Source organism: Pristiophorus japonicus, chromosome 20 (assembly GCF_044704955.1).
Source record: "Pristiophorus japonicus isolate sPriJap1 chromosome 20, sPriJap1.hap1, whole genome shotgun sequence".
NCBI classification, from domain to species: domain Eukaryota; kingdom Metazoa; phylum Chordata; class Chondrichthyes; family Pristiophoridae; genus Pristiophorus; species Pristiophorus japonicus.
The window spans coordinates 13,382,032-13,526,210 of record NC_091996.1 but is presented as its reverse complement, the minus strand read 5'-3'; the positions used below and the strand labels follow the sequence as shown (position 1 = coordinate 13,526,210).

At 49.2% G+C, this 144,179-nt stretch overlaps 2 protein-coding genes and 1 pseudogene across 2 annotated transcripts in view; all 3 read right to left on the bottom strand.

Moving 5' to 3' along the window:
• Positions 1-4,699, bottom strand: part of urm1 (ubiquitin related modifier 1) — a 72,753-nt gene extending 68,054 nt beyond the window's left edge. The window contains exons 1-2 of the mRNA XM_070863365.1: positions 4,615-4,699; positions 1,110-1,180 (exon numbers count right to left, since the gene is read on the bottom strand). Of these exons, the coding sequence (XP_070719466.1) occupies positions 1,110-1,180; positions 4,615-4,649 (106 nt within the window). The 5' untranslated portion in view covers positions 4,650-4,699. The remainder of the gene's footprint in view (positions 1-1,109; positions 1,181-4,614) is intronic.
• Positions 4,700-63,420: 58,721 nt separating this feature from the next.
• On the bottom strand, positions 63,421-143,354 carry LOC139233165 (long-chain fatty acid transport protein 4-like). The gene is made up of 12 exons (XM_070863761.1): positions 142,672-143,354; positions 128,127-128,521; positions 97,492-97,653; positions 93,958-94,027; positions 85,558-85,649; positions 83,693-83,802; positions 79,190-79,399; positions 75,885-76,011; positions 74,843-74,980; positions 67,005-67,169; positions 64,954-65,100; positions 63,421-64,010 (listed from the first exon to the last, which is right to left on the bottom strand). The coding sequence occupies exons 1-12, from the start codon at positions 142,830-142,832 to the stop codon at positions 63,853-63,855; spliced, it is 1,935 nt and encodes a 644-aa protein (XP_070719862.1). The 5' UTR covers positions 142,833-143,354; the 3' UTR covers positions 63,421-63,852.
• LOC139233208 (U2 spliceosomal RNA) lies at positions 119,015-119,253 on the bottom strand (annotated as a pseudogene).
• Positions 143,355-144,179: the final 825 nt, after the last annotated feature.

Sequence of the window (144,179 nt, the reverse complement as noted above, 5' to 3'; positions counted from 1 at the left end):
CCATTTCGAAGAAGAGCTGGGGAGTTATCGCTGGTGTCCTGGTCAATATTTATCCATCAATCAACATCACCAAAACAGATTATCTGGTCATCATCACATTGCTGTCTGTGGGAGCTTGCTGTGGGCAAATCGGCTGCCGCGTTTCCCACATTACAACAGTGACTACTCTTCCAAAAAAAAGTATTTAATTGGCTGTAAAGCGCTTTGGGACGTGAAATTCGCTATATAAATTCAAATTTTTCTTTTTAACAGATCACAAACACTTGGTCCACGTGATCTCCTGGACTGTTTCGGTCACCTGAGGTCAATGTTCCAGAGTCTGTTTCTCCATATTGGTTCTGGGTTTTGTGCCCCACCCAGGAAATCATATGGCTGCAATGCGGGTGTGGTTGTGGGGGGGGGGGGGGTAAGTAGAGAATGTCCCGTCACGGTGCTCCGGTCATCCTGAGTGTGAAGTAGGCATGATGGACCAGCTGGTCTTTTCCTGCCTGTCATTTTCATATGTTCATACATCTTCTTCCCGACAGCCCCTCTTTTCTTCCCCCCCCACCCCCAATAAAGGATCAGAGACAGGTGCAATTTCACATTCCCACTGGTTTACTATGTGCTGCCAGTAAGTGCGCCACACTCTTTGAACACAAGAATTAGGAGTAGGCCCCACGGCCCCTCGAGCCTGCTCCGCCATTCAATAAGGTCATGGCTGATCATCGACCTCAACTCCACTTTCCCGCCCGATCCCCATATCCCTCGATTCCCCACAACTCCAAAAATCTATCGATTGCAGCCTTGAATATACTCAGAGACTCAGCATCCACAGTCCTCTGGGGCAGAGAATTCCAAAGATTCACAACCCTCTGAGTGAAGAAATTCCCCTTCATCTCTATCTTAAATAGCCGACCCCTTATCTTGAGACTGTGCCCCCTGATTCTAGACACTCCAGCCCAGGGAAACAACCTTTCAGCATCTACCCTGTCAATCCCCTTCAGAATCTTGTATGTTTCAACGAGATCACCTCTCATTCTTCTAAACTCCAGAGAGCATAGGCCCATTCGACACAATCTCTCATCTTATACAACAAGCAATGAAAGCAAAGAAAATCCAATACTCACATGGTGTTGACTGGCTGGGCAACGTGATGTGTTGATCCTTCACCCCATTGAAGAGCAGCTCAGCACCACCCCTACAATGGATTAATTACAGCGAACAAATGTGAGTTTTTAAGTATATGCAAAATGAATGAAAAGAGCAGAGTTCTTTCCTTGTGCTCCTGAAGATGAGGAATTGTCAGCGCTGGGGAACAGAAGAGCTTTCTACTCTGAGCACCCAGTGTCAGCATCAAGCAATCCCAAATTGGGATGAGGATGGATTCAATCTAACCCAACAATACACCTTGACCATAACATCTGCAGAGCACGCCTGACTGCACCAGTTTTGCCTGTTTTCATACTGGCACCAAAAGCAGGACTCTAACATATGAACAGGGGGAAGCCATTCAACCCCTCAAGCTTGTTATGCCATTCAATTAGCTCATGGCTGATCTGTTTCCTAACTCCATCTACCCACCTTGGTCCCATATTCCTTGATAGCCTTACCTAACAAAAATCTAGCAATCTGTTTTGAAATTTCCAATGGACGTAGCCTCAATAGCTTCTTGGGGGGAAATCATAGAAATTTACAGCACGGAAGGAGGCCATTTCAGCCCATCGTGTCCGCGCTAGCCAACAAAGAGTTATCCAGCCTAATCTCACATTCCAGCTCTAGGTCCGTAACCCTGTAGGTTACGGCACTTCCAAGTACTTTTTAAATGTGGTTTTAAATGCCTCTACCACCCTTTCAGGCAGTGAGTTCCAGATCCCCACCACCCTCTGGGTGAAGAAATTTCCCCTCAAATCCCCTCTAAACCTCCCCCCAATTACTTTAAATCTATGGCCCTAGGTTGTTGACCCTTCTGCTAAGGGAAATAAGTCCTTTTTATTCACTCTATCCAGGCCCCTCATAATTTTATACACCTCAATCAGGTCTCCCCTCAGCCTCCTCTGTTCCAAAGAAAACAAACCCAGCATCTCCAATCTTTCCCCATAACCAAAGTTCTCCAGTGCAAGCAACATCCTCATAAATCTCCTCAGTACCCTCTCTCATGTAATCACATCTTTCCTGTAATGTGATGACCAGAACTGCACGCAGTACTCTAACTGTGGCCTAACTGGTATTTTATACAGTTCAAGCATAACCTTCCTGCTCGTGTTTTCCAATTGTTTCCAATTTTGCACTACGCATAATTTTGTTCAGCAAAAGCAGGATACCTAATTTTATCCGGCAGGAAGGGCAGAGTCCTCCCCAGACAAATTTCACTTAAGATCCTTAAGGCTCACTGAGAGATTGCCTGATTTTTTAATGTTTTACATTGAAAAAAAAACAATTGAGATTCTTTAACCCAGCTAGTGCACACCCCTCCACAATATCGCCATGCTGAGCTTGTAAAATCCATTGTTGAGTTATTTGGACATGGAGGTGGCCTGAAGTCATGCTGTGTACACACAAGATAATGGCTTCCTTCCTGGGCTGGTATGGGGACTGTCAGCATGCAGCGGTGGGCTTCAGGCTTGCAAGGCTGAGGCTGGACTGGCTGCTCCGATGCCATTTGTAGGGAGCTTTGTGCTTTCTAGAAAATGAACATGCGAGGGTCGTGGGAGACACAGTTCATGCGTCCAGCTTTGGAGACACCCAGTATACAGGCCACCAGCAAGAGCTGTAACTGAGTTTGCTCGCACCTCTTCTCTCTATTGGGTATTTCCAGCCTTGCATTCCGTATTTCCCTTATTTACTCACTCTGTGGAACCACAGGCACAAGAGGAGAGAGCAGGGAGATACGTGAGCAACTGGAGATCCATAAGGGGCAGTGAACAGGTCAGCATGGGGCAGGCAGAGGCAGCAATGGAGGGCAGGGCTAAATGGTTAGCCTGGACGTACATTCATCAATATTGATCTTTAGGACATTGGACCCGAGTTTGGCTAAGCCCGGGAGTACAGGAAGATGTGGTGGTGTCTGCAAATGGGTGAAGAGTAAAACAGGGATGAGACTGTTAATTTTGTCCAGAGAAGAGGGGAAGATGTCAAGAGTAATCGATAGGTGGGGTGAGAAAATGTGTGATCTATTTTTGTAAATTATTAAAATGTGTGTGTTTATTAGTACATGATAACATTTACTTTTAAAGGTACAGGATCTATATTGGAGTGAGCAAAGAACTATCATGGCAGCTGAGTCTTTTTGGGGGTAGATGATTAATGTAAACAAATGAGATACAAGACTCGCTAAATGAAATTTAGCTAAGCAGTGGATCTTGCATCTGAGCCAATTCAGATACCCGGCAGTATACCCCTACTGTAGGAACTAGTTCCACATTGCCACTGGCTCTATTCTCCACTTCACTGTACATCCAAACAACAAATTGGTTATGTAAGCGATGACAAATATGCAGATGGGCTATGGAGGCAAAATTCAATTCGGCTCAGGATCCCGGGGGGGGGGGGGGGGGAAGAGAAGAGAAGAGGAGAGGGGGACAGCCAGGATTGGCATATCTAATTGCTATTCAATAATATTCAATTGCTGCCATTAGAAAGTGTAGAATCTGGGTGAAAATAGGATGCAGCTCAGGTGTAATACCTCACTGTTAAATAGTTTGAAAGCACACTTGTCTAATCTCATATGAAGAATGGACAGTTGGACACTATCCTGGAGGTTTGCTCACAACCATCCATAGAACTGTACCTTGCTATGAATCACCATCTTCAAGAGAGAAAACTAGAAAATAAAGAGAGTTTTGGGACTGAGTGATAGAGGTGCTAGAATCAGACTATTGGACAAGAGGCACTGACACTGCAATGGTGTGGTGTGGTGGGGGACTTAATGTCAGCTGTGGCTCAGTGGGTCGCACTCTCACCTCTGAATCAGAAGGTTGAGGGGTTCAAGTCTCACTCCAGGGACTCGAGGACAAAAATCAAGCCCGACACTCCAGTGCACTGACACTGAGAGAGCGCCATCTTTCAGACAAGATGTAAAACCAAACCTGCTCTCTCAGGTGGACGTAAAAGATCCCACGGCCACTATTCTGAAGAGCAGGGGAGTTATCCCCGGTGTCCGAGCCAATATTTATCCCACAATCAACATCACTAAAAAAAAAACAAGATGCTCTGCTCATTTATCACATTGCTGTGTGTGGGAGCTTGCTGTGCCCACATTACAACAGTGACTACACTCCAAAAAATACTCCATTGGCTGTAATGCGCTTTGGGGCGGGGCTGAGGTTGTGAAAGGCGCTATATGAATGCAAGTCTTTGTTATCACGATTGAAGGAGGCAACCCAATTGTTTTGAGCCAACCCGACCCGACCCAACCGCGACAAGTGAGAGTTAGGCTCCTGAATGCTGCAAGAGGCGGGGACAGTGGGGCCTTGTGGAGGCGGCGATAAATTCAGTAACCCGCCCGACTGTGTCGCCGAACACAAACCCGCGGGGGAGGCCAAAAACCCCGGGCCACAAACTGCGCGATTCCAGTCACGGAAAAGAAAAACCCCGAAACCTGGGGAAGCTTGATACACACACACACACACACACCTGAATTCCAGCCGGAGACCGATGGACGGCGCCATCTTGCTCGGCTCGACCCGGAAACAGTTTCGCTGCAGCCCGGAAGTTGTCACCCTGCCTCAGGCCAGTTGGATAGAAAGGGCCATCTCTCCCAAAGGGACCTTGAGCTGTGGGCATGTGCAGGGCACGAGGTCAGTGGCATGCAGGCAGCAAATTAACACCGCGTGCCTCTACACATTGGAAATCTCTGTTTCATTTTAGTCTGTGAGCTGTTTTAGTTTGTGCGCTTCAAGCGCCGTAACCTGCAGGGCTACGGATCAAGAGCTGGAAAAGGTGGATTACTAGGGGGGGGGGGGGATCAAGGGGTATGGCGAGAAAGCAGGAAGGGGGTACTGAAGTTGCATGTTCAGCCATGAACTCATTGAATGGCGGTGCAGGCTAGAAGGGCCGAATGGCCTACTCCTGCACCTATTTTCTATGTTTCTATTTGGTCGGGAGGGGAGTAGCTCTTTGGAAAGAGGCGAGGGGCCCAGGGGCAGCACGGGCCAACCCACACTGCGATATGTGTGCGCACTAGGTCTGTGCAGCAGAGCCTGGTCTTCAGTTGTCTTGGTTAATCCTTGCCACGGGACCAAGACCTAGCTCTGTCAAGCCCGTGTGGTGGCTGGTGTGCAACGGCCACCACATGTTAAAATAATCAATGTAACTATTTGTACTGCAATTTTTTTCACCGACAAGTGACAAGCCACACCCCCCCCCCCCTCCCCCAACTTTTCAGCCCAAATCATTCCATTCACGTGGTGACAAGAAGCAGGATCTGAGGCTCCAACTCTCTTCACCCCTCCCCCCGGTGGGCCTGGGCCCGAGAGTGGCCGGCGGGGGGCCGATAGCGAGAGAGAAGCTGGAGGCCAGGGAGAGAGGCTGGGGGGAGAGAGAGACACGGGTGGGGGTGGGGCGATCTTCCAACCCCCTACAAGGGATATTGTTGGAGTGGATGATATCCAGAAGTCACGACACCACTATTCACTTCATACCCAATAAACCTGTTAACAATCTGTACACAATGCCCCATCTATGGTGGGGTGGTGGGGGAGGGGAAGGATGCACTTGCACTGGATTAAGGCACTTTGGCTGGGGGAGGCAATGTACTTGGACTGGGTAAGACACTTTGGCTGGCCCTTACTGTCTTCTGGGGAGCTCTGTCCTCTGTCGCTTCAGGAAGTCAAAGTGGATCGAGTTGCATTTTGCAAAGTCAGTGAGGCCTTGCGATGGGCGGTTTCAGTGACACATTCCTGTGAAACTTCAGGGTGTGGCTTACCCTCCAAGGGGATCAATCAGAAACAAAGGGTGGAGCATGTTGGCCATTTTTGCAGTACAAATAAGCACGTCCTAAAAAAAATCCATGCACAGGCATCTTCCACCCTTCGACATGCAGTTCGGGACCTGGAATATTAGGTCCTTCATTGAAACACCTGTGAACTCATCCCTTTTTGGCATGGAAGCAAGTCATCCTCGACACGAGGGACCGCCTATGATGATAATGATGGTTGGCACGGACACGATGGGCCGAAATGGCCTCCTGCCGTGCTGTAAATTTCTATGATTCTATGAAAAACAAAGGCACTGCTCGAAAGTGCAGAGGTGCCAAGTTCCAGAATTGAGTTTGATTCTAGTTAGGGTTGTTACTGCTGCTCACACCGATGGTTTATGAACCTGGTTTTAATTTATTAAGAGCGTTTGCACCTTAACCGTGTGCGTAGTGGCATTAAATCTATTGTCATTTTTATTCAACACTTACAAAGAATTTTGAAGAACATTGTTGCAGATGGTACAAATATTGGCCATGTGGTTGATAGTGAGGAACATAGCAATGGACTGGTCAGGTGGTCAGAAAAGTGACAAATGGAATTCAATCCAAAGAAGTATAAGCTAATTCATTTGGGGAGGGCTAACAAGGCAAGCAAATACACAATAAATGGTAGGATACTAAGAAGTGTAGAGCAACAGAGGGACCTTGGAGTGCATGTGCACATAACCCTGAAGGTAGCAGTACAGGTAGATAAGGTGGTTGAGAAGGCATATGGGATACTTTCCTTTATTAGCCGGTGCATAGAATATAAGAGCCAGGGAGGTTATGCTTGAACCGTATAAAACACAAGTTAGGCCACAGCTGGAGTACTGCATACAGTTCTGGTCACCACATTACAGGAAAGCTGTGATTGCATAACAGAGAGAGTACAGAGGATGTTACCAGGACTGGAAAATTGTAGCTATGAAGAAAGATTGGGTAAACTGGGGATGTTTTCTTTGGAACAGAGGAGGGGAGATTTGATTGAGGTGAATAAAATTATGATAGACCCAGATAGCGTGGATAGGAAGGAGCTATTATTTTTGTAAACATATAGGTTTAATATACCAGCCTGTACAAAAGTAGGGTTTAAATATGAAAAATACATTGATGACACAGGAAGGAATCTCGTCATTATTCTTTATCAGAACTTTTCAGTTGGTTCCATACAGTAATTTGCACACAGAAGTAACTGTCATGCATCCTACAAGTTTACTGCTTGTACTATTACAAGGTGTGCCATCAGAGGGCACTGCAGTGGGAGACTTGTAGGTTACCTGTACAGGTGTGTCAGGCCTAGTATAAAAGGCAGGCCACCATGTGTGATCCTCACTCTGAAATTACAAATAAAGGACTAAGGTCACTACAGTTCAAGTGCAACACATTGCCTTGTGGCGTCATTATCAGAGCATCCAAAGATATAACAATTGGCGACGAGATTATGAATCTTCACACGAAAATGGCTAACTTTGGCGGTTGCAGCAGTTTGCCGATGGTGATGATTGGGACGCCTTTGTTGAAAGGCTCGACCATTTCTTCACAGCAAATGACGTGGCAGGCGACAATCCGGCCACACTGGCTGATAAGCGCAGAGCTATCCTGCTAACCAGCTGTGGGCCCACTGCGTATGGTCTCGTCGGGGACTTGCTGGCACCAGCGAAGACAACGACCAAGACGTACGAGCAGCTTGTAACGCTGATCCAAGAACAACTCAAGCCCAAAGAGAGCATCCTCACAGCCAGACCCACCGACGGCCCGAAGGCCAGGAAATCCCGAAATATGCTGCAGACCTCAGGAGGCTGGCGACACCGTGTGATTTCAGCGATCACATCACCTAAGCGTTGCGGGATATCTTTGTCATTGGAATCGGCCATGAGGGCCTTCGTCACAGGCTACTATCTGTGGATACCACAGTCACACTGGGGAAGGCCATCTCCGTGAGCCAGGCATTCATGACCTCGACCTGCGGCTCCAGGCAGATGAGTCATCCTCAGGACTCAAACCCGGCAAGTACTGTACACAGAATGGCACCTTTTAGAGGCTGGACTGTAGAACGTGAATCTTCTCAGGGGAGAGAAAACAGGCCCTTGAGTCGGCCGAGAAGGGCTAACCGAGTAGCTCCATGCTGGCGTCGCGGAGAGAATCACAGGGCTCACCAGTGTCATTTTAAAGACTCTGTTTGTAAAGGCCACCTCCAGCAAAGGGCCACCTCCAGCAAATGTGTAAAAGAAATATGACTCACTGTGTTGATGAAGAGTCTGCAGATGGCCATGAATCCAGCGCGGATTATGAAACGATAGTCAGAGAGGCAGCTCAGCCCCACGATGAGGTATATGGCATGTTTCCCTGCACCACAGAATGTTCTCCATTGAGGATGGAAGTTGAGATAAATGGCGTTCCCGTCTTCATGGAAGTGGACACGGGGGAGAGCCAGTCAGTAATGAATCAAGAAGTCTTTGAGAGGCTATGGGACAATCAAGCTGGACGACCCAATTTGGTCCTGGTTCAGGCAAAGCTGCGTGCCTACACCAATGAACTTATCCCAGTCGTTGGTAGTGCGGATGTAAAGGTACTCCATGACAGTACGGTGCACAAGTTACCCCTGTGGATTGTTGCAGGTGATGGACCAACGCTACTCGGAAGAAGGTGGATGGAGAAGATCCATTGGAGTTGGGAAGGTTTCATCCCTCCAGCGATCGACGTCTCCTGCACACAGAGACAAAGCAAGCCCTCACCTGAGGGTGGACCCGGCACTGGAGAACAGACCAGCACAGCACCCAAGGCACAGACCGCTCAGCACGACTGCGTGGAGATGATCCAGCTGAAACGACCCGAATGCATCTTCCAGGCTCCAGTGGCAGGACTCCAGAGGAAGAAAATCGGATCCAAAGGCGACTTCCCAGCCTTGGTGGCATAACCCAGGGAGAAGAGGATCACCGCAGTCGACATCGTGGATGGAAAAAAGATGGCGCCCAAACCACGAGGTGAGGCGCTGAAGAAAAAGATGGCGGCGGCCAGACCACAAGGTGCAGCGCTGATGGAGCAACATGTGGTACCCAACAAAGAGGAGGATTGGGGTAAAGATAGCAAGGCTCCCTTAAAGGAGGCCAGCAACCCACCACATGTAAAGGGACAGTTCTACGTTCTCAATCAATGTAATAGCAACTGTGAGTTAGATGTAAAATGCGTAATTGATGATCAGAGTTGTGTACATGCAATAAGCAAAGAAATGTTGTGCGATTGCGATCGGAGCTACAGGTTATTTACAATGAGTAATGAAATGTTGTGCGATGTAGGATTTCAACTGCATTCAGTCAATGCAGCGAGCAAACACCCATCGGGGGCACACAGGTCCAGCGAGCTACCCAATGCTGTAGCCTGCGTCCCTGGGACCAGAGTGATGCACCACGGAATGTGTTTACAAGCAGCTAATACATACAATCTGCAGAGCAAGCGATCTAAGGAGGGCAGCGGCACCGGTATCGATACCCTATCCCTGATTGGCTCCACCTCTCAGGCACCCGATGGCACCAACCGCCATGAGCCTGAAAGAGCAAACCGCGCCAAGGCGCAGCCCCCAGACCCTATCGCCACCAAGGCTACACCCGGGAACGAAGGGTCACCCGCAACGGTTCTCCCAAATGGGACCGGAACTAGCCAGGATCCCAAACCAAATAACGCCCAGACAAGCGAGTCAGCAGTTCCCTGTGCACTGCTAGATGACTGCTCCTCAGGGAGCAACAGCAACCCGGAGCGCAAGGAGAGGACAGGGAGGTCACAGGCGTCTGTGAACCTGCCCGACGCTAGGAGCAACGGCAAAAGCCCCGAGAGCAGGCAACTTGAGCCAACCGGGTTCCCACTGCCAGCACTGGGCACCACGCCACCACCAGACCACCTGGATACCATCCAGCAGTTCTGGCACTAGCTTGTCCTCACGCACCGGCGCTGACCCCAGCACTGACTCCAAGTCAATATCAAGCATGTACCTCACCAGTCAAATGTACTTGCCTCACGACGGTACCACAAATGTAATGCTGTAAATGCACATTTTTTTTCTGGACTTGAATATATATGAATGTAATGAGCCACCGGCATAATTTATATGTGGGGAGGAAGAGAATGGGGTGGTCATGGATGCACAAACAGAAACCACCAGCACCTCTACTGCCAACGAAACACCAACTACTCACCCAAGATGGAAACAACCCTCCAAGGATCAACCAGATAGAGCTAAGCCCAGAGCACAGTCAATGCATGAAGGCGATTTGCACTAAGGACTTGGGGGAGAGTGATGTCATGTGTCCTACATGTTTGCTGCTTGTACTATTACAAGGTGTGCCACCAGAGGGCACTGCAGTGGGAGACTTGTAGGTTACCTGTACAGGCGTGCCAGGTCTAGTATAAAAGGCAGGCCACCATGTGTGATCCTCACTCTGGAGTTACAAATAAAGAACTAAGATCACTACAGTTCAAGTGTAACACCTTGCCTCGTGGAGTCATTATCAGAGCATCCAAAGCCATAACAGTAACTATGCAGCTTTCAGTCATGTCATAGAAACATAGAAACATAGAAAATAGGTGCAGGAGTAGGCCATTCAGCCCTTCGAGCCTGCACCGCCATTCAATAAGATCATGGCTGATCATTCCCTTAGTACCCCTTTCCTGCTTTCTCTCCATACCCCTTAATCTCCTTAGCAGTAAGGGCCATATCTAACTCCCTCTTGAATATATCCAATGAACTGGCATCAACAACTCTCTGCGGCAGGGAATTCCACAGGTTAACAACTCTCTGAGTGAAGAAGTTTTTCCTCATCTCAGTCCTAAATGGCCTACCCCTTATCCTAAGACTATGTCCCCTGGTTCTGGACTTTCCCAACATCAGGAACATTCTTCCCGCATCTAACCTGTCCAGTCCCGTCAGAATCTTATACGTTTCTATGAGATCCCCTCTCATCCTTCTAAACTCCAATGTATAAAGGCCCAGTTGATCCAGTCTCTCCTCATGTGACAGTCCAGCCGTCCCTGGAATTAGTCTGGTGAACCCTCGCTGCAATTCCCCAATAGCAAGAACATTCCTCCTCAGATTAGGAGACCAAAAATGAACACACCACTCCAGGTGAGGCCCCACCAAGGCCCCGCACAACTGCAGCAAGGCCTCCCCGCTCCTACACTCAAATCCCCCAGCCATGAAGGCCAACATACCACCCGCCCTTTCAACAGCCTCATTTTATTAGGGATCTTACAAGGTCTTTTGAGGCGTATTTTACAAAGTCGTGCATCATATAGAGATTGTAAAAAGATATGCGTCTATCTTGTGCGTTTATAAAATGAGTAAACAGTTTACAAGTCACGTTACAATTTTATACATCACATATACAGTACAAAGTAGTGCAAAATAAAATGTAATCTCCACCGGCACAGCCACTCACAACCATGCTTCAGTTCCATGAATGAAAGTTTTATTTATTAAGCACGTCCTACAAAGCCTTCCCTTCTCCCAGCAATAAGACGGAAAAAAAGAACAGAAAAGGGCTTATTGAATGATCAAGTTAAATCATTGCCGCTATCGATTTCTGGAGCGGAGCAGAAAATTTCCCCTAGCAGAGTGGTCAATAACCAGGGGGCATAGATTTAAAGCATTTGGTAGAAGGATTAGAAGAGATTGAGAACTTTTTCACCAAGAGTGCAATGGGGATCTGCAAAGAGCAAAATTCACCAGAACCCCCCCTGTGTTTGGGCTCATTCGAAAGGAAATTTAATTTGGGACTATCTACTGAAAAGTTTGGAACTCTAAAGTGCTTATGGAAGAAACTGCGAACTTTAATAGAATTATGAACTTTTACAAGACAGATTCAAGCCTGTGGGCGAACCTAGAGAACAAAAGAAGCCCACTTGATTATTGGAACTGTCTGGGTGTGAGGACTGAGTTAATCTGTCTGGAAGAATGAATATTTGAAAATCTTTCTCCACAAGAAACATTACCATCACAAAATCACCCAGAGGTAGCTCCCCATCAATATGGGTCTGGACAAACCATTTCAGCATATACATCACAAAGAGGCCCAATCCAGCCTGTATGCGAAAGACTAAGCACAAAAGGACATTGCAATTACCAAACTAATGTTTCCATCAGGAAACAGTTTTCGAACATCAACCCACCCAAGACGTATCAACTTTAACGAGCCGAACAAAATAGTACAAAGACAAACCAAGCCCGTCAAAATTATACAAAGGATTTTGAAGAGATTTGGTGGCAAGTTTAGAACACTGAAATCGTATAACTGCCCCTGTTTTCAACAGAGGTTAGTGAGAGTGGAGAGAGGTGGTTGCCATTACCTCATCAAGACAAGGAGAGAAACCAACGCGATAGTTGTAAACTAACTTCTCCAGCCTCGAAGTCTTGAAGTCCTGAAGGAAGGAAGAACATCACCATCTACCATTAACTATCAAAAGGATTGGTAAGCATAAGTCCCTGCCTGCCCTGGAGTCTAACCTAGCTAGAATTAGGTATTGGGAGGTGGGAGGTATAATTTTATTGCAACCCCCTTTGAATGTGTAGTGTATGGTACTTTATTAGAGTGATTATAAGTTTGACCTTGTACCTTTCCTTGTATTGTTCTTTGTTAGAGTGATTGTAAGTTTGGCCGTGTATTTTCTTACTAGAGCAATAAGCCTGTATTACCTTGACTGTAATAAAAACAAAGTTCTTTGCATCAAACTAGTCTCCTCTGCACTTTTGTCACCGCCCCCCCCCCACCCAAAATAAATCCAGAGTACAGAACCTAAGGGAGTGGGAGCAATTCGAAACCATTCAAGTTGGTCAGAAGGGAACCTGACCCCCCTCATAGAGACCAACCACCCACCCCCCCTTACAAAATGGCGACTGCGGCAGGACTCTGGTACATGGGGTGTGATGTAGAGAGTGCTGGTTTGGGGCAAAGAACCAAAATGGAAGAGGGGACTTCCTCCTATGTGTATAAGGAAGTGAAAGTAACTAAGGAATGGGTGCTTAGTCTATTGCACGCTGAGCGTCCGGCTGATGCTGCAGCCCAGTGGACAGCAAGTAAAGATCACAAGGAAGCAATAGAGAAAGCAATTTGGTTGGTCTGTCTACAGCGACAGGTCCAACTGCTAGACAGAATGAATGAAACATTGCAGGCAGAGTTATGGGAATGTGCAGAGAACTATCAGGAAAGGGTTATGTCAGAAGAAAGATTATCAGGAGAACTCGATAAGCCAAAACTGGAAAGGACCCAAATAATGGAAAGGTTTAAAAACAGTCAGGACTATTTTCAATGTCAGGTTACCGAGGCCAAAAGTAATGAAAAGTCACTGAGGGAGGAAAGCACTCGCCTCACCCTACAAGTAAAAGAGCTCCAGGAAAGATTAAAAGACGTGTAAGCAGCGTATAAAGTAGTCAGCACTAATGGGTTTGAATCGGGAGACCACGGTCCCTGCCAGCAACAAATTAAAAATCTAAACCTTGCTCTGTCCAAGGCAAAAGGCATGGTATGCCTAATAAGTCCGGGTATGTCCCAGGCAAACCTGGAAGAGAAGGAAGAAACTACCCAGCCACTACCTGTGGCACCGGTGACTACACTGGTTCAGCAGCAGGAGGGGCAAATCAGTTATAGAGCGGACAGGGATAGTGAACCACCACCACCTGTAGCAGCGAGTTTCAGCTCGGCTTGGCCGCAGGGAGGAGAGGGAGGCGAGCCAGAACAGGGAGAGCCAGAACCAGGGCCAATGTGCCCGGTCCGGCAACAGAAGTTTGGCCCGCCCACCCTTAACGGGGGTCCAGGGCCCCTGGAAAGTCACTTTGTGGTCCCCCACACTCCCCACCAGCTTAGGGCTATGATAAGCCATCTGGGAAAGCTAACTCCAAAGGGAGACCCCTCGGTTCACTTTGTGGAGGTGGAACAGGAAGCGGATATTAATGCGTGCGATGATGCAGAAATGGCAAAGATGCTTCTCCTATCTCTCGACAGCAAACTGTACCAGTCCCTCTCTACTGAGAGCAAAAGAAGACAGAAAACACTTGCTGCCGTCCAGAAAGACATTTTAGAAGGGCTGCAATGACGGGAGTCCCTTCTCTAGAGTAGAGAAAACAGTGCAGCTCACAGGTGAAATCCCACAGGCTTTCGCAGACCGACTGTGGCCGGTGTACAAAAGCGCCTGTAGTGGGGATATAGACAGAGATCACTTAAACCCGGACGAATTAGCACACTGACTCCGAAGCCTAGTAGCTAACAGCTTACCCAGAATAAGAACCAAGGCTGAGGCCTGGTTCGACCCCAGAGATCCCCAAGCCACAGAACAGGGAGTGCTTAGGCAACTGACCCTAGCTTACAGAAACGGCAGAGGGACAGAGGAGCATCCACAAAAGGGAAGGGTTCACGAAATCCGACCTAACCAAGACAAGAGGGAATGGCGCCACGAGGGGAGCAACCCCTCCGATACAAAACGTACCTGCTTCGGGTGTGGAAAAAGTGGGCACTGGTGAAAGGATTGTAAAAGCCCTTGGAAGAATAGCGCAGGAAAGAATTCTCCAGCTCCTGCCCAAAAGACCGAGACAGATAAGCCAGTCCCTCCCCACTCGTTTGATACCTTTCTAACCGCACTCCGGGCACTGTTAGATGGCCCTGGGGAGGTAGCCACTGCCACCGGTACCGAAATCCCATCTGCCCCCTCCCAACCAAAACCGTGACTAGGACAGGCACAGCCTGTCCACCTGTGTGCCCTCGAGTATGATGCGTGGGGGAGACCGACCGTACAGATGGAAGTGGAAAAGGTGAATGGGACTTACCTGCTGGACACCGGTGCCTCAAGCACCCTTGTCTATGCAGCTAACCCCGCCGCCTCACCTCTGTCTACAGCTTAGTGGGTTTCACAGGCACTGAACAGACTGGCTCATTCTCCATTCCACTCTCCATTCATTTAGGTACACTCCACACTAAGTGGACTTGAGTCCTGATGAAGTGGGAGCAGGAAGGGAGAGGGATCCTGGGGGCTGACTTCATCCTAGGCTACGAGATCCTAGTGGATTTAAGAAACCACTGTCTTTGGGGGTCAGTCTTACAGGACAGGAGAGTGAGGTGATGGTTATCCCGGGAAAACAGGGAAAAGGGACGGTGTGCACCATGAAACCAAAGGGGGGTTAAGACCTTGAATCACTGGTCAGTAACACCCTTGTAGAATATCAAGAGTATGTGAGGAAAAACCTTGCAGCTTTTGCCACTCACAAACACTGTCATGTATGTAACCTTCATGTAACTGCAACCTTTATGTAACAACACTGTACACTGTATACACCTAAGTAATGCACACCTTGACCACAGGGGGTGAACTTGTGGGAGACACTCTTCACCTGGTCATCTAGGTATATAGAGGGAGATCCCACGCAGGGTCATCACTTCTTGGTCCTGTGAATAAAGGTACAGGTCACAGAGTGACCTTGTCTCCAGTATGTGCCTCGTGTTGATTTACAGTAGAGTGTAAGGACACAACATTTGGCGACGAGAAATGGGAATCAACGACTCACGAGAATGGCCACCGGTAGCACAGAGGAACAGTACTGTGTTGGTGAGGACTGGGACGATTTCGTTGAGAGGCTCCAGCAGAGCTTTGTCATGAAGGACTGGCTGGGAGCGGCAGCGGCTGATAAGCGAAGGGCGCATCTACTGACCAGCTGTGGACCTAAGACATACGTGCTGATGAAAGACCTGCTAGCACCCGAGAAGCCGGTGGCCAAGACCTTTGAGGAGCTCAGCAAACTGATCGGTGAGCACCTCAAACCGGCGAGAAGTATAACATGGCCCGACACTAATTCTATATGCACCGACGTCGGGAAGGGCAAAGCATACCGGACTTTGTTGCAGATCTTTGGCACTTGGCCAGCCTCTGTAAGTTCACATGATACCTGCAGGGGGGAGATGTTACGGGATTTCTTTATTGAGGGCATTGGTCATGCCGGGATTTTTAGGAAGCTAATTGAGACCAAGGACTTGACCTTGGAAGCAACGGCGTTGATGGCTCAAACCTTCATGGCGGGGGAGGAGGAAACCAAGATCATATACGCGCATAACCCTGTTCCCAACGTGGCGATGGAGCAGGGAGTTAACATGGTAACCGCGACTCAGAACCCCGCAGGCAGGCAAGGGCAATTCGACACCAATCAGGCAGTAACAGACTCTAGGGTGGGTCCTCAGCAGAGACAATCGCAGGTTGAACGGACATTTACACCATCACAAGGGACAATACATCCCGGGATGGGGCCATTGACACCCACTAACAGAGTGCTCAAGAGTAATCAAAGAGACAATCAGAGAGGAATGCCTGGTAACAGCTCTTTTGTTCACAACAATCTCAGCTCCTGCTGGAGGTGCGGGGGCAGACATGCTGCGAAAACCTGCAGGCTTCAACAATTTATCTGCAGAAATTGTAACTTCAGTGGACATTTAGCCAGAATGTGCAGGAAGCCCGCAGTGAGGCTGGTTTACCAAGCGGATGAACCACAAGAGGGGTCTGCAAGGCAGGGTTATGCTTCGGACACAGCAATGGACGCTGAAGTCCATTGGGTTCAGGTGGAAAACATCCACAGCTCATACACAAAGACGCCACCTATGATGATGAAACGGCATCTCGGTGCGCATGGAGCTGGACACAGGAGCCAGCCAGTCACTTATGAGTGTCCAACAATTCGAGAAACTATGGCCACTCAGAGCTAGCAGACCCAAACTAGAATGCAAGACACGCAATTACGGACATACACCAAAGAGATCTCCCAGTGCTAGGCAGTGCAATGTTGGTGGCCACACATAATGGATCAAAGAACCGGCTGCCACTCTGGATTGTCCTGGGAAATGGTCCCGCGCTTTTGGGGAGGAGCTGGCTAGCCGAGATGAACTGGAAATGGGGGGATGTGCATGCCATTTCATCTGTGGAGCGAAGTTCATGCTCACAGGTCCTACAAAAGTTTGAGTCACTATTTCAACCTGGTGTCAGGACTTTCAAAGGTAGCAAAGTAGTGATACGCATCATCCCAGACGCCACACCAGTGCACTACAAAGCCAGAGCTGTGCCGAATGTGATGCAGGAGAAGATCGAGAGTGAGTTGGACAGATTGCTAAGAGAGGGCATAATCTCGCCCGTTGAATTCAGTGACTGGGCAAGCCCCATCATCCCTGTTCTAAAAGCGGATGGCTCGATCAGGATCTGTGGCGACTACAAGGCCACCATCAACCGAGTGTCACTACAGGACCAATACCCGCTTCCGAGAGCGGAGGATCATCTTGCCACGCTGGCAGGCGGCAAGCTGTTCACCAAGTTGGACCTCACTTCAGTCTACATGACCCAAGAACTGGCCGAAGAATCCAAGCTACTGACCACCATCACCACGCACAAGGGACTGTTTGTTTACAACTGGTGCCCATTTGGCATTCGTTCAGCAGCTGCTATCTTTCAAAGGAACATGGAAAGCTTGCTCAAATCCATCCCCGGAACAATCGTATTTCAGGACGACATCCTTATCACGGGTCGAGACACCGAGGAACACCTCCACAACCTGGAGGAGGTGCTACGCCGACTGGACCGGGTAGGCCTGCGACTAAAGAAGTCCAAGTGTGTGTTTTTGGCCCCAGAGGTCGAGTTGCCGCAGATGGGATCCGGCCCACCGAATCCAAAACGGAGGCGATTCGTCGCGCGCCCAGGCCCGGCAACACATCGGAGTTGCATTCATTTCTGGGACTATTGAACTATTTCGGAAACTTTCTGCCGAACTTAAGCACATTGTTGGAGCCGCTTCACGTGCTCCTGCGTAAGGGTTGCGATTGGTTTTGTGGGGACTGTCAGGAACGGGCTTTCAATCGGGCGCGGAACCTGCTTTGTTCTAATAAGCTGTTGACCCTGTACAACCCCTGTAAGAAGTTGGTTTTGACATGCGATGCATCATCCTATGGGGTTGGGTGCGTGTTGCAGCAGAATAATGATGAGGGCCAACTCCAACCTGTGGCTTATGCTTCAAGGTCGCTCTCCCAAGCAGAAAGGGGATATGGGATGGTTAAAAAGGAAGCACTCGCATGTGTCTACGGGGTGAAAAAGAAGCACCAGTACCTTTTTGGCAGAAGGTTCGAGTTAGCAAAGCTGTCGATGCCAATGCGTCAGCTCGCATACAGTGATGGGCTCTCACGCTGGCTGTGTATGACTACACCATTCGGCACCGGCCAGGCACCGAAAATTGCGCTGACGCGCTCAGCAGGCTTCCACTAGCCACCACTGAGGGGGCAGCGGAGCAAAGCGCTGAGATGGTCATGGCTGTCGATGCTTTCGACAGCGCAGGCTCCCCCATCACAGCCCACCAGATCAAAACATGGACAAACAGAGATCCCCTCCTATCCTTGATTAAGAAATGTGTCCTGACTGGGGATTGGGCGCCCGCACACGGGACATGCCCTGAAGAAGTCAGACCATTTCACAGACAGATAGATGAACTCTCCATCCAAGCCGACTGCCTACTATGGGGCAGCCGGGTAGTCATGCCCCAGAAGGGAAGGGAAGCATTCATCAGGGAACTCCACAGCGAGCACCCAGGCATTGTGCTAATGAAGGCCATTGCCCGGTCACATGTATGGTGGCCGGGAATTGATGCAGACCTGGAACACTGTGTTCGCAGGTGCACGACGTGTGCCCAGCTGGGCAATGTCCCCAGGGAGGCCCCACTCAGCCCGTGGCCCTGGCCCACCAAGCCATGGCCACGTATTCACGTAGACTACGTGGGCCCGTTCATGGGGAAAATGTTCCTCATTGTTGTTGATGCGTACTCGAAATGGATCGAGTGCATCATATTGAATTCGTGCACGACATCCACCACCGTGGAGAGTCTGCGTGTGGTCTTTGCGACCCACGGCTTGCCGGACATCCTGGTTAGCGACAACGGCCCGTGCTTCACTAGCTATGAATTCCGGGAGTTCATGTCGGGTAATGGCATCAAACATGTCAGGACAGCACCGTTCAAGCCGGCTTCCAATGGCCAGGCGGAACGTGCGGTCCAAATCATAAAACAAGGCATGCTCCGGATTCAAGGACCCTCCCTTCAATGCCGCCTATCGCGCCTCCTGCTGGCCTGCAGGTCCCGACCGCATTCGCTCACGGGGGTCCCGCCAGCGGAACTACTCATGAAACGCACACTTAAAACTCGGCTGTCCCTCATTCACCCAGTCCTGTCAGACATTGTTGAGGGTAAGCGCCAGTCCCAAAATGAGTGCCATGACCATAACTCAAAGGGGAGATGTATAGAAATCGATGACCCTGTATTTGTTCTTAATCACGCTTTGGGGCCCAAGTGGCTTGAGGGTACTGTTATTAGTAAAGAGGGGAATAGGGTCATAGTGGTCGGACTTAACAATGGACAGATATGCCGCAAGCATCTGGACCAAGTAAAAAAAAAGGTTCAGCATGGACACTGAGGAATCTGAGGAAAATCATGAGATGCTGCCCACATCACCGCCAGTGAACGAGTAACAAGAACCTTCAGCAGCATGCACAGTCCCTGAGGCCAGCCCGGACGAGCCGGAATCACCACAGGTGACAGAGACGCATGCCAAGGCTCAACAACCAGAGCCTCAACTGCAGCGCTCCACGAGAGAGCGTCGACCACCTGAAAGACTCAATCTTTGACCCAAAGACGTTGGGGGGGAGGTGATGTCATGTATGTAACCTTCATGTAACGGTAACCTTCATGTAACAACACTGTACACTGTATACACCTAAGAAATGCACACCTTGACCACAGGGGGTGAACTTGTGGGAGACACTCCTCACCTGGTCATCTAGGTATATAAAGGGAGGTCCCACGCAGGGTCATCACTTCTTGGTCCTGTGAATAAAGGTACAGGTCACAGAGTGACCGTGTCTCCAGTATGTGCCTCATGTTGATTTACAGTAGAGTGTAAGGACACAACAAACACGACTGTGGGAGAATAAACGGGGTCGAGGTTAGCATAGATGGGGACCCCATGACCCGACCACAGAAACGGTATAACTTCCCCAGGGAGGCGGAGGCAGACATGGAAACAGCCTTGGGTCCTCCAGGTTAAATAGGGGGTATTGAGACCAATAGCTACCCATGTGAACTCTCCATTGTGGCCGGTTAACAAACCGGACAACTCCTGGAGAGCCACGGTGGACTATCGAGTACTCAACTATAACATCCCCGCCTGTGCACCCACCATTGCTGCTGTCGCCGACCTCATTGGAAGTATCCCGGCCTCCGCGACCACCTACACGGTGCTGAATATTTCCGACGGGTTCTGGTCCATACCTTTAAGAAGGGAAGATCAGTACAAGTTTGCTTTTATCTTTAAAGGACAGCAATACACTTGGAACTGTCTCCCTCAGGGCTTCCACAACAGTCCCAGTATTTTCCATCAGTGTATGGCCAATTGTTTAAAGAGTTTCAGCAGACCCCAGCAGCTGGTACAGTATGTGGACGACCTGCTCCTGTTCACCGATGAGGGGGAGGAGCATGGCCCACTGCTGGCTGAACTGCTGGAGCTGCTGAAAGAAGAAGGATTCAAAGTAAATCCCAAGAAGGCACAGATCGGCCTGAAGGAAGTAAAATTCCTGGGACTGGCTGTGCGTGCAGGGAAAAGAGCCATTGACAAAGCTAGAAGGGAAGCAGTGCAGAAGTTACCCGCCCCCAACACAGTGACAGGAGTAAGATCTTTTCTAGGGCTAACCGGGTACTGCAGAGATTTCATTGAGGTTTATGCAGCCACAGCAGCCCCTCTGCTCCGACTCCTACACAAGGGAGTGGAGTGGGAATGGGACAAAGGTTGCGAGGCAGCATTTATCCAACTCAAGAAAGACCTGCAGACCGCGCCAGCTCTAGGGGCCATAGATGGGGGTAAAGAGTTTTTCCTGGAGGTAGCAGCCAGTGGGGACAGCCTGAGCGCAGTACTGCTCCAAGAGCGGCATGGCCGGCTGAGACCGGTGGTCTACTCCTCCAGGATACTCACGGACATGGAGAAGGGATACTCCAACTGTGAGCGGCACCTCCTAGCCATTCACTGGGCTGTGAAAAGATCACTAATCTTCACAGGGGGGGGTCCCCGATCACACTCCTTACCCACCATACGCCCACCCAAATGCTCCTGGACGGGAGAATTAAGGACGGGACAGTGAGCAGTGCCCGCATTGCTCGCTGGACCCTGCTCCTCTCTCAAATGGACCTAATGGTAAAGGGTCTCTGCGGGCCAAGACTCGCAGCCAACATGATTTATCCAGGGACAGCTCACCGGTGTTCCTGTAGAAGGGGGTATGGGAAACTAACATCGGCTTTCGGGCTGGGTTACACCCCACAGGCCGAGAGGTCTACGTGGACGGTTCAAGCACGGTATCTGCGGGTGAACAACTCACAGGCTGCGGAGTTTATGACCCAGAGGCAGGCATTGCCCTGGCGATTAAACTCCCCAGTACTATGAGCGCCCAGCATGCTGAACTGTCTGCGGTGGTGTACGTAGTCACACACCCCGAAGAATTCCCTACCCCATACACGATTTGCTCGGACAGTATGTTCACATGCAATTCGTGTACAGAGTACCTGGCTATCTGGTCCCGCCGCCGATACACATCCACAGATGGGAGACCCCTGGAAATTAAGCCCCTACTGGAAAAGATCATGAAAGCCGTAGGGGAGGAAGGGAATATCTGCATACATAAGGTGAAGGCACATTCCACCACTGAACCCTGTAGTGAGGGAAACCAGCAGGCTGACATGTTAGCCGAGCAGGGGTACCCGCACGGGCAAGCTCTGGGATCCGAACAACTCAGGACCCATAGCAGCAGTCAGGGGCAGGATGGGGATGGCAGGGAAAGCAGGGATAGTTCAGACCCAAGACCTCGGCATGGAGGCAGAGACCTACGCAGTTAAGCGCAGGGCAGTTCTACTCACCGTTTGTAGTCCGAAAATTCACAGCCTCATGAAGAATCTTCTCTCGCCTGTACTCCCGGCGGAAAAAGGGGTACGAGGAATTGTGTACGTTGGTGGGTAACCATCTGAAGCCAGAAGAGGGGATCATCATATCACGCTACCGTTTCTACACGCATGTTCGTGCTGAGGGCCAGCTCGTGTTGGGATTTGTCGCCGACCTGCGAGGTCTTGCTGAGCCGTGTAAGTTCGGGAACAAGCTGGAAGGCATGCTGCGTGATGCCTTCGTGATAGGCATCAGCCATAATGCGATCCTCAGGAAGCTGTTGGCTGCAGAGACGCTGGATTTGAAAAAGGCCATCGCGACTGCCCAGGCTTGCATGATGACGGATGATAATTTGAGGCAGATATCATCGACGAGTCAGAGTTCCACGGCAAGTACTGTAAACAAGATGGTGTTGTCTTCGGGCTGAGCTGCTTACGTGAAACCTGCCACTGCTCAGAGCCCGCCAACTGGTTCGATCCAGCTTTCACCCTGTTGGCGTTGTGGGGGAAATCATCGGCCTCATCAGTGTCGGTTTAGATAATACTCATGCAATGGATGTTCGAAAGTGGGGCATCTTCACAGGATGTGTCCACAACGGAGCAAGCGTGGTGCGGCTCACCACGTGGTTGATGAGGACAAGTTCAGTGATGGCCCGGATACACAACCCGAGGAGGAAGTGAATGGACTGTATTCGTTCCTGAGCAAGAGCCAGCCGATAGTGGTTAATGTGAAGTTGAATGGCGTGCCTGTATCAATGGAGCTGGACACGGGTGCGAGCCAGTCGCTAATGAGCCAAAGGACATTCAACAAGCTGTGGGACACTAAGGCTGCGAAACCGAAGTTGAGTCCAGTCAATGCCAGGTTATGTACTTACACTAAGGAACTCATAGTGGTGCTCGGCAGTGCAGCAAACGAGGTGTCACATGATGGTATGGTTCACGAGCTACCATTATAGATCGCCCCAGGTAATGATCCAATGCTGTTCATCAGGAATTGGCTCGAGAAAATCAAGCTGAACTGGAATGATGTCAAGATGTTGTACTCGGTGGACGATACTTTGTGTGCTCAAATATTGAAAAAGTTTCCTTCTTTGTTTGAACCGGACATTGGTAATTTTACGGGAGCCAAGGTGCAGATTCACCTGGACTCCAATGCAGGGCCTGTCTATCACAAAGCTCGGTCTGTTTCGTACATGATGAGGGAGAAGGTTGAAACTGAGCTTGACTGACTCCAGCGTAAAGGAATCATATCACCGGTCGAGTTTAACGAGTGGGCTAGTCCCATTGTTCCTGTGTGAAGAGTAATGACACTGTCAGGATATGTGGAGACTACAAGGTTATGATTAACCAATTTTCGAAACAGGATCAGTAACCGTTACCGAGGGCTGATGACCTGTTCGCCATGCTAGCTGGTGGAAAGTCGTTCACGAAACTGGATCTGACATCGGCCTATATGATCCAGGAGCTTGTCGACACTTCGAAGAAACTCACCTGCATCAACATCCACAAAGGACTGTTCGTCTACAATAGATGTCCCTTTGGGATTTGTTCGGTTGCAGCCATATTTCAGAGGAATATGGAGAGGAATATTCAGAGGAAAACTGAAGTCCATTCCTGCAATCTGTCGTGTTTCAAGATGACATTCTGGTCACAGGTCGCGACACTGCTGAACATCTGGACAATCTTGAAGAAGTCCTACAGCGTCTGGACAAAGTGGGACTCAGGCTGAAATGCTCGAAGTGTGTCTTCATGGCATCTGAAGTCGAATTCCTCGGGAGGAAGATTACTGCTGATGGCATCAGGCCAACTGATTCGAAAACCGAGACCATCAAAAATGCACCCAGGCCTCAGAATGTGACAGAGCTGCATTCGTTCCTTGGGCTACTCAACTACTTTGGTAATTTCTTACCCAGATTGAGCACATTACTAGAGCCACTGCATGTTTTACTAAGAAAAGGTGACAACTGGGTCTGGGGTGCATCTCAAGATAGAGCCTTTGAGAAAGCCAAGAACCTGCTATGTTCAAACAAGTTGCTTATTCATTATGATCCACGTAAGCGTCTTGTATTGGCCTGTGATGCTTCATCATATGAAGTTGGCTGTGTACTCCAACAAGCAAATGAATTTGGAAAGCTACAACCTGTTGCGTATGCTTCGAGAAGTCTGTCTAAAATGGAAAGAACTTACAGTATGGTAGAGAAAGAAGCTTTGGCCTGTGTGTATGGGATAAAAAAAAATGCACCAGTACCTGTTTGGTCTTTGTTTTGAATTAGAAATGGATCATAAGCCACTCATTTCATTGTTTGCGGAAAACAAAGGTATTAATACCAATGCATCGTCCCGCATTCAAAGGTGAGCGCTGACATTGTCTGTCTATGATTACATCATCCGTCATAGACCTGGTACTGAGAATTGTGCCGATGCATTGAGTCGTCTGCCCTTACCCACAACTGAGATGGAGACGCCTCAACCTGCAGATCTACTGTTAGTAATGGATGCTTTTGAAAGTGAAGGAACCCCTGTCACTGTTCAACAAGTTAGGATCTGGATCAGCCATGGCCCTATTTTATTGGTTGTGAAACAGCGTGTACTCAGTGGTGATTGGTCCGTCATACCTATGGAGATGCGTGAGGAGACCAAACCTTACAACCATCGCAAGGCTGAGCTGTCCATTCAATCAGACTGTTTACTGTGGGGTAATCGTGTAATCATGCCTAAGAAAGACAGAGAAAAATTTGTACGTGAACTTCATAGCACTCATCCTGGTATTGTCATGATGAAGTCCATTGCTAGGTTTCATGTATGGTGGCCTGGAATTGACTCTGATCTGGAATCATGCGTGCATCAGTGCAATACTTGCATGCAGCCAAGTAAAGTACCAGCGGAACCTCCGCTGAGTCTTTGGTCGTGGCCATCCAAACCATGGTCGAGGATCCATATTGATTTTGCGGGCCCATTTCTAGGAAAGATGTTTTTTGTCGTAGTAGATGCATATTCTAAGTGGATAGAGTGTGTTATTATGTCATCCAGCATGTCAACAGCTCCGATTGAGAGCCTTTGTATCATGTTTGCTACTCATGGTTTGCCTGACATTGTTGTGCGCGACAATGGATCTTGCTTCACAAGTCTTGAATTTCAGGAGTTCATGAAACTCAATGGTATCAGACATTCGAGCCTGCTTCTAATGGTCAAGCAGATTGTGCCGTTCAAACGATCAAGCAAAGTATAAAACGTATAACACAGGGCTCACTGCAGAGACAGTTGCCATGTATATTGCTCCGTTACAGGTTAAGACCTCATACACTTACTAGGGTTCCTCCTGCTGAACTACTGATGAAGAGAAATCTCAATACCTGGCTTTCTCTTGTTCATCCTGATTTGAATGATCGTGTTGAAAACAGACGTCAAAGTCAGCAATGGTGTCATGATCGTGTTGCCATGTCATGTGACATCTCGGTCAACGATCCGGTTTATGTACTGAACTATGGTCAAGTTCCAAAGTGGATCGCCGGCACTGTTACAGCCAAGGAGGGTAACAGAGTGTTTATTGTCGCGCTCAAGAATGGGCAAACATTCAGGAAACACCTTGACCAGGTTAAACTGCGGCACACGGATGAACTGGAACCGAGTGAGGAAGATGCAGTCAGTGACCAACCGACCATTGTTCACTCATCAGAGCACTCTGCTGACATTACTGACTCTGAACCTTCAGTCTCTGATGTGGTCATGACCACTCCCATCAGATCGGCTACTCAGCCCTCAGTCTCAACGCACTCAGAACGCTCGCCCAGAGCCAAAGTTGAACTGAGACGATCAGCTCATGAGAGGAAAGTCCCAGACCATCTTAATTTGTAAAAAGACTGTTGTAACGATTTTAAAAGGGGGATGTTGTTATGTATTAATGCTTGGGGGTCACCAGACACCAGAGGGCGCCGCGGTCGGAGGGCATCGGGCTGTACGCATGTGGCATGTGTGTTTGGTCACCTCTATATAAGCTGGGTGTCTTTGTCACGCAGGCACTCTCGGGCTGGAATAAAGATGGATCAGGTTGCACCTGAGTGAGTTTACAGTAACCAGACTCTTGAGTCATTACAGCTTTTTTTTTTTCACGATTTATGTTTCGGTGGCGTGGATGTATTGGGAATGTTTTTTTTTCAAGTTTTATTTTTCTCCCCGGGCTTCTGTCAGAGCACTCCCAGGCCGGGTGTTTCACTCGGGATTTTCGCTTGTTCGGCCGGCCTAGCGCCCTAAGAGAGGTGTGCAACACCTCCCTTAGCGCTCTGCCTCACACTCATGGCCCAGCTGCCCAACTTTGCTGACTTGAGGCGCAAACATTTTCCAGGCGGGTATCAGGACTGCCCCGCTGCCATTAATGCCCCAAAATCCTAAAAGCCAAAAATCCAGCCCAATGAGTTTATGAACTGGTTATTTGAAAATGCGTTTTTTTTTCCCCCCTGTGCAATATATCTCCCCATCTCTCCCAAAGGCTTTGATTCCTTGCTGTGCAGGCACTGCATTACTTGGCTCAAGTGGCCATTCTTTATGGGCAACCCTTAGCAGTGAGTGTTGGCAGGCTATTCCACCATGGGAGCATCACACCAAATCCCCGTCCTGCCCTCTCTTTCTCTCACACTCTCTCTCTAGCAGAGGCCACTGACTAGCCGGCTGATTTTTCTGCCCCCGAGTTCTGTTGTGATACTCATACTGGCACCCCAGCACAGCTCAGCACATGACCACAGCTGGAGGGAACGGTAGCACAGTGGTTATGTTACTGGACTAGTAATCCAGAGACCTGGACTAATCATCCTGGAGATCAGAGTTCAAATCCCACCATGGCAGCTGGAGGTCTTTAAATTCAGTTAATTGAATAAAATCTGGAATTAAAAAGCTAGTGACAGCAATGGTGACCATGCATTGTCCTAAAAACCCATCTGGTTCACTCATGTTCTTTAGGGGAAGGAAATCTGCTGCCCTTACCCGGTCTGGCCTATACGGGCCTCCAGCCCCACAGCAGCGTGGCTGACTCTTCACAGCCCCCTGAAATGGCCGAGTGAGCTACTCAGTTGTACCAAACCGCTGCAACAAAGTCAGCCCTGTGTGGGAGCATCTTCACCACACGGACTGCAGCGGTTCAAGAAGGCGGCTCACCACCACTTTCTCCAGGGGCAATTAGGGATGGGCAATAAATGCTGGCCTTGCCAGTGACACCCACAGACCAGGAACGAATACATTTTAAAAAAAGAACCTGGCATCTCTTTGGCTCAGGTACAGACTGAGTGAAACCCACTGAAAAATCTGGGAAGGGAAATTTACGATATTAAACCAGGAAGGACCCAGAGCGTATCAGGGCTAAAGTGGTTAAATTATGAGAACAGCTTGCACAGACAAGACTTATACTCCCTTGAGTATAGAAGATTAATGGGCGACCTAGTTGAGGTGTTAAAGGATTTGATAGGGTAGATGGAGTTACAATGGTGGGGCAGCGGGAAGTCCAGAACATAAAAATAAGACTTGGATTTATATAGCGCCTTTCACGACCACCGGACGTCTCAAAGCGCTTTACAGCCAATGAAGTAATATAAGGCGGGGCAATAACCTTAAAATTAGGGCTGGGCCGTTCAGGGGTGATGTCAGGAAGCGCTTCTTCACACAAAGGGCAGTAAAAATCTAGAACTCTCACCCCCAAAAAAGCTGTGGATGTTGGGGCTCAATTGAAAAGGTCAAAACTATGATTGGCGAAAGTATTAAGTGTTATGGAACCAAGACGGGTAAATGGAGTTAAGATACAGATCAGCCGTGATCTCATTGAATGGCGGAACAGGCTCGAGGGGCTGAATGGCCTCCTCCTGCTCCTCTGTTCCCACATCCCTGGCCAAATCTCAGCTGAGATAGTAGAGGGGACACTGCAATTGGTCTCAGGACTTGGTTGGGAAGAAAATAAGCCCAGACTCCCTCACTGGATCTTGGGTGTCGACAGGAGCAAGATTAGCTGTGATGTCACCCACAGTTCAATAGCCTGACATGAAGGTAGCTCCTTGGATGTTGATACTGGAGGACAGTTGGCACCAGTGGAACAGTATAAATAAGCAACATCTGGTGAGCAGGTGAGAATTGTTTTTTTTGGTCAAAAAAAGAATGTATTGTCGGGACGCAATCATCAATTGTCAAAGCACAACCAATTTGCTTTTTAAAAAAAATGTTTACACTCGACGCTTGGGATTAACGAAACGAAAGTGGCAAATAATTTCCATCAGGTTCTGTGGGAAAAACAGATCCGTGTGTGTGTTTTTTTCTCCTTCTGTTGACCCTGACTATAAGCCATGACAAACAGGGCCACTGCCTCTTTAAAATGTCCCAGGAAACATTTGAATTGCGGATTCCCTGCATCATTGGCTTCTGTCAGAGATGCGGGGGCCATTTGCAGTCTCCCCGTTCATGTGCTAATTGATAGTGAAGCATGCAATGGGCCTCGCTGACCTCGACGCTTTGCGCAGGTTAAACTGAATAAAAATAAAGGATTAGAGCGAGCCTTAGAACTGCGAGTGACACCAGCGAGCCCTTCGAGATGCAGGAAGCGGCTCGGTGGGAGCTCCTTGTGCTCACAATGAATTGTATTTTCTAATTAAAGCAAACCGGCCAAACAAAAGGGCTTAAAAAATAAACCACTTAACCCGGGCAACTTTAAAAAGAAAATGGTGTTCTCATCGGTCGAGAAGAATGATGTTTTAGGGATCTTTATAAAAGTGTATAAAACAACGAATGGTCAGTTGTGTCGGTCAGAAATAGTTGCGCCCAAAAAAACAAGTTTCGCTGAGTAACCATCTGAAGTATAAAGGCCCTGTAAATGTCAGCTAATCTCCAGGTAGAAAATCCTGACCGACTAGCTCTCCCTCGTTTCAAAGGTACTTCCTCACCTCTGAGCACTCACTTGCAATTTTGCCAGACATACCATAATCTCCACCTGCAGCTTACTGGTATATTTTATAAATGAAGGGTTTGTGACGATGCAAAGGTTTTGGAGCCTAAAGCAGTGTCAGCTGTTGCTCAGTGGCCAGCACACTCGCCTCTGCCTCTGAGTCAGAGGGTTGTGGGTTCAACTCCCACTCCAGGGGCTCGAGCACATAAATCCAGGCTGACAGTCCAGCGCAGTGCTGAGGGAGTGCCGCACTGTCGGAGGTGCCGTCTTTCAGATGAGACGTTAAACTGAGGCCCCGTCTGCCCTCTCAGGTGGACGTAAAAGATCTCCCGGCCACTATTTCGAAGAAGAACAGGGGAGATATCCCCCGTGTCCTGGCCAATATTTATCCCTCAATCAAAAAAAGATTATCTGGTCATTATAACATCGCTGTTTGTGGGAGCTTGCTGTGCGCAAATTGGCTCCTGCGATTCCTACATTACGACAGTGACTACACTCCAAAAAGTTGGCTGTAAAGGGCTTTGAGATGTCCGGTGGTCGTGAAAGGCGCTATATAAATGCAAGTCTTATTTTTAAACCGGCCCCTGACTCCCCAACAAAATAGGCTGCACCGTTAAGTCTTTTGCCTCATGAGATCTGTTGATTGGAAGTTCTAGTGGACACCATTAAACACTGGTGGGTGTTGGATACATATTTTAGAATTATAGAATCATACAGCACAGAAGGAGGCCATTCGGCCCATCTTGCCTATGCCAGCTCTTTGAAAGAGTTATCCAATTAATCCCACTCCCCTGCTCATTCCCAATAGCCCTGCAAATGTTTCCTTTTCAGGAATATTTCCAATTCCCTTGTGATAGTTACACTTGAATCTGTTTCCACCGCCCTGTCAGGCAGTGCATTCCGGATCCTAACAACACGATCCGCAAAAGAATTTCTCCACATCTCCCCACTGGTTATTTTGCCAATTACCTTAAATCTGTGTCCTCTGAAGGTGTCAGCTTTGGCTCAATGGCAGCGCTCTTGTCTCTGAGTCAGAAGTTCAGGGGTTCAAGCTCCATCCCAGAGATCTAAGCATATAATCCAGCCTGACATTTCAGCGAAGCAATGTTGGAGGTGTTATTAAACTGAGGCCCTGTCTGCACTCTCGGGTGGATGTAAAAGATTCCATTGTATGATTTCAAGATGAGCAGGGGCAATCTCCTAGTATCCTGGACAGCATTTATCCCTCAATCAACATGACTAACAACAGATTATCGGGGCCATTTATCTCATTGCTGTTTGTGGAACCTTGCTGTTTGCATATTGGCTGCTGCCTTTCCCTACATTACACCAATGACTACATCTCAAAAAGTACTTAAATGCTTGTGAAGTGTTTGGAACGTCTCAAGGTTGCGAAAGGCGCTCTATAAATGCAAATCCTACGTACCTCTGAGTCAGAGGCAGGGCAGAGTAGAGGAGTTATCCCCGGTGTCCTGGCCAATATTTATCCCTCAATCAACATCACTAAAAAACAGATTATCTGCTCATGATCACATTGCTATTTGTGGGAGCTTGCTGTGCGCAAAGTGGCTGCCACATTTCCTACATTACAACAGTGACTACACTTCAAAAAAGTACTTCATTGGCTGAGAGCGCTTTGGGGCATCTGGTGGTCGTGAAAGGCGTAATATAAAGCAAGTCGTTCGTTCTTATGTTCCCATGTATATAGCTTGTACGGCTCAGTGCCAATCCAAGCCATGCATTTGCCCACTTAGCCATCCGGAGAGAAAATTGATACAATCTTGGGGGGGGGGGGGAAGCCCTGCAATATTGACTTACTCCCAGGCAGTCCCAGCAAATACTGACACACTCCCCCAGGATCCCCCTGGAAATAGTGAGATACTTCCCGGAGATCCCCGATAGACATGACGCACACTCAGTAACCCCTGTCCTAACTTCCCAAAGACACTGCCAGCTGTACTAAGGAAAGCAGATGACAGACAGACATGAATCAGATGACCTCTGGGACCTCCTGAAATCCCCTTGTTGCACCCCGCTTACGGTCCAGGGACCCTGATTCGCAAACCTACTCGCTAAGGCATCACTCGACTCTCTGTGTTAGAACTGCGGTGGTGGTGTTCAATGAATTGGCTATTTTTTTTGGGGGGGGAGGGGGGTTTTGCACAAATAAGTCACAGCAGAGAGGAGAGGAGCTTTCAGTGCATGAAATTGGAGACGAACAGTGCTGTGCAATCAAGCAGCCCCAATAGCTTCATTCAGTCTGCGCTTGACGACATTACCCATCGTGTAAACAGGCAAGGATTCATTTCGCAGTAAGTCCAACCGAGAACATTTCTGCCATTTATTTGCCGGATAGAATGCCCCCCCTGGGAACATTAGGAAGAGGAGTCGGCCATTCAGCCCCTCGAGCCTGCTCCGCCATTCAATTAGATCACGGCCGATTACAATTACAGGTCCAACAGGTCTCTCTGCCAGTGTATATGCTCTGCAGGAGCCTCCTCTCACCCCATCAACATATCCTTCTATTCCTTTCTCTTCCTCATGTACTTACCCAGCTCCCCTTCAATGCATCTATGCTGTTCGCTTCAACCACTCCCTGTTTTTAAGCTGTTGATTGAGGGATAAATATTGGTCAGGACACTGGGGAGAATTTGCTTGCTTTTCTTCAAAATAGTGCCCTGGGATATTTTTACACCCACCTGAGCGAGCAGACGGGGCCTCGGTTTAACGTCTCATCCGAAACCCACACCTCCCGACAGTGCAGCGCTCCCTCTGGACACCAATGATCTCGAGGCGTGGGTCTGGGGGAATGTGGGGTTGCGGCTCCTCCAATGCCTGGGGATGGGGAGGGGGTTACTGGGTGTCTGAGGAACAATTCAGAAGGTTCTGTGGAACGAGAGAGAGAGAGAGAGAAGGAAGGTAAAAGGCAAAATGCTGTTGCAGTTGCTAACATTTCACGGGTTACCAGTTATTACCGTTTTCTATATGGGCAACAGTTCTTGAAGCATTATCTGGGAGGAATTGAAGGCCCTGCGATTACATGGGGCTTGATAGTCATCATAATTTGATTCCAATTCTTTTCAGTTTGGTGATATCTGCCTGATCTCAGCAGGTTCACTTTCGGGATGGATAGGTAGTTCACTGAAGGGAGGAACAAAAGACTTGCATTTCTATAGCATCTTTCACGACCACCAGATGTCCTAAAGCGCTTTACAGCCAATGAGGTATAGACACTTTGAAGTATAGACACTGTTGTAATGTAGGAAATGCGGCAGCCAATTTGCACACAGCAAGCTCCCAGAAACGGCAATGTGATAATGACCAGATAATCTGTTTTAGTGATGTTGATTGAGGGATAAATATTGGCCGGGACATCGGGGACAATTTAAAAATAGTGCCCTGGGATCTTTTACATCCACCCGAGAGAGCAGACGGGGCCTCAGTTTAACGTCTCATCTGAAAGACGGCACCTCCGACAGTGCAGCACTCACTCAGTCCTGCACTGGGAGTGTCAGCCTAGATTTTTGTGCTCAACTCTCTGAATGGATAGGTTAGTATATCTGGGTCTCAGACTGACTATTGGAAGGCCATTTTAGTGCTGGCTTGTGCCACCTTAATAACTGTATTCTGGATTCACTGTGATTGGGGAGGGTGGGGGGAGGTGGGCCGGGGGGCGGGGGTGGGATTGGTCTGCCTGGGCTGAGGGGTTGGGAAGTGAGGACGGGAATCAACCCGGGGTTCCCAGTGCTGTACGTTCTCCTGTGCCTTATGCTGGAGAGCGAGTACGCCTGTGTGTGTGTGTGTGTGTGAATGGTGGGAACAACAGGACCTTGCTTAGCCCACAATGGGATGCCCGAATGAGACTCCGTGGCAAGGCTCGCGCATGCACATAGGCCAATGACTTGGGTCAGGCACCAGCGGATGGCCAATGCTCAGAGCTCTGAAAGAAAAAAAGTAAGGCTTGCATTTCTATAGCGCCTTTCACGACTACCGGACATCCCAAAGCGCTTTACAGCCAATGAAATACTTTTTGAAGTGTACGTCACTGTTGTAATGTAGGGATTGTAATAATAAACTTCTGCACCTTCAGAAGAGAGGAAAAAATATAGGAACAGGAGTAGGCCATTCAGCCCCTTCCACCATTCAATTAGATTAAGGCTAATCTGTATCTTTTGATTGGTGTGCAAAATCAAAGCACATGGTATTGGGGTTAATATACTGACGTGGATAGAGAACTGGTTGGCAGACAGGAAGCAGAGAGTTGGGATAAACGGGTCCTTTTCAGAATGGCAGGCAGTGACTAGTGGAGTGCCGCAGGGCTCAGTGCTGGGACCCCAGCTCTTTACAATATACATTAACGATTTAGATGAAGGAATTGAGTATAATATCTCCAAGTGTGCGGATGACACTAAACTGGATGGTGGTGTGAGCTGTGAGGAGGATGCTAAGAGGCCGCAGGGTGACTTGGACAGGTTAGGTGAGTGGGCAAATGCATGGCAGATGCAGTATAATGTGGATAAATGTGAGGTTATCCATTTTGGGGGCAAAAACACGAAGGCAGAATATTATCTGAATGGCGGCAGATTAGGAAAAGGGGAGGTGCAACGAGATCTGGGTGTCATGATTCATCAGTCATTGAAAGTGGGCACGCAGGTACAGCAGGCGGTGAAGAAGGCAAATAGTATGTTGGCCTTCATAGGTAGGGGATTTGAGTACAGGAGCAGGGGGGTCTTACTGCAGTTGTACAGGGCCTTAGTGAGGCCTCACCTGGAATATTGTGTACAGTTTTGGTCTGCTAATCTGAGAAAGGATGTTCTTGCTATTGAGGGAGTGCAGCGAAGATTCACCAAACTGATTCCAGGGATGGCTGGACTGTCATATGCGGAGAGACTGGATCAACTGGGCCTTTATTCATTGGAGTTTCGAAGGATGAGAGGGGATCTCATAGAAACGTATAAGATTCTGATGGGACTGGACAGGTTAAATGCAGGAAGAATGTTCCCGATGTTGGGGAAGTCCAGAACTTGGGGACACAGTCTTAGGATAAGGGGTAGGCCATTTAGGACTGAGATGAGGAGAAACTTCTTCACTCAGAGAGTTGTTAACCCGTGGAATTCCCTGCCGCAGAGAGTTGTTGATGCCAGTTCATTGGATATATTCAAGAGGGAGTTAGATATGGCCCTTACGGCTAAAGGGATCAAGGGGTATGGAGAGAAAGCAGGAAAGGGGTACTGAGGGAATGATCAGCCATGATCTTATTGAATGGTGGTGCAGGCTCGAAGGGCCGAATGGCCAACTCCTGCACCTATTTTCTATGTTTCTATGTTAACTCCATTTACCCACCTCGCTTCCATAACCCTGAACACCCTTTGCTAACAAAAATGTTACAATGTCAGTTTTGAAATTTTCAATTGACCCCCAGCCTCAGGAGCTTTTTGGGGGGAGAGAATTCCAGATTTCCACTACCCGTTGTGTGAACAAATGTTTGCTGACCTCACGCCTGAACAGCCTGTTAAAGTTATGCCTCCTTGTTCTAGACTCCTCCACCAGAGCAAATCGTTTCTCCATCTACCCTATCAACTCCGAAAACATAGAAACATAGACAATAGGTGCAGGAGTAGGCCTTTCGGCCCTTCGAGCCTGCACCACCATTCAATATGATCATGGCTGATCATGCAACTTCAGTACCCCATTCCTGCTTTCTCTCCATACCCCTTGATTCCTTTAGCCGTAAGGGCCATATCTAACTCCCTCTTGAATATATCCAATGAACTGGCATCAACAACTTTCTGTGGTAGAGAATTCCACAGGTTCACAATTCTCTGATTGAAGAAGTTTCTCCTCATCTTGGTCCTAAATGGCTTACCCCTTATCCTTAGACTATGTCCCCTGGTTCTGGACTTCCCCAACATCGGGAACATTCTTCCTGCATCTAACCTGTCCAGTCCTGTCAGAATTTTATATGTTTCTATGAGATCCCCTCTCATTCTTCTAAATTCCAGTGAGTATAAGCCTAGTCGATCCAGTCTTTCTTCATATGTCAGTCCTGCCATCCCTGGGAAGAGGGGGAAATTCTAATTGCAAAATGCTGTATTTGTCCAGATATTTTTTGAAGAGAACATGTTATCTGTCTGCGAAAAGATGATTGTGTCTGTTACTGGTATATTGCAGCTACAAAAATGGTTCGCCGTATACTTTTATTAAAGAATACCGCCCTCTGGTGGCGATGGGAAGACAGTGCCCGACAGGCACTGATGCACTTTTAACATTATTCTATAGGGTTGGCAGTTGGGATAACAACAATAACTTGTGTTTATATAGCGCCTTTCACGAAGTGAAACGTCCCAAGGCGCTTCACAGGAGATAAAAAATTTGACACTAAGCTGCATAAATAGAACTGCTTGCAGTCAGGGCCATAGGCTAGAGTCAAGATTTGGGAGGATCCCAGGGTGAACCTAAAGGTCTCGGTGGCGGGGGCGGGGAGTAGGGGATATGTGGGGGAAAAATGGGGGGGATGTGGTAGGGGGGCAGTTGCTGGTGCAGCCAGCCACCTGACACTCCCAGTGCAGTGCTGAGGGAGCTCTGCACTGTCAGTGGGGCTGTCTTTCGGATGAGACGTTAAACCGAGGCCCCGTCTGCTCTCTCAGGTGGACGTAAAAGATCACATGGCACTATTTCGAAGAAGAGCAGGGGAGTTACCCCCAGTGTCCTGGCCAATAGTTGTCCCTCAATATGTGTCAGCCGTGGCTCAGTGGGTAGCACTCTCGCCTCTGAGTTAGAAGGTTGTGGGTTCAAGTCCCACTCCAGGGACTTGAGCACAAAAATCTGGGCTGACACTCCCAGTGCAGTGCTGAGGGAGTGCTGCACTGTCAGAGGTGCTGCCTTTCAGGTGAGACGTTAAACCGAGGCCCTGTCTGCTCTCTCAGGTGGATGTAAAAGAGCCCACGGCACTATTTGAAGAAGAGCAGGGGAGTTGTGTCCTGGCCCAATATTTGTCCCTCAATCAACATAACAAAAACAGATTATCTGATCATTGACACATTGCTGCTTGTGGTAACTTGCTGTGCACAAATTGACTGCTGTGTTTCCTACATTACAACGGTGATTATATTTTAAAAGTACTTCATTGGCTGTAAAGCGCTTTGGGACGTCCTGAAATTGTGAAACGGTGCTACATAAATGCAAGTCTCTTTCTTTAAGTGTCTCCTTTTTTTAAACGGGGGGGGGGGGCATCTGATTGGGTCCTGCTTACCATGTGACATGAAAAGTCTTGTCATTACCACAGGGCTTGAGTGTTGGTTTCAACAGCCAAAGATGGGTTTAACTGCTTTTAATTACGACAGGGAGCAGTGCTTTAGTCTCCTAACCCACTGTGCTGTGGAGTGTGGGGAGCTCCGATTCCTCACATGGCAAGTCCCTTCCTCAGCTATCAGATGAAGGTCGACAATGTAGGGGTAATGTATTGACTTCATGGGTTCTTTGCTTAAGAATTCATAGCAACACATTGCTATTTAGAACTAGTTGGTTTATTAGCAAAGGTTTAACAATCACACTACACATTACCAGTTCATCCATCAGGCTCACAACCACCTGCCTCATCGTGGATCACCCGAACCCAACTGGCTGGGGTTTTATTGAGTCTTGGGAACATCACGTGACTGGCTAAAAGGGGGCAAACAAAAGGCAGGTAACTATAGGCCAGTTAGTTTACCATCTGTAGTGGGGAAAATGCTTGAAACTATCATTAAGGAAGAAATAGCGGGACATCTAGATAGGAATAGTGCAATCAAGCAGACGCAGCATGGATTCATGAAGGGGAAATCATGTTTAACTAATTTACTGGAATTCTTTGAGGATATAACGAGCATGGTGGATAGAGGTGTACCGATGGATGTGGTGTATTTAGATTTTCAAAAGGCATTCGATAAGGTGCCACACAAAAGGTTATTGCAGAAGATAGAGGTACGCGGAGTCAGAGGAAATGTATTAGCATGGATAAAGAATTGGCTTGTGAACAGAAAGCAGAGAGTCGGGATAAATGGGTCCTTTTCGGGTTGGAAATCGGTGGTTAGTGGTGTGCCACAGGGATCGGTGCTGGGACCACAACTGTTTACAATATACATAGATGACCTGGAAGAGGGGACAGAGTATAGTGTAACAAAATTTGCAGATGACACAAAGATTAGTGGGAAAGCGGGTTGTGTAGAGGACACAGAAAGGCTGCAAAGAGGTTTAGATAGGTTAAGCGAATGGGCTAAGGTTTGGCAGATGGAATACAATGTCGGAAAGTGTGAGGTCATCCACCTTGGGGAAAAAAAACAGTAAAAGGGAATATTATCTGAATGGGGAGAAATTACAACATGCTGCAGTGCAAAGGGACCTGGGGGTCCTTGTGCATGAATCCCAAAAAGTTAGTTTGCAGGTGCAGCAGGTAATCAGGAAGGCGAATGGAATGTTGGCCTTCATTGCGAGAGGGATGGAGTACAAAAGCAGGGAGGTCCTTCTGCAACTGTATAGGGTATTGGTGAAGCTGCACCTGGAGTACTGCGTGCAGTTTTGGTCACCTTACTTAAGGAAGGATATACTAGCTTTGGCGGGGGTACAGAGACGATTCACGAGGCTGATTCTGGAGATGAGGGGGTTGCCTTATGATGATAGATTGAGTAGACTGGGTCTTTACTCGTTGGAGTTCAGAAGGATGAGGGGTGATCTTATAGAAACATTTAAAATAATGAAAGGGATAGACAAGATAGAGGCAGAGAGGTTGTTTCCACTGGTCGGGGAGACTAGAACTAGGGGGCACAGCCTCAAAATACGGGGGAGCCAATTTAAAAGAGAGTTGAGAAGGAATTTCTTCTCCCAGAGGGTTGTGAATCTGTGGAATTCTCTGCCCAAGGAAGCAGTTGAGGCTAGCTCATTGAATGTATTCAAGTCACAGATTGATAGATTTTTAACCAATAAGGGAATTAAGGGTTACGGGGAGCGGGCGGGTAAGTGGAGCTGAGTCCACAGCCAGATCAGCCATGATCTTGTTGAATGGCGGAGCAGGCTCGCGGGGCTAGATGGCCTACTCCTGTTCCTAATTCTTATATTCTTATGTTCTTATGTTCTAAGCCACCCACAATGCAACAGCTCTACCAACCTGTGAGCATTACTGTAGGGGTGGTACCTAACAGAAAATGCTGGAAATACTCAGCAGGTCAGGCAGCATTTGTGGAGAGAGAAACAGAGTTCGTGTTTCAAGTCGATGACCCTTCGTTAGAATTCTGATGATGGATCATCGACCTGAGACATTACCTCTGTTTCTCTCTCCACCGACGCTGCCTGACCTGCTGAGTATTTCCAGCATTTTCAGTTTTTATTTCAGATTCCAGCATCCACAGTATTTTGCTTTTATGGAGGGGTGGTATCTTCCTGGTGGAGTTGTGGAATACTAAACAGATGGCGACCCACCCTGGGCAGCACAGACTGATCTCCCAGAAGGCCTACCTGTCTTGGTTGTCTAGGGAATTGTCTAACAGCAGCGGAAGAGGGAAATAATGAATATTTTAAGGGGAGGAGGTGCTGATTGAAATAGAAACATCTACTGATTCATGTGGTATCACCAACCTCTTATAGCTCGCCCAATCTCTGTAGCCGACCCTAGACAGTGGGTTTTAGGATATTCAAGCTCGGAGGGCATCGTGAGCAGACCATTCCTGTCCTCACCATGTGTGCAGGCACTTTTCAGCTATCCGGAATGAGAATCATAGAATGATGCAACACAAAAGGAGCCCATTTGGCCCATAGAAGCTCTTTGGTAAAGAAAGACTTACATTTATATAGCGCCTTTCACAACCTCCGGATGTCCCAAAATGCTTTACAGCCGACGTAGTAGTATTTGGAGTGTCGTCACTGATGTAATGTCGGAGGCACAGCAAGCTCCCATAAACAGCCAATGAGATAATGATCAGATAATCTGTTTTTGTGATATTGATCAAGAAATAATTATTGGCCAGGACACCAGGGATAACTCCCCTGCTTTTCATTGAAATAGTGCCATGGGATCTTTTACACCCACCTGAGAGAGCAGACGGGGCCTCAGTTTAACATCTCATCCGAAAAACAGCACCTCCGACAGTGCAGCACTCCCTCAGCGCTGCAGTGAAGTGTCAGCCTGGATTTTTGTGCTCAAGTCTCTGGAGTGGGTCTTGAACCCACAACCTTCTGACCCAGAGGCAAGGGTGCTGCCCACTGAGCCATGGCTGACATTACAGTAGAGCTATTCAATTAGTCCCACCTCCCTGCCCTTCCCCATAACCTTGTCAATGTTTTCCCCATCGCTGACTGTTTTGCCCTCTCTCTCCTGAAGGGCACAGAGTCTAATTGTCACCATACTCCTGTCCACCACCAGCTGAGATCATAGAGCGGAGACGGGTGCTTGAGCTTTCCTGGTCTGTGAGGCTCGATATCTCACTGGTCAAGCACACTTAGCCATGAGGAGAGAGAATATCTGGATTTTAAGATACGATACTGAATATCGCCAGGTTTCACAGCCAGAGATTTTCAAACAATTTAATCGCTGCCATATAAAATTGGTGCATTTGTTTAAATTGAGTTGGTGAGTAAATGGTTATTAAGGGAACGGTAACATAGTGGATATGAGTTCAAGATCCCATCATAGCAGCTGGGGAATTTAAATTCAATTAAATAAATCTGTAATTTTTTTTAAACAGCAAGTATCAGTAATGTTGACCATGAAACTACTGGATTGTCGTAAAAATCCATCTGCCATCCTTACCCGGTCTGGCCTATGTGACCCCAGACACACAGCAATGTGGTTGACTCTTAACTGCCCTCTGAAATGGCCCAGCAAGCCACTCGAGGAATGGACAATAAATGCCGGCGACGCCCACATCCTGTCAACGAATAAAACAAAAACGTCCGCAAGACAAAGATTTTGCCAAGTGGTTCTTTCTACAATCGAATCATAAGGAGTTATTTGATCCCGTGTGCCCCTTGTTTTTTGCGTTGGCAACCTGTGTTGGTAAAGCACTCCATGTTGGCAATGGCAGTGACGTACAAGAAATAAGATGTTATTACCGGGGCTGGTTGCTCTGACTGCCGCATACTGGAATAAGCCTGACTGTGACACAGAAAAATAGGATTGGGAAGTGCAGTGTGGGTTAGCACATGGTCTTTCTCACCTTTGGGACATGTGTTTGACCCCAGCACGAGAATCGTTGTGGTGAAAGAACATAAGAAATAGGAGCAGAAGTGGGCCCCCTGAGCCTGCTCCGCCATTCAATAAGATCATGGCTGATCTTCCATCTCAACCCCACCTTCCCGCACTATTCCCATATCCCTTAATTCCCTTAGAGTGCAAAAAGGTACCAAGTATATGCTCTACAGATCAAGATCAGGAGAATAACTTTATCTGTAGATTTCATTTTTCCTTGTAAAGGATTTTAAGATCCATTCAATATGGTTTTAAGTACTTTATAAGATTTAGCTGCTCCATCTTTATGAGAACGGAAGAAATAGAAGTTGACCATTTGGCCTTTCGAGCCTGCTCCAGCATTCAATAAGATCATGGCTGATCGACCTCAACTCCACCTTCCTGCACTATCCCCATATCCCTTAAATCCCCAAAATGTTATCAACCTCCGGGCTGGAGTTTCGGTTCTGCTCAATTCGGGGCGGTAATGTTGGCGGGGCAGTAAAGTTTGCGCCCGGGAACAGTTTGTGCCTCAGTCGGCAAAATTCACCAGCCCTGAGTGTGGAGCGGAGCGCTAAGTGCGGTGTCCCACACCTCCCTTGGGGGCGCTAGGCCGGCTGAGAAACTGGAAACCCATTGGCTAATGAGCCGGCCTAGCGCCCTGAGAGAGGTCTCTGTGGCAAAATAAAAACACAACAAACATTCCCAATACCTTAAACACCCCACAATAAGCTACACCGCAAAAATAAAACGAAACAGTCAAACTTAACTCATTCACCAATTCCATCTCTCACCGCCTCCCGGGACAGATCTGGTCCCACCACCGTGCGCTATAGGTTCAGCGCACAACACATTTCAGCGCGCAGTCGAAACCGGCGGCATTGTTCTGCGCCCCCGCAAAACGGGCAACCTATTTCCCGGTGGGGCGCCGGGAACTGGCCAGCCGCCCAGAAACCATCCCCGCCGTCATTACCACCCCCCCTCCGGGGCGCGAACAAAGGCGGCAACAGAGCAAAAATCCAGCCCAGAATCTGTCTTGAATGTACTCATCGACTGAGCATCCACAGCCCTCTGGGGCAGAGAATTCCAGAGATTCACCGCCCTCTGAGTGAAGAAATTTCTCTTCATCTCCGTCCTAAATGGCCGACCCCCTTATTCTGAGACTGTGACCCCTGGTTCTAGACTCCCCAGCTAGGGGAAACATTTTCTCAGCATTAGCCCTGTCAAGCCTCTTTAAGAATGTTATGTTTCAGCTTCTCTCTGTCAGTTGAGTGTGTGGCAGGCCAGTCCTGGCGACCACAGCAGCAAACTGCTCCCAATCCAGCAAAGATTGGTCATCTCGCTCAATGAGGTGGTGGAAATACCGCACTGGTGCACCAGGGGGTGCTCTTCTGAACGGCCCTTGCCCTTTAACCCTTTCTATATACCTGACCTAGACGTACTGACTCCACTCCCATCAAATGTAGATATACTGACTACAAGCAGCTGCTGAATTGCAACCCAATGTTTGGTCGGCACTTGTCAAAATGCTCCTGGGGCAGGTGGGAAGAACAGAGAAGGGCGAAGGTTGGCAGAGGGGGCAGAATGATGGCTCGGTCAACAAGAATGGTTTTGAGGTTTTTGAAGGCAGGGAGAGGGTGTATGCCGGAGGAAGGGGAGGATGAAAGAGTGGAGTGGAGCTGAGGAAGTGGGGAGCAACATAATCAACGTTACGGCCTCAATGCCCCTGGGCAAAAATAAATCACCCGAGTTCCTGCTCCTGAAAGTCCATGTGACTAATGCAGGAAAATGCCTACATGTGAGAGTGTGCGTATCAGTGAGTCCGCGTGTGAGTGTGTGTATTAGTGAGTCTGTCTATGAGTGTTGTCAGTGGGTGTGTGTGTGTGTGCGCGTGTGAGTCAATGTGTGTGTGTGAGTGAGTCAGTGTGTGTGTGAGTGAGTCAGTGTGTGTGTGAGTCAGTGTGTGTGTGTCAGGGTGTGTGTGAGTGAGTCAGTGTGTGTGTGTCAGGGTGTGAGTGAGTGAGTGTGTGTGTGAGTGTATCAGTGTGCGTATGTGTGTGTGTGTGTGTGTGTGTGTCAATGTGTGTGTGTAAGTCAGTGAGTGTGTGTGTGAGTCAGTGTGTGTGTGAGTCAGTGTGTGTATGAGTGAGTCAGTGTATCAGTGTGTGCGTGTGCGTGTGTGTGAGTGAGTCAGTGTGTGTATGAGTGAGTCAGTGTATCAGTGTGTGTGTGTATGTGTGTGTGAGTCAGTGAGTCAGTACGTGTGCATGTGTGAGTCAGTGTGTGTATGAGTCAGTCTATCAGTGTGCGTGTGTGTGTGAGTGAGTGAGTCAGTCAGTATGTGTGCGTGTGTGAGTCAGTGTATCTGTGTGTGTGTGTGTGTGTGTGTGAGTGAGTCAGTATGTGTGCATGTGTGAGTCAGTGTATGTGTGTGTGAGTCAGTGTATCAGTGTGTGTGTGTGTGAGTCAGTGTGTGTATGAGTGAGTCAGTGTATCAGTGTGTGTATGTGTGAGTGAGTGAGTGAGTCAGTATGTGTGCGTGTGTGAGTCAGTGTATGTGTGAGTGTATCAGTGTGTGTGTGTATGAGTGAGTCAGTGTATCAGTGTGTGTGTGTGTGTGTGAGTGAGTGAGTGAGTGTGTGTGTGTGTGTGTGTGTGAGTGAGTGAGTCAGTATGTGTGAGTCAGTGTATGTGTGTGTGAGTGTATCAGGTTAGGCCAGGATCAGACTCGATAATGTCCAGCTGCAGGTTGACTTGTGAAGAATGGACAGGTGTGTGAGGTTCTAGCACCATATCCCAGCGAGGGTGGGTGCCTCGAGAAGCAGAGGAAACTGGGGAAGGGAGGGGCAGCACAACATGAGCAAGGAAGTGCTCCAGGAATCAGTGGGGAACCAACTCAACACATCGAGTTAATGAGGCAATACTGTCCCTGCCCCACCATTCCAGCCACACGTGCATGAACTTTCTGAAGAATGTGATGATTGAATGGTGCAGTCTCCATGACCGTCCATACCTGGTAAATAAAATGGACAGTCTGCCTGAGTCAAATATACAGCATCGTCAGTCTTAGTACCAGCCGAGAATATTGAACACAACGAGGGAGGAGGAGTCAGTGAGGGTGGCCTGATACAGACACAGACATGGGGGCAGAGACAAGGGCAATGCAGAGCTCACCCAGGAAGAGACGGTGAAAGTCAATCAACTGGTGCTTACAGTCTCGCCCGCTCAGCCATTTCCAGCTGAATAATTCACGTTAATGAGGAGGAGGAGAGATTCAGTCAGTGTTTTTTTTGTCATTTGATGCCAGTGAACGAATACGGTTTGAAATCAGCAGCACAGATCAGTCCGCGGATTGAGTGTGACCAGAGGCCGTGCATCTCCAGAGTTACTTTACATGACCTGGCCTGTCAGCTTCACCAGCAATTACTGGTCGACTTTGTAACATGGAGCTCCCCCAAGTGGACTACTGTGGCAGTGCAACTGCTGATGTAAATACAATAAAAGGATCATGTGACAAGGTCACATGACAAGTTCCTGCAGAGCCAAATCTTGTGTGTAGTGTGCTTAGTGACATCGTAAAGAAGGTACCACAGATGTCTTGTAGACCAGCTGAGCGCTCAATTCTACAGGAGGCCCCTTTATGTTTCTTGCGCTCTTCCACCTTCCTGCCCGCCCAGGCCCCTGACTCATGCACTCGGGGCACAGACCCACCTCCGCCCACTGGTACCTTGCCTAAGTCGCCATTCTTCACGTGTGAGACCCTGTGCTCATCAGCTTGTCCCCCGCACCGCCTGCTGTTTCAATGTTGGATCCAGCAAGGATTTATTTTGTAAAGTCACTCAGTTTATTCATTAATAAAGGGGTGGGTGGGATAGTAACGGGTGGCCGGTGTGCAATAGCAGTGGGGCACAGGTTGAAGGCCCACTCTGCATCTCAGTCAGTGTGAAGGAACTCCCTATCTGACCCAATCCCTTCCTGGACACCAAACCTTACCATCTTCCCAGTACGGCATTGTATTGTCCACCCGAACAGGCAGGTGTCCTCAGTTTGAGGACTCGTCTAGAGGATGGTAGCTCCAACAACGCAGCATTCCCTCAGTAATGCACTGCAAGGTTTGCCAAGTTTTAAGCTCAAACCCGAGCATCGGGCTTGAACCTTTCATCCAGGTGTTGAAATCTCTCCCTGGCCTCGCCCCTGCCTAACTCTGTAACCTACTCCAGCCCTGCAATCCTCCGAGATCTCTGCGTTCCTCCAACTCCGGCCTCTCGTGCATCCCTCATTTCCTTCGCTCCACCATTGACGGCCGTGCCTTCATCCGTCTAGGCCCAATGCTCCGGTATTCCCTCCCTAAACCTCTCCACCTCTCTCCACTCTTTTAAGGCGCTCCTTAAAACCTACTTCTTTGACCAAGCGTCCTGTCCTACTATCTCTTTCTTTGGCTCGGTGTCAGTTCTTGTCTGCTGACACTCCTGGGAAGCGCCTTGGGACGTTTTACTACGTTAAAGGCGCTGTATAAATGCAAGCAGTTGTTGTTGAACCCACAAGCTCCCGGCCTAGAGGTAAGCAGGCGACCAGCTAACAGCCTCGGCAGTGTTCAGCAAGAAGTTGAGAAGCAGAGGTTTTGGCAACTCCCAGTGGTGAGGAGAGAAAGTCAGAGGAGGGAGCCAGACCTGGGCAAGGCCCTGGGGGATGCTACAAGGGCCCAGTGGCAGCAGCCTCGGGCAGACTGGATGCTCTCCGTCTTCAAAACAAAATACAGTAATGGGAGTGCAGCGACTGTGACAAATGTACTGGCAGGAAGGTCAGACATGGAAGTGGAACGGATAATGACAAGTAAAATATGTCCAAAAATTTTTTTTTAATTTAGAATGAGAAAGTTAAGGCTTGAGCATAAACAGGCCTCAGTATTAATTACTGATAGCTTAACTTGTATTTATTTTATAGGTAATTTTTTGGGAGGTGGTTGGAGCGAAGAAAGGAAAGACTTGCGTTTATATAGCGCCTTTCACGGCCACCGAGTGTCTCAAAGCGCTTTACAGCCAATGAAGTACTTTTGGAGTGTAGTCACTGTTGTAATGTGGGAAACACGGCAGCCAATTTGTGCACAGCAAGCTCCCACAAACAGCAATGTGATAATGACCAGATAAACTGTTTTTTTATCATAGAAACATAGAAAATACATACATGAGCAGGCCATTTGGCCCTTCGAGCCTGCACCACCATTCAATAAGATCATGGCTGATCATTCCCTCAGTACCCCTTTCCTGCTTTCTCTCCATACCCCTTGATCCCATTAGCCGTAAGGGCCACATCTAACTCCCTTTTGAATATATCCAATGAACTGGGCTCAACAATTTTCTGTGGTAGAGAATTCCACATGCTAACAACTCTCTGAGTGAAGAAGTTTCTCCTCATCTCCGTCCTAAATGGCTTACCCCTTATCCTTAGATTGTGACCCCTGGTTCTGGACTTCCCCAACATCGGGAACATTCTTCCTGTATCTAACCTGTCCAATCCCGTCAGAATTTTACATGTTTCTATGAGATTCCCTCTCATTCTTCTAAATCCCAATGAATATAAGCCTAGTCGATCCAGTCTTTCTTCATATGTCAGTCCTGCCATCCCGGAAATCAGTCTGGTGAACCTTTGCTGCACTCATTCAATAGCAAGAATGTCCTTCCTCAGATTAGGAGACCAAAACTGCACACAATACTCAAAGTGTGGTCTCACCAAGACCCTGTACAACTGCAGCAAGATCTCCCTGCACCTATACTCAAATCCTCTCGCTATGAAGGCCAACATGCCATTTGCTTTCTTAACTGCCTGCTGTACCTGCATGCCTACATTCAATGACTGATGTACCATGACACCCAGGTCTCGTTGCATCTCCTCTTTTACTAATCTGTCACCATTCAGATAATAATCTGCCTTCCTGTTTTTGCTGTCAAAGTGGATAACCTCACACTTATCCACATTATATTGCATCTGCCATGCATTTGCCCACTCACCTAACCTGTCCCAAGTCCCCCTGCAGCCTCTTAGCATCCTCCTCACAGCTCACACTGCCACCCAGCTTAGTGTCATCTGCAAACTTGGAGATATTACATTCAATTCCTTCGTCTAAATCATTAATATATATTGTAAATAGCTGGAGTCCCAGCACTGGACCTTGAGGCACCCCACTAGTCACTGCCTGCCGTTCTGAAAAGGACCCGTTGATTCCCACTCTTTGCTTCCTGTCTGCCAACCAGTTCTCTATCCACGTCAACACTGCCTTTCAAGAGAATTATAATAATTATAATAGTTATGATAATTGAGAGATAAATATTGACCAGAGACCAGAGAGAACTCCCCTGCACTTCTTCGAAATAGTGCCATGGGATCTTTTACGTCCACCTGAGAGAGCAGACGGGGCCTCGGTTTAACGTCCCATCCAAATGACGGGGGCGGCGGGGGGGGGGGGGGGGGGGGAGGGGTGGTGCGGGGGATCTATGTTGGGGAATGGAACACTTTCCAACATTTTATCGGCAGTGTCGGGATCAAACCCCATGTGGGGTATGAGTTAGATCAGGTGCAGGGGTATAAAGTAGATGAAGAAGACACAGACAGGCTGATAGAATGGGCAGATGAAATTCAACGCAGAGAAGTGTGAGGTGATACATTTTGGTAGGAAGATTGAGGAGAGACCATACACACTAAATGTTACAATTTTAAAGGAGGTGCAAGAACAGGGAGACCTGGGGGTGCTTGTTCACAAATCTCTGAAGGTAGCAGGGCAGGGTAACAAAGCAGTTAGTAAAGTACAGATTGAACCTTCGTTATCTGGCACCACCTCCTGTCCGGCATGATTCTGATGGCCAAGGTCACATGCCCAGAACCCAGCCGACCTCTACCCCGACTTTGGGGCTGTGCCGACACTCAGCCCGCCGACACTTGGCCTGCTGGGACATGCCAACAATTTGGACCCGCCCGGGGCACCGACCTCCTCCACCCACCCACCCCCCCCCTCCTCCCACCTCGGCGTGACCTCCCTTTATCCGGCAAAATCCTTTATTCGGCACATGCCAGGTCCCAAGGATGCCGGATAAGGTAGGTTCATATGGGATCCATAAGAATTAGCAGCAGTAGGCCATTCGGCCCCTCGAGCCTGCTCCACCATTTAGTGAGATCATGGCTGAACTTCTACCTCAACTCCACTTTCCAGCACTATCCCCATATCCCTTAATATCCAAAAATCTATTGATCTCTGTCTAGAATATTCTCAATGACTGAGCCTCCGGGGTAGAGCATACCAAAGATTCACAACACTCTTGAGTGAAGACATTTCTCAACATCTCAGTCCTAAATGGCCGACCCCTTATTCTGAGACTGTGACCCTGGTTCTAGACTCCCCAGCCCGGGGAAACATCCTCCCTGCATCTACCACCTCAAGCCCTGTAAGAATTTTGTATGTTTCAATGAAATCACCTCTCATTCTTCTAAACTCTAGAGAATATAGACCTAGTCGATTCAATCTCTCCTCATCGGACAATCCTCCCATCCCAGGAATCAGTCTGGTGAACCTTTGTTGCACTCCCTCTATGGCAAGTATATCCTTCCTTAGGTAAGGAGACCAAAACTGTACACAATACTCCAGGTGTGGTCTCACCAGGGCCCTGTATAATTGCAGTAAGACGTCTTTACTCATGTTCAAATTCTCTTGTAATAAAGGCCATTTGCTTTATTAATTGCTTGTTGTACCTGTATCCTGGGTTTTATAAGTAGAGGCATAGAGTACAAAAGCCAAACCAAAACACTACTTTGGCCACAATTCTGGGCATCGCACTTTAGGAAGGACATGAAGGCTTTGGAGAGGAGATTTACTAAAATGGTTCCAGCGATCAGTGGATAAACTGGGGACGCTGGGATTCTCCTTGGACCAGAGAAGGCTAAGAGGAGATTTGACAGAGGTGTTTAAAATCAAGGATTTCGATCGAGTAAATAAAGAGAAACTGTTCCCAATGGCTGAAGGGTCGATAATGAGAGGGCACAGATTTAAGGTGATTGGCAAAAGAAGCAGAGGCGACATGAGGGAAAACTGTTTTACACGAGTGGTTAGGATTTGGAAGGCACTGCCTGATAGGCTGATGGATACAGATTCAATAGTGGCCTTCAAAAGTGAATTGGATAAATACTTGAAGGAGAAAAAGTTGCAGGGATGTGGGGAAAGGGCGGGGACAGTGGGACTAACTGGATTGCTCTTCGAAAGAGCCGGCGCAGACTCAATAAGCCGAGGGGCCTCCTTCTGTGCTGTACTAGGATTCCAGGTGCAGGGTCTAAGGCAGATCAGGTGCAGAGCTCAGCTTCTTGCACTCTGCCCTAACCACGTTCCTCAGCCTCAAACTCAGGATTGCGCCCTCTCCTGCAACCATAGTGGCAGTGTCACTTTCCCCACCTCCTGCCCTTTTGGCCTTTCCGGCATCATCAATCTGCCACCACTCGGGGCAGTTTTGCGCTGTGGACATGTGTTCAGAAGAGTCCAGGCTCTTGTCGCTATTGGGGCCTTCTGTGCAGCATTGACCATTCCCAGGGCAGGTACGGAAGGCATCAGATGCACCATAAGGCTCCCTTTCCCTGGTCCCACAATGTACGCCCATCTGAGTATGTTCACAGGTCTGTAGAGCTGTTGAATTGTGAGTGGCTTAGCCAGTCACGTGATGTTCACAAGACTCAATAAAACCCCAGACAGTTGGGTTCGGGGGATCCACGATGAGGCAGGTGGTTGTGAGCCTGGTGGATGAACTGGTAATGTGTAGTGTGATTGTTAAACATTTGCTAATAAACCAACTAGTTCTTAATAGCAATGTGTTGCTATGAATTCTTAAGCAAAGAATCCTTGAAGCAAATACATTACAATTCCAAATTCAGAACATCACCTCCTGCTGCACTGACATTACAGTTACATCTCCATTTCAAGCTGTCTGATACAGTCCATGTAATAAGAACATAAGAAATAGGAACAGGAGTAGCCCATACGGCCCCTCGAGCATGCTCCACCATTCAGTATCATGGCTGATCTGATCATGGACTCAGCTCCACCTCCCCGCCCGCACCCCATAACCCCTTATCGTTTAAGAAACTGTCTATTTCTGTCTTAAATTTATTCAATGTCCCAGCTTCCACAGCTCTCTGAGGCAGCGAATTCCACAGATTTACAACCCTCTGAGAGAAGAAATTTCTCCTCATTTCAGTTTGAAATGGGTGGCCCCTTATTCTAAGGTCATGCCCTCTAATTCTAGTCTTCCCCATCAGTGGAAACATCCTCTCTGCATCCACCTTGTCAAGCCCCCTCATAATCTTATACATTTCAATAAGATCATCTCTCATTCTTCTGAATTCCAACCTACTCAATCTTTCCTCATAAGTCAACCCCTCATCTCCGGAATCAACCTAGTGAATCTTCTCTGAACTGCCTCCAAAGCAAGTATATCCTTTCATAAATATGGAAACCAAAACTATACGCAGTATTCGAGGTGTGGCCTCACCAATACCCTGATTAGTGTGCAAAATTAAAGCACATGGTATTGGGGTAATGTATTGACGTGGATAGAGAACTGGTTGGCAGACAGGAAGCAAAGAGTAGGAATAAATGGGTCCTTTTCAGAATGGCAGGCAGTGACTAGTTCAGTGCTAGGATCCCAGCTATTTACAATATACATTAATGATTTAGACAAAGGAATTGAATGTAATATCTCCAAGTTTACAGATGACACGAAGGTGGGTGGCAGTGTGAGCTGTGAGGAGGACGCTAAAAGGCTGCAGGGTGACTTGGACAGGTTAAGTGAGTGGGCCAATACATGGCAGATGCGGTATAATGTAGATAAATGTGAGGTTATCCACTTTGGTGGTAAAAACAGGAATGGTGACAGATTAGTAAAAAAGGGAGGTGCAACGAGACCTGGGTGTCATGGTACATCAGTCATTGAAAGTTGGCATGCAGGTACAGCAGGCAGTGAAGAAGGCAAATGGCATGTTGGCCTTCATAGCGAGAGGATTTGAGTATAGGAACATGGAGGTCTTACTACAGTTGTGCAGAGCCTTGTTGAGGCCACACCTTGAATATTGTGTACAGTTTTGGTCTCCTAATCTGAGGAAGGACATTCTTGCTATTGAGGGAGTGCAGCGAAGGTTCACCAGACTGATTCCCAGGATGACAGGACTGAATATGAAGAAAGACTGGATCGACTAGGCTTATATTCAATAGAATTTAGAAGAATGAGAGGGGATCTCATAGAAACATATAAAATTCTGACGGGATTGGACAGGTTAGATGCAGAAAGAATGTTCTCGATGCTGGGGAAGTCCAGAACCAGGGGTCACAGTCTAAGGATAAGGGGTAAGCCATTTAGGACGGAGATGAGGAGAAACTTCTTCACTCAGAGAGTTGTGAGCACGTGGAATTCTCTACCACTGAAAGTTGTTGAGGCCAGTTCGTTAGATATATTCAAAAGGGAGTTAGATGTGGCCCTTACGGCTAAAGGGATCAAGGGGTATGGAGAGAAAACAGGACTGGGGTACTGAAATGCATGATCAGCCATGATCATATTGAATGGAGGTGCAGGCTTGAAGGGCCGAATGGCCTACTCCTGCACCTATTTTCTATGTTTCTATAGTGGGCACAACCACACAGCAAGCTGGATAGAGAATGTCCAAACTCATTAACGTGAGGAACCTTACAGTCTTTGAGAGGAGACATTCATCCCATTATTCCAGGCAGTTACTTATCACCTATGATTTACCGTCACTGAATGAGTGATCATTCCAATCACATTGTACCGACCTGACTAGGAAAAGCTCCCACTGGGCTAGTACGCATGATACATAAGACTACATTATTGCTTATTCCTGCAGGGATTTACTCTACGACATGTACTCCTGCATAATCATTGGCTGCAAGGTCAAGGGGGCAGCAACAGCAGAGGACTAATTCCAAAGGATCGGAAGATACGGGCTAGTGCGTGCACAGTGAATTCGATTAGTCATTGGTCGATTGTGACTCACCTCGCAGCCAATGAAAGGGAAGCGTTCTCTTCGGTTGCTGTGTGAGGCAATGTTACATCTGCCCATTGCTTTTTAATCATATTCAGGACAGAGTATCCTCCAGCCCGCACTGAGGGACTCCTTGTAACAACACACACAAATCAACCAACACAAATGAAGTCTTTGCTAGGCTGATCTGGCGTACAAGGATTCTCTGAGCTGATCATGTACCTTGCCATTTATTTTCTAAGCCTTGTGCTTTCCTTAAGGGATTTCTTCAATTTTTCTCCCCTTTGCTTCCTCCCTGCGAGCCCCAGTAGAGGCTGGGTTTAATGCATATTGTTGAGGCAATACAGGAGTTCTACTTGGTCTCTGAAGTACTTTAATTGGGAGCAGTTAAAATTGACTGTGGGTATTAAAAGACTTGGATTTATATGGCATCTTTCATGACCACCGGATGTCCCAAAGCGCTTTACAGCCAATGAAGTACTTTTGGAGTATAGCCACTGTTGTGTGTAAGAAACACGGCAGCCAATTTGCACACAGCAAGCTCCCACAAATAGCAATGTGATAAAGACCAGATAATCTGTTTTTTTTAGTTATGTTGATTGAGGGATAAATATTGGCCCCAGCACACCCAGCTCTTCTTTGAAATAGTGCCATGGGACCCTTTTACATCCACTGGAGAGAGCAGAAGGGGCCTCAATTTAACGGCACTTCCGACAGTGCAGCACTCCCTCAGTACTGCAGTGGAGAGTCAGCCTGGATTTTTGTGCTGAGGTCCCTGGAGTGGGACTCGAACCCGCAACCTTCTGACCTCAGAGGCGAGTGTGCTGCCCCCTGAGCCACGGCTGACATTTTTTAAAGGTGAAAACTCCTGCCTCTTCCAAACATTATACTAGCAAAATAAAACCAACCAGAAACTCTCAGCTCACCTCAGATTCCTGCGTAAAGAAAATGTTAACTTTCATTAAAATAAAATGCTGGCAGTTGAGGTGACTCAGACCACAGTATGAGCGAGCAAATGTGCCAATGCTGTGTACAACACTCGCATAACAGTCCATCCTCACTGTCACTCACACACACACACACTCCAATCTCACACAAAGTTCCCTCTCATTTTCTTTTGGGTGTGCAGTCCCTTTAATGGGCTGCGTGGCCGGTTCAAATTTCCGCGCAGCGTGATTTTTCCCACTGTAAGTCCAGCAAGCGGCCGGCATGGGAACAGGAGAGCGCTGCACCGCCGCGCAGCTTAACGGGAACGTTGATCGCACAGTCACTAACACCAACTGCACCATTCCCACTGCGTTCAGGGTGCGAGATAAATGCAAGTTGTTGTTGTTATAATGAGGCAGTGTTGCCAATGATACAAGAAGAACATAGTTTGATTGATAAAGAAAGAAATTTGTTGTTGATTGATGTCAACAACTTGTATTTATATAGCGCCTTTAACGTAGTGAAACGTCCCAAGGTGCTTCACAGGAGTATTATGAGATAAAACAATTTGGCATCGAGCTACATAAGTAGAAATTAGGGCAGGTGACCAAAAGCTTGGTCAAAGAGGTAGGTTTTAAGGAGTGTCTTGAAGGAGGAAAGAGAGGTAGAGAGGTTTAGGCAGGGAGTTCCAGAGCTTGAGGCCCAGGCAACAGAAGGCATGGCCACCAATGGTTGAGCGATTTATAATCAGGGATACTCGAGAATTAGAGGAGCGCAGACATCTCGGGGGTGGGGGGGGGGGGGGGGGGGTTGTGGGGCTGGAGGAGATTACAGAGATAGGGAGGGATTTGAAAATAAGGATGAGAATTTTGAAATCAGAAAAGGCAAATTAATTGGATTGGACATGTGCTGCCAGAGGATGGGATGTTCAGAGAGGACGGACAAAAAGAAAAAGACCAGGAAGGAGGAAAAGGAGGAATGCTTCTGATCACCCTGAAGCAGGGGAGGCTGTGCGGAGAATTGCGGAGGGAAGCATGAGGCAAAGTGACTTGGAGAAGGGAGAATTGAGCCGGAGCTCTCGCGGACAGACATAGACAAACCACTCGAGATGATGATCACGGGAGACCTGATTGAGATGTGTAAAATTATGAGGGGCCTCGATAGGGTGGATAGGAAGGATCTATGTCCCTTAGCAGAGGGGTCAACAACCAGGGGGCATAGATTTAAAGTAATTGTTGGAATGAATAGAGGGGATTTGAGGGGAAATTTCTTCACCCAGAGGGTGGTGGGGGTCTGGAACTCACTGCCTGAAAGGGTGGTAGAGGCAGAAACCCTCTACATTTAAAAAGTACTTGGATATGCACTTGAAGTGCCGTAACCTACAGGGCTACAGACCTAGAGCTGGAAAGTGGGATTAGGCTGGATAGCTCTTTGTCGGCCGGCGCGGACACGATGAGCCGAAATGGCCTCCTTCCTTGCCGTAAATTTCTATGACGACAGACGACAAAAGCAAAGAGGGAGATTGGAGAGGTGGAGGGGTTTAGGAAGAGGAAGGCTTTGGAGGACCGGGAGCCAGTGCAGGTCAGTGAGGACAGGGGGTGATGAGCGAGCGAGGTTCGGCGCGGAACAGGGTACTGACAGCAGAGTTGTGGTTGAGCTGAAGTTCGCGGAGGGCGGAGGGTGGGAGGCCGGCCAAGAGAGCAGCAGAATTATGGAGACTGGAGGTAACAAAGGCGTGCGACAGCAGGTGGCCCGAGGCTAGGGCGGAGGCAGGTGATGATTCGGAGCTTGAAGTAGTCGGTCTTTGTGATGGAACATAAGAAATAGGAGCAGGAGTCAGCCATCTGGCCCCTGTCTGATCTGATCATGGACTCAGCTCCACTTCCCTGCCCGCTCCCCATAACCCTTGACTCCCCTATAGTTCAAAAATCTGTCTATCTCCACCTTAAATATATTCAGTGACCCAGCCTCCACAGCTCTCTTGGAGTAGAGAATTCCAAAGACTCACGACCCTCTGAGAAGAAATTCCTCCTCATCTCCATTTTAAAATGGCGACCCCTTATTCTGAAACTATGCCCCCTAGTTCGAGATTCCCCCACGAGGGGAAACATCCTCTCTGCATCTACCCTGTCAAGCCCCCTCACAATCTTATATGTTTCAATAAGATCACCTCCCATTCTTCTAAGCTCCAATGTGTATAGGCCCAACCTGCTCAACCTTTGTTCATATGACAACCCCTTCATCTCAGGAATCAACCTCGTGAACCTTCTCTGAACTGCTTCCAATGCAAGTATATCCCTCCTTAAATACGGAGACCAAAACTGTACGCAGTACTCCAGGTGTGGTCTCACCAATACCCTGTACAGTTGTAGCAGGACTTCTCTGCTTTTATACTCTATTCCCCTTGCAATAAAGGCCAACATTACATTTGCCGTCCTGGAGACGAGTTTGGTGGAGGCGATAAAGGGTTGGAAGCTCAGCTCAGAGTCAATTTACCCAGAGAGTGGCGAGAATGTTGAACCTGCTACCCACATGGAGTGTTGAGGCAAATGTATGCATTTAAAGGGAAGCTAAATAATTACATGAACGAGAGGGGAATAGAAGGATATGTTGATAGGGGTGAGACGCAGTAGGGCGGGAGGAGGCTCGTGTGGACATTGATCTGTTGGGCCGAGTGGCCTGTTTCTGTGCTGTAAATTCAATGTCAAAAGAAGTAACGTTCTGCCATGGAAAACCATGGTCATGTTGCAGTTGGAATATTGTGCCCAGTATTGGGGACCCATTTTAGGAGGGATGGCAAGACCCTGGAGAGGCTGCAGAATAGATTCAATGACACCACAGATAAGGAGACATTAGTTATGAGGACAGACTGGAGAAACTGGGGCTCCTTTCACTAAAGCAGAGCAGGTTAAGAAGAAATATGGTGGTGGAGCTGTTCAAAATGCCATGGGTTTTGATGACGCATACAGGGCAAAGCTGGTTCTCCTGGTAATGGGAGATCTAAGATGAATCACCTGAAAAACAAAGGGAGAACTGAGGGAAGAACAATTCTAACATGGTTGTTCAGTCATGGAAGGAGACATACTAGCTTTTAAAAGGGAAGTAGATAAATATTGGAAAAATAAAAATTTGAAAAGGGAATGAGTAAAGTCCAAGGGCTATGGATCTAATTGGATAATCCTTTCAAAGAGCTGGCACAGGCACGAAGGGCCAAATGGCCTTCTTCTGAGTTGTAAAATTCTCAGATTCTATCTAACTTAGATATGAACGTTTCTGTCAGTCAGAGCAGGTATGACCAAAAGTGCACCCATTCTGAAGGGGGACTGGGGGGGGTGGTCATTTTAACTATTCTCACCGGGCAAAAAATGGACAACAGCAAATCAACCGCCCGTTTTACATCTTGCTCAGTTTGCTGTTCCACCCGTTTTTTGCCTGGTGTTAAATTAGCCCCACTAGGGGGGGGGGGGCGATCGCTCGGGGAAACTGGGTTCAAACTGAAGCGAGGACTTTCTCTGGTGGCTTTCAAGGTCCCAGAGGCCAGTTGGTTTGGGCCAGTCTTAACCCACTTCTTCCTGCTCGTAAAGTCATGGTACAAACTAACCCTGAAATGGGCCATGGCTGTCAGGTGAGGACACGAGAATTGTTGCCGTGGGTAACGGAAGGTTGACCTTCTGCTGCGGTGAGGGACCCACTCTTTAGAGGTTGTGACCAAGGTAAATTATTGGAGCAGAGGAGAGGGAACGTTGTACGTATTGCATGCTCCACCCTGACCCGAGTGTGCTTGACGGGGGGGTGGGGGGGGAGCAGATGTGGGACAGGGTTTAATTTTTCCCTGTATTTGCCATCTTGGTGAGCACATTTACCTAATCATAAAACAAGACATCCCAACACAATATGTACAGGTATAAGCACAGCATTTGATCTCTAGTTCTGTCATCTTTATCAGGGTTATATTCCCTTACCTTTTGTACTACATAAGAACGTAAGAATTAGGAACAGGAGTAGGCCATCTAGCCCCTCGAGCCTGCTCCGCCATTCAACAAGATCATGGCTGACCTGGCCGTGGACTCAGCTCCACTTACCCGCCCGCTCCCCGTAACCCTTAATTCCCTTATTGGTTAAAAATCTATCTATCTGTGACTTGAATACATTTAATGAGCTAGCCTCAACTGCTTCCTTGGGCAGAGAATTCCACAGATTCACAACCCTCTGGGAGAAGAAATTCCTTCTCAACTCGGTTTTAAATTGGCTCCCCCGTATTTTGAGGCTGTGCCCCCTAGTTCTAGTCTCCTCGACCAGTGGAAACAACCTCTCTGCCTCTATCTTGTCTATCCCTTTCATTATTTTAAATGTTTCTATAAGATCACCCCCTCATCCTTCTGAACTCCAACGAGTAAAGACCCAGTCTACTCAATACTGTCGCATTCATTCATTAGGTTAACTTAGCTGCTCATTCAACAACAACAACAACTTGCATTTATATAGCAACGTTAATGTAGTAAAACGTCCCAAGGCGCTTCACAGGAGCAATTGGACAAAAATTGACATCGAGCTGCAGAAGGAGATATTAGGACGGGTGGCCAAAAGCTTGGACAAAGAGGTAGGTTTTAAGGAGCGTCTTAAAAGGAGCAGAGAGGTGTAGAGAGGCGGAGAGTTTTTGGGAAGGAATTTCAGAACTTAGGCCCAGGCAGCTGAAGGCACGGCCGCCAATGGTGGAACGAAGAAAATCGGAGATGCGCAAGAGTCCAGAATTGGAGGAGCGCAGGAATCTCGGGGGGCGGGGTTGTGGGGCTGGAGGAGATTACAGAGATAGCGAGGCCATTGAGGGATTTGAAAACAAGGATGAGAATTTTGAAACCGAAAGCGTTGCCGGACCGGGAGTTCAATTAGATCTGCGAGCAACAGGCAAGTTATAGAAGAGGTTGAGCGGCAGTGCACTAAACTTCACTGGTCCCCAATTTAGATATAGTCGCACTAAAGACCTCCTCGGCATGATTTGGACCACTGGCCTTTTCCCTTAAATGGACAAGAGATCTCGGACTGGGGAAGACATTCTCTTGTCGGTCCCCATACCAGAACAGTGGCGCCCAGTGGCAGGATTTGAGTAATGCAAGTGCATAGCACAAGGCAGTAGTGCAGATATTTTCCCGCTTTAGTTCCCCTTCTTCCCCGTTCCATGCTGGGGCAGCAGTCCCACAGATAGTGACAACCTTCCAGCCCCGTGGGAGCAGATTTGTGTAGCTGGCCCTTGCCCACTAGGGGGCTGAATTAAGATGGCTGTAATTTATAGGTGACATTATAGGTGGCTCAGTAGCACACTCACCTCTGAGCCCGAAGGTTGTGGGTTCAAGTCCCACTCCAGGGACTTGAGCACATAAATCCAGGCTGACACACCCAGTGCAGTGCTGAGGGAGTGCTGCGTTGTCGGAGTTGCCGTCTTTCGGATGAGACGTTAAACCGAGGCCCCGTCTACTCTCTCAGGTGAATGTAAAAGATCCCATGGCACTATTTCGAAGAAGAGCAGGGGAGTTATCCCCGGTGTCCTGGGGCCAATATTTATCCCTCAATCAACATAACAAAAAACAGATTATCTGGTCATTATCTCATTACTGTTTGTGGGAGCTTGCTGTGCGCAAGTTGGCTGCCGCGTTTCCCACATTACAACAGTGACTACACTCCAAAAGTACTCATTGGCTGGGAAGCGCTTTGAGACGTCCGGTGGTCGTGAAAGGCGCTATATAAATGTAAGTCTTCCTTTTCTTTCTGACCTCGACAGCTAGCAGAAATTGAGGGAATCTTCATCCAATCAGACTGGCTGAATACAATACCCCAGAAGGGACAAGCCAGCGTTTAACTGATAACACCACCCAGCCCCTCGATATTTTTTTCCTCCTCATCTTTTCACCTGGAATCACTCTGCAGCTATCATTTGGATATTAAGGGAATCAAGGGATATGGGGATAGTGCAGGCAAGTGGAGCCAAGGTAGAAGATCAGCCATGAGATAGAGGATTGAGGGACCGAATAGCCTACTCCTGCTCTTATTCCTTCTTAAAATGGGCCAGCTTTTAGGGTTAGAATCACACAGCAGAGAAGGAGGAGAGTGACCAACCCATCGGTCGGTGCCAGTTGTCCAACTGCGGTTCCGGAGGAGATACCCGAGTGGCCGAGACCAAAGAGGGGGGAGTGGCTTAGGAGGAGGCATCTGCGTGGCTAATTCAACAACAACTTACAATGGTGTTCCTGATCAGGAACCTGCCTGGGTAATCTAGCGCGTCAGTTCACGGTCCTGCGTTGCGTCAACACATCACAGCACCCCTCTGTGCAGTGAGAGCGACTCACTTCAGTCACAGAGAGTGGAAGTTGTGATACTGTCCACTGTCGGCACTGCATTTAAGGACTGAAATTGTGAGGCGAGTTTCCCGTTACCGATATAAGCGATCGCACGCGACAGCCCCGATTATTCCGACACTTTCTGGGGTTTCCTGGCTAATAAGAACATAAGAAATAGGAGCAGGCGTAGGTCATATGGTCCCTCGAGCCTGTTCCACCATTCAATAAGATCATGGCTGATCATTGACTTCAACACTTTCCTGCCTGATCTCCATAATCCCTTGACCCTAGAGTCCAAAAATCTATTTACCTCAGCCTCAAATATATTCAAAGACTCAGCGCCAACAGCCCTCTGGGACAGAGAATTCCACAGATTCACAACCCTCAGTGAAGAAATTTCTCCTCATCTCTGTCCTAAATGGCCGACCCCTTATCCTGAGACTGTACCACCTGGTTCTAGACTCTCCAGCCAGGAGAAACAACCTCTCAGCATCTGCCCTGTCAGTCCCTCTTAGAATGTTGTATGTTTCAATGAGATCACCTCTCATTGTTCTAAACTCCAGAGAGTATAGGCCCAATCTACACAATCTCTCATCATAAGACAGCCCTCTCGACCCAGGAATCGATCTCGTGACCCTCCGTTGTACCACTTCGAAGGCAAGTATATCCTTCCTTAGATAAGGGGACCAAACTATGCACAGTACTCCAGGTGTGGTCTCACCAAGGCCCTGTAAAGGTATCTCCTTTACACAGGGCCCGAATTTGGTCAAAGCCAAGTTCCGCCCATTTTTCAGCGGTCATCGAGATTTCTTACCGCCCGGTACCACTGGGGCCGAGTGGGCGGGAGAATCATCCCGCTTTTATCGGCGGTATCGGGAGTGGAGTGTGCGGGTGGGGGTGGGGCACAGCGGGTGGGGCGGGGCACAGCGGGTGGGGCGGGGCACAGCGGCTGGGGCGGGGTACAGCGGGCGGTGCACAGTGGACGGGGTGGGGCACAGCGAGCGGGGCGGGGCACAGCGAGTGGGGGTGGGGCACAGCGAGCGGGGCGGGGCACAGCGAGTGGGGGCGAGGCACAGCGAGCGGGGCGGGGCGGGGCACAGCGGGCGGGGCGGGGCGGGGCACAGCGGGCGGGGCGGGGCACAGCGGGCGGGGCGGGGCGGGGCACAGCGAGCGGGGCGGGGCGGGGCACAGCGGGCGGGGGGGCGGGGCACAGCGGGTGGGGCGGGGCACAGCGGGCGGGGCGGGGCACAGCGAGTGGGGGCGGGCACAGCGAGCGGGGCGGGGCGGGGCACAGCGGGCGGGGGGGTGGGGCACAGCGGGCGGGGCGGGGCACAGCGGGCGGGGCGGGGCGGGGCACAGCGAGTGGGGGAGGGGCACAGTGAGCGGGGCGGGGCGGGGCACAGCGGGCGGGGCGGGGCGGGGCACAGCGGGCGGGGCGGGGCACAGCGGGCGGGGGCGGGGCACAGCGGGCAGGGGCGGGGCACAGCGGGCGGGGGCGGGGCACAGCGAGCGGGGCGGGGCGGGGCACAGCGGGCGGGGGCGGGGCACAGCGGGCGGGGGCGGACTTTCGACTCGGGACTCTTCGGCTCTCGAGTTGTGCGCGCGGCTGTCAAGCTCCCCCCCCGCCCCTCCTCCACCACCGAGAGGCACTGACGGGAGGCCAGAGACTGCCGACCTGAGATTGCTGTGTGGGGGGGGGAGGGGGGAGGGCAGTGAGAGAGACTGGGGGATGACTAATAAAATTGTTATTATAGTTCATTAATAAAGGAGTAAATAAGACTTTATTAGACCATTTATATTATTGCCTACTACTAGAAAATACTACAATCCATTAAAAAATACACCAAACTGGAGAACTATAAAGATCTGTGTAATATCAAACAAACCTGTCAGCTCTGTGAACATACCGCCAACTTAAGGTCCACTTAAAACCACCTTCTCCAGGACGATATGCAGTTCCGGCGGTATGTGGGCAGTTCTACATGTGTGCATACCGCCCGGTGTTATGTCACTCGTGAATCTTACGCCGGGCGGTATGTACCTGTTTTTTGACAAACCTTATATTTTTTGGCAGTAAGCGGGCAGTATGTCGATGAATTTCGGGCCCTGAATTTACAGCACAGAAACAGGCCATTCGGCCCAATTGCTCTATGCTGATGTTTATGCTCCACACGAGCCTCCTCCCACCCAATCAGCATATCCTTCTATTCCTTTCTCCCTCATGTGCTTATCGAGCTTCCCCTTAAATGCCGCGATGCTATTCGTCTCAACCGCTCCCTGTGGCAGCGAGTTCCACATTCTCACCATCCTCTGGGTAAAAAAGTTACTCCCTTCCCCTCTCCAAGTCAAGCACTATTTTCCTCCTCTCCAAAACACCCTGGGTAAGGCTGGAAAATGAGGGATGGGTGACTCAGGGAGGGCTGAATGAGGGGGGTGGGGCTGAGTGAGATGGGAAGGGGGGCTGAGTGAGATGGGAAGGGGGGCTGAGTGAGATGGGAAGGGGGGCTGAGTGAAATGGGGGGCTGAATGAGATGGGGATGAGATGGGGGGGGCTAAATGAGATGGTGGGGCTGAATGAGATGAGGGGGCTGAATGAGATGGGGGGCTGAATGAGATGAGGGGGCTGAATGAGATGAGGGGGCTGAATGAGATGGGGGGGCTGAATGAGATGGGGGGGCTGAATGAGATGGGGGGGCTGAATGAGATGAGGGGGCTGAATGAGATGGGGGCTGAATGAGATGGTTGAGCTGAATGAGATGGGGGGCTGAATGAGATGAGGGGGCTGAATGAGATGAGGGGGCTGAATGAGATGGGGGGGCTGAATGAGATGGGGGGGCTGAATGAGATGGGGGGGCTGAATGAGATGAGGGGGCTGAATGAGATGGGGGGGCTGAATGAGATGGGGGGGCTGAATGAGATGGGGGGCTGAATGAGATGAGGGAGCTGAATGGGATGGGGGAGCTGAATGGGATGGGGAGCTGAATGGGATGAGTCTCCCGGTTGAGGGTCCCACGTGTTCACATTGCTCCATCCTCCCATGAGGCGACACTCCCATTCGCTTCTGTCCTTTCTCTTGACCAATCTCGGGCCTAGCAACAGCTGCAAAAAGGCCACTTGCGCCGAGAAGCCTTCGCCCCCTTCAGGGGAGAGGCCGACCTTCACAGTGGAGGACACCACCAGGAAAGGTGAGGCAAATCAGGAAGTACCGTGAGCAAGTTTGAGCTGTGAAAGGCAGTGTTTAGATTGTCAAGCGCCGGGAAGACTGAGGGAGGGAGGGATTTCCACAGCTGGGAAAGAATGAGGCGCGAGCAGCAGGCAGGTTGGCGAATCTCCATTTCTGTTCACTGACGGAGCAGCAAGAGTCAAACGGTGTCTCTGCAATTTAGCAGGGAAAGCTCCGTGGAGACTGGGATTGACCCTCTCTCTCCCTGACAGCAAGGGTCTGTCCTTCACGAGCCACTTGCCCCAAGGAGGGAGGGGCTAAGACCTCAGCTGAGCAGATGGAGGGGTGGGTAGGAGAACCTCCCATATCCACCCCAGTACCTCATAAGAACATAAGAAATAGGAGCAGGAGTAGGCCATTCGGCCCCTCGAGACTGCTACGCCATTCAATGAGATCATGGCTGATCTTCTACCTCAACTCCACTTTCCCGCCCGATCCCCATATCCCTTTATTCCCCTAGAGTCCAAAAATCTAGCGATCTCTGTCTTGAATATACTCAACCACTGAGCCTCCACAGCCCTCTGGGGCAGAGAATTCCAAAGATTCACCATCCTCTGAGTGAAGAAATTTCTCCTCCTCTCAATCCTAAAAGGCCGGTCCCTTACCCCGAGACTGTGCCCCTGATTCTAGACTCTCCAGCCAGGGGAAACAACCTCTCAGCATCTACCCGGTCAAGCACTCTAAGAATTTTATACGCTTCAATGAGATCACCTCTCATTCTTCTAAACTCCAGAGAGAAAAATACCGCGAATGCTGGCAATCTCGATCCAGCACTTCCAATCTACTCAATTTCCCACATTACAACAGCGACCACACTCCAAAAGTACTTCATTGGCTGTAAAGCGCTTTGAGACGTCCGGTAGTCATGAAAGGCGCTACATAAATGCAAGTCTTTTTCTTTTATCTCTCCTCACAGGACAGTAAGTAAATGGTGGGAGGTTTAGAGGGGATTTGAGGGGAAATATTTTCACCCAGAGAGTGGTGGGGGTCTGGAACTCACTGCCTGAAAGATAGAGGCAGAAACCCTCGCCACATTTAAAAAGTACTTGGATGTGCACTTGAAGTGCCGTAACCTACAGGGCTACGGACCGAGAGCTGGGAAGAGGGATTAGGCCGGATAGCTCTTTGTCGGCCGGCGCGGACACGATGGGCCGAAATGGGCTCCTTCCGTGCCGTAAATTTCGATATAGGGGCCGAAATTGGTTGCCACACCGTCGGCTGCCGGCCGAATTTTCTCGGCGCTCTCCCCTCCGAGCGAGTTTGGTCGGGTCCTCCCACCGGTGGGGAACCCCCGCCACCCCCCCCCACACAAGAGTCCTCCCGCCCACCAGCTGCATCCCCAGCTTGGTCCAGGCGATCCTCCGCTCCAGCAGGGGAAAGACTGCCGGGCAGAGGTGGGTCTGACCTCAACGGTAAATATGAAGACCTGCAAAAAAAAGTTAATGCACCTCTCTTTATTTCTTTTGCAGTGATTTAGATGGAAGGGGTCCTCCCGAAGGATTTCTGGTGGGTTTTTACTTATGTTTCGAAAACGTTTTATTTGATCAGTTCCCCCCCCCCGCCCCCCCCTCCCTGAGCCCGACAATATCCTCGCCGGTACTTTGCCGGGGAACTACCACCCACTGCTGCCCAGAATCGGTGTGCAAGGCCCGTCTTTGCCAGATTTTTTTCACGAAACTTCGGCCCAAAGCACCGTCAGGATCTCAGCGCTCCTTTGGATGGTACTTGGGCGGAACTTAGCTTCCCACCAATTTCGGGGCCCTCTCATCCCAGCAATCACTCCAATGAGCCTCCGATGCACTGCCTCGGAGGCAAGGACACCCTATATCCTTCCTTGGGAACGGAGAACTAAACTTGTGCAGATCTCTCCCTGGAGCCAGAAACAGCAACCATCGACGAGATAAAGGACCAGGACCGAGCGATTTTCGGAGGGAGATCAAATCGCACCAGTTCACTTCCCCTTTCGAATCCTGTTTAATTACATTTTCAAACACTCGCGGATACTTCGCAGGTTCTGAAGAAGAAACAAATAAATAGGAAGCTTTGTCCCAATTGAAGATTAAGAACCCAAAACAGTACAGACAATAAAAATTAATTATAATTTTCTTGTGCAAAATTGTAATAATCTCTCTTCATAAATTACTAGCAAATTTGTAATAAACTTAGATAAAGAAAAATAATGAAAATCTTTGTAAAGTTCCTGTACATGCAAATCTGGTCAAGTAACAGAACTGGAATTAATTCTCCCTTTTGCTTTTTATGGCTACTGACAGCAGTAAGGATGAGGTAAAGATATATTTATAGATATATAGATTTTTTTTTAATCACAGCTTCTGTTTCCCTGATTGGATGCTCCTGAACAGCTCTGCGTCCAATGGGACGTATTTCCGTTGTCTTTGATCCAGTAGATAAAGTCTGTCCTTAATGACTCGAGGGTCAAACCCTTCCTTCCTCATGTCCATTTTCTGGAATTTGAACGTCCCTGGGAACGTGAAGGAAAAGGAAAATGTCAGTGTCGGGATAAGCAAATGTACAGCTTCAGCCGTGGTTTAGTGGGTTGCACTCTCTCGCCTCCGAGTCTAGAAGGTCGTGGGTTCAAGTCCCACTCCACAGACTTGAGCACGTAATCTAGGCTCAATACTCCCACTGCAGTACTGAGGGAGCGCCGCACTGTCAGAGGGGCAGTCCTGAGGGAGTGCCACACTGTCGGAGGGGCAGTACTGAGGGAGCGCTGTGCTGTCGGAGGGGCAGTCCTGAGGGAGCACCGCACTGTCAGAGGGGCAGTACTGAGGGAGCGCCGCACTGTCGGAGGGGCAGTCCTGAGGGAGCGCCGCACTGTCGGAGAGGCAGTCCTGAGGGAGTGCCGCACTGTCGGAGGGGCAGTACTGAGGGAGCGCCGCACTGTCGGAGAGGCAGTACTGAGGGAGTGCCACACTGTCGGAGGGGCAGTACTGAGGAAGCGCCGCACTGTCGGAGGGGCAGTCCTGAGGGAGTGCCGCACTGTAGGAGGGGCAGTACTGAGGGAGCGCTGTACTGTCGGAGGGGCAGTACTGAGGGAGTGCCGCACTGTCGGAGGGGCAGTACTGAGGGAGCGCTGCACTGTCGGAGGAGCAGTACCGAGGGAGCGCTACACTGTTGGAGGTGCTGTCTTGCAGATGAGACGTTAGACCGAAGCCCCATCTGTCCCCTCTCAGATGGACATAAAAGATCCCAGGGCACTATTTCAAAGAAGAGCAGGGGAATGCCTGGCCAGTATGTATCCCTCAACCATCATTACCAAAGCAGGTTATCTGGTCCATTTGCTGTCTGCCCCCTTTAAAAACTCGGTGAATGCAACAAGACTGGATCCGTCAGCACCCTGGGACACAGCATGCTCCCCGAATGTTCCCCCGTAACTCCCTGCCGGGTTCGGAGTGCCCTCGTACCTGTCTTGCTCACTGCCGGCAGCATCCGCAGGAACACGGGTCGTGCATACACTGGCAGGGCCATCTCCAGGTCCATGCTGAACTTCTCCAGGTCCAACCGGCTGTCGGGGTCTGCGATAGCCGCCATCCCAGCTTTACCTTCTGCACCTAAACGGGGCGGGGAGCAAATACAGCATCACTGGGAGTTGTCCTGAGCGTTGCAGTGGGGCGAAGAAGTCATTGGTTTGTGTTACTGCCCCTGGGCGCAGACAAACAGCAGGTCACAGGATCCACGCACGGGGAACGATGGCCCTTTAAGCTGTCCTCCCTCGTATCATCCAACTGTTCCTTAAATGGATTTCAGACTTTTTGCCTCCACTGTCATACCCTGAAATCCATTCGCTCTGTGTGAAGACCCTCCTGGATTCTGCCCTTGGAAAGCCCCACTGCAAAGGCCACAGTTCCACACTTGAAACAATCACTGCAGCGGTAAAGATTTGCAGACATAAGAACAGCGGTTAAGAAAGCAAATGGCATGTTGGCCTTCATAGCGAGGGGATTTGAGTACAAGGGCAGGGAGGTGTTGCTACAATTGTACAGGGCCTTGGTGAGGCCACACCTGGAGTATTGTGTACAGTTTTGGTCTCCTAACCTGAGGAAGGACATTCTTGCTATTGAGGGAGTACAGCGAAGGTTCACCAGACTGATTCCCGGGATGGCGGGACTGACCTATCAAGAAAGACTGGATCAACTGGGCTTGTATTCACTGGAGTTCAGAAGAATGAGAGGGGACCTCATAGAAACGTTTAAAATTCTGACGGGGTTAGACAGGTTAGATGCAGGAAGAATGTTCCCAATGTTGGGGAAGTCCAGAACCAGGGGACACAGTCTAAGGATAAGGGGGAAGCCATTTAGGACCGAGATGAGGAGGAATTTCTTCACCCAGAGAGTGGTGAACCTGTGGAATTCTCTACCACAGAAAGTTGTTGAGGCCAATTCACTAAATATATTCAAAAAGGAGTTAGATGAAGTCCTTACTACTAGGGGAATCAAGGGGTATGGTGAGAAAGCAGGAATGGGGTACTGAAGTTGCATGTTCAGCCATGAACTCATTGAATGGCGGTGCAGGCTAGAAGGGCCGAATGGCCTACTCCTGCACCTATTTTCTATGTTTCTATGTTTCTATAGGAGCAGGCCATTTGGCCCCTCATTCAATAGCAGAGCAGGCTCAAGAACATGGTTGATCACAACTCCACTTTCCCGCCCGATCCTCATATCCCATCGTTCCCCTAGACTCCAAAAATCTTATCGATCACGGCCTTGAATAAACGAGCATTCACAGACCGTCGGGGCAGTGAATTCCAAAGATTCATCACCCTCTGAGTGAAGAAATTCCTCCTCAGCTCAGTCTGAAATGGCCAACCCCTTATCCTGAGACTGTGACCCCTGGTTCGAGACTCTCCAGCCCAGGGGGAAACATCCTCCCTGCATCTACCCTGTCAATCCCCCTCAGAATGTTGTATGTTTCAATGAGATTACCTCTCATTCTTCTAAACTCCAGAGAGTGTAGGCCCAATCTACTCAATCGCTCCTCATAGGACAACCCTCTCATCCCAGGGATCAGTCATGTGAACCTACAGCTTCTGCTCCGCTCCCTCAGAGGCCCCCCAGTGATTCGAAAAGAGGCTTCCCGATTAGGGTGGGGGGGGCCTTCATTTTAAGCCTGGTGCCCAAATTTCTCCCCTTCTCTTCGGAAGACAATAACCGATGATGCTGCACAGTCTCCGACCGCCTCGCCCAAGTGCGTGTCCGCGCCCTATTCCACCACGGCAGGCATCGTCACCGAGCCCTCACCCGCCACTTAAAACACGTGCCTCCCGGTAGGGTTCGACAGGCAGCGATCAGGAGCTCAAAAACCCGGCCATTTCTCCGCAGGGCAGGTGGGGGGGGAGGGAGCACCGATACGGAAGGGTGGGTCAGCGTCAGACTGCAAGTTACGCGCCGTCGCTGACTTAAGGCCACAGAATAGCGGCTCCACGGCACAAACACACACGTGGAAAAGAAACGTTTACCTGGCACCTTGACCCCGTACACGACCACGTCGGTCATGTTGAGAGTCCGACTGAGGGTTCCTTCCACCTCCGTGGTCGACACGTTCTCGCCCTTCCAACGGAAGGTGTCCCCGGTCCGGTCCCGGAAATACATGTAACCATAGTCGTCCATCACCAGGACATCACCTGCTCACAACAGGGGAAAGGAAGAGCCCGGGTTAGGAGCCAGACCCCTTACAATCAGCGAGCTGTGTACAGTAAGTACCCGCGAGTGGTTACAACAACAACAACGTGTATTTATATAGCGCCTTTAACAGAGTGAAACGTCCCAAAGGAGCTTCACAGGAGTATTGTGAGATTAAAGAAATTTGACATCGAGCCGCATAAGTAGAGAGTAACGTAGGTGACCAAAAGCTTGGTCAAAGTGGTTGGTTTTAAGGAGAGTCTTGAAACATAGAAACATAGAAACATAGAAACATAGAAAATAGGTGCAGGAGCAGGCCATTCAGCCCTTCTAGCCTGCACCGCCATTCAATGAGTTCATGGCTGAACATGAAACTTCAGTACCCCCTTCCTGCTTTCTCGCCATAACCCTTGATCCCCCGAGTAGTAAGGACTTCATCTAACTCCCTTTTGAATATATTTAGTGAATTGGCCTCAACTACTTTCTGTGGTAGAGAATTCCACAGGTTCACCACTCTCTGGGTGAAGAAGTTTCTCCTCATCTCGGTCCTAAATGGCTTACCCCTTATCCTCAGACTGTGACCCCTGGTTCTGGACTTCCCCAACATTGGGAACATTCTTTCTGCATCTAACCTGTCTAAACCCGTCAGAATTTTAAACGTTTCTATGAGGTCCCCTCTCATTCTTCTGAACTCCAGTGAATACAAGCCCAATTGATCCAATCTTTCTTGATAGGTCAGTCCCGCCATCCCGGGAATCAGTCTGGTGAACCTTCGCTGCACTCCCTCAATAGCAAGAATGTCCTTCCTCAAGTTAGGAGACCAAAACTGTACACAATACTCCAGGTGTGGCCTCACCAAGGCCCTGTACAACTGTAGCAACACCTCCCTGCCCCTGTATTCAATAGGTGCAGGAAAGAGAGGTAGAGAGACGGAGAGGTTTAGGCAGGGAGTTCCAGAGGTTAGGATTTAGAATGCACTGCCCGACTGGGTGGTGGATACAGATTCAATAGCAGCCTTCCAAAGGGAATCGGATAAACATTTGAAGGAGAAAATAAGGGGTCTCAGAATAAGGGGTCGGCCATTTCGGACTGAGGCGAGGAGAAATTTCTTCACTCAGAGGGTGGTGAATTTGGGGAATTCTCTACCCCAGAGGGCTGTGGAGGCTCAGTCATTGAGTATATTCAAGACAGAGATCGCTAGATTTTTGGGCACTAAGGAAATCGAGGGATATGGAGATTGGGCGGGAGGGTGGAGTTGAGGTAGAAGGTCAGCCATGATCTTATTGAATGGCAGAGCAGGCTCGAGGGGCCGTATGGCCGACTCCTGCTCCTAATTCTTATGCAAAAAATTGCAGGGATATGGGGAACGAGCTGGGGAGTGGGACTAACTGGATTGCTCTTTGAACGAGCTCTGTGCTATGATTCCGTGATTCTACTAAGGGGTCAAGAACAAAGAGCCATAGATACAAGCTGTAGGATATAGCCTGGAACGCCTATACCTGCTTATTTACTCAGTATCCCAGCAGGCTTTTCCAACAGGTCATGCAGTCCTTGATTAGAAGCAGCAAGTTAGCAATCTCCCACAATAGCCAGACTGCAAGGAATACGAACGTGATAAGGAGAGGTGTAAAACGGCACAGGAAGAGACAAATGTCGAGGCAGACAAGAAAGAATCCTGAGATCACTCTCCTCCCAGTGGAACCGGGTAACATCGCTTCTGTTGTATTAATCGCTTTAACATGTCGAAATGACTGGGTCGTTATCGAGCGTACAACTTGCGCTTGTGTTAATGAGTCAGCTCGTTAACTCTGTGACTGCTGCGTGTTCTTTTAAATCTATGAATAAAATATACTCGATACACACCTAGAAACTCGACACCATCCAGGACAAAGCAGCCCGCTTGATCAGCCCCCCATCCACCACCTTCAACACTCACTCCCTCCACCACCGGCGCACCGTGGCTGCAGTGTGTCCCATCTACAAGATGCACTGTAGCAACTCGCCATGGCTTCTTCAGCAGCACTTCCCAAACCCGCGACCTTTACCACCTAGAAGGACAAGGGCAGCAGGCGCATAGGAACACCACCACCTGCAAGTTCCCCCCTGTAATGTATTTGCTTCATGGGTTCTTTGCTTAAAAATTCATAGCAACTCATTGCTATTAAGAACTAGTTGGTTTATTAGCAAAAGGTTTAACAATCACACTACACATTACCAGTTCATCCACCAGGCTCACAACCACCTGCCTCATCGTGGATCCCTCGAACCCAACTGGCTGGGGTTTTATTGAATCTTGTGAATATTACGTGACTGCTAAGCTACTCCCAACTGAACAGCTCTACAAACCTGTAAGCATCCTCACTGTTAATGTTCGGAATAGATTCACAGGACTGTGTTGCAAGCTCAAACTGTTGTGACCTTGGTCTCTTTAATCAGACTCCAGAGTGAGGAAGCAGCACGGTGAATCACCTTTTATACCTGCTTGCCCCAGGGTGCACAGGTAAACCTTAGGTCTCCCACAGGTGTGCCCCCTAGTGGCAAGTCTTACATTTTGGTGAGGTTTACATACATACATAACATCACTCCCCTCCCCCAAAGTCTTATGTACAAGTTATTTGCACGTTGAGGCCTGGGTTGAAGTCCTGACATGGTGGCTTCATCCTCGTGGTTGACGGTGAGGCCGATTGTGTTAGTGGGTCGCTGGGGACCAGGTCCTTACACAGTGCTTCCTGGTTATCTGTAGTTCGCAGTTTGGTCTGGTCCAAATGCTTTATGCGTTAGCCCAGTACATGGTTTCACAATCAAACGCTCCCTTTTCATTACACACACTCCATTCCCCCCTTTTTGCTAATGCGGTGCTGGTGGCTCGACTGGGGCCCTGAACATGGTCTACATCACTTATTCTGATGTCACGTGGGGGAGCCATGTGATCATGGTACATTCTCTGCTGATGGCATATGGACCGGCTCGGTTCTGAGTGATTCTGTCTGGTGACTGTGTAGCACCCGGGATAGCCGGGTCTGTAGGGAGTTTACCGTGACACGCGTGGTGCTTGGCTTTGTGACTTGGGCTGCCTGCTCCGGACTATTGTCGCTGACCCTAAGGTCGGGCAAGCCCAGGATGGCCACAATGGCCTTGAGACTTTCGGTAGTGGCGGGAGGCCTAGTGGTCCCCGTGGACCTTGGGCTGTAGTATATGGGGGCCCCGGACCACCGACTGTATGTAGCTGCCCTGCCTTACTTTGCAACGTGGGGATGGGCCTTTCGTCTCTGCGACGGATAGATTGCCACATCCCGTCTAGCAGTTCACCTTTGGCAAGCGGTTACGTGGGATCCTGGCTGGTCCAGGTCCTAAACTGGGGGGGCCGTTACGGTTGACCCCTTCGCTTTCTAGCACTTCCACGACCGCGAGTGGGTCTGCAGGCTGTGCCGTTTTCACCCCGGGGATGGGCAACGGTAGCCAACTGAGAGCACAGGTGCCGTTCTCAGTGCCTGGCCCGTAGCGGATCATGTTACAGTGCACAGACAGTGTTAGACATCCTCGAAACAACGCAGCGATAGTGGTGCCTCTGCTCTCCCTAAACTGTGGGATGGGCAGCTTGTCTGACTCGATCAAATATTGGGACACTCTTTGGTGCGTCTCTTTTGTCCCGTGAACGTAGGCTGCTGCCTTGGTTAACTTATTGGCTACATATACAACTGTTTGGGGTTCACCCGCTACTTTTGCTTGCTGTACAATACACCCGACCCCGTGTGATAACACATCACTTGTTACAAGTACTTTGTCAGATACATATACGACCGGTTTGTGTTCGCCCGTTACTTTGGCTTGTTGTAAGGTCCCCCCGATCCCATATGATAGTACATCATCGGCCGCGAAATACCATTCACATGGGTTACATAGTGCAAATGACTTATTGGAACGTAGTGGGTTCTTGGCCTTCTCAGCGGCTGCCCCTTTGCCTTTGCCCCAAAGCCAGTTGTCTTCCTTGCTGGGCGACACATTCATCTGTTCCATTCCGGTGACCTCCCGTGATCTGGACGCTCTCTCGTCCCGTGGTCTGGGCGCACATTCGTCCCGTGGTCTGGACGCTCTCTCGTCCCGTGGTCTGGGCGCACATTCGTCCCGTGGTCTGGACGCTCTCTCGTCCCGTGGTCTGGACGCACTCTCGTCTGTGTCCGTGTCCATGATGCCGACTGTCGCGATCTTCCTCCCCAGGGATTTGGCCTCTGGCGTCGGGAAGATGCATTCGGATCGTTTCGGCCGGAGTCCCACTCTGCATGGTCGACCTGGAGCCTCTTCCATCGTCGCGAAAAGGTCGTCGGCTTTGAGTGGTGGATACCGCGCTGGTACTGCTGCTCGGTTGATCTTCACCTCCTCGTGGTCGTGACGAGCGGCCTGTGCCTCGGGGATCTGCAAATGGATCTGCACTTCGATGCCTGGTTCAGCTGAAGGTGGGGGTTTGCTCAGCCTTTGTGAATGGGGCGACATCGTTCACCAGAGAAGGTACACAGAGGTCGTCCCAGTTCCATCGAATCTTCCCCATTCACCTTCTGCCAAGCAGCGTTGGCCCATCACCTGAAACAATCCACAGCGGTAAATCGTGCACTGCTCCCTCATGGGATATTCTTATGTCCGCACTACCAATAACTGGTATCAGTTCCTTGGTGTAGGTGCGCAGCTTTGCCTGAATTGGGACCAGCTTGGGTCGCTGTGCTTTGTAGCCCCACAGCCTCTCGAATGCCTTCTGGCTCATAACTAATTGACTCGCCCTCGTGTCTAGTTCCATGGGGACTGGAGTGTTGTTAAGTTTAACTTTTAACATTATCGGAGGGCTTTTGGTGGTGAAGGTGTGTATCCCATATACTTCCTCTTCATCCTCAGGTTGAGTTGCCTCTCCTGCTCGTTCAGCGTGATCCTCATGGTGAGTCAGGGGTTGTTTGCACATTCGCTGGAGGTGCCCCATTGTTCCACAGCCCTTGCACATTTGGCATCGACATTGATGAGCTCTATGACTGCCCTCGCTGCACCAACATGACGCTAATGGATACGCATTCACGCCCCACAGCGGACTCTGAGTCACTCTAGGCCTAGGTCTGGCCTCTGCAGTCGTGTGGGCTCTGCCCTGTGCCGTTCTGCCTGCTGAAAACATTATTTTATGCACAGTACTTGCCGGTGAGCTTCGATTCTGTGAAGATCTCTGTTTCGTGTTATCGCTCGTGGAGATGAAGGCCTGGGCTATCGTGATGGCCTTGCTCAGATCGAGGGATTTGCGAAGGATGATCTCGTGACCAATTCCAAGCACGAAAAAGTCCCGCAACATTTCCCCCAAGGATCCTGCAAATTGGCACTGTCCCGCAAGGCGTCTTAGGTCAGCGACAAAGCTCGCCACATTCTGGCCCTCGATGGTGCGTGTAAAAGCGATACCTGCCCATCAAGATGCTCTCCTTCGGCTTGAGGTGTTCCCTAACCAGCGTACACAGCTCTGTGTAAGACTTGTCCGTTGGTTTGACCGGTGCCAGCAATTTTTTGAGGAGGCCATATAATCGAAGACCTACATATGGTGAGGAGAATCGCCCTGCACTTGATCGCCATCTCAGCCTTGTCCAGTTCGTTGGCCACGAACGAAGGCTTCCCAATCATCAACCTCAACAAATCTCTCAAGAATACCAATGGCAGCCATTACCGTGTGAAAGTTCGTGATCTGTTATTCGTCGCCAATTTGTTATGTTCAGAATAAATCCACAGGACTGTGTTGCAAGCTGAAACTGTTGTGACCTTGGTATCTTTATTCAGACTCCAGAGTGGGGAAGCAGCATGGTGAGTCACCGTTTATACCTGCTTGCCTGGGGTGCACAGGTGACCCTTAGGTCTCCCACAGGTGTGCCCCCTAGTGGCAAGTCTTACATTTTGGTGAGGTTTACATACATACATAACACTCACAGTGCATACATTACACCCCCCCAAGTCACACACCGTCCTGACTTGGAAGTATATCGGCCGTTCCTTCATCGTCGCTGGGTCACAATCCTGGAACTCCCTCCCTAACAGCACGGTGGGAGCACCTTCACCCCACGGGACTGCAGCGGTTCAAGGCGGTGGCTCACCACCACCTTCTCAAGGGGCAATTAGGGATGGGCAATAAATGCCGGCCTTGCCTGCGACGCCCACATCCCAGGAACGAATTTAAAAAACCACCGTGTTGATTCCGTCTGCTTCAGAATCTCTCACAAAGGTTACATTTAAGAGATTGAGAGCAAAGCGCGGGAGAAACATCTTCACACGGGGAGTTGTGGGGTTGTGGAATTTACTTCCGCAGTCAGTGATGCAGGAAGGAACCTGTCAGTATTAGACTGGAGAGGTGGAGGAAGGGATATGGGAACAGGATGGGTAAATGCGATTGGAACGATTTGCTCGCGTGGCGGGGAAACACCGACAGGGTTTGGTGGGGCCGAACGGCCCGTTTCCGTGTTGTTACGTCTGTGTGTTTCCATGACGAGAGTCAGACCCGAGAGCCTTTTTTTTTAAATCGAAGTTGGGAACTGGGAGAATTCTTGGCTTTCAAAGGACCCAGCCAGGAGATGTGCCTGCCTCGGCAGCCTCGCTGACCTTTAACCTGCTGCCCACGAGCGAGGAGACGTCACGGCCTCACGTGCATATCCCGGAGCGGACAGGCCTCTGGTTTAAAGGGGTCTGCGTGGGGGTGGGGTGATCGAGAGACAGTGAAACCGTGAACGTAATCGATTGGTTCAGCTCTAAAAACAACAGGCCCAATCGCCTTCAAAGGGTCGGTCATGAAAGACACGGGCCAGTCCCTGGTCTCTGCTGCGTGAGGGGTCAGCTGTGGCTCCATGGTAACACTCTCGCCTCTGAATCAGAAGCTTGTGGGCTCAAGTCCCACTTCAGAGACTTGAGCACATAGTCCAGGCTGGCACTCCAGCGCAGTGCTGAGGGAGTACCGCACTGTCGGAGGTGCCGTCTTTCGGATGTGATGTTAAACTGAGGCCCCGTCTGCTCTCTCAGGCGGACGTAAAAGATCCCATGGTGTTATTTCAAAGAAGAGCAGGGGAGTTATCCCTGGTGTCAGTATTTATCCCTCAATCAACATCACACAAAAACAGATTATCAGGTCATTTTCACATTGCTGTCTGTGGGAGCTTGCTGTGCGCAAACTGGATACCGCTTTTCCCACATTACAGCAGTGACTGCACTCCAAAAGTACTTCATTGGCTGTAAAGCACTTTAGGACACCCTGAGGTTGTGAAACGGTGCTATATAAATGCAAGTCTTCCTTTTCTTTCTGCTAAGAACTGGACTGAGATTCCCTCAAACTCATTCGGCACAAAGTTCCTTAGAGCCTCGTATGTCTGGGCTGGATATAAGCTTTGATCGCAGAGGTGAACGGGCAGAGCAGCAACTCACTACCTCTCTCCCGCCAAGGGTTTTTTGACAGTGCATTTAGTTTTTCTCAGGGCACCGCCGATTGCGACATCTTATGTTCGGTCCGACTGACACCCGCCGGCAAAGACCGCCGAACTGCCAAACGGCAACTCGCTGGACGTCAGCCTTCACTCCCTAGGGATGGCAATGAGTTCCTGGATTACCCAAAGACACCCCTCTCCTCCACCCCCACCCACCCCCACCCACAACCCCACCCCGTTCCCTCGCCCCTTACCGGAGAGGTAGGCTGTGTCTCCCTTCTTGAACACGTCGTGCGCAATCTTTTTGGTGGTCGCTGTCTCGTTTACGTATCCGTCAAACCTCCGCAGGGGGTCGTTCTGAACAATGCGGCCCACCAGCTGGCCCGGCTCCCCTGGAGAGACACAAGCAACGTAAGAATTCGGAGCCTGAATCAGCATTGCAGCCCCGCGATTGCGTTTGCTGAACAATTAAGACTAAAGCGACGCAACACCAGCCCAGCAAAATAATCCACTGTACATTACAAGGTGCTAAACTCCGATAAACTTCCGCTTGAGCAACGCCTCGATTTCAAAATTCTCACCCTTAATTTCAAACCCCTCCACAGCCTCGCCCCCTCCCTATCTCTGTAATCTCCTCCAGCCCCTCCCCCCCTCTAATTCTACCCTCCTGAGCATCCCTGATTATAATCGCTCAACCATCGGTGGCCGTGCCTTCTGTTGCCTGGGCCCCAAGCTCTGGAACTCCCTCGCTAAACCTCTCCACCTCTCCACCTCTCTTTCCTCCTTAAAACCTACCTCTTTCCTGTGCTAATGTCTACTTGTGCGGCTCGGTGCCAAACTTTTAACTCATAATACTCCTGTGAAGCGCTTTGGGGCGTTTCACTACGTTAAAGGCGCTATATAAATACAAGTTGTTGCTTATGGATCTGGCCGAACCAGTAGCCTGATCTGTTAAAAGGACAGCCATATTATGTTAAAGCTGTGTTTTAAAGAAATCTTTTTTTTTTTAATTAAAAAAAAAATCCTTCCTATTCCCTCACTCTCTCCAGCCCCTCATTCATCGATGGGGGTGGGAGCAGTTTGAAACGCTCTGGTACCTTGTCAAGTGTTCCATTCTTCATGCGCAAATCTAGGCGACAGGTTATTCGACTGTGGGTGGCACCACCGCAGACGCCAATCCGCGCGCTCACACAGTTTCCCGCAGGAGTCCCTGCACGGTGATCAGGAGCCGGACGCTTGGCTCTAACTCAGCGACACTCAGAGCAGTTGCTATGCGAGCAGAAGATGTTGTGGTACCTGGTTTACAGGGGATGCAGATGCCGTTAGAGCCTCGAATCAGCTCCATCGTGTCCTCGTCCACTTTAACCAGTCGGATCGGGTAGACGAACGGCAGAATGCGGCTGTTGAATCCGCAGGCACCAACCTACGCAGGAAACGAGACACGATTAGCGTTAAGAGCACGGGCGGACATCGCGACGGTTTCCCCCAGACAAACCCGTAATATTCGAAGCAATCTCCCCAGGCCCCACACAGCGCATCACCGAGGCACAAACCGCGGGCCCACAAATCAGAGCTTGAGGCTTCCCAGTAATCCGCGCTCACACAGAGGGAAATGAAATGTATAACAGAAAATCGATGAGGGGAGGTGTGGATGAACAGGGAGACCTCAGCGTTCAAAAATATAATTCCCTGACATGCGAGTGCTGGTGGATAAAGCCATAAAAAAAGGCCAACAGCGTTTTGGGTTTTAGAAATAGAGAACCAGTAAGAAATGATCAATTTGTACAAAACATTGCATGCGCCGCAGTTAATAGTAGCGTGTGCAGTTTACACACCCAAAGGACATTAAAGCCACGGGGAGCTTACGGAATAACTTCACTAGGAAGTGGTCACGGATGCGAAATTGGGGAAAGAACTTGCATTTATATAGCGCCTTTTATGACCTCAGGATGTCTCAAAAGCACTTTCCAGCCAACTAAGTATTTTTGAAGTGCGGTCACTGTTGTAATGTGGGAAACGCGGCAGCCGATTTGCGCACAGCAAGCTCCCACAAACAGAAATGTGATAATGGCCAGATAATCCAACCATAGTGATGTTGCTTGTGGGACAAATATTGCCCAGGCGATACTTAAGATGCTGGGACTATTTACGCTGGACCACAGAAAGCTGAGTGGAGATTTGAAGGAGTGAACTAATGTTGGGGAGTCACTGACGAGGGGAGTCATCAGTTTAAAATTGTCAGTAAGAGAGTGAATGGAGAACTCCGAAGAAATGTCTTTATGCAGAGTGTTACTGGAGCACAGAATGCTTTTCCGCAATGGCCATTGCATCCTATCTGGGAAAAGCGGATGAATATTTGAAGCTGAGGAAGATACAGGGCTGTGGGGAGAGAGAGGGGAGCAGTCGGATTCGTTTTGAATTCGCTGTGGCAAAGAGTGGGCCTAGACAGAGTAGGCTCCTTCTGCGCTGTACCGTCTATGCTTCTATGGGGGGAGGGGGACGTGGGTAGCAGGGTGGTGAAGGGCACCACAGTCTGACCAAACAGAGAAGCCGGCCTTAGAAGGGGTATAACAAAGGTTTACTGGATCGATTCCTGGGATGAGAGGGCTGTCCTATGATGAGAGATTGTGTAGAATGAGCCTATATTCTCCGGAGTTCAGAAGAATGAGAGGTGATCTCATTGAAACATATAAGATTCTGAGGGGGATTGACAGGGTAGATGCTGAGAGGTTGTTTCCCCCTGGCTGGAGAGTCTAGAATGAGGGGGCACAGTCTCAGGCCATTTAATACTGAGATGAGAAGGAATTTCTTCCCTCTGAGGGTTGTGAATCTTTGGAATTTTCTACCCTAAAGGGCTGTGAATCATAGAAACAAAGAAATTTATAGCATGGAAGGATTTACTATCCTGTCCGCACCAGCCGACAAAGAGCTATCCAGCCTAATCCCACTTTCCAGCTCTTGGTCCGTAGCCCTGTAGGTCAGGGCACTTCAAGTGCACATCCAGGTACTTTGTAAATGTGGTGAGGGTTTCTGCCTCTACCACCCTTTCAGGCAGTGAGTTCCAGACCCCCACCACCCTCTGGGTGAAAACATTTCCCCTCAAATCCCCTCTAAACTTCCTACCAATTACTTTAAATCTATGGCCCCTGGTTGTTAACTCTTCTGCTAAGAGAAATGGGTCCTTCCTATCCACTCTATCCAGGCCCCTCATAATTTTATTCACCTCAAGAAGGTCTCCTCTCAGCCTCCTCTGTTCCAAAGAAAACAACCCTAGCCTATACAAGCTTTCCTCATAGCTAAAATTCTCCAGTCCAGGCAACATCCTCGTAAATCTCCTCTGTACCCTCTCGAGCACAATCACATCTTTCCTGTAATGTGGCGACCAGAACTGCACGCAGTACTCTAGCTGTGGCCTAACTAGTGTTTTATACAGTTGAAGCATAACCTCCCTGCTCTTGTATTCTGTACCTCGGCTAATAAAGGCAAGTATTCCGTATGCCTTCTTAACCAGCTTATCCACCTGGCCTCCTACCTTCAGGGATCTGTGGACATGCACTCCAAGGTCCCTCTGTTCCTCTGCACTTCTCAATGTCCTACCACTTATTGTGTAAATACCACCAACGGTGTCTCCGCAAGATCCTGCAAATCCCCTGGGAGGACAGAGGCACCAACATTAGTGTCCTCAATCAGGCCAACATCCCCAGCATCGAAGCACTGACCACACTCGACCAGCTCCGTTGGGCGGGCCACATTGTCCGCATGCCCGACACAAGACTCCCAAAGCAAGCGCTTTACTCGGAACTCCTACACGGCAGGCGAGCCCCAGGTGGGCAGAGGAAACGTTTCAAGGACACCCTCAAAGCCTCCCTGATAAAATGCAACATCCCCACCGACACCAGGGAGTCCCTGGCCAAAGACCGCCCTAAGTGGAGGAAGAGCATCCAGGAGGGCGATGAGCACCTCGAGTCTCGTCGCCGAGAGCATGCAGAAATCAAGCGCAACCAACGGAAGGAGCGTGCGGCAAACCAGTCCCACCCTCCCTTTCCCTCACCGACTGTCTGTCCCACCTGTGACAGAGACTGTAATTCCCGTAGTGGACTGTTCAGTCACCCGAGAACTCACCTTTCGAGTGGAAGCAAGTCTTCCTCGATTTCGAGGGACTGCCTAGAAAGAAATTCCCTGGCCTTGTTGGCCCTCACCAAATGCATTACCTCACACTTCTCCAGATTGGCCACTGTTATGCCCACCTGACCAGTTCATTTTATTATCTTCCTGCAGTCATGTGGATGCTGACTCGTTAAAATATATTCAAGGCTGAGACCAATAGATTTTTGGACTCTCGGGGAATCGAGGGTTTGTGGGGATAGTGCGGGAAGATGGAGTTGAGGTCGATGATCAGCCGTGATCTCATTGAATGGCGGAGCAGGCTCGAGGGGCCGTGTGACCGACTCCTGCTCCTAATTCTTATGTTCACCAAGACCGCCAACCCGGGGCCAAATGTTTCTTCGCCGAATGGCCCGAGGCCCGGACCCTGTTGTCGCGCTGGTTCGCGGTGCTTTGCCCGGTGCCCTGTCCCACCCGGCCCCACCCTTCGCCGTCACCTTGTTGTCGAAGTTGCCCAGGCTGCAGTTGCATTCCGTGGCCCCGTAGAACTCGGCCACCTGCGGGATGTGGAAGCGGCTGGTGAAGTCTTCCCAGATGGACGGGCGCAGGCCGTTGCCCAGGGCCATGCGCACCCGGTGCTGGCGCTCCGCCGCCCGCTGGGGTTGGCTCAGGAGGTAGCGGCAAATCTCCCCGATGTACTGCACGATCTGCGGAAACAAATGGGGCAGCGCTCTCTCAGGACCCGGGTCGCGCTGAACCGCCGGGCATCCAAACAGGTACACACACACACACACACCGCAGAGGGTTCACCGGGCACTGAACAGAAGTGATCTATTTCAGCGACGAAATATATGATTCATGCAGCAGGTTCCTGGCATTAATATACAGAACGCTGTAACAAGGACCTGGGGCCCTGGCAATATTGTAAACCACAGGTTTCTTAGCTGCGTCCACCGGGCTCTCAAATTTTTGTAAACTCAGTGTCTGCAAAATTCTTCACTTTCTCCATGTTTTTTTTTTTGAGTGGCCGATACAGTCTTTCAGGGGAAAGGGGTCGCTAGGGGTGTGTCAGTGTTAACAGGGGTTCCCCGGGAATGTGTCAGTATTTACAGGGGGTCCCTGGGAGTGTGTCTGTATTTACATGGGGGTCCCCGGGTGTGCGTTAGTCTTTATAGGGGGTCCCCGGGAGTGTGTCATTTATTTACAGGGGGTCCCTGGGAGCGTGTCAGTATTTACAGGGGGTCCCCGGGAGTGTGTCAGTTTTTACAGGGGGTCCCTGGGAGTGTGTCAGTATTTGCAGGGGTTCCCTGGGAGTGTGTCAGTATTTACAGGGGGTCCCTGGGAGTGTGTCAGTATTTGCAGGGGTTCCCTGGGAGTGTGTCAGTATTTACAGGGGGTCCCTGGGAGTGTGTCAGTATTTGCAGGGGTTCCCTGGGAGTGTGTCAGTATTTGCAGGGGGTCCCTGGGAGTGTGTCAGTATTTGCAGGGGTTCCCTGGGAGTGTGTCAGTTTTTACAGGGGGTCCCTGGGAGTGTGTCAGTATTTGCAGGGGTTCCCTGGGAGTGTGTCAGTATTTACAGGGGGTCCCTGGGAGTGTGTCAGTATTTACAAGGGATCCCCGGGAGTGTGTCGGTATTTACAGGGGGGTCCCCAGGTGTGTGTCAGTATTTACAGGGGGTCCTCGGGAATGTGTCAGTTTTTACAGGGGTTCCCCGGGAGTGTGTCAGTATTTGCAGGGGGTCCCTGGGAATGTGTCAGTATTTACAAGGGTTCCCCGGGAGTGTGTCAGTATTTACAGGGGGGTCCCCGGGAGTGTGTCGGTATTTACAGGGGGTCCCTGGGAGTGTGTCAGTATTTACAGGGGGTCCCCGGGAGTGTGTCAGTATTCATAGGGAGTCTGTGGGAGTATGTCAGTATTTCCAGGGGGTCTCTGGGAGTATGTCAGTATTTACAGGGAGTCTCTGGGAGTGTGTCAGTATTTACAGGGGGTCCCTGGGAGTGTGTTAGTATTCACAGGGGGTCTGTGGGAGTGTGTCAGTATTTACAGGGGGTCCCCGGGAGTGTGTCGGTATTTACAGGGGGTCCCTGGGAGTGTGTCAGTATTTACAGGGGGTCCCCGGGAGTGTGTCAGTATTCATAGGGGGTCTGTGGGAGTATGTCACTATTTACAGGGGATCTCTGGGAGTGTGTCAGTATTTACAGGGGGTCCCCGGGAGTGTGTTAGTATTCACAGGGGGTCTGTGGGAGTATGTCAGTATTTACAGGGGGTCTCTGGGAGTGTGTCAGTATTTACAGGGGGTCCATGGGAGTGTGTTAGTATTCACAGGGGGTCTGTGGGAGTGTGTCAGTATTTACAGGGGGTCCCCGGGAGTGTGTCTGTATTTACAGGGGGTCCCTGGGAGTGTGTCAGTATTTACAGGGGGTCCCCGGGAGTGTGTCAGTATTCATAGGGGGTCTGTGGGAGTATGTCACTATTTACAGGGGATCTCTGGGAGTGTGTCAGTATTTACAGGGGGTCCCCGGGAGTGTGTTAGTATTCACAGGGGGTCTGTGGGAGTATGTCAGTATTTACAGGGGGTCTCTGGGAGTGTGTCAATATTTACAGGGGGTCCCTGGGAGTGTGTTAGTATTCACAGGGGGTCTGTGGGAGTATGTCAGTATTTACAGGGGGTCTCTGGGAGTGTGTCAATATTTACAGGGGGTCCCTGGGAGTGTGTTAGTATTCACAGGGGGTCTGTGGGAGTGTGTCAGTATTTACAGGGGGTCTCCAGGAATGTGCCAATATTTTCCGGGGGTCGCTGACAGTGTCAATATTTGCAGAGGGTTTCTGAGAGTGGTTCGGTATAACAGAAACGTTATATAAAGTAGTCTTGTATTCCCTGGAATATAGATGGCTCAGGAGTGTTTTGATTGAGGATTTTAGGATTTTGAAAGGAATTGATTGGGGCGAGAGAGAGAAACTTTTTTCTGCCGGTGTGGAAGTCTGGGGCAAAGGGACGTAAGCTTAAAATCAGGGCCAGGCCATTCTGGGGATAAGTTAGAAAACACTTCTTCACGCAAAGGGTGGTAGAAGTGTGGGACACCTCCTAACAAACGGCAGTAGATGCTAGCTGAAATAGTGATTTTAAATCTGATGAATAAGTTTTGCTCACCAAGGGTATTAAGAGATGTGGAACCAAGGCGGGTGAGTGGCGTTAGGATTCAGATCAGACATTCTGTCGCTGAATGGTGGAGCAGGCTCGAGGGGCTGAATGGTCTCCTCCTGTTCCTATTTGGAAAGCACTGTGTTAACTAAGAGACCACGGGGTGGACCTGTAACCTTCCTGCACGGTGCACGCAGAGACTTCAGCTCTGGGGCAGCTCGGTGTCCGTTGAACTCTTGCGGGGGGGGGGGGGGGGATGAAATTCGAGAGCGCCCCATTTGGGGCGATAACTTTTGAAAGCTGGAAAAATTAGCACCAGACACTACTGATTCTCAGCTTTCTCTAGATTGGGTGTTCACACTCCAGCAAGGAAGTGAAGCGCTAAATCAAGCGCTACCAGTTCCGCCGGAGAGCTAAAGGACGCAGGCGGGGCGGTGGTGGGGCAGCGTGGCCGCGATCCGAGGCTCCTCCTCTCCCCGAAAGGGAAGGGCCTTCGCGGCAGGCTCTGCACTAGGACCAGTGAGAAGGTCTGCAATGGCGATCCGGCCCGATCAGCCCCGTGACCTCCAGCAGAGCGGCGGGCTGATCGGTCGCGGCAGAGAAAAAAAAAATTGAACAAATTGACATTGTGCATTTGTACAGTTTTTCTACTTAACCGCACACCAAGCTCCCCTTTAACCTGAGGCCTCCCCCCCCCCCCGCCTCCCCCGAAGCGGCTGGCCTCCCGAACAACGCCTCCCGTAGCGGGTGGAGCCGAAGTTTGGGTCCGGGCCGCTACCCTGGCGATGCGCAGGATAATAACGTCACGACCTCCAGGCGCAGGAGGTCGGGGCGCCAGGCGTTACTGCCGCCGCAAACCTCTCGGCCAATTGAGCGGGAGTTGTTTCTTTCGCCGCGCCCCATCGTTAGCGTAAGTCGTTAGCGACCCGATATCGACCCCCCCCCCCCCTCCCCCGCCCAAGGCGATAACAGGAGGCGCTAAGGAGACCAATTTCTAGGCCTTAGATTTAATTTCACCCCGATACTGTGCCACATTTATAATATTATAGTCTCAATGACAGTGATATTATCAGTTAAATCAGGAACTGAGGGCGCACTGGGTAAATGCACCATCTGGGCGAGCTGTACGGACAAGGGGTGAAAGTATCGTTGTGGGGATCACTGGGCACAGAACTGGAGTTGGGCCGGCCACAATGCAGGATGTGGAACAGTACGGGTGACAATGCTAAACGGAGTCCCCTCTCTCTCTCCCCCCCCCCGCCCCCCGCCAACACCCTGCCCTCGCCCCCCCCCCCCGCCAGTGCCCCTCGGTTTTGTGTGTGCGCGTGCGTGTGTAGGTGCATGTGCATGCGTGTGCACGGGTGTATGTGTGCGTGTATATATGCATGAGTGCGCATGTGCATGCGTGTGCACGTATGTGTGCATGTATATGTGTGTGTGAGTGCGCGTGTGCGTGCGTGTGTACGTGCACACGTGTGTATGTGCGCATGTGTGTGTGAGTGCGCGTGCGTGTGTACGTGTGCATGTATATGTGTGTGTGAGTGCGCGTGTGCGTGCGTGTGTACGTGCACACGTGTGTATGTGCGCATATATATGTGTGTGTGAGTGCGCGTGCGTGTGCACGTGTGCATGTATATGTGTGTGTGAGTGCGCGTGCGTGTGCACGTGTGCATGTATATGTGTGCGTGAGTGTGCGTGTGCGTGCATAAACGGGCAGCTGGAGACAGGGACTGTGCTAATGGGTGTTCGGCAGAGGTGAGGGGATCGAGTTTGAGCGTAGCCTCGTTTGCTGCAGCCATGGCCCACTTGTTGCTGCCCAGGATCAAGGGGCAAGCTCGGAGGTAGAGGGCTCACTCACCGTGCACCTGTACTTGACGCAGTCGTCCCAGAATCGAGAGGCGGAGAACTTCCTCCTGATTACAACAGTCAGTCCGTGGAGAAGACACTGCCCTATTCCTACAATATTCCCTGGAAAAGCAAGCACTCGGATCAACGACAACAAATTCAGTTTCTGTCAGGTTCCCCGATTAGGGTTGCCAATTTCAGCTGGATCTAATTTAGGAGGTTTTACTACGTGCAACATTGACGGGTACATAAAGACCCAGAAGTTTCATTGAGCCTGCTCCTGATGGCTGGAACATCATGCCTAGACTCTTCCCCGTCTCCCACAGCCCCCCACTCCTCCCTCCCTCCCTCCAACTATCCAGCCCCCCACGCTCCCACCATTGGTGTCAACCAACATATCCATCCGCACTGAGTCAGACCTTCCCTTGGCCAATCGGAAAGCCAATAAACTCTCGGTTACCCGATTGGATGATTCAGTCAGACGGTCTTTTCTTTCCCAACTCCCAACATTTTTATAACTAACGAACAAAACTGTTGAAAGAAAACGATTTATTTTAATGCTCCGGTGTTTCTTGAGTCTTGCTCTCAGCGTGGAGATCGTGGAGAATAATTTTGAATCCCTGGAGATTCCAGGACAATCTTGGAGGGTTGGCAACCCAAGCCCCCGATGGCTAGTCTTAATGGGTGGAACAAGATTGATCCCTGGGAGGATAAGGTTGCACTGTGAGGAGAGAGTGAGTAGACCGGGCCTGTACTCTCTGGAGCTTGGAAGAATGAGAGGTGATCTCATTGAAACATAGAAGATTCTGAGGGGGATTGACAGGTTAGATGCTGAGAGGTTGTTTCCCCCTGGGCTGGAGAGTCGAGAACTGAGGGGGGGTCACAGTCTCGGGATAAAGGGTCGGCCATTTAAGACTGAGATAAGAAGGAATTTCTTCACTCAGAGGGTTGTGAATTCTCTACCCCAAAGGGCTGTAGACATTGATTCGTTGCGCACATTCAAGACTGAGATCGATAGATTTTTGGAGTCTAGGGGAAATCAAGGGATGTGGAGATTGAACAGGAAAGTGGAGTTGAGGTCGAAGATCAGCCGTGATCTCATCGAATGTCGGAGCAGGATCGATGGGGCCGAATGACCTGCTCCTGCTCCTAATTCTTATCTTCTTATGTTTAACTGAGCAATGCCAGGACGTCCAATCCCCCTCGTCTGCATTGAGTTCGCTGTTCTTAGCTAGGCGGCAGTCAGGGCACTACGAGGATCTGTTGCCCACGGTAGGGGTAAATCAGCCAGCAACTCCCGCTTGCGTGGGCCCGAAACCATCCTTCCCGACTGGTACAAACATCGCCGTTCCTTCATCGTCACTGGGATCAAAATCCTGGAACTCCCTCCCGGACACCACTGTGGGAGCACCGTCACCACACTGACTGCAGTGGGTCCAAGGCAAAGATGCATCACCCACCTTCTCATGGGTAACTAGGGATGGGCAATAAATGCCAGTCTTGCCAAAGTTTCCCGGGTCCCATCAACAAATAAGTTTTTAAAAGGGCCTTCAGGAGAGGAGGGGGAAGGAATTTGCTCAAAAAAATAAGCGAGAGAAAAAAAATTCGGTATTTTTATAAATCAATTCGCCTTAAATTTCAAATCAATATCTGCCGCTATGATGAATTTTTAGCGCGGAAAAATCAAAGGTTGATAACCGAGAAAACGGTGTGTGTTCCAAATGGGACGGTGCTACAAGTGAGAACACTGCAGTGGGGGTCCAGTATTTGCTGACTGACTGAACACTATTTCGGTGACTGACATTGTTAACCGTGTATGGCTGCCCTCCCATCCCTCTCTGTTCTACCCCCACTCCCAACATCCCTCGCCCAGGTTACCTGCAGAGTGGTAGAGAGGCAAACAGTCATAGACAATGTCATCAGCGTGCATACGGTAACCATAGTAAACCAAAGCTGCCATCCGGTAATACCTGGGGTGGGGGGGGGGGGGGGGGGGGGGGAAAAGAGAAAAAAGGTGACGTCATTCAAATTCTCAAATGCAAATCCTTCCAGAATGTTCTCTGCCTAGTTCTGCTGCATCGCGACAGTGGCAATTGCGAGGCACGCCGTGCCAATGTGAGGGAATGGCCAGCTATAGGCAATGTTAGGTGTCCGCGACGGTTAAGCCGACACTCCCAGTGCAGTGCCGAGGGAGCGCTGCACTGTCGGAGGTGCCGTCTTTCGGATGAGACGTTAAACCGAGGGCCCCGTCTGCTCTCTCGGGTGGACGCAAAAGATCCCGTGGCACTATTTCGAAGAAGAGGCAGGGGAGTTCTCCCCCCGGTGATCCGCCCCAATATTTATCCCTCGAACAACATCACTAAAAACAGAGGATCTGAATTTTATCACAGTGCTGTGCTTGGGAGCTTGCTGTGCGCAGATTTAACTGCCTCGTCCCCTGCATTACAACAGTGACTTACACTTCAGAATCACTCCATTGGCTTTGGGGCGCCACGAGGTCGTGAAAGGCGCTATATAAATGCAAGTTCTTTCTGACACTCCGAGCACAGCTCTGCATTGTCACGGGGCGTGCGGGGGTCCTTCAGACGTTCAGGCGGATGCGAGAAGCTGCCATGCAAAGACAGTCGGGTTGCTGCTCCGGAAGGCTCACATCAAATGGGGCTTTCTTCATCCAAATTTACCGCGCAAAGATTAAGGAGCAGGAGCTATGCAGGCAACGAAGAGCAGCATTTAGGAACTGAACCTTTCAATATTGATTTGGGACGTCGTGGGGCAGTGGGGGAGGGGGGGGGCGTGATAAGCGCGCGTGATAGGCGCTATATAAATGCAAGTTAAAAGGAGAAAATGCTGGAAACACTCACCCGGTCAGGCAGCATCGGTGGAGAGAGATAAAACAAACTCTCTCCACACACCTGCTGAGCGTTTTCGGGTTTTATTTCAGGTTACCAACCCCCCCCCGCAGTATTTTGCTGCAGATATAAATAAGGGTTTCTTTAATATCCGCCGGGCTGGATTTGCGGTTGGAGGCTTGTCGCCGGGGACGGTAAAGTTTGCACCACGAATTGGTTTGCGTCTGCAGCCACAAAATTCACCAGCCTGGGCCCCCCCGAGTGTGGGAGGGGGACGCTGAGGGAGGCGTTCCACATCTGTTACAGGGCGCTAGGCCGGCCGAGCGATCGGAAATCCCGAGCTAAAGACTCGGCCTGGGAGCGTCCCGAGAGAGGCCTCCCCGAAGGAAAAAAAAAATCACCACAAAAAGCATTCCCAATACCGTGCTCACCCCACATAAAGATAAATCGCAAAAACAAAAACACAGAAAAAAAACAATCACACTTAACTCCTGCAGTTATTCCTTCCCTTATCTTATCGAAACGTATAAGGTTATGAGGGGGCTCGACAAGGTGGATGCAGAGAGGATATTTCCACTCATCGGGGAAACTAAATCTAGGGGACATAGTCTTAGAATAAGAGGCCGCCCTTTTAAAATAGAGATGAGGAGAAATTTCTTCTTAGAGGGTTATAAATCGATGGAATTCTCTGCCCCAGAGAGCTGTGGAGGCTGGGTCATTGAATATATTTAAGGCGGAGATAGACAGATTTTTGAGCGATATGGGAGTAAAGGGTTATGTGGAGAGGGCAGGGAAGTGGAGCTGAGTCCATGATCAGATCAGCCATGGTCTTATTGAATGGCGGAGCAGGCTCGAGGGGCCGTATGGCCAACTCCTGCTCCTGTTTCTTATGTTCTTCCTGCTGCCGGGAGAACTCGGATCGCCTGGCTACAGGGCGCTACTGGCCCAGGGCAGAATAAATTTAGAGATCGGGACGATACCGGGGGCGTTGCACACCGGCGCGACGATCCCAGGCGGGACTGCTCAGCTTCCCCGCGAAACCGGCACCAAGTTTCCCGGCAGGGCGCTGGGAGCTGGCCGGCCGACCGGAAATCATTTCCAGAGCTATCACCCCCCCCCCTCTCTGCGGGGCGATAACAGAGGCGCAAGCCCAATGGAAATCCAGCTCGCCGCGTTGTTCAAACACGGACAATGCCCACGGCAAACGCCGTCACTTTACCGTCCTGCTCATGAACCGTGTCCAGGCCTCGCACTACGGGCGATGCTGATTGGCTCAGTGAAGAGTGACGAGGATGGTACCAGGGGGTGGGGGGGGGGGGTGCCAGCCTCGCGGTAAGCAAGGTGGTGCCGTCGCCCTCCATACGGGACCCAGCAAGAACACGAAGAGAATACCGCTCCTTCACATTGGTCTCTTGATCCCAAAACTACAGGCCTACCAGTTCTTCCCCACATTTTTTACCCTCCTGTCCGTCACAGGGAGCGGGCTGGAGCCGGCATTCTCAGCGGCTGAGCTCCGAGGAATCAGTCCAATCAGGAGTGAGATTAGGAAACAAATCCTACACACAAAGGCTGGTAGAAGTTTGGAACCGTCTTCTGTAAACGGCAACTGTTCATTTTAACTCTCAGACTGATGGCTTTTCTGTTAACCAAAGTTATTAAGGGATCTCTGTACTTTCCTCCAGCCCCACAACAACACCCACCCCCCCCCCCCCCGCCCCCCAACAACACCCACCCACCCCCCCACCCCCCCCCCGCCCCCAACAACACCCACCCACCCCCCCACCCCCCCCCCCCCCCCGCCCCCCGCCCCCCCCCGCCCCCCGAGATGTCTGCACTCCTCTAATTCTGCCCTCTTGAGCATCCCTGATTATAATTGCTCAACCATCGTTGGCCGTGCCTTCTGTTGCCTGGGCCCCAAGCTCTGGAACTCCCTCCCTAAACCTCTCTACCTCTCTTTCCTCCTTTAAGACACTCCTTAAAACCTACCTCTTTGTCACTTGCCCATATGTCTTCTTATGTGGCTCGGTGTCAAATTTATTTGTTTTATCTCATAATACTTCTGTGAAACGCCGTGGGACGTTTTACTACGTTAAAGGTGCTATATAAATACAAGTTGTTGTTGTTGCTGTAGATACAGGGCAGATGCCCAGTGTAACTAGGTCTACCCCCCCACCTCCCCAAACTCCCCCGCCACCCCCCTCCCCCCAGGTTTGCCCCTATTCCCGAGGAAATGCAGGGATCTGGAGGTCCAATGCACGCCGCAAAACTGAAATAACCGCGCGCCGTGAGAAACCGAATGGGCCGCGCAACCCATTAAAGGGGCCACACACCCCAAAAGAAATCAGCGGGAACATTGGCCGAGGAACTTTTTCTTCTCGCTGGTCCCCACTTGCATTGGAGGCAGTTCAGAGAAGATTCACGAGGTTGATTCCTGGGATGAGGGGGTTGCCTTATGAAGAAAGGTTGAGCAGGTTGGGCCTATACTCATCGGAGTTTGGAAGAATGAGGGGTAATCTTATTGAAACATATAAGATTCTGAGGGGGCTTGACAGGGTAGGTGCAGAGAGGGTGTTTCCCCCCTGTGGGGGAATCTAGAACATAGTTTCAGAATAAGGGGTCACCCATTTAAAACGGAGATGAGGAGGAATTTCTTCTCTCAGAGGGCGTGACAGGGTAGATGCAGAGAGGATGTTTCTCTCTGCCCCAGAGAGCTGCGGAGGCTGGGTGATTGAATATATTCAAGGCGGAGCTAGACAGATTTGTGAATGATAAGGGAGTCAAGGGTTATGGGGAGCGGGCAGGGAAGTGGAGTTGAGACCAAGATCAGATCGGCCATGAACTTATTGAATGGCGGAGCAGACTCGAGGGGCCGAATGGCCGACTCCTGCTCCTATTTCTTATGTTCTTATCTAATGTTCTTACCTGATGTTCTTATGGCAAGACAACACAGGTGAAGCGGCGCAGTTCTCTTTCCAGCCAACGGATGGCGCACTGCTCCCAGCAACACCACAAAATAAATGGACAAAAGGAGAGTTCGTTCAAACCTCTCCGCAGAGATCCGTCAGGGGAGAGAGTCTGCTCTCAGCATCGGAGAAGGCTGCCTGCTGTTGCCAGGTTGGCACAGTGCCTGTACAGGTGGGCACGGGACTGAAAGCAGCCTCTGAGCATTAATTGCTGAAGGTCACGGAGGGAGTTCCGCTGGGCCCTCGTCTGTTCTCCCTGATGGAAGGACACAGGAAGCGCCTGTGAGGGGAAAGAGAGCCACTGGAAGGGAAAAATAACCCCGTCCCGCTCACTTCTGATTCCCTGAGCCTCACGGACAAGAGCAGAGCTGAGCTGCTCCGGCACGTCATGTTTGGTCTCCCTGGTTTTTTTTTTGTTGTCTACCTTTGCCTCTCTAAAGATGCTTTAGTCGCTCAATGCTACTTGAGTAGAAATGCTTGGAAGCACAGTGACATATGGAATGGATTCCCTGATGGGAGGCCTCACAGTGCAACTTGGAGGATCAAGCCTTCCTCGCAAACAGTGGACAACCATCAACCTCCTCGGAACCGGTCACGGTCGATGCCGTCAGCTTCTCCATCGGTGGAAGATTAAAGCCTCCCCATTATGCGACTGTGAAGCTACTAATCAGACCCTGGAGCATATCACTGAGCACTGCCCTCGGAGGGAATTCGCAGGCAGTCTACAGAATATCCGCGCTGTTGACATTGCTAGATAGGCATTTGATTTGCTTTGCTACTGCCGTACGAAAGAGTAGGTTCCACAAAATGGCTGTCACTGCGGCAGCCTATTTGACTGTGACAGGCGTCACAGAGGAGCGCGATACAGTGGACGCTTTACGTCCCTCGGGTATGCACGCTGGTAAATTTGCCCTCCCGAACTCAAGGGTGCTGAGGCCAACTGTGGCACCCCCCCCCCCCCCCGCTGCCTCTGCCCCCCCCCCCGCCCCGAGCAGGTTGGGCCGAGTTTAGAAGAATGAGGGGTAATCTTATTGAAACATATAAGATACTGAGGGGGCTTGACAGGGTAGGTGCAGAGAGGATGTTTCCCCTCGTGGGGGAATCTAGAACTAGGGGGCATAGTTTCAGAATAAGGGGTCGCCCATTTAGAACGGGGATGAGGAAGAATTTCTTCACTCAGAGGGTTGTGGATCTTTGGAATTCTCTGCCCCAGAGAGCTGTGGAGGCTGGGTCATTGAATATATTTAAGGTAGAGATAGACAGATTTTTGAATGATAGGGGAGTCGAGGGTTATGGGGAGCGGGCAGGGAAGTGGAGCTGAGCCCAGGATCAGATCAGCCGTGAGCTTATTGAATGGGCGGAGCAGGCTCGAGGGGCCAAATGGCCTACTCCTGCTCCTAGTTGTTATGTTCTCAACAGTGGCAATCCCCCCAAGGTTGGTGATCAGCTAACCCAGCTCAGTCTGGGAATCTCCAGATCCGACAAGGGCTCAGCTATTCACTGCCGTTAACCAGCTGGGAGATGCCAGCAAAGTGTTTTTTTTTAAGGTGATGGGAGACAGTAAACCGACGGGTTACCATTGCGGAGTCAGTCAGAGAGTGGCCCCTGGGCAGCGTGAGCTGGTGCAGGAGGGCGACGGCAGCCAAGAGCGACGTCAAGGCCCAGGTCAGTGATTGGAGCGCGGGCAGGTACAGCAGGAGCGGCGAGGTCGGGACGAAGGAGCGGCGAGAGATTGCAGAGGGACGCGATCGGGGCCCAGGAGAGGCGAGGGCCCAGGGGGCAGCACGGGCCCAGCCCACACTGTGCGATATGTCTGCGCACTAGGCCCGTGCAGCAGAGCAGGTCTCTAGTTGTCTTGGATAACCCTTGCCGTTGGACCAAGACCGAGCTCTGTCAAGCCCGCGTGGTGGCTGGTGTGCAACGGCCACCCCACGTTAAAAAAAATCCACGCACAGGCATCTTCCGCCCTTCAGGATGCAGTTCAGGACCTGGAATATTCGGCCCTTCATTGAAACACCTGTGAACTCATCCCTTTTTGGCGTGGAGGCAAGCCATCCTCGATACGAGGGATCTGCCTATGATGATGATGGTGGCGATCCCTCCTCGGTGCGAGGAAGGAGATGCGGGCGACTGGCGGTAAAGCGTGGGGCTCAAGGATCCTTTACGGCCTCAAGAATTATTACCTCAGGAGTTTTTCCCCCCCCCCACAGTAAGCCGGAAGATTTCCTGGCCGACATCCTGTGCAGTTTTCCCACGACGTTGGAACCCTCAGATTTCAGGAAATGCCACAACTTGTCGACCCTTCCTCCAAACACTCCTCCTCGTACTTTAAAACTAAACAAAAGATCTGTGATCTCAACCTTCATGCACATACCAAAGGCCCTAAATCACCACACCAGTGGAGTTAGGCAGACACCAGTTGCCAACACCCAACTGACAAAGCTCTGGAACTCCCTCCCTAAACCTCGCCGCCTCTCTTTCCTCCTTTAAGACGCTCCTTAAAACCTCCCTCTCTGACCCAGCTTTTGGTCACCTGCCCTAATTTCTTATGTGGTTCGCTGTCAATTTTTTTTTTTACTTATAACACTCCTGTGAAGCACCTTGGGACGATTTATTAAAAAGAAAGACAATTATATAGCGCCTTTCACGACCACCAGATGTCTCAAAGCGCTTTACAGCCAATGAAGTACTTTAGAAGTGTCGTTACTGTTGTAATGTGGGAAACGCGGCAGCCAATTGCGCACAGCAAGCTCCCACAAACAGCAATGTGATAATGACCGGATAATCTGTTTTAGTGATGCTGATTGAGGGATAAATATTGGCCCCAGGACACCGGGGATAATTCCCCTGCTCTTCTTCGAAATAGTGCCACGGGATCTTTTACGTCCACCTGAGGGAGCTGACGGGGTCTCGGTTTAACGTCTCATCCGAACTGCCTGGATTTATGTGCTCAAGTCCCTGGAGTGCAACTCGAACCCACAACCTTCTGGCTCAGAGGCGAGTGTGCTACCCACTGAGCCACAGCTGATGTTAAAGGCGCTATATAAATACAAGTTGTTGTTGTTGTAGGACGGACCCAAGAGAGGTCTGTAAGATTACGAAAGGATTTGATAGGGTAGATGTGGAGAAAATGTTTCCACTTGTGGGAAGGGACCAAAACTAGAGGCCATAAATATAAGATAGTCACTAATAAATCCAACAGGGAATTCAGGAGCAACTTCATTACCCAGAGAGTGATGAGAATGTAACTCGCTGCCACAGTTGAGGCCAACAGCAGATGCATTTAAAGAGAAATCTAGATAAGCAGATCAGGGAGAAAGGAATAGAAGGGTGTGCTGATGGGGTGAGATGAAGTAGGATGGGAGGAGGCTTGTGTGGAGCATAAACCCCGGCACGGACCAGTTGGGCCGAATGGCCATTTAGTCCACAGCCGAATGTGCTGTGGACTAAATATAACTCGCATTTATATTAAGCCTTTCATGTACAACCCAAAACACTTTACAACCAGTGTAGTACTTCTGAGGTGTTGCCATTGATGTAATGTAGGGAAACACCACAGCCAATTTGTGCACAGCAAGCTCCCACAACCAGCAATGAGATAAATTGCCAGTTGATCTGGGTTTTTTTTTGTGATGTTGTTGTCGGGATAAATATTGGCCCCAGGACACCGAGGATAACTCCCCTGCTCTTCTTTGAAATAGCGGCCATGGTATCTGTTACGTCCACCTGAGAGGGCAGACGGGGCCTCGGTTTAACGGCTCATCCGAAAGACGGCACCTCCGATAGTACGTCAGAAGTGTCGTCACTGTGCAGTAAATTTAAAACAGATCTTAGACGAAACGTCGGGGACAGAGGGATCAGCGGTGTTCAAAATGTGGTCAGATGTTGGGCTGGGTGAGTCGGAGCAGAGGAGGGGTGAACTCGATGGGCTAAGTTGTCTTGTGACTTCATTAACACATGGCCAACACTCAGGCCATCATTCCCAGCATCGAAGCACTGACCGCACTCGACCAGCTCCGTTGGGCGGGCCACATTGTTCGCATGCCCGACACGAGACTCCCAAAGCAAGCGCTCTACTCGGAACTCCTCCACAGCAAGCGAGCCCCAGGTGGGCAGGGGAAACGTTTCAAGGACATCCTCAAAGCCTCCTTGATAAAGTGCAACATCCCCACCGACACCTGGGAATCCCTGGCCAAAGACCGCCCTAAGTGGGGGAAGAGCATCAGGGAAGGCGCCGAGCACCTCGAGTCTGATCGCCGAGAACATGCAGAAAACAAGCGCAGGCAGCGGAAGGAGCGTGCAGCAAGCCAGACTCCCCACCCCACCCTTTCCTTCAACCACTGTCTGTCCCACCTGTGACAGAGACTGTAATTCCTGTATTGGACTGTACAGTCACCTGAGAACTCACTTTTAGAGTGGAAGCAAGATTTCGAGGGACTGCCTATGATAACACATGGGCTCCTTACCTGCTGTGGACAACAATAGCCGCCTTGGGCATACCGGTGGTTCCTGAGGTGTAGATATAAAACAGTCGATCTGTAACAAAGCATACACATTCACACCGTGTCAAATTTATTTGTTTGGTCTTATATCACTCCTGTGAAGCAACTTGGATGTTTTACTACGTTAAAGGCACTATATAAATACAAGTTGTTGTTATCGGGAGTGGAAATGGATAATTAGAATCAAAGAATGATACAGCACAGACACGAGTTCAAATCCCACCACAGCAGCTGGGGGAAATTTAAATTCATTTAATTAAATTTGGAATTAAAAAAGCTGGTATCAGTAATGACGACCATGAAACTACTGGATTGTCGGAAAAACCCACCTGGTTCACTAATGTCCTTCAGGGAAGGAAATCTGCCGTCCTTTCCCGGTCTGGGCCGATATGTGACTCCAGACCCACAACAATGTGGTTGACCTCTGGAATGACTCAGCGAGACCACTACAACAAAGTCAGCACTGGGGGAAGTACCTTCACCACACGGACTGCAGCGGTTCAAGAGGGCAGCTCACCAGCATCTTCTCGAGGGCAATTAGTGATGGGTAATAAATGCCGGCTTTGCCAGCGACGCCCACACCCCAGGAATGAATAAATAAAAATAGGAAGGGGGCCATTCGACCCATCGTGCCCGTGCTGGCTCCCAGGTAGCGTTATCCAATCAGTCCCACTCTCCCTGCTCTGTCCCCGTGGCCCTGCATATTTTATTCCCCTTCAAGTATTGATCCAGTTCCCTTTAGGACCTGCTTCCATCGCCCTTTCAGGCCGTGAATTCCAATCACAACAACTTGACGTGTAAAAAAAATGTTTGCGATGTTCCCTCTGGTTCTTCTGCCACACACCTTAAATCCGTGCCCTCTGGCAGCTAACCCTTCTGCCACTCGAAACAGTTTCCCTTTACTAACTCTATCGAAGCCAGTTAGGATTTCGAACACCTGTATCAAATCTCCTCTCAACCTTCTCTGCTCCAAGGGAAAGATTTTCCCGGCATGAGTGGAACTGCACCAAGCAGCAGATTCCGACTATTTCTTTTGTTTAAAGCCCTTCCACCTGCAGACTACGAATTAGGTCGATAAATTAAGCTTCAGGGGTTTATTCTTCCCTTCACAATGGATCATCAATCTGTCCCCTTTAATTTAGGGTCCCCTTTAATTGACGTCTGTTATGATTGGGAGGGGGATGGATAATCGAACTCACAGTATCCATTTTAAAGCATCTTAGTTATCAAGATCGGCTGAAAGAGTTAGCAATCTACATTTTGGGATAGAGTCCTGCTACAACTGTACAGGGTATTGGTGAGGACGCACCTGGAGTACTGCGTACAGTTTTGGTCTCCGTATTTAAGGAAGGATATATTTGCATTGGAGGCTGTTCAGAGAAGGTTCACTAGGTTGATTCCGGAGATGAGGGGTTTGACGTATGAAGATAGGTTGAGTAGGTTGGGCCTATACACATTGGGGTTTAGAAGAATGAGAGATGATCTTATCGAAACACATAAGATAATGAGGGGCCTCGACGCAGGGAGGATATTTCCACTCATGGGGGAAACTAAAACTTAGAATAAGGGGCCACCCATTTAAAACTGAGATGAGGAGGAATTTCTTCTCTCAGAGAGTTGTAAATCTGTGGAATTCTCTGCCCCAGAGAGCTGTGGAGTCTGGGTCATTGAATATATTTAAGCAATAAGGGAGTAAAGGGTTATGGGGAGCGGGCAGGGAAGTGGAACTGAGTCCATGATCGGATCAGCCATGATCTTATTGAATGGCGGAGCAGGCTCGAGGGGCCAAATGGCCTACTCCTGCTCCTATTTCTTATGTTCTTATTTTAGAGGGGCATGGACTTAGGGATGATCTGATCCACTTTCTAAGATGATGAAAGGAGCAGATTGAGTTCCAGTTGATAGTCTGGTCCAATTAAATAGGTTTTGGAACACCAGGGTCACAATGTTCAGTTGTTTAAGAACGAAAGAAATAGGAGCAGGAGTCGGCCATTCGGCCCCTCGAGCCTGCTCCACCATTCAATGAGATCATGGCTGATCTTCGACCTCAACTCCACTTTGTACCCCAATCCCCATATCCCTTGATTCCCCTAGAGTCCAAAAATCTATCGATCTCAGCCTTAAATATATTCAGAGACTCAGCATCCCCAGCCCTCTGGGGCAGAGAATTTCAAAGATTCACAACCCTCTAAGTGAAGAAATTCCTCCTCATCTCTGTCCCCAGCATCGACCAGCTCCGTTGGGCGGGCCACATTGTTCGCATGCCCGACACAAGACTCCCAAAGCAAGTGCTCTACTCGGAACTCCTACACGGCAAGCGATCCCCAGGTGGGAAGAGGAAATGTTTCAAGGACACCCTCAAAGCCTCCTTGATAAAATGCAACATCTCCACCGACACCTGGGAGTCCCTGGCCCAAGACCGCCCTAAGTGGGGGAAGAGCATCCAGGAGGGCGCTGAGCACCTCGAGTCTCGTCGCCGAGAGCATGCAGGAATCAAGCGCAGGCAGCGGAAGGAGCGTGCGACAAACCAGACTCCCCACCCACCCTTTCCTTCAACCACTGTCTGCCCCACCTGTGACAGAGACTGTAATTCCTGTATTGGACTGTTCCGTCACCTAAGAACTCACTTTTAGAGTGGAAGCAAGTCTTCCTCAACATCGAGGGTGATCATGATGACCCCTTATCCTGAGACTAGATCTAGTTTAGATGTCAGGAGGTGGTTCTTCTCCCAGAGAACAGTGGGCCTCTGGAACAGGCTGCCGTCTCGTGTGGTGAATGCTGGTTCGTTGAATTCCTCCAAGCGAGAGCTGGACCTGTTCCTGCCTGGGGCAGAGATCACCTCTTACAGAAGGCAGGTACTGCAAGGAATTATCAGGGCCAAAGTGCTCTTCGTGGACTTAGTTACAATTGTCTAAGGGGCTTCGGAGAGGAATTTCCCAGATTGTTTATGGCCTGGGCGTTTTTCATCTGTTTTCCCGCCTCTCCCAGGAGATCACGTGGTTTTTAGGATGGGCGGGGAGTGTATATATATTGTGGTACAAAAGAATTAGGAGCAGCAGGAGGCCATTCGGCCCCTCGAGCCTGCTCCACCATTCAATAAGATTATGGCTGATCTTCTACCTCAACTCCACTTTCCTGCACTATCCCCATATCCCTTGATTTCCTCAACATCCAAAAATCTATCGATATCTGTCTTGAATATACTCAAAGACTGAGCCTCCACAGCTCACTAGAGTAGAGAATTCCAAAGATTCACCACCCTTTGAGTAAAGAAGTTTCTCCTCATAGTCCTAAATGGCCGACCCCTTATTCTGAGACTGTGACCCCCTGGTTCTAGACTCTCCAGCCAGGGGGGAAAACATCCTCCCTGCATCTACCCTATCAAGCCCCGTAAGAATGTTGCACGTTTCAAGGTTTCAAGATACACAAGGTATTGGAATTGTGTGGGGCAGGAGGGATGGACCAAGGGGGTCTTTCCCTGTCCCGTCGTGGTTTTACCTGTGAATCCTCGGTTCTGCAGCGGGGGGGGAGGGTGGGTAGGCGCAGCCTCCAGGAACGTGTCGAGGTTTTCCGTGCCCAGCGGCACTTCGCTGGCGTTCCACTCTCCGGAGCAGTACAGGTGCACCGATTTCCCCAGCAGTGTGTGGATCTCCTTCAGGGCTGTTCAACAACAAAAAAAAAGGGGAAGCCGCAGAGACACTTGTTATTAGGCATACTCCCGTCCTCCCTCTGATCCCCGACGTCCCCGCTCCCAGCTGCGGAAAGGCTGTGGAGCGAGTGTTGTCCTAACGCTTCACCCCCCCAGCAGCAGGTTGCGACGCACACAGAGGGATATGTCCATAGTCTATCGCGCCTTCACAACCTCGGGGTGCTCCAGAGAGCTTCACAGCTGTAATGGATGCGACTGTGAGCATGCTCACAGGTTTGTAGAGCTGCAGACTGCTCCTGGGCACGGCCAAGGGGGCCATCAGCCGGTCCAGGCAGCGGGCGGTCGAGGGAGTCGTTCAGCCCGACTGCCTGCCTCTCTTCCGCGGTTATGTTTGCGCCAGGGTATCCCTGGAGATGAAGCACGCGGTGTCCCCCGGTACGCTCTCGGCCTTCTGTGAGAGGTGGGCGCCGGAGGGACTGGAGTGCATCATCACCCCCGGCAACCAAATTTCAATTTGAACCACTAATGTAAAAGTTAATTTGTCGGTTTTAGTGCCCCTCTAGCAGGGGACACTTGATTTATTGTTTTACACAAAATAGTTATGGAGCCATTGTTTGATTTGTTAAGGTTCCCTTTAATGTTTATTTGTTAATTTTTGGATTCTAGTCATTGTGCCCCTTTACCAACGGGGGCACTTGGCTTAAAGTTATAACTTAAAATAGTTGTAGAGCTGTTGAATTGTGAGTGGCTTAGCCTGTCACGTGATGTACACAAGACTCAATAAAACCCTAGCCAGTTGGTTTCGGGGGATTGACGATGAGGCAGGTGGTTGGGAGCTTAGTGGATGAACTGCTAATGTGTAGTGTGATTGTTAAATTTTTGCTAATAAACCAACTAGTTCTTAAGAATTCAAAGCAACACATTGCTATTAAGCACAGAACCCATGAAGCAAATACATTACAACAACCAATGAAGTACTTTTTGAAATGTAGACACTGTTGTAATGTGGGAAACACGGCAGCCAGTTTGCGCACAGCAAGCTCCCACAAACAGCAATGTGATGATAATCTGTTTTAGTGAAGTTGCTTCAAGGATAAATACTGACCAGGGCAGTGGGGATATCTCCCCTGCTTCTTTTTCCACAATAGTGGCCATAGGATCTTTTACGTCCACTTGAGAGAGCAGACAGGGTTTAACGTCTCATCCAAAAGATGGCACCTCCGACCACGCAGCACTCCCTCAGCACTGCACTTGGAGTGTCAAGCCTGGATTATGTGCTCAAATCTCCAATGTGGGACTTGAACCCACAAACGTCTGGCTCAGAGGCGAGAGTGCCGCTGATGCATGTAACATGTATGTGCTCCACAGTAGGAACAGGAAAGCAGAAGGTTCGGACTGAACCACAAACCACGATGGAATCGGGAGGCTGAGGTGCCACTCGCAGTTGCGATTCACGGGAGCCTCTGAGAAAAGAAAGACTTGCATTTATATAGCACCTTTCACGACTACTAGACATCTCAAAGTGCTTTACAGCCAATGAAGTACTTTTGGGGTGTTGCCACCTGCTGTAATGTATGAAACGCAGCAGCCAATTTGCACACAGCAAGCTCCCACAAACTGCAATGTGACAATGACTATATAATTAGTTTTTTTTGTTATGGTGATTGAGGGATAAATATTGGCCAGGACATTGGGGATAACTCCCCTGCTCTTCTTCGAAATAGTGGCCATGGGATCTTTTACGACCACTTGAGAGAGCAGACGGGGCCACGGTTTAACGTCTCATCCGAAAGACGGCACCTCCGACAGTGCAGCTCTCCCTCAGCACTGCACTGGGAATGTCAGCCTAGATTTTTTTGTGCTCAAGTCCCTGGAGTGGGATTTGAACCCACAGCATTCTGACTCAGAGGTGAGAGTGCTACCCACTGAGCCACGGCTGACACATCCATGAATGCGGTGTGCGTGGATCAAGAAACATTCATTTTGCAAAATGCGCCATAAAGTGGAACAGCAACGAAACAGATGTTGCTGCACTCTTCGACAACAACACAGGCATTTATATGAAGTTATCCACTTCTGGTCAGAAAAGCAAAAAAGCCAAATATTTTTTGAATGGTGAGAGATTGGGAAATGTTTGCATTCAGAGGGACCTGGGTGTTTTTGTACATGAATCACAGAAAGTTAACATGCAGGTACAAGCAAGCAATTGAGAAAGCAAATGGTGTGTTAGCTTTTGTTACAAAGAGATTCGAGTACAAGAATAAAGAAGTCCTACTACAATTATACAGGGCATTGGTGTGGCCACACCTAGAGTATTGTGTACAGTTCTGGTCTCCTTACTGAAGGAAATACATACTTGCCCTACAGGGAATGCAATGAAGGTTCACTGGACTAGTTCTAAGATGCCCAGAAGAGACTGAGCAGACTAGGCTTATATTCCCTAGAGTTTAGAAGAAAGTGATATAATTGAAACATAGAAAATTCTTAAGGGGCTTGACAGGGTCAATGCTGGGAAAATGTTTCCCCTGGCTGGAGAATCGAGAACATGGAGTCGGCCATTTAGGACTGAGGCGAGGAGAAAATTCTTCATGCAAAGGGTTGTGAATCTTTGGAATTCTTTACCCCAGAGAGCTGTGGATGCTCAGTCGTTGAGTATATTCAAGGCAGAAGTCGATACATTTTGGGGCATTAAGGAATATGGGGATCGTGCAGGAAAGTGGAGTTGAGGTAGAAGATCAACCATGACCTGAGTGAATAGCGGAGCAGGCTCGAGGGGCCAAATGGCCGACTCCTGCTCCTGATTCTTATGTTCACATGTCCTATATAGCACCTTTAACTTGGATTTATATAACGCCTTTAATGCAGTGAAACATCCCAAGGTGCTTCACAGGAGTATTATGAGAGTTAAAAAATTTGACACCGAGCCGCATAAGTAGAAATTAGGGCAGGTGACTAAAAGCTTGCTCGAAGAGGGAGGTTTTAAGGAGCATCTTGAAGGAGGAAAGAAAGGTAGAGAGGCGGAGATGTTTAGGCAGGGAGTTCCAGAGCTTGGGGCCCAGGCAACAGAAGGCACGGCCACCGATGGTTGAGCGATTATAATCAGGGATGCTCAGGAGGGCAGAATTAGAGGGGCGCACGACCAAGGTGCTTCACAGCAGTGTAATCAGACAATAAAGGTACACCGAACCAGAGGAGGAGACATTAGGACAGGTCCAAGAGGTCGCTTTATAAGGAGGACAGGTGTGTTATTTATTTTGTTAGCTTCTCTAGTCTCTGGTCAATTTTGAGGCACCTTTTTCTTGGCTAACTGATCCCAAGAGAGCTGTGTTCAGATGGAGGCTTGTGATCTTGTTTGTGCCGTCGGCTGGCTGAGGGCCTGTGATCCTGCTCCTGGAAGCGATGATTAACGGTTGTTAAAATAAAGGAACAAGTTCTTCCGAGATATTTTGCGTGGGGACTCGGTTAGAGCAGGCTCCAGCGCTGTGAGGTGATGCAGCTATTGTTGGGACCTTTGAGAATACATAAAGGCGGCTGGCTGTGAGGGTACTTAGGATTCCCCCCACCCCGCCCCTTATCTTCAGTGGTCATCGTGTGGAGAGTCCCACCAGCTGTCATGGTGCACGGGGGATCCGTGGGGTCTGCAGCCCGTGACTGGGCCCCGACAAGCCGCAAAGGCAGCAACGGTCACCGTGGATACAGACCCCCGTCAGCTCCTCCCCCAACATCACGTGACGGTGCGGTGACACCAGGAGAGCGCAGTGCCCGGCAAACGCACGCTCCTCCGCCTCCTCCTGTGGGCCAGAGAGATTTCTCTGGGTCTCGCATTCGGCCCTCTTGAAAAGGTGAAAGTGCGCAGCCAGATTCCTTCGCTTGCAACGAAAGGAATCGCTGGTCATCAACTTCCAATGGGAGCAGCACCAGCAACAACAACAACTTGTATTTATATAGCGCCGTAAACGTAGTGAAACGTCCCAAGGCGCTTCACAGGAGACCAGTCGGTAAAAGAGGGGAGTGTGGCACAAGATGGTCACGAGTCTACCGCTCTCTTGGAATCAATTCACGAACGTAAAGTGCCTTAAGAACATAAGAATTAGGAGCAGGCCATTCGGCCCCACAGCCTGCTCCGCCATTCAATAAGATCATGGCTAACCACTCGGCCTCCACTCCCCTTTCCCGCTCTAAACCCCACATCCCTCGATTCCCTTAGTGAACTCGAGAAGCGAATATTTCCAATAGGAGATCCCACGGAAGCGTTCAAAATCTTGCGAGGTTTTGATACAGTAAATCAGGAAAAAATATTTCCGCCGGCCAGTGGTCAAAAGAACGAAGGGAAGGGGTCAGGAGGTGGAAAAGCAAAGTCGTAAAGGGTGCAGAAAAAGGGCAGGGGGGCAGGACTGAGATGAGAACGCGAAGAGTTCTGGGCAAAATGGCAACCTTCCCTGTTGTGAAATTCTTTGATTCTATCTCGGACCCAGCTTTTGCAAAATGAACCAACAGAGTAAGAGAGGCAGACATAAAGAGACAAGGGTGTAGTATGCACAGCGGTAACCTGCAATGTGTAACTCTTCAGGCAGATTACACCCTGCGCAGTTAGTTAGTGAAAAGAGAGCTTTTTTTAAATTAGGATCTTTTATAGTGGGCCCACCCAATACCAAACTCTCAATTAAACTGCAATTTCACAACGTGGCGACACCCACAAGCAGGCACTTGCTCAACTGTTTCAGTATTGGGTCATATCCAGGAGGATTCAACACGACGAGTCCCTCTCTCACTAAACACCTCCCCCCCCCCCGCCCCCGAACCAGCTCTGGGTCAATAGTTGAACCTTATATGTCTGTCAGCTGTGGCTCAGTGAATACTACTCTCATCTCCGAATCAGAAGGTTGTGGGTTCAAGTCCCACTCCAGAGTCCTGAGCACAAAAACCCAGGCTGACACTCCCAGTGCAGTGCCGAGGGAGTGCCGCACTGTCGGAGGTGCCATCTTTCGGATGCAACGTCAAACCGAGGCCCCGTCTGCCCTCTCAGGTAGATATAAAAAGATCCCATGGCCACTATTTTGAAGAAAAGCAGGGGAGTTATCCTGGAACTCCCTCCCGAACAGCACTGTGTGGGAGCACCTTCACCACAGGGACTGCAGTGGTTCAAGGCGGCGGCTCACCACCTCAATAAATGCTGGCCTTGCCAGCGACGCCCACATCCCAGGAACAATTTTTTTTTAAATATAAAGTGTCCTGGCCAATATTTATCCCTCCATAAACATCACTGAAACAGATATCTGGTTACAATCACACTGCTGTTTGTGGGAGCTTGCTGTGCGCAAACTGGCTGCTGTGTTTGCTACATTACAACAGTGACTACATTCCATAAAGTACTTCAATGGCTGCAAACTGCTTTGGGATGTCCGGTGGTCGGGAAAGGTGCTATATAAATATTTTTTAAATATTTGTTTGTTGCCGGTATTTATTGCCCATTCCTAATTGCCCTCGAAAAGGTGGGGGTGAGCTGCCTTGTACAAGGCAATTAGTGGCTCGCTGGACCATTTCAGTGAACAGTTAAGAGTGAACCACACTGCTGTAGGTCTGGAGTCACATATAGACCAGACCGGGTAAGGAGAGCAGATTCCCTTCCCTGAAACACATGAGTGAATCAGTTGGGTTTTGAACGACAATCCAGTAGTTTCATGGTCACCGTTACTGATACTAGCTTTTTAATTCCAGATTTATTTAATTAACTGAATTTAAATTCCCCCAGCTGCCGTGTTGGGATTTGAACTCAGATCTCTGAATCATGAGTCCAGATCTCTGGATTATTGATCCAGTATCTTAACCACTGTGCTGTCAATGGAAAGGTCAAATTGGGTGGGGTCAACCACGGCCAACTGATCCGATATCGCCCCTTTCGTGAGGAAAGATTGAGCAGGTTGGGCCTATACTCATTGCAGTTTAGAAGAATGAGAGGTGATCTTATTGAAACGTATAAGATTCTGATAGGGCGTGACAGGGTAGATACAGAGAGGATGTTTCCCCCATGGGGGAATCTAGAACTAGGGTGCATAGTTTCAGAATAAGGGGTCGCCCATTTAAAACTGAGATGAGGAGGAATTTCTTCTCACAGAGGGTTGTAAATCTGTGGAATTCTCTGCCCCAGACAGCTGTGGAGGCTGGGGGTCACTGAATATATTTAAGGTGGAGATAGACAGATTTTTAAATGATAAGGGAGTCAAGGGTTATGGGGAACGGGCAGGGAAGTGGAGTTGTGGCCAAGATCAGATCAGCCATAAATGGCTCTTAGTGGGACCCACCCAATACCAAACTCTCAATGAAACTCTGCAATTTCACAACGTGGCGACACCCACAAGCAGGCACTTGCTCAACTGTTTCAGTATTGGGTCACATCCAGGATTCAACACGACGAGTCCCTCTCTCACTGAACATCCACCCCCGCCCCCGAACCAGCTCTGGGTCAATAGTTGAACCTTATATGTCTGTCAGCTGTGGCTCAGTGAATACCACTCTCATCTCCGAATCAGAAGGTTGTGGGTTCAAGTCCCACTCCAGAGTCCTGAGCACAAAAACCCAGGCTGACACTCCCAGTGCAGTGCCGAGCCGAGGGAGTGCCACTTATTAAATGGTGGAGCAGGCTCGAATGGCCTACTCCTGCTCCTATTTCTTTTGTTATGTTTCACGCTATCGCCAGAAGTTAAATTTACGCTCAGTGTGCAATCTGGGCAACAGCCTGCGTACTGCACGTGGAACGTAAACACAATTTTTCCGGTCCGAATGAATCTGCTATTCTGGATTTCCACCGTTTCTGGGAGTTATGATCTGCAGGTCGTTAAAACGAGAGCTCACCTGCCAGGTGAAGGGCACAGGACACTCTGCAGTGCCACATAGTGGCAGGAGGCCTGCAGCTACCTCGTGACAGGCAACCATTCCCATTGACATTCCCCTTACAGACGTCTCCCTCGGGATTCGTGTTATAAATGTTTACATCGGCACTTTCCATTATAAATTTCGGCGTCGAAGTTTTATTGAAAAATTATGACACTCGCGGACCCACTGTGGCATTGCTCCTGGCGAATGCGAAGATTTTCAGTTTTATAACGGTTGGCCATGTTTGTACTACAGAGAATAATAATATCAGGCCACTGACTTAGAGAAGAAGTCAAATTCCATTTTTATTAAACGGTACTCTGCAATTTTTATTGGTGCTTCGGGAATCAAATTTCAGGGACTAGAGCAGAAAAATCTAGGCCGACAGGCCCGGTGCAGTGCTCAGGGGGTGTTGCACTGTCTGAGGTGCTGTCTTTTGGATGAGACGTTAAACCGAGGCGCCATCTGCTCTCTCAGGTGTACTTAAAAGATCTCACTATTTCGAAGAAGAGCAGGGGAGTTATGCCCGATGTCCCTCAATTAACATCGCTAAAACAGATTATCTGGTCATTATCACATTGCTGTTTGTGGGAGCTTGCTGTGCGCAAAATGGCTGCTGCGTTTCCTACAGGACAACAGTGAATATGCTTGAAGAAGTAATTTATTGCCCCTGTGAAGCACTTTGGGATGTCCTGAGGTTGTGAAAGGCACTATATAAATGTAAGTCTTTCTTTTTTTTGTCTGACTCTGTCCATTATTTTGTAAAAACAGTAAATGAGTATATAGTTTTCTTTACCTGTATATGTATTAAAAAAGCTTCATTGGCTGTAAAGCGCTTTGGAGCATCCTGAGGTTGTGAAAGGCGCTATATAAATGCAAGTTCTTTCAGTAAAATGTTATCGGGAAATTGTGTTAGGGAAATTGATGGGTTGAAGACCAATAAATCCCCGGGGCCTGATAGTCTGCATCCCAGATTACTTAAGGAAGTGGCCCTAGAAATAGTGGATGCATTGGTGATCATCTTCCAACAGTCTATCGACTCTGGATCAGTTCCTATGGACTGGAGGGTAGCTAATGTAACACCACTTTTTAAAAAGGGAGGGAGAGAGAAAGAAGGTAATTATAGACCGGTTAGCCTGACATCAGTAGTGGGGAAAATGTTGGAATCAATCATTAAGGATGAAATAGCAGTGCATTTGGAAAGCAGTGACAGGATCGGTCCAAGTCAGCATGGATTTATGAAAGGGAAATCATGCTCGACAAATCTTCTGGAATTTTTTGAGGATGTAACTAGTAGAGTGGACAAGGGAGAACCAGTGGATGTTGTGTATTTGGACTTTCAAAAGGCTTTTGACAAGGTCCCACACAAGAGATTGGTGTGCAAAATCAAAGCACATGGTATTGGGGGTAATATACTGACGTGGATAGAGAACTGATTGGCAGACAGGAAGCAGAGAGTCGAGATAAATGGGTCCTTTTCAGAATGGCAGGCAGTGACTAGTGGAGTGCCGCAGGGTTCAGTGCTGGGACCCCAGCTATTTACAATATACATCAATGATTTAGATGAAGGAATTGAGTGTAATAGCTCCAAGTTTGCAGATGACACTAAACTGGGTGGCAGTGTGAGCTGTGAAGGGGACGCTAAGAGGCTGCAGGGTGACTTGGACAGGTTAGGTGAGTGGGCAAATGCATGGCAGATGCAGTATAATGTGGATAAATGTAAGATTATCCACTTTGGGGGCAAAAATGCGAAGACAGAATATTATCTGAATGGCGGTAAATTAGGAAAAGGGGAGGTGCAATGAGACCTGGGTGTCATGGTTCATCAGTCATTGAAAGTTGGCATGCAGGTACAGCAGGCAGTGAAGGCGGCATGCAGGTACAGCAGGCAGTGAAGGCGGCAAATGGTATGTTGGCCTTCATTATTAGCGGATTTGAGTATAGGAGCAGGGAGGTCTTACTGCAGTCGTACAGGGCCTTGGTGAGGCCTCAGCTGGAATATTATGTTGAGTTTTGGTCTCCTAATCTGAGGAAGGACGTTCTTGCTATTGAGGGAGTGCAGCGAAGGTTCACCAGACTGATTCCCGGGATGGCTGGACTGACATATGAGGAGAGACTGGATCAACTGGGCCTTTATACACTGGAGTTTAGGAGGACGAGAGGGGATCTCATAGAAACATACAAGATTCTGACGGGACGGGACAGGTTAGATGCGGGTCGAATGTTCCCGATGTTGGGGAAGTCCAGAACCAGGGGACACAGTCTTAGGATAAGGGGTAGGCCATTTAGGACTGAGACGAGGAGAAACTTCTTCACTCAGAGAGTTGTTAACCTGTGGAATTCCCTGCCGCAGAGAGTTGTTGATGCCAGTTGATTGGATATATTCAGGAGGGAGTTAGTGGCCCTTATGGCTAAGGGGATCAAAGGGTATGGAGAGAAAGAAGGAAAGGGATACTGAGGGAATGATCAGCCATGATCTTATTGAATGGTGGTGTAGGCTCGAAGGGCCGAATGGCCTACTCCTGCACCTATTTCTCATGTTCTTCTATCTGGTATTAAGCAGGAGTTGGGATGAAGGAATGGGGTTTAGCTGCACTGGGGAATGGTTTCGGGCTTTGGCAAAACTGGGGTGGGTGGTGTGGAGCTTTGGAGTTTTTGGAGCACTGTGTTGGGACAGCTGGACTTCGGCATGGTGGGGGGGGGGGGGGGGGGGGAGGAGAAAGGGGGATTCCTGCCAGTCTCCCTCTCAGTTTAATTATACATTTGTGAAGTATTTATAATTCAAACACCGACAGAAGATGCAGCAGGTGTACAATCTGTGCGGTCGTTTTCTCGCTCTCATTCACGCAAGTAGACACAGCCTATATTGTTCACAAAGAATCAATTGTGAAATTTATCATAGAATGATAGAAATTTACAGCACGGAAGGAGGCCATTTCGGTCCATCGAGTCCATGCCGGCCGACAAAGAGCTACCCAGCCGAATCCCACTTTCCAGCTCTAGGTCCGTAGCCCTGCAGCTTACGGCACTTCAAGTACTTTTTAAATGTGGTGAAGGTTTCTGCCTCTATCTTTCAGGCAGTGAGTTCCAGACCCCACTATCCTCTGGGTAAAAAAAATTGCCCTCAAATCCCCTCTAAACCTTCTACCAATTACTTTAAATCTATGCCCCCTGGTTGTTGACTCCTCTGCTAAGGGAAATAGGCCCTTCCTATCCACTCTATCCAGGCCCCTCATAATTTTATACACCTCAATAAGGTCTCCCCTCAGCCTGCTCTGTTTCAAAGAAAACAACCCCAGCCTATCCAATCTTTTCTCATATCTAAAATTCTCCAGTCCAGCCAACATCCTCGTAAATCTCCTCTGCACCCTCTCCAGAGCAATCACATCTTTCCTGTAATGACCAGAACTGCACTCAGTACTCCAGCTGTGGCCTAACTAGTGCTTTATACAGTTCAAGCATAACCCCCGCTATTCTGGCCAATATTTATCCCTCAACCAACATCACTAAAAACAGATTATCTGAACATTATCACATTGCTGTTTGTAGGAGCTTGCTGTGCGCAATTTGGCTGCCGCGTTTCCCACATTACAACAGTGACCACACTCCAAATGTACTTCATTGGCGCTTTGAGACGTCTGGTGCTCACGAAAGGCGCTATACAAATGCAAGTCTTTCTTTCTGTCTCTTTTTTTTTAATACCCTTCAAGCCTCCTCTCCTCCTGGCTCCGCTCCTATCTCCCCCCCAGCCCCTCAGTCTATTCCCTTACACCTAGTCACGCTACACAGCTTCACTCGCAGAATCAGACGCCCTGCAGTCGATAGTGTAACACCCCTTGTCCTCAAAAAACAGTATTTCGTCTGAATTAATATATGTCACGGAGAATCTGCTGGCGAGGGAGAGAGATATTTATGTCTTTGAAACCAACTCAAGTGTATCGGATGAAACTTTCGCCTCTCTCCTGGCTGCAAGGAACGTACTTGAAATGACTTTGCGACAATCCCAGCCCAATTCCTGCAGGGTTTGTTTCAGAAGGACGGAACTACCCAGAATCAATTGGAACTAAATAGTCAAATCTCACACAGAGGCTGAAGGACAAGAACATAAGAACATAAGAAATAGGAGCAGGAGTCGGCCGTCAGGCCCCTTGAGCCTGCTCCACCATTCAATAAGATCATTGCTGATCTGATCATGTTCTCCCATACCCCTTGACTCCCCTATAGTTCAAGAATCTGTTTATCTCAGCCGAGAATATATTCAGTGACCCAGCTTCCACAGCTCTCTGGGGCAGAGAATTTCAAAGATTCACGACCCTCTGAGAGAAGAAATTCCTCCTCATCTCCATCTTAAATGGACGACTCCTTATTCTGAAACTATGTCCCCTCGTTCTAGACTCCTCCATGAGGAGAAACATCCTCTCTGCATCTACCCTGTCAAGCCCTCTCTCAATCTTATATGTTTCAATAAGATCACCTCTCATTCTTCCAATGAGTATAGGCCCAACCTGCTCAACCTTTCTTCATAAGACAACCCCTTCATCTCAAGAATCAACCTCATGAACCTTCTCTGAACTGTCTCCAATGCAAGTATATCCCTCCTTAAATACGGAGACCAAAACTGTACACAGTACTCCAGGTGCGGCCTCACCAATACCCTGTACCGTTGTAGCAGGACTTCCCTGATTTTGCACTCTATCCCCCTTGCAATAAAGGCCAATATTCCATTTGCTTTCCTAATTACTTGCTGTACCTGCATGCTAACTTTTTGTGTTTCATGCTCAAGGACCCCCAGGTCCCTCTGTACTGCAGCATTCTGTAGTCTTTCTCCATTTAAATAATATTTTGATTTTCTGCTCTTCCTACCAAAGTGGATAACCTCACAGGATGGCTGGTATGGAAATTGAACAATGCCACATTCAGGTAGTAGATCAATGTGTGTGCATTATATATTTATATCTGTGTCCATATATACATACATATTCTGAATACAGGTGCGACGTCCAAAATCTGGAGTTCCAGAATCCGTAATGTCCCGGAATCCAGACACCAGGTTGATTTGTGGCGGGGTCATCCGGAAATTGGAAAATGTTTCGAGATCCGAACCCCCCACCCCCCGCCGTCGACCCGACCTTCCCCAGCTCGACCTTACCTCTGGCTATCCGACCTCCGCCTGACCTCTGGCCACCCGACCTCCCCCCGCCTCCGCCCGATATCCGGTCGCCCGACTTCCTCCTGACCTCGGCCCGACGTCCCCCGACCTTGGCCCGGCCTCCCCCTGCCCTCGGCCCGACCGACACCCCACCTCACCCCCCAGCCTCAGCCCGACCGCCGCCCCAACCGACCCCCCTCAGCCAGACCGACCCCCCCCCCCCACCACCACCACCTTGGCCCAGGCAAAGACTTTTCGAAATCCAGAAATACCTGGAATCCAGAATGGCCTCGGTACCGGGGTTTCCAGATTTCGGACGTCACGCTTGCATATATATCTGTGTGTATTATTTTGTATGTGACTGTATGAAAACATATTTTAGAAATATATATAGGTATGCTGCACTGTCGGAGGTGTCGTCTTTCGGTGCTCTCTCAGGTGGACGTAAAAGATCCCATGGCACTATTTCGAAGAAGAGCAGGGGAGTTATCCCCGGAGTGTTGACCAATATTTATCCCTCAATCAACATAACAAAAACAGATTATCTGGTCATTATCAGATGTGTATGTGTGGGAGCTTGCTGTGTGCAAATTGGCTGCCACATTTCCCACATTACAACAGTGACTACACTCCAAAAAGTACTTCATTGGCTGTGAAGCGCTTGGAGATGTCTGGAGGTTGTGAAAGGCACTATATAAATGCAAGTCTTTCTTTCTTTCTAGCTTAGTTAAGTGGAACAGTCACAGATGCCCTGAGCCGGAAAGGCGTGGATTCAAGTCCCGCTCCGGAGACTTGGCCACATAATCTAAATACAAATCAACCGTCAGCACAGTGCTGGGTGCAGTTCCACAAAAACCGGCAAATAAGACAAGCTGGGTTGCACGGATAGTGCAACAGAGTACAAGAGAATGCTGTGTAAAATATGAGTCAGACTCTATGTTAGGATGAAAAGAAGAGACACACTTGCATTTCTATAGCACCTTTCCCAACCGCCGGATGTCCCAGAGCGCTTTACAGGCAATGATGTACTTTTTGACTTGTAGTCACTGTTGTAATGTAGGAAATGTGGCAGATAATTTATTTGCGCACAAGCAAAGGATAGTATTGCTGTAATCAACATGAAAGCAAGTATCAAGAACAATGGTTAAGTTAAGGAAGTAGGGTTTGTTTTTTTGGGGAGGGAAAGGAGGCTGTGGTGAACTAATTGAAGTTTTAAGATTATGATGAAAATTGACGAGACTGATCGTGGAAAATGGTTAACTGTGGTAAAGTGTTCAATTCCCAGGAAACACAAGTTTAAAATCGAGGAGCTTAGAAGGGAAAGAGAGTAAAATTTGTGTCTCAGCCAAAGGGCGAAAGTCATGAAATAAATTAAAGGGGGGTCAATTAGAATGGTTTCCGGAGAGAGAAAAGGTTGGTGGATATGGTGAAAAGGTGGGTCGGTGATGCCTCATCTATCAAATAAAAAGAGTCGGACGTATTGGGCAGCACAGTCTTTCCTGTTCCCAAGTGTGGGAGCTGCAATTCCCTTTAAGTAGGATTGCTCCCGAAACAGTGCTGCTCGACAGGAAGCCCGAGGATCCACAGCTAATGGCTTTACTTCACAGCATTTGAAAAAAAAAAGAAAGACAAAAAAGCCACAACATTTTTGAAGCGCTGCCAACAAGCCACCACAGCCCTCAAATGTGCCACGCCCACTTCAGACTGAACGGTGGGGGTGGTGACTGTGGCTGACATATTACTTCAGCTCTTCACCCTGGATTGGATGGTCGCACTGCCCTCAAGTCAAGGCCACACTGAAGAATGCAGCAAAATGGGCCAAGGGCTCTGAAGGATTTTCGGCCTTGATGTTTTTGGGGCGATAATGGCGACGGGGCGATAAAGTTAGCGGCCAGGAATAGTTTGCGCCTCAGTCGGTGAGTCAGGGGGCGCAAACGCGAAGGGAGGCGTTTTACACCTCTCCTAGCGCTCGGACGGGAAACTCCCGAGCTAAAGAGCCGGGCCGGGAGCGTTCCGAGAGACGCACCCGAGGGGGGAAAACCAAACAAAAAACCCCACATAAACTTTCCCAAAACATTGCCCACGCCACCACAACACACAAGTCGCTAAAAAAAATTAAAAGAAAAAACAATCACACTGTGGGAGTCCATTACCCTCTCCTCTTCGCCGACGGGATGGTTGGGCCGCCCTGATTTCCCAGGAGGTCACCGCCAGGCGCGCTGCGGGGGCGTGCGGGTCGGGCAGGAGCTCAAACTCGTGCCGGTGTTGCAACCAGGGGCGGTGCTGCACCGCTCTGCCGCTAAACCGGACCCGAGGATCACTGCGGGGCGCTGGAGGCTGACTGCCCGGCCAGAACACCTCACCGCCACGGAAAACCCCGCCACACATCCAATTGCCTCTTGAACCCAATTACGCGGTCTACTTCAATGGCCTCCTGCGCTTAACTTATTCCACAACCTGAAAACCCTTTAGGTGAAAGATTTCCATATTCCCCCCCCCCCAACTTCCCAATTTTTAAACTTGCGCCTCCTGGTATTAATGCAAAAGAAGGGAAGTGATGTCGAATTAAGATACTGGTCAGGTCACAGTTGGAATGCTGCGTGCAGTTCTGGGCGAGCTCCATTATAGCCAGGATGTTAGAGTAAAGGAAAGTGTTTAGCAAAGATTCATTAGAATTAAACCAGATTTATCGTTCTGAAGAATGATAGAACGAGACAGCACAGGAGGCCGCTATTCGGCCCATTGTGCCTGTACCAACTCTTTGGTCGAGCTATCAATTAATCCCGTTGCCCTGGTCATAAAAACAAGAAATCAGAGCAGGAGTAGGCCATACGGCCCCTCGACCTTGCTGCGCCATTCAATAAGATCATGGCTGATCTGATCTTGCCCTCAACTCCATTTTCCTGCCTGTTCCCCATAACCCTTGACTCCCTTATCGTTCAAGAATCTGTCTATCTCAGCCTTGAATATATTCAATGACCCAGCCTCCAGAGCTCTCTGGGGTAGCGATTTCCAAAGATTCACGACCCTCAGAGAAGAAATTCCTCCTCATCTCCGTCTTAAACGGGCGACCCCTTATTCTGAAAACTATGCCCCCGAGTTCTCGTTTTCCCCACGAGGGGAAACCTCCTCTCTGCATCTACCCTGTCAAGCCCCCTCAGCATCTTACATGTTTCAGTAAGATCACCTCTCATTCGTCTAAACTCCAATGAGTACAGGCCCAACCTGTGGTTTTTTTCCCCATAGCCCTGTAAAATGTTTCCCTTCAAGTATTTATCCAGTTGTCTTTTCATTATAACTATTGAAACTGCTTCCACCACCCTTTCAGGCAGTGCATGCCAGATCACAACAACTCGCTGTGTAAAAATATGTTTGTCACCTCTGCTCCTTTTGCCAATCACCTTAAATCAGTGTCCTCTGGTTACCGACCCTTCTCCCACTAGAAAGCTTTTCCTTATTTACTCTTATCAAAACCATTCCTGATTTTGAACACCTCTATCAAATCTCTTCTCAACCTTCTCTGCTCTAAGGAAAAACGACCCCAGTCTCTCCACTTAACTGGAGTCCCTCATCCCTGGTACCAGTCTCGTAAATCTCCGCTGCCCCCTCTCCAAGGCCTTGGCACCCTTCCTAATGTGCAGTGCCCAGAATTGAACACAATACTCCAGCTGCGGCCTATCCAGTGATTAGTGAAGGCGCAGCACAATGTCCTTGCTTTTGTACGCCATGACTCGATTAATAAAGAAATGCTTGAAAAATGTGGCGATGGTTGAGGTGGCTGGGGAAGATCTAAAGGAGGGTTTCAAATTATGCAAGGTCTTGCAAGGATAAATAGCGAAAGGATATTTCCTATGCTTGTTGCAACTGACACTGGAAGGGGGCGGTTCATAGTCAACATCATCAAACGAAGAAAAAAGGGTGGGTGGTGAGGCGGAGAGATACATTTTTCTTTCTACGCACAGTGCTGCGAGAATATGGTATGGCTTACCACGAGTGGCCACTGAGGCCCAAGCTGTAACATCTGTTAAACAGGAATTGGCTGAGTATTTGACGAGAAATAATGTAAAAGAGTGGGGCAAAAGGGCACAGAAATGGGATTGGGAAAGGACGGCTCCAGTTGACAAGCTAGCACCAGCTACTGGCACAATGGGCTTAATGGCCTCTTTCTGTGCTGAAATGCTATGGTATGGGAACTGTAATATATGTACCGGTGGGTATGCTCTCAGGTTTGTCGAGTTGTTGAGTTGGGAGTGGCTCAGCCAATCACGTGATGGTGACAAGACTCAATAAAACCCCAGCCAGTTGGGTTCGGGGGATCCACGATGAGGCAGGTGGTTGTGAGCCCGGTGGATGAACCGGTGATGTGCAGTGTGATTGTTAAACCTTTTGCTAATAAACCAACTAGTTCTTAATAGCAATGTGTTGCTCTGAATTCTGAAGCAAAGAACCCGTGAAGCAAATACATTACAGGAACCACTCGGCGTAGTAAACCATTTGCCTGGATTAACTTCGCCCATCCCCCTGCCCTCTGCACAGACCAGCAGTGCACCTCAGAGCACCGTCTCCTATTGTACTGGTGTGCCATTCCCATTTTACCGCACCACCGGATTCAGATTGCCAAATTAGTGCCAAGTCAGGAGTTTTGTTTTTGTGCTGTGCCTTGCACCCACTGAGAGCTGGATCGAGGCTGCCCCAAGCTCATTTCATACAGGACTCTTATCGTAGGCAGGGTATAGGAGACTGAACTGCACTCAAACCCAGGTCCCTGAAAGGACAGTGTGCTGGCCTACTGTAATGCCCCACCCCACGGGCAGACAGAATCTGGAAGGGTCCAACTGGTTGCAAGGTTACATCCTTGCTGCTTAAAATTAACATTTCAAGCAATGTTCCCCCAAATTTTTTCTTGGTCCGTGCGGCCCCTTTAAGGGACGGCGCAGCCCGTTCAAAAGTCTGCGTATGCGCATTTCCTTTTTACAATTTAAAAGCCGGCTCACCGGCTGCACGGGACCCCTGGAATTCTGCACGGCCGCAAAGCTTAAAGGGATTTCAAGTGCTATGGGTCGGACACGTTCACTTCTCAGGCCTATGTTCGAATCCGACATGGGCTCGATGGAATGAACATCTCCCGTGTCTGATCTCATTCCCGTTCCAAGTGGGCAAAGGCCCACAAGGCAAGACTCCCTCTGATTTAACTCTAATTGCCATCCGGTGAACTCTCACAGAGTCCGTCTGGTAACAGTTGTTGGAGAGAGAGGGGGAGCTAAAAGATGAAGATTCGACCAGACGCAACAGGAGGAACACACCGCAGACTCCGAACAGTCGTGGAGCTTGTGTCTCGGAGCTGAATTCAGGTGGAAGGGGTAATGTGGAGCATCGACCTGTATGGGCCGAACGGCCCGTTTGTGTGCTGTCGAACTCTACGTCTCCTTCAATGCATTGGGTCCAGAAAGTGCCCTCTCAGCCACAGAGCACTCAGTTTCCATAGCAACCTTCCACTGATTCTGGGATCATTTGAAAACGTTCACTCCGGCTGGCGCCAGTCTTCTGCCAACATTTCGGTCCACTCTACCTGCTGCGCATCTGTAGCCCCTCAGCCAAGGGACCTTCTGGGAGCGTGACTCATCAGAGAGAGCGTGATTAGGGTATTTAACTGCAGGGCCCATCACAGCCCACTCCAGCACCGAGCCCCATTTTGATTTGTAACCAGTATGTATGTGTGTCCAGCGCGATAGGGGAGGGGAGGGGGGGGGGAAATGCGAATGGATAGCGATCAGTAGCAGAAATACCAGATGGGGAGAGGAGGGGAGATGGGGGGGGGAGGGGGGGGGAGGGGGAGGGGGAGTGGTCGGGGTGAGAGAAGCAGCAATGCCAGGGCCCATATGTACTGCCCTTTCTGCTGCCCCAGCCCTTTAAGATTCCAAGATGGTGGAAGTGAAACCTCAACCACAGAGCGAGAGTTAACAAACTTTACGAGAAGCTTCACTTGCCCCGTGGGGTAATGGGGCATATGCTGAGGTTAGCTAACCTGTGTCAGGGCCCAGGAGATGGGGCTGCTGCGATTGCCATCAGCGACACTTGGTTTCAGAAAAAGAAAAACGATAATTAGCCAGAAAGGATCTTTCACCGGAAGGCTTTCCAGTGACCCCGACTGACACACGTCCGGTGCCAGGCCCACTCTCACACGGTGACACTCACAAGCCAGGGTTTTCCGCTCTGCCTTCACCAGCCCGTCATTATTTCCTGACCCAGTATGATGAATGGAGGGGCGGGTGATGGGGGGAACCACGGGCTAGCTAGTAGACGAGCAGAAAGGCCTGGTGCCAGCGTCCGCTCAGTGGGCAGCACTCTCGCCTCCGAGTCAGAGGGTTGTGGGTTCAAGTCCCACTCCAGGGACTTGAGCACATAAATCTAGGCCAACACTCCAGTGCAATGCCGAGGGAGCACCGCATTGTCGGAGGTGCCGTTTTTCAGATGAGATGTTACACTGAGGCCCCGCCTTCCCTCTCAGGTGGATGCAAAAGATCCCGTGGCCACTATTTCGAAGAGGAGCAGCTGAGTTATCCCCGGTGTCCTGGCCAATATTCATCCCTCAATCAACATCACTAAAAAACAGATTATCTAGTCATTATCACAGTGCTGTTTGTGGGAGCTTGCTGTGCGCAAATTGGTTGCTGCGTTTCCTACTTTACAACAGTGGCTACACATCAAAAAGCACTTCATTGGCTGAAAAGCACTTTGAGACGTCCAGTGATCGTGCAAGGCACTGTTCGACACTCTCTTCCGCAAACAGCAATTATGATATTTTTGTTAACCCAAGGATTGTAGGCCTATGGCGGGTATATGGAATTAGGTCGCAAATCAGCCATGACCTCATTGAATGGCGGAGCAGCCTCAAGGGACGAAATGGCGTCTTCTGGCTCCTATGTTCCTATAAATGCAAGTCTTTCTTTCTTTTTCAATGCCTTAAGCTCACGGGCAAAAATGGTCAAATTGGGAAAGGGACTTTGAAGAGCCCCAACAAGAGTTTTGTAACAGGAGGGCAGAAGAGAGTGTAAGAAAAAAAAAATCAAACGCTTGCCTGAACTGGAGAATTTTAGCGATGAGGAAAGATTGGATAGGCTGGGGTTGTTTTCTTTGGAGCAGAGGAGGCTGAGGGAAGACCTTATTGAGGTGTATAAAATGATGAGGGGCCTGGATAGAGTGGATAGGAAGGACATAGAAACATAGAAAATAGGTGCAGGAGTAGGCCATTCGGCCCTTCGAGCCTGCACCACCATTCAATGAGTTCATGGCTGATCATGCAACTTCAGTACTCCATTCCTGCTTTCTCGTCATAACCCTTGATCTCCCTAGTAGTAAGGACTACATCTAACTCCTTTTTGAATATATTTAGTGAATTGGCCTCAACTACTTTCTGTGGTAGAGAATTCCACAGATTCACCACTCTCTGGGTGAAGAAGTTTCTCCTCATCTCGGTCCGAAATGGCTTACCCCTTATCCTTAGACTGTGACCCCTGGTTCTGGACTTCCCCAACATTGGGAACATTCTTCCTGCATCCTTAGCAGGAGGGTCAACAACCAGGGGCTTAGATTTAAAGTAATTGGTAGGAGGTTTAGAGGGGATTTGAGGGGCAATTTTTCACCCAGAGGGTGGAGGGAGTCTGGAACTCACTGACTGAAAGGGTGGTAGAGGCAGAAACCCTCACCACATTTAAAAAGTACCTGGATGTGCACCTGAAGTGCTGTAACCTACAAGGCTACGGACCAAGAGCTGGAAAGTGGGATTAGGCTGGATAGCTCTTTGTCAGCCGGCACGGACACGATGGGCCAAAATGGCCTCCTTCCGTGCTGTGAATTTCTATGATTCTAAAAGACTGAAAGAAAAAAATCAAAGGCTTTATTTGGAAGCGGTTACCGGCAGGCTTAATAATTAAACAGGCCATGGTGCAATGGGTTTTAAATCTGCGGTATTTATACGGAGCTACAATCGTTGTCTGTAGATAAGAGTGCAAGATCCTGCCAGGTGTTGTTTTGTACCGATTGCACTGTGCCCCTTTGTATCGGATAGTCACTGTGCAGGGCTGGCAGAGAGCAGGCCGCTCCCCCTGGAGCTGCAATATGTTGTGCCACAGAGGGGCCTGATGCAAGTCTGGCCCCCCTCTACGCTCCCACCCGTGCCTATTTTGGTGCACTGAGATGCCAAGCATGTGTTCAAATGGGAACAGTTCACCTGCCTCAAGGTCGCCCGGGCAAAGTTCTGCACCCAGGTCAATTGTCTCTCCTCTTGGTTGCAGCATGTACGTGGCCTAAGTGGGGTGAGCTTTTACAGGAAACTCGATTAAAGTTCACTACATTGATTCCTGGGATGAGAGGGCTGTCCTGTTATATATGCAGACTATAGGTATACTCTGTGTAGTCACTGTATAGTTGCATAACACGGAGACTTGTTTACCTGATGTACTGTCAATAAGGTTTACACTGTGTTTATACATGCTGGCACCACTAGAGGGTGCAACTGGTGGAGACCGAGGTTTCCTGCCCTGGTGGCAGGGGCTGTATAAAAGGGGAGCCACCAGACAGCTGCCTCACTCTGGAGTTACGAATAAAGGACCAAGGTCACTACAGTTTGAGTACAACACCTTGCCTTGTGGAGTCATTCATTGGTACATTCCAGATATATGTCCTATGAGGAAAGATTGGGTAGACTGGGCCTATACTCTCTGGAGTTTCAAAGAATGAGAGGTGATCTCATTGAAACATACAAGATTCTGAGGGGTTTTGACAGGGTAGATGCGGAGAGGCCGTTTCCCCGGCCTGGAGTGTCTAGAACCAGGGGGACATGTCTCAGGATAAGGGGTTGGCCGTTTAAGACTGAAATGAGGAGGAATTTCTTCACTCAGAGGGTTGTGAATCGTTGGAATTCTCTGCCTCAGATGGCTGTGAATGCTGAATCGTTGAGTATATTCAAAGCTGAGCGCGATAGATTTTTGAACTCTCATGGAATCAAGGGATGTGAGGATCAGGCAGGAAAGTGGAGTTGAGGTCAAAGATCAGCCGTGATCTTACTGAATGGCAGAGCAGGCTCGAGGGGCCGTATGGTCCACTCCTGCTGCTAATTCTTATTGTTCTAGGCTGTGGTGAAGGTGGGGAAAAACTAAATCAAGAGGTGCCGCCCCACAAGGGAGTAGAACAGGCCTGAAGAGGAGGCTGAAATCCAGTGCTTCAGTTCTGTTTTTTTTTTGAAATTCGTAGCCAATCGTTCCAATTCTTTGTCAAATCACAAACGCCAGAGGTCACCTTGCACACATCAAGGATCACTCTGCGCCAATGCTCTTAGCCAAAAGGCCTAGAGCCACTGCACCGTTCCTGGAAGTACTGCAATACCAGGTTCGTGCCATGGAGGTGGATGGGTCAGGCCCCCCACACACCTCCGTGGAGGTGGATGGGTCAAGCCACCCCACCCACCTCCTATTTCCAAAAAAGCAAGCATATACCTTCCTGATCCAGGGAGAACCACCTTGGGGTTATGGTGGTTACTCCCCTGTCAGGTCAGTTACGCATGATCTTAGCCAAAAGGCCGAGAAGCGATTCTTCTGTTGCTTGCTTCCATGCTGTTGAATATTCACTGAAAACCAATCATAAGCATTGTGTCGTTTTATGCAAGGAAAGGATTTGCCCACTAATAAAACAAGCTGTGCAATGAGAAGAGTCGCCACGTAAGGCTTTGCCCTCCAAAACATTCAGGCAGAAAGTGGAGAAGACGGGTATTTGGAGTGCTGAGGTCTCACCGTCCCATGTGCCCCGGGATGTGCCAGTGAAACTCCTTCATGGCAAACGAGCCAAAGGTGGGCAGAGGAAACGTTACAAGGACACCCTCAAAGCCTCCTCGACAAAGTGCAACATCCCCACCGGCACCTGGAAGTCCCTGGCCAAAGATTGCCCCAAGTAGAGGAAGTCTCTCGGAATCGAGGAAGACTTGCTTCTACTCTAAAAATGAGTCCTTTGGTGGCTGAACAGTCCAATACGAGAACCACAGACCCTGTCACAGGTGGAACAGATAGTCGCTGAGGGAAGAGGTGGGTGGGACAGGTTTGCCGCACGCTCTTTCCGCTGCCTGCACTTGGTTTCTGCATGCTCTCGGTGATGAGACTCGAGGTGCTCAGCACCCTCCCAGATGCACTTCCTCCACTTGGGGCAATCTTTGGCCAGGGACTCCCAGGTGCCGGTGGGGATGTTGCACTTTATCGAGGAGGCTTTGTGGGTGTCCTTGTAATGTTTCTTCTGCCCACCTTTGGCTCGCTTGCCGTGAAGGAGTTTCACTGGCACATCCCAGGGCACACGGGACGGTGGCACCTCAGCACTCCAAATACCCGTCTTCTCCACTTCCTGCCTGAATGTTTTAGAGATCAAAGCCTTACGTGGCGACTCTTGTCATTGTACAGCTTGTTTTATTAGTGGGCAAATCCTTTCCTTGCATAAAACGACACAATGCTTATCTTACTTTCCGTGTTGTCTTCATTCTGGTGCCAAGGCTATTTCTGTCGCTCGCATGCAAGGCCTATATCGGGGCACTCGCCAGCTTTCGTTTCCATGAACTACTTGGAGAATTGGGTTGGGTTCCTCCATTGCGATAGGTCATGGGGGCTGTGTGGGGGGGGAAGAGGGGGGGGTAAAGCAAGAAAGAAAATGCAGTGAAAGAGAGAGACTTGTCGCCATCCAATGGTGCAGGAGGTAGCGCTGATCTCTGTCTCCATGGCCAACGGACAGGACTCTGCTTCAACGTTAAGACAGTTCCTACATTACTGCAGCGACTGCACTTCAAAAAGTACCTCATTGGCTGTAATGCGCTTTGGGACGTCTGTGGGCGTGGAAGGCGCTATAGAAATCCAAGGCTTTCTTTTTTTCTTTTACTTGTGTTAGGCACTCGCACCGTAAAGACTTACATTAATACAGCGCCTTTCACAAACTCAGGATGTCCCAAAGTGCTCAATGGTACAAGTGTAGTCATTGTTGTAATGTCGGATACATGACAGCCAATTTGCGCACAGCAAGCTCCCACAAACAGCAACCACGTAATTGGTTTTAGTTGTTTTTTTGGGGGGGCGGGTTCTCTTTGTCTCCAATGGCAGCTGGTCATTATTCCCCCATTCACACCCGATCGAGACCAACCTTCTTCGAACTCCAGCCACTACCATTTCAATTCGGCCCATCATCCCTTTTGTCTCTCTAATCTCTCCTGCCTTCCACTCTATCACAGACCTTCCTTTTTGTTCTTTCCTCCCCTCCCCCTTTCAGTGCTCCTTAAGAACGTGTTTTGTTCGAACACTCGCTAGTTCTGATGAAGGGTCGTCGACCCGAAACGTTCTCTCTCCACAGACGCTGAGATTTCCAGCATTTTCTGTTTTTATTACAGATTCCAGCCTCCGTAGTATTTTGCTTTTGTAATCTGCTTTAGTGATGTTCGTTGAGGGATAAACATTGGCCAAGACACTGGGACAAACTCCCCCGCTGTTCTATTAAATAGCGCAGCAGGATACTTGACCTCCACTACTGTCTCACCCAAAAGACAGCACCTCCGACAGTGCAGCACTCGCTCAGCATTGCACTGGGAGCATCAGCCGAGATTTTTGTGCTCAAGTCCCTGGAGTGGGACTATGAACACACAACCTTCTGACTCAGCGAGGGCGTTACCCACTGAGCCACGGCTGACACAGTCCCTGGAACGTGCTGCTCTCCCCACCACACCCTAAACCTGCTACTAATTCCATCCACCTCGAAAGGATGAAAGGCTGAAGTGAACCCAGCTGGAATTCAAACCCAAGGAGCTCAGAAGAAAATAAAGAGGGATTTTTTTTTTTTTTTTAAATGTTATGAATCAAACTTTTGCCATTTGATTTCTGTCTCAGAAATTTCCAGAGAATCCGCCCAACAACCGCACACTTGTCGGATCTAAAACCTTGTGGGTTAGAAACTCTAGCAGTAATCCCTGTGCTGTGGTGCACCGACATCTGATATAAACATGAATAAGTAAAGTGACTTCCACTGACATTCAAAAAGAAGCCACAGATGAAGCCGGATTATTTTTCACCATCAGATCAGTGAGTGAGTCATGAATGAAAGAACAAGGCTATACCCGGGCCTTTCTACCAGATTTAAGCACACGACTTTCATAAAACTTAGCCCTGCTGTGATCATCAATACAGTCTGACCATTGTCTTCCTCTCGGTCCAGTTTCTTCTGCACATTTTGCTAATCTGCCATTGCTCATTCAGCTTGCATGGCCAAAGAACCAAGGGGGGGGGGGGGGGGGGGGGGGGAGGGGAGATAGTAACACAGAATTTACAGCATAGAAACAACAACAACAACTTGTATTTAAATAGCGCCTTTAACGTAGCGAAATGTCCCAAGGCGGCGCTTCACAGAAGCATCATGAGATAAAAATTTGACCGCATAAGTAGAAATTAGCGCAGGTGACCAAAAGCTTGGTCAAAGAGGGAGGTTTTAAGGAGCGTCTTGAAGGAGGGAAGAGAGGTAGAGAGGCGGCGAGGTTTAGGCAGGGAGTTCCAGAGCTTGGGACCCAGGCAACAGAAGGCACGGCCACCGATGGTTGAACGATTACAATCAGGGATGCTCAGGAGGGCAGAATTAGAGGAGCGCAGACATCTCGGGGGGGGTTGTGGGGCTGGGGGAGATTACAGAGATAGGGAGGGGTAAGGCCATGGAGAGATTTGGAAACATGGATGAGAATTCTGAAATCGAGGCGTTGCTTAACCAGGAGCCAATGTAGGTCACAGGTCCGTGTCGGTGTTTATGCTCCACCTTACTTCATCTCACCCCATCAACATAGCCTTCTATTCCTTTCCCTCTCATGTGTTTATCTAGCTGCCCCTTAAATACATCTATGCTACTCGCCTCAACGACTAGACCACTCTCTCGGAAAAAAGTTTCGCCTGAATTCCCGATTGGATTTATTAGTGACTATCTTATATTTATGGCCCCTAGTTTTGGTCTCGCCCACATCTTCCCGATGAATCCCTTAACATAGAAAATAGGTGCAGGAGTAGGCCATTCGGTTCGTCGAGCCTGCACCACCATTCAATATGATCATGGTTGATCATGCAACTTCAGTACCCCATTCCTGCTTTCTCTTCATACGCCTTCATCCCTTTAGCTGTAAGGGCCACATCTAACTCCCTTTTGAATATATCTAACGAACTGGCTTCAACAACTTTCTGTGGTAGAGAATCCCACATGCTCACAACTCTGAGTGAAGAAGTTGTGAGCATGTGGATTACCCCTTATCCTTAGATTGCGACCCCTGGTTCTGGACTTCCCCAACATCGGGAACATTCTTCCTGCATCTAACCTGTCCAATCCTGTCAGAATTTTATGTTTCTATGAGATCCCCTCTCATTCTTCTAAATTCCATTGAATACAAGCCCAGTCGATCCAGTCTATTCATAGGTCAGCCCTGTCATCAGTCTGGTGAACCTTCGCTGCACTCCCTCAATAGCAAGAATGTCCTTCCTCAGATTAGGAGACCAAAACTGTACACAATATTCCAGCTGTGGCCTCACCAAGGCCCTGTACAACTGTAGTAAGACCTCCCTGCTCCTATTGGCTCTAATGAACAAAATGTTGAATCATTGTGGGTGGAGATTAGAGATAGTCAGGGGAAAAAGTCACTGGTGGGCGTAGTTTATAGGCCCCCAAATAATAACTTCACGGTGGGGAGGGCAATAATCATGGCAATAATGGAGGCATGTGAAACAGGAACGCCAGTAATCATGGGGGATTTTAACCTACATATCGATTGGTCAAATCAAATCGCACGTGGCAGTCTTGAGGAGGAATACATAGAATGCATACGGGATTGTATCTTCGACAGTATGTTACAGAACCTACAAGGGAGCAAGCGATCTTAGATCTGGTCCTGTGTAATGAGACAGGAATAATAAATGATCTCCGAGTAAAAGATCCTTTCGGAATGAGTGATCACAGTGTGGTTGAATTTGTAATACAGATTGAGGGTGAGGAAGTAGTGTCTCAAATGAGCGTACTATGCTTAAACAAAGGGGACTACAGTGGGATGAGGGCAGAGTTGGCTAAAGTAGACTGGAAACACAGACTAAACGGTGGCACAATTGAGGAACAGTGGAGGACTTTTAAGGAGCTCTTTCATAGTGCTCAACAAAAATATATTCCAGTGAAAAAGAAGGCCTGTAAGAGAAGGGATAACCAGCCGTGGATAACCAAGGAAATAAAGGAGAGTATCAAATTAAAAACCAATGCGTATAAGGTGGCCAAGGTTAGTGCGAAACTTGAAGATTGGGAAAATTTTAAACGACAGCAAAGAATGACTAAGAAAGCAATAAAGAAAGGAAAGATAGATTACGAAAGTAAACTTGCGCAAAACATAAAAAGAGTTGGTGAAAGCTTTTACAGATATATAAAATGGAAAAGAGTGACTAAAGTAAATGTTGGTCCCTTAGAAGATGAGAAGGGGGATTTAATAATGGGAAATGTGGAAATGGCTGAGACATTAAAAAATTAATTTGCTTCGGTCTTCACAGTGGAAGACACAAAAACCATGCCAAAAATTGCTGGTCACAGGAATGTGGGAAGGGAGGACCTTGAGACAATCACTATCACTAGGGGGGTAGTGCTGGACAGGCTAATGGGACTCAAGGTAGACAAGTCCCCTGGTCCTGATGAAATGCATCCCAGGGTATTAAAAGAGATGGCGGAAGTTATAGCAGATGCAATCTTTATAATCTACAAAAATTCTCTGGACTCTGGGGAGGTACCAGCAATTGGAAAGCAGCTAATGTAACGCCTCTATTTAAAAAAGGGGACAGACAAAAGGCAGGTAACTATAGGCCGGTTAGTTTAACATCTGTAGTGGGGAAAATGCTTGAAGCTATCATTAAGGAAGAAATAGCGGGACATCTAGATAGGAATAGTGCAATCAAGCAGACGCAACATGGATTCATGAAGGGGAAATCATGTTTAACTAATTTACTGGAATTCTTTGAGGATATAACGAGCATGGTGGATAGGGGTGTACCGATGGATGTGGTGTATTTAGATTTCCAAAAGGCATTCGATAAGGTGCCACACAAAAGGTTACTGCAGAAGATAAAGGTACGCAGAGTCAGAGGAAATGTATTAGCATGGATAGAGAATTGGCTGGCTAACAGAAAGCAGAGAGTCAGGATAAATGGGTCCTTTTCGGGTTGGAAATCGGTGGTTAGTGGTGTGCCACAGGGATCGGTGCTGGGACCACAACTGTTCACAATATACATAGATGACCTGGAAGAGGGGACAGAATGTAGTGTAACAAAATTTGCAGATGACACAAAGATTAGTGGGAAAGCGGGTTGTGTAGAGGACACAGAGAGGCTGCAAAGAAATTTAGAGAGGTTAAGCGAATGGGCTAAGGTTTGGCAGATGGAATACAATGTTGGAAAGTGTGAGGTCATCCACCTTGGAAAGAAAAACAGTAAAAGGGAATATTATTTGAATGGGGAGAAATTACAACATGCTGCGGTGCAGAGGGACCTGGGGTTCCTTGTGCATGAAACTCTTTTTGGATTCAATCCCAAAAAGTTAGTTTGCAGGTGCAGCAGGTAATCAGGAAGGCGAATGGAATGTTGGCCTTCATTGCGAGAGGGATGGAGTACAAAAGCAGGGAGGTCCTGCTGCAACTGTATAGGGTATTGGTGAGGCCGCACCTGGAGTACTGCATGCAGTTTTGGTCACCTTACTTAAGGAAGGATATACTAGCTTTGGAGGGGGTACAGAGACGATTCACTCGGCTGATTCCGGAGATGAGGGGGTTACCTTATGATGATAGATTGAGCAGACTGGGTCTTTACTCGTTGGAGTTCAGAAGGATGAGGGGTGATCTTATAGAAACATGTAAAATAATGAAAGGGATAGACAAGTTAGAGGCAGAGAGGTTGTTTCCACTGGTCGGGGAGACTAGAACTAGGGGGCACAGCCTCAAAATACGGGGGAGCCAATTTAAAACCGAGTTGAGAAGGAATTTCTTCTCCCAGAGGGTTGTGAATCTGTGGAATTCTCTGCCCAAGGAAGCAGTTGAGGCTAGCTCATTCAAATCACAGATAAATAGATTTTTAACCAATAAGGGAATTAAGGGTTACGGGGAGCGGGCGGGTAAGTGGAGCTGAGTCCACGGCCAGATCAGCCATGATCTTGTTGAATGGCGGAGCAGGCTTGAGGGGCTAAATGGCCTACTCCTGTTCCTAATTCTTATGTTCTTATGTTCTTATGTGAGACCTTGTCAAAAGCCTTTTGAAAGTCTAAATACACTACATCCACTGGCTTCCCCTTGTCCACTCTACTAGTTACATCCTCGAAAAATTCTAGATGTGTCAAGCACGATTTCCCTTTCAGAAATCCATGCTGACTTGGACCGATCTTGTCACTGCTTTCCAAATGCGCTGCTATTACATCTTTAATAATTGATTCCAATATTTTTCCCACCACCGATGTCGGGGTGACCGGTCGATAATTCCGTGTTTTCTCTCCCTCCTTTTTTAAAAAGTGGGGTTACATTAGCTACCCTCCAGTCCATAGGAACTGACCCAGATTCTAAAGAATGTTCAAAAATGACCACCAACGCATCCACTATTTCAAGGGCCACTTCCTTAAGTACTCTGGGATACAGACTATCAGAGCCTGGGGATTTATCGGCTTTCAATCCCATCAATTTCCCTAACACAATTTGCTGACTCAATAGGATTTCCTTTCGTTCTTCCTTCTTGATAGACCCTCGGTCCCCTTGTATTTCTGGAAGGTTATTTGTGTCTTCCTTCGTGAAGACAGAACCAAAGTATTTGTTCAATTGGTCAGCCATTTCTTTGTTCCCCATTATAAATTCACCTGATTCTGATTGTAAGGGACCGACATTTGTCTTCACTAATCTTTTTCTCTTCACGTATCTGTAGAAGCTTTTGCAGTCAGTTTTTATGTTCCCTGCAAGCTTACTCTCGTATTCTATTTTCCCCCACACCCTCTTCCTAATTTAACCCTTTGTCCTCCTCTGCTGAATTCTAAATTTCTCCCAGTCCTCAGGTTTGCTGCTTTTTTTGGCCAATTTATATGTCTCTTCCTTGGATTTAACACTATCCCTAATTTCCCTTGTAAGCCATGGTTGAGCCACCTTCCCCGTTTTATTTTTATGCCAGACAGGGATGTACAATTGTTGAAGTTCATCCATGTGATCTTTAAATGTCTGCCATTGCCTATCCAACGTCAACCCTTTAAGTATCATTCGCCAGTCTATCCTAGCCAATTCACGTCTCATACCATCAAAGTTACCTTTCTTTAAGTTCAGGACTCCAGTCTCTGAATTAATTGTGTCACGCCCCATCTTAATGAAGAATTCTACCATATTATGGTCACTCTTCCCCAAGGGGCCTCGCACAACAAGATTGTTAATTAATCCTCTCTCATTACACAACACCCAGTCTCGGATGGCCAGCTCAAATAATAATTTTAAAGACAAGTCACCTCTCAACCTTCTCTTTTCTGGAGAGAATGAGCCCCAGCCTGTTCAGTCTTCACCACCCCGCCCCTCCCCTCTTTTCTCAGTGGGCGAATGTGGAGAAGTAGGGAAGATTTTGTAACATTGATGTACAAGGTGCTGATCAGTTGCTATCTGGAGTACTGTGTACACATACTTGTTATGATCTGGAGTGCTCTGCCTGAACGGTGGATGGAAACAGATTCAATAGTAACTTTCAAAAAGGGAACTGGAAATATACTTGAAAAGGAAAAATATGCAGGGCTGCAGGCCAAGAGCCAGGGAGTAGTCCCACTCACCTGCTCTTGCAATGAGCCGGCACAGGAACGATGGGCCGAATGACCTCTTTTATTGCTGCAAGATTCTATGTCTGAACCACCTGAATTGTTGTTCAGCAATTTAGCTGAGCATGTCTGTTGCACTCTCGCCTGAGTCAAAAGGTTGTGGGTTCAAGTGCCACTCCAGAGACTTGAGCACAAAAATCTAGGCTGACACTCCAGTGCAGTACTGAGGGAGCGCTGCACTGTCGGAGGTGCTGTCCTTCGGATGAGACGTTAAACCGAGGCCCCGTCTGCTCTCTCAGGTGGATGTAAATGATCCCATGGCACTATTTCCCCCCCCGGTGTCCTGGCCAATATTTATCCCTCAATCAACATCACTGAAACATATCATCTGGTCATTATCACATTGCAGCTGTGGGAGCTTGCTGTGCGCTTATTGGCTGCCGTGTTCCTGACGTGGCAACAGTGACTCCACTTCAAAAAAAAAAGCTGTAAAGCTCTTTGGCTCATCCTGAGGCGCTATAGAAATGCAAGTCTTTTTTTAAAGTTGGTCTCAGGCAAGACACTTGCACTGTGCCACTAAGCATCCTTGGTCCTCCTCGTGTGTTGGAGACGTCGCCTTGCACTTACCATTGTTCAGCTCGCCCCCAAACACGATGGCCTTGGCCCTGGAGATGTTGATGCAGTGCGCCAGTGCGTCTAGCCGCAGGTTGAAGTTAATGAGCGCAGCCTCCACGCCGACTTTGGCCATCCCCAGCCACAGTCCCACGTATTCGCTCCTGCTCTCCATGAAGAGCGCCACCACATCGCCGGTGCGGTAGCCCTGGCTGGAAAAATAGTTGGCGACCCGGTTGGAGTACTCATCCAGGTCCCGGAAACTCCAGGTGGCGCCCGTCCCCTCGAATATAAGCGCCGTCTTGTCCGGGTGCCTCTGAACGATTTTGTGGAAGATCTTGGGGACTGTGTTGTTCAGCTTCAAGTTCCGCTTCACGTTGAGCTTCACTTTGAGGAGGACGCCAGCAGCGCTGAGGAGGCAAAGAGGAAGAACAAGAAACGTGAGCCGAGAGAGAGAGAGAGCAACTCGTTCTCTGCCCCCCCCCAATACAGTGAGCAGCGAGGGGCGTCAGAATGAAACACTCCACCACTTTTAGCACTGCCATTGGGCCCCATCGGACAACTGTAGCAGAGACACCCCGGGGAGTTCGCCTGGTGTTCTGGCCAACGCATACCCCACAACCAGCGCCTAAAACAGATGATCTGGTCATTTCTTTCATTGCCCCTTTTGGGACCTTGCTGTGCCCAAATTGGCCGCCGTGTTTCCTGCATTACAACTGTTTATTTATTTCTTAACGATTCCTCAGGGCCAATTATATTGTGCTGCGATCGCGAGAGGGAGGTCTCAGAGGTGGTGGGAAGCAAAGGAGAAGAAAAGTGAGAAAAGACCAAATCGAGAGGAGAAAGGGAGAGGGTGGGAGACGGACAGAGACAGCACAGGAGAAGTGGAGGAAATGGTAAGACGGCACAATGTCCCAACAGAGCACGACCTCAGCTAGTTCTCCACCTGTAATGTATTTGCTTCATGGGTTCTTTGCTTAAGAATTCATAGCATCATGTTGCTATTAAGAACTAGTGGGTTTATTAACAAAAGGTTTAACAATCACACCACACATTATCAGTTCATCCACTAGGCTCACAACTGCATACCTCATCATGGATGACCCAGACCCAACTGACTGGGGTTTTATTGAGTCTTGTGAATATCACTCACAATGCAACAGCTCTACAACTATTTTGAGCTGAACTTTAAATCAAGTGCCTCCTTTTGGCAAGGGCACTAAAACCCAGAAATTTCCAAATAAAACTTTAACGGAAACTTAGATCAAATTAAAATTTGGTGGCCGGGGGTGATGATGTACTCCAGTCCCTCCGGTGCCCACCTCTCGCGAGCGTACTGGTGGTCACCGTGTGCTCCATCTCCAGGGACACCCTGGCACGATCGTTGCAACAGCTCCAACTATTTTGTTGAAACCATCAATCAAGTGAAACCATCATTAAAGGGGGCACTAAAACCGACAAATAAACAAATTAACTTTTGACCATCAACTTAAATCAAATTTAAATTTGGTTGCCAGGGTGATGATGCACTCCAGTCCCTCCGGCGCCCACCTCTAGCGGAAGGCCGCGAGCGTACCGGTGGACACCGCGTGCTCCTTCTCCAGGGACACCCTGGCCCGGATGTAACAGCGGAAGAGAGGCAGGCAGTCGGGCTGAACGACCCCCTCGACCGCCCGCTGCCTGGACCGGCTGAGGGCACCCTTGGCCGTGCCCAGGAGCAGTCCTACGAGGAGGCCCTCGGGCCTACCCGCTCCCCTCCGCACAGGGTGCCCAAAGATCAGGAGTGTGGGACTGAAGTGTAAACAAAATTTGAGGAGCAGCCCCTTTAAATAGTTGAACAGGGGCTGCAACCTCGCACACTCTATAAAAACATGGAACACGGACTCCTCCAGACCGCAGAAATTGCAGGCGGCCTGGGAGCCCGTGAACCGGCTTAACAAACCTGTGAACATACTCACAGGTGCATACATTACACCCACCCAATTTCATTCAGGCCAGGATTTTTTAAAGTTCTGTGACATTTTTTTTTGCATTAATCAGGATGGAAGATGCCAATGGGAGATTTTTTTCACAACTTGGTAGCATCAGGGTTAGAAATAAAAAACAGAAAATGCTGAGAATACTCAGCAGGTCAGGCAGCATCTGTGGAGAGAGAAACAGAGGGAAATTCCTCCTCATCTCAGTCTTCAATGGCCGATCCCTTACCCTGTGACTATAACCCCTGGTTCTAGACTCTCCAGCCAGGGGAAACAACCTCTCAGCATCTACCCAGTCAATCCCCCTCGGAATCGTATATGTTTCAATGAGATCAACTCTCATTCTTCTAAGCTGCCAAGAGTATAGACCCAATCTACTCAATCTCTCCTCATAGGACAGCTCTCATATTCCAGGGATCAATCTAGTGAACCTTTGTTGCACTGCCTCCAAGCCATGCAAGTCCTTTCTCAGACAAGGAGATCAAAACTGTGCACAGTACTCCAGGTGTGGTCGAATCAAAGCCCTGTACAATTGTAGCAAGACTTCCTTACTCTTGTACTCCAACCCCCTTGCAATAAAGGCCGACCTGCCATTTGACTTCCTAATTGCTTGCTCTACCTGTACGTTAACTTTCTGTGATTACTGGAGAAGGACACCTAAATCTCTCTGAACACCAACATTTAATAGCTTCTCACCATCTCAACCTTAACACCAGAGAGCACCTCCGTCATTTCCATTTTTGCAATCCTTAAACAGCTGACGTCAGGCTGTGAACAGTTTTGTACGGCAGAATCACTCAGCCACTAAGAGCTGTTTGTCCCAGAGCTAAAAGTCAAACCCCACATCAGGTCCATCACCAAGACCACTTGCTCACACGTCCCCCCCACAACACTGCTGGGCTTCACCCATACCTCAGCCTCATCACCGCTGAAACTCTTGCCCCTGGTTCTGGCACCTCCCGGCACAGGCACGATGGGCTGAATGGCCTCCTTCTGCACTGTAAGCTTCTGGTTTTCTCCAATTCCCTCCTCCACCCTTGAATTCCAACTTGTCCAAAAGTCAACTAACATAAGAAATAGGAGCAGGACATTCGGCTCCTCGAGCCTGCTCCATCATTTAATACGATCGTGGCTGATCCGATCATGGACTCAGGTCGACTTCCCTGCCCGCTCCCCATAACTTGACTTGGATAGGTTAGGTGAGTGGGCAAATGCATGGCAGATGAAGTATAATGTGGATAAATGTGAGGTTATCCACTTTGGTGGTAAAAACAGAGAGACAGACTTACTACTAGGGGGATCAAGGGGTATGGCGAGAAAGCAGGAATGGGGTACTGAAGTTGCATGTTCAGCCATGAACTCATTGAATGGCGGTGCAGGCTAGAAGGGCCGAATGGCCTACTCCTGCACCTATTTTCTATGTTTCTATGTTTCTAACCCCTTATCGGTTAAGAAACTGTCCATCTTTGTCTTAAATTTATTCAAACCCTGTCCTGGAGTAAGGCCTGCTCACTCATTTCCCTCAACCTTGCTGGCCCACATCCCCAACTGCACTGAATTTAAACTCGACGTCAAAACCTTCAAATCACTCCACTGCCTCATCCAATCCTCCCTCTGTAGTCTTTTTCTTATTGATGCGCAGGATGTGGGCAAGACTGGCAAAGCCGGCATTTATTGCCCATCCCTACCTGCACAGAGAAAATAGGTGCAGGAGTAGACCATTCGGCCCTTGGAGCCTGCACCACCATTCAATATGATCATGGCTGATCATGCAACTTCAGTACCCCATTCCTGCTTTCTCTCCCTACCCCTTGATCCCTTTAGCCGTAAGGGTCACATTTAACTCCCTTTTGAATATATCTAACGAACTGCACCTTGAGAAGGTGGTGGTAAGCTGCCCTCTGGGCAACTGAGAGAGACTTGCTAGGCCATTTCAGAGGGCAATTAAAAGTCAACCACTTGGAGTCACATATCGGTCAGACCGGGTAAGGACAGCAGATTTCCTTCCCTAAAAGGACATTAGTTGAGTTTTTAACAACGATCTGGTAGTTTCATGGTCACCATTACGGATACCAGCTTATTATTCCAGATTTATTTCATTAAGTGTATTTAAATTCCCCAGCTGCCATGGTGGGATTTGAACTTACATCCTCTGGCTCATTAGTCAGGCCTCTGGATTATTAGTCCAGCAACATAACCACTATGCCACTGTTCCCCTCCAACATTTTAGCCCCTCCTGTGCAGTTCGTCCCTGACTCCAGCCATTTGCGCTCTCCCCTCACCTCCCATCACTTCACTTCACCACTGACAGCAGAGTGTTCAACCCACTCGGCCTGACTTTCTGGAACTCCCTTAACCCCCGCCTCTCTAGTTCTCTCTCTACCTTTAGAAACAAAACCCATCTTTCCACCTCTCTTCCTAATCTCTCCCTCATGGCATCTGTTCCCCCGTCTATCTCTACTCTGAGGCACTTTACTTAGGATATACGGCACAGAAACAGGCCATTCGGCCCAACCAGTCCATGCCGGCATTTATGCTCCACTCGAGCCCCCCCCGACCCCATCCCATGTTTCCTCATCAAAATCTATCAGCATAACCCTCCATTCCCTTCTCCCTCATATGCTTGACTAGCCCCCCCTTAAAGACATCTATATTATTTGCTTCAACCACTCCCTGTGGTAGTGAGTTCCACATTCTCACCACTCTCTGGGTCACTATTAAATGTGCCATATCAACACAACTTCTTGTTTTTGTCTGCGCTCCTCTAATTCTGCCCTCCTGAGCATCCCTGATTCTAATCGCTCCACCATTGGTGGCCGTGCCTTCTGTTGCCTAGGCCCCAAGCTCTGGAACTCCCACCCTAAACCTCTCTACCGCTCTTTCCTCCTTCAAGACGCTCATTAAAACCTGCCTCTTTGACCGAGCTTTTGATCACCTGTCCGAATTTCTACTTTTGCGGCTCGGTGTCAAATTTTTTGTCTCATAATACTCCTGTGAAGCGCCTTGGGATGTTTCAATGTGTTAAAGGCGCTATATAAATATAAGTTATTGTTGTTCTTAAAAAGAAAAGTGTTACAGAACGTTCCCTGAACAACACCCAGACTCACAGGACATTTCCCAGTCCGAAAAAATCTATTCAGGAATAAACAAAAATAATCTTCACTCTTTTTATATTTCTGATTTCAATGCAGGACTGCTGCTCCAGGACTGAAGGGGTTAACTGTTGTCACTCCAATTGCCCGTCCACTCGGTCCAGAACTTCAGCCCCAAGAGAATCAGTACAGTAAACTTTGCGTTGCTGGTCAAAGGCCACATTTTTCCTGTCAAAACTTTAAGCTCTTCTCCCCATTGCCTAATATTTCTGACTGCACGGATAGGTCTAGCTGTTGTAAATAAAGTATATTGCACTTCCATAAAATATCTATCTTTTATGAGCCCAGTTAGGCTCTGGCCCTTCATGCGTGCATTTGAAATGTGGACTTCTTCGCACTGTGTATATTTAGCTCTACTCTCTGCAAAGTTGCTAACAGAAGGGAGGTGCAAGGCTTTAGGAACAGAAAGGACAACTGTACACCCAGTTATAAACGTGGAACGACTTCTTTTTTGAGTTGGATTCATTGAAATAAGAATAAAGAACATAAGAAATAGGAGCAGGAGTAGGCCATATGGCCCCTCGAGCCTGCTCCACCATTCAATAAGATCATGGCTGATCTGATCATGCACTCAGCTCCACCTCCCCGCCCGTTCTCCATAATCCCTTATCCCCTTATCATTTAAGAAACTTTCAATTTCGGTCTTAAATTTATTCAACGTCCCAGCTTCCACAGCTCTCTGAGGCAGCGAATTCCACAGATCCACAACCCTCAGAGAAGAAATTTCTCCTCATCTCAGTTTTAAATGGGCGGCTCATTATTCTAAAATTATGCCCTCCAGTTCTAGTTTCCCCCATCAGTGGAAGCATCCTCTCTGCATCCACCTTGTCAAGTCCCCTCATAAACTTATACGTTTCGATAAGATCACCTCTCATTCTTCTGAATTCCAATGAGCAGAGGCCCAACCTACTCAACCTTTCCTCATAAGTCAACCCCCTCATCCCCGGAATTAACCGAGTGAACCTTCTCTGAACTGCCTCCAAAGCAAGTATATCCTTTCGTAAATATAGAAACCAAAAACTGCACGCAGTGTTCCAGGTGTGGGCCTCACCAATACCCTGTACAACTGTAGCAAGACTTCCCTGCTTTTATACTCCAGCTCCAAAATGAAGAAGTCTCAATCCAAATGCATGGTGGGTGGCAGATCAGGGCGACGGAAACCGGTGAGCGAAACAAGGAAAAAGAATGTACACTGGCTGGCCAATGGGCCAAGTTCATTGTCCTTATCTCTCAGGACCTGGGTTTCTATCCAGCCCAGGCTGATTGAGATAATCTCCTCTCACCACTGACTCTCAAAGTCTGACGTGAAATGAGTTTGGGCTGTTTCTAACCGGTTTATAGCGTGTCGCTAACTTAACATTAATTGGCAATCTCTTGCCCAGAGACTTAGGTTGTCAGCCGTGGCTCAGTGGGTAGCACTCTTGCCTCTGAATCAGAAGGTTGTGGGTTCAAGTTCCGCTTCAGAGACTTGTGCACAAAAATTTAGGCTGACACTCCCAGTGCAGTGTTGCACTGGTGGAAGTGCTGTCTTTCAGGTGAGATGTTAAACCAAGAAGAGCAGGGGAGATCTCCCCGGTGTCCTGGCCATTATATTTATCCCTCAATCAACATCACTACAAACAGATTATCTGGTCATGATCACATTGCTGTTTGTGGGAGCTTCCTGTGTGTAAGTTGACTGCTGTGTTTCCCACATTACAACAGTGGCTTGCACTTCAAAAGTACTTCATTGGCTGTGAAGCGCTTTGGGACATCCTTGAAGTTGGTTGGTGTGGCAAGCGGCAGAAATGTCCGCTGGTGCAATTCAGGGCTTGTTCTGCTATCGCTGGTGCTGGGACGGAGTAGAAGACGCTTTAGTTTGCCTCCAACTGATCTGGGAGCTTCACACTGCAACTGGCTTACTTGAACCTAGCTAGCCCATTGTAATATATTTGCTTCATAGATTCTTTGCTTCAGAATTCATAGCAACACATTGCTATTAAGAACTAGTTGGTTTATTGGCAAAAGGTTTAATAATCACACTACACATTACCAGTTCAGCCACCTGCCTCATCGTGGACCCAAACCCAACTGGCTGGGGTTTTATTGAGTCTTGTGAACATCACATGACTGGCTAAGCCACTCACAACTCAACAGCTCTACAACTATTTTGTTGATACTTTTAACAACGGTACTAGCACCCACAAATTAACATTTTACAACTTTAACGAAAACCTTTAATCAAATTAGAATTTGGTTGCTGGGGGTGATGGTGCACTCCAGTCCCTCTGGCGCCCACTTCTCGCGAAAGGCCGCGAGCGTACCGGTGAACACCGCGTGCTCCATCTCCAGGGACATCCTGGCTCGGATGTCACCGCGGAAGAGGGGCAGGCAGTCAGGCTGAACGACCCCCTCGGCCGCCCGCTGCCTGGTCCGGTTAATGGTCAACAGCTCGACAAACCTGAGAACATAGTTACAGGTGCATATATTACACCTATGTGGCAAAAAAGGTCACTACCATTGGCACCTCTATTCTGTCCCAATAGTGGGGGGAAATTTTAATTCACGACGTGCTCGGAGTGGGGGGCGGGGGGGGGGGGGGGGGGAGAGATGGGGTGCGGTAGTGCTCGGGAACCCCAGAAATCTGGATTTTCCCATCTGCCGTGGAGACTTAACTCCACAGCGCACATCTTACATCATCGACAGGTTCTCCACTCGGAAGGCAGCCTGTTTGACAGGCTTGGCTTCCAGTCGGGCGTGGAGCACTCCAAAGGAGGCCGCAGGCCAGGTAGGTCCTAACCCCAACCTTTTGGGAGGGGTTCCGATCCCGAAGGGCGTCCGATCCCCGACCCCGGGGGGGGGGGGCGTGGCTGATGGTGGCGAGGTTTGGGGGCCGGGAGGAAGCACTCCTGCTTCCACTGCCCCACAAAGATTGCTCCCGGAGGTTATCCTCATCTCGCTGCAGCTGCTGGGTTTCCCCAAGGCCTGGCCAGCCAGTTAAACCTTACGTCCATGGCTTCCAGCCTCCGGGGATTGGGTTGGCTGGCTGCCTGCCCCCCGGCCCCTCACTCAGTAAAACAAGTCAGCCAGCAGGTTGGAGCCGGCTTCCCGAGACATGTTGATTTTATTTTTGCCCATTTAACCCCACTGCACCCATTACCACTCGCTCCCCCCAATATGTCTCAGCCCCGACCTCAGGAGAGCCCCTCTAAACTGCACCAATGTAGAGTTTTTCCACTCCTTTGGCTACAGCCATCCCCGAGTTATCTCTGAATAAGATCGACAATTAGTGCTGAACTAGGGGCCTGCAATGTATTTGCTTCATGGGTCCTTTGCTTAAGAATTCATAGCAGCACATTGCTATTAAGAACTAGTTGGTTTATTAGCAAAAGGTTTAACAATCACACTACACATTAGCAGTTCATCCACCAGGCTCACAACCACCTGCCTCATTGTGGATCCCCTGAACCCAACTGGCTGGGGTTTTATGGAGTCCTGTGAACATCACATGACTGGCTAAGCCGCTTCCAACTCAACAGCTCCACAAACCTGTGAGCATACATTACATGGCTCTTTGAGGGACCATTAGAAACTGGGTTGAGACTGCCCCTGAGAAAGTGCCTTAGTGCCCCATAAGAACGATTTTGATCCCAGCCTTTATAAGTCCTTCGCAACTGTCAGCTGTGGCTCAGTGGGCAGCACACTCGCCTGAGTCAGGAGGTTGTGGGTTCAAGTCCACTCCAGAGACTTGAGCATGAAAATCTAGGCCGACGCTCCAGCGCAGTGCGACGTCTCTTTCGGATGAGACGTTAAACCGAGGCCTCGACTGCTCTCGCAGGTGGATTTAGAAGACGAGCAATATTTATTCCTCAGTTAACAGAACAAAAGCAGATTATCTGGTCATTATCACAGTGCTGTTTCTGGGAGCTTGCTGTGCACATTGGCTGCCATGTTTCCCACATTACAACAGTGACTGCAGTCTGTCATCATTACCCAGTGACCTCCCCCCTCCACTGCTGAAAATTAAGCCCATGTGGACATTGGGCAAGGACAGGACCAGGCTTGGCTGCAATGAATCTGCCAGCCAGTGCACTGTCAAGGCCCACACATAAGGAATGGTGACCTGGAAGAGGTATCAGAAGGCAATTTATCACCATGGAAACAGCCGGAGCCCTTCAACCACAGGACAAAACTAGTCAACAACGTGCCACCAATTCCTAATGTGAGCAAATAGAATTTGCCCGGCTCAAAATCTATGAGAATCTAAGAGTTCATAGAATCGACAACAACTTGCATTTATATAGCACCTTTACCATAGTAAAACGTCCCAAGGCGCTTCACAGGAAGGTCATCAGACAAAATTTGACACACAGCACAGAAGGAGGCCATTTTGCCCTGTCTCTCTCTACTGCTCTTAGAAAGAGCTGTACCAATTAGTCCCGCTCCCCTGCTCTTACCCCATTGCCCAACAATTGTTTCTCCTTCTAGTAACTTTCAAAAAAAAGAGAACTGGATAAACACTTGAAGGAAAAAAAAATTCCAGGGCTATGGGGAAAGAGCAGGGGGAGTGCAATTAATTGGATAGCTCGACCAAAGATCCGGCACAGGCACGATGGGCTGAATGGCCTCCTTCTGGACTATGAATTCATATAAATATTCCTTCACTCACTGGTTATAACAAACAGATAGCGCCTTGGTGTCCCAGGCTCGGGGGGGATGGTGGCGGTGGGGGAGAAATCAGTTAGTGTGTCCACGTTCCCGATCATGGGCACAGCTAGCAGTCGCACGTCCATGGACATCAGACAAGGCTGAGTTGCTATGACTGCCTCCCCGTCCCCACTCGGGAACCATAAACCCCGCATAGGCCACTGTCCTCCAAGTGACATCACCATCATCTGGCGAGAAAAGATGGGGCGGGCTGCTGGACCAGGAAGTGGAAAAGATCTCGTTTGAAACCGGTTTCCTGCACAGTCTGAATGGAAAAATAAATGAACGAATGCCAGGTGCTCAGCCTTGGAGAGCTGGGCTGTGGCGGAGGTTGGAATGTCCCTTTTTAACAGATCAGCAAGAGAGGAGTGAGATCCAAGGTTTATCCTGCAAAATATTTCACAGGGTAAATTCAGCACAAATGATATTTCCTTCATGCCAAGAATAACAACGTAGTTATAACCAATCTGGCAGTAATCTTATCAGAGGTTTGCAGGTCAAGTGAAGCTCGTGTGGTTGACGACGGTTATCTGAAACTGCTCCCATTGTGTGACTTTTAACCCTACTTGCCCAGTGGAAATTGGGGAGATGGACTGTTAGAATCGCCCGGGTTACTCACACGATTCCCGATTTTAACCGGAGCAGGCGGCAAGGACACCCGCCCGAATCCGGCGGGGTCCTTTTCTTTACATTTGCCTGTCGGGTCCCAATGATGTCATCGAGGCCCAACTGCAATTTTAACTCGAGGGCCTGAGCAAGGGGGAGTCGCGCCGAGTTTCCCGCTCAGCCAACCCAGCGAGGGAGGAGGACCCGGACCCGAAGACACTCAAAAGTTTAAGTTTTCCAACAAAAAAAAAAACTTTTTTCTTTTAAACTTTCCTTGCGAGGCCAGATGCAGCAAGATTGGTCCTCCGGGCCCCACAAGGAAAGCTATGGCCGCCCCGCCTGCTCTCTATTATCCAATCGCAAGGCGGCCCTGGGAGCCAATCCCGCCACCGACTAGGAATGGGTTTAAAGTTGGCTGACGGAATTTAAACGAGGCCCGGATGTTGCAGTACCCCAACCCTCATTACTGGAACAGCCAGTGAGTTTCAAACCCACCCACCCAAAGTTGGGCTGGAGTTAAAAATCGGGGTCCGTTGTATCGTTATTTTGTAACAGGCAAGGCCTTCAACTTCCACCACCTGTTCTTCTGGAAAGTGATGACTCTTCCTAAGGTCTGGTCTAATGGCTGCGAGCATCCCTTCCAGTAACTCACCCAAATAGCCATTGGAGAAGTGTGAGCCACAATAATGAGTCTATTCAACTGTGGCAGCCAGCAGAGCTGAACCCAAAACCCATACTCACTCAGTGGCTCAGTGGGTAGCACTCTCGCCTCTGAGTCAGAAGACTGTGGGTTCAAGTCCCATTCCAGAGACTCGAGCATAAAATCCAGGCTGAGACTCCCAGTGCAGTGTTGAGGGAGCGTTGCACTGTCGGAGGTGTCGTTTTTCAGATGAGACATTAAACCGAGGCCCCATCTGCCCTCTCAGGTGGACGATAAAGATCCCATTGCACAACATAAGAAATAGGAGTAGGCCATTTGGCCCCTCGAGCCTGCTCCGCCATTCTACCGCAACTCCATGTTCTTGCACTGTCCCCATACCCCTTAATTACCTTAATATTCAAAAATCTATTCAATATACTCAATGACTGAGCCTCTACAGCCCTCTGGGGTAGAGAATTCCAAAGATTCACCACCCTGAGTGAAGAAGTTTCTCCTCATCAGTCCTAAATGGCCGACCCCTTATTCTGAGACTGTGACCCCTGGTTCTAGACAGCCCAGCCACAGAAAACATCTATCCTGTCAAGCCCTGTAAGAATTGTGTATGTTTCAATGAGATCACCTCTCATTCTTCTAAACTCCAGAGAGTATAGGCCTAGTCTACTCAATCTCTCCTCATAGGACACTCCCCCATCCCAAGAATCAGTCTGGTGAAGCTTCTCTTTATATCAAGCATATCCTTCCTGAGGTTAGGAGACCAAAACTGTACACAATACTCCAGGTGCAGTCTCACCAGGGCCCTATATAATTACAGTAAGACGTCTTTACTCTTATACTCAAATCCTCTTGAAATAAAGGCCAACATACCATTTGTTTTCTTAATTGCTTGCTGTACCTGCATGCTAACTTTCAGGTGATTCGTGTACAAGGACCCCCAGGTCCCTGTGAACACCAACATTTCCCAATCTCTCACCATTTAAAAAATACTCGGCTTTTCTATTTTTCCGACCAAAGTGGATAACTTCACATTTCTCCACGTTATATTTCCATTTGCCATGTGAAGATGGCAACACAGATGATCTGGTTAATTACTTCATGGGCTGCCGCGTTTCCTAAATTGCAACAGTGAGGACACTTCATTGGCTGTAAAGCGTTTTGGGACGTCCTAAGGTCATGAAAGGTGCTATATAAATGGAAGTCCTTCTTTCACACTATTACACCTTCCATCAGGGGGTCACTGGTTTATTTTGTAAAATGTCTCTCTTTCCTAACCCAAAGGCAAACAGCAGTGGCCGCTACTGATGTCCCAGTGAAAGCAGTTAACTTTGCTTAGACCTCAGATTGAAACATGGCAACTTTCTGGTCTTTATTGCTCAGTCGCACACAGGGTAGCGCTTAGAATCACAGAAACGTATGGCACAGAAGGAGGCCATTCGGCCCATCGTTTCTGTGCTCGGTGAAAAAGAGCTACCCAGCCTAATCCCACTTTCCAGATCTTGATCCGTAGCCCTGTAGGTTACGGCACTTCAAGTTCACATCCAAGTACTTTTTAAATGTGATGAGCGTTTCAATCTCTATCGCTCTTTCAGGCAGTGATTTCCAGACCCCCACCACTCTCTGGGTGAGAAAAGTTCTCCTCAACTCTCCTCTAATCCTTCTACCACTTACTTTAAATCTATGCCCCCTTATATATTGACCTCTCTGCTAAGGGAAATAGGTCCTTCCTATCCACTCTATCTAGGTGCCTCATAATTTTATACACCTCAATCATGTCTCCCCTCATCCTCCTCTGTTCCGAATAAAACAACCCCAGCCTATCCTATCTTTCCTCATAGCAAATATTCTCCAGTCCAGGCAACATCCTCGTAAATCTCCTCTGTACCCTCTCCAACGCAATCACATCCTTCCTGTAATGCGGTGACCAGAACTGCACGCAGTACTCCAGCTTTGGCCTAACTAGTGTTTTGTATAGTTCAAGTATAACCTCCCTACTCTTATATTCTATGCCTCAACTAATAAAGGAAAGTATCCCATATGCCTTCTTAACCACCTGATCTATCTGTCCTGCTACCTTCATGCATCTATGGACATGCACTCCAAGGACCTTCTGTTCCTCTACACTTCTCAGTATCCTACCATTTAATGTGTATTCCCTTGCCTTGTTAGCCCTCCCCAAATGTATTACCTCACACATCTCTGGATTGAATTCCATTTGCCATTTTTCTGCCCACTTCACCAGTCCATTGATATTTTCCTGCAGTTTACAGCTTTCTTCCTTCACTATCAATCACACGGCCAATTTTTGTATCGTCTGCACACTGCTTAATCATACCCCCTACATTGAAGTCTAAATCATTGATGTATACCACTAAAAGCAAGGGACCTAGTACTGAGCCCTGCGGAACCCCACTGGAAACAGCTTCCAGTTACAAAAGCACCCATCAACCATTACCCTTTGCTTCTTGCCTCCGAGCCAATTTTGGATCCAACTTGCCACTTTCCCTTGGATCCCATGGGCCTTTACTTTTCTGACCAGTCTGCCATGTACAACCTGCTCAAAAGCCTGGCTAAAGTCCATGTCGACTACATCAAACACACTACCTTCATCAACCCTTCTTGTTACCTCCTCAAAAAACTCAATCAAGTCAGTCAGACACGACCTTCCCTTAACAAATCCATACTGACTGTCCTTGATTAATCCGCGCCTTTCTAAATGACGACTAATACTGTCCCTCAGAATTTTTCCAACTATTTGCCCACCACCGAGGTCAAGCTGACTGGCCGGTAATTACTCGGTCTATCCCTTTCTCCCTTTTTGAACAACGGTACAACGTTAGCAGTCCTCCAGCACCGCACCTGGAGCCAGAGAGGATTGAATAATGATGGTCAGAGCCTCTGCTATTTCCTCCTTTGCTTCTCTTAACAACCTGGGACACATTTCATCCGGGGGCGGGGTGGGGAGGCTGGCGACTTAGCCACTTTCAAAGATGCCAAACCCCTCAATGCTGGCTTTCTCACGGAGTTTATCTCATCAAATATTTCACACTGCTCCTCCCCGATTGCAATGTCTGCATCGCCCCTCTCTTTTGTGAAGACAGACCAACTGAGCCACTCTGGCTTCACAAGGAGGCAGACTTGACCTACCGCTCACTTCCTTGTTCATTGCTGCTTCAGCTGGTGGTACCTTTTCACAAGACTGTGTGCATCCTCCTCTGCACAGGAGGAGGAGGAGGGTCGGGTGGGGAGGAATGTGGCTGCATTGCAACACCACCGAATGAATGCATCTCGCCCGGGTGTTTAAGCTGCTCTGAGCCTTGGATATTCAGCAGTCAGCAGTTCAAGCAAGCCACCCCGTGTCTCCTTTGCCAAGGGCAAATTGCAAACGGATCGCGGCTGCACAAAGGACCGGCAAGCTGTGAGATGGGAAGGAAAGAGTGAGAGGGGAGGGGAGGGGAGGAAAAGGGTGAATTGCAATTACTCACTGCACATCCCGGCGGATGGTCTTGAAGAAGATCCCGAGGAAGGTGCGGCCTCCGGATGCCAGGTAGACGGCGCAGGTGAAGGCTGCGAGCAGCGACCAGGGCAGGCTGGTGATGGAGCGCAGCAAGAGCAGCAGAGCAGTGCAGCTCGCTAATCTCCACATCGTCAGCCCTTTTTTTCCCCCCCACCCCACACACAAGAGGACAAGAACAGGACAAAAAAAAAAGCACACACACACACACACGGTTGAAGGACGAAAAGCAACAGGAAACGCTGTAAAGCAGGCAGAGGAGAGGGGAGGAATCTCAAATGCAATTGCAAGAGCCACACGCACACAAAAAGAATTGCTAAAAGGAAACGGGAGCCAGGATTAGCAATAAAGCCGGTGCTTGTCGGCAGCAATCCAGGGCAGGCTTCAATTGCACCAAGATCTCCCTTCCCTTTAAAGAAAAATCACGCTGGCATATTTTCCAAAGCGATGTTTTAAGAATTAAACTTTGCTTCCCCCCCCCTTCGCAGTCTTGTGCAATCTTGCCTTTTATATATACATATCTAATATATATAAATTGTGATTGCAAATTTTCAAAGCGGTCCCAGAATGTTTGATTGCTTGCAATCTGTCACCTCTCGCTGTACTTTCTGCTACCTAGCGACCTGCGCCGGTCGGTGAAACCTCCTGGTGCCGGGCCGCTTTGATTGACAGGCGAGGCGACTTCTGCCTTTCCCGGGGGTGCGGCGGGCCGCGTGCGCAGGCGCGGCCCGCCGCGGGGCCTCTCGGGAATTGTAGTTCTCCGGCTGCCATGAACGAGTGCGCCTGCGCACAGCCCTGCAATCACTCAGCATGGTCTCCTCCACCGCCACCAGTCCAACCCATGATTCTGCTTTTTACAATTGCAAGTGCGCCTTCCAGCCTCGGTGTCCTTCTTTTCCTTTATTTCTTTGTTTTTGGTGTACGTGCACGAGGCAAATCATGTTGTGGAAAGTATAGTGAAGAGTATAAAAACAATTGCTCTGCATAAAAATCACGAGGGAAGTACAAAAACTGCTTTTAGTTTTACTTTCAGAGTACCACAATAGACTGTAATATTCCTCAGGTTATGGAAAGCAAGTCAAAATTTTGATTCCTTTTTGCTCTCCTGTGATCCCTATTTGAAAGTCGGCTTTGGTTAAGGGCAGGATTAGGCTTGCCTATCACTTCCCCACCCCCCCACCCCAAACTCCAGTGCAATAGTCTACCAACACTGGTGGGCTAAACTTGCATCTGAACAATGACTACTTAGTGGAGGTGGGACCAGTACAAACCGGACAGTCTGCACCTGGGCAGGACCGGAACCAATGTCCGAGGGGGAGTATTTGCTAGTGCTGTTGGGGAGGAGTTAAACTAATATGGCAGGGGGATGGGAACCCCCTGCAGGGAGATAGAGGGAAACAAAATGGAGACGCAAGCAAAAGACAGAAAGGAGATGAGTAAAAGTGGAGGGCAGAGAAACCCAAGGCAAAAAACAAAAAG

What these genes read in the sequence shown, in the direction of transcription:
- LOC139233165 (XM_070863761.1), bottom strand. Translation starts at nt 142,832, where the DNA reads ATGTGGAGATTAGCGAGCTGCACTGCTCTGCTGCTCTTGCTGCGCTCC. An exon ending in GCTATTGTTGTCCACAGCAG is followed by an intron (nt 85,650 to 93,957) that starts GTAAGGAGCCCA and finishes CCCCCACCCCAG; the next exon opens with GTATTACCGGATGGCAGCTT. An exon ending in CTGCATCCCCTGTAAACCAG is followed by an intron (nt 74,981 to 75,884) that starts GTACCACAACAT and finishes GTGTCTCTCCAG; the next exon opens with GGGAGCCGGGCCAGCTGGTG.